The 144179-nt window shown below is 32.5% G+C and overlaps 2 protein-coding genes across 2 annotated transcripts in view; both read right to left on the minus strand.

The window, feature by feature from the left end:
• Window positions 1–19421, minus strand: part of LOC139526329 (putative ankyrin repeat protein RF_0381) — a 72951-nt gene extending 53530 nt beyond the window's left edge. Inside the window, exons 1-5 of the mRNA XM_071321462.1 lie at window positions 19356–19421; window positions 18705–18809; window positions 11106–11207; window positions 4182–4283; window positions 3660–3761 (exon numbers count right to left, since the gene is read on the minus strand). Of these exons, the coding sequence (XP_071177563.1) occupies window positions 3660–3761; window positions 4182–4283; window positions 11106–11207; window positions 18705–18809; window positions 19356–19421 (477 nt within the window). The remainder of the gene's footprint in view (window positions 1–3659; window positions 3762–4181; window positions 4284–11105; window positions 11208–18704; window positions 18810–19355) is intronic.
• Window positions 19422–33183: 13762 nt separating this feature from the next.
• Window positions 33184–119672, minus strand: LOC139526330 (putative ankyrin repeat protein RF_0381). Its single transcript, XM_071321463.1, has 15 exons — window positions 119586–119672; window positions 116258–116359; window positions 115355–115459; window positions 103503–103604; window positions 102610–102711; window positions 96491–96592; window positions 71869–71973; window positions 70549–70650; window positions 62040–62144; window positions 59227–59328; window positions 51485–51586; window positions 43453–43554; window positions 34888–34992; window positions 33600–33701; window positions 33184–33210 (listed from the first exon to the last, which is right to left on the minus strand). The coding sequence occupies exons 1-15, from the start codon at window positions 119670–119672 to the stop codon at window positions 33184–33186; spliced, it is 1452 nt and encodes a 483-aa protein (XP_071177564.1).
• Window positions 119673–144179: the final 24507 nt, after the last annotated feature.

A 144179-nucleotide genomic window follows, 5' to 3' on the forward strand; every position in this document is an offset into this window, starting at 1 on the left:
ACGTATCGTTCATTTGTATATATTGCTGTTTGTCATATCTTATATGTTACATGCAGAGTATATATGTAAGACCCAGATTCACGTCCGGTGTCTAATCGACGTCCGTCCGTCAAACCGCCGTCCAAATCATGCATCACAAAAAGATATCATCAAATCGACGGCCAATGTTATTCCTATCCAATCGACGGCCAATTTTTGGTTTCACTGAACGACGTCCATTTTTTTACTTCTCTAATTGACGTTCATTTTTTTAGCTTCTTTAATCTACGTCCGTTTTGGACACAGAATACAAAATCCAACTGAATCGATATCAGCTGAATATTTAAAAAAAAAAAACCAAAGAAGTGGTATCATTGCTTATGAGACAACTCTTCACAAGAGAACAATTGATATAGGCCACCGTTCGGCCTTCGAAAATGAAAAACGCCCATATCGTATAGTCAGCTATGAGAAGCTTCAAAGTGACAAATGTAAACCAATTCAGACGAGAAAATAACGACATAGTTGATGTACAAAATAATGCACGATAAACAAAAATGCAACAACGACAACCACTAAATTACATTCTTCTGACTTGGAACAGGCACTTACATACATAATGTGGAGAGCACATAGATTCATAATTTTACGGGGTTAAACATGTTAGCATGTTTCAACCCCTCTTTCTAACCAGTTAGAATTGTGATGTGACAATTCAACATAAGAACGAACTATAAAAACCAGTTGGCACTTTAAAACGTATTATGTGTCACAGATATAAAAATCTATTTTTTTAATACATTACCTACTAGTATTTCAACAAGTTGTGTAATTTTTAAATTTTGGAGATTTAAACTACATTAAAATTAGGAGATGTGATATGATTTCCAATAGGACAGGACAACTATCCATAAGAGTTCAAATAAAATGAATGTGAGAAATTATAGGTAACCGTACGGCTTTCAACAATAATTTGAACCCATATCTGTATATTGTCTATTGTTGCAGACTGAAAAATGCTCTCTAGATTTTTTGATTTTTTTTCTCATTGACTAACACTGATATGCATGATGCATGTATTTTTTTAATATATAAATATGAATACCACACTACAATATAAATCGATTGGATCAATATTTTACAAAGATAAACATTAATATATATATTATACTATTTCGGGTTTAAAAAATCTTTGAAGGAAGTATGTATAAATACTTGAAAATTTAGTTGTCATCAGAACCCTACAAAACATGAACATGTATCAGTGTAAGTCCAGTAATTAATCATTTATTGATATTTGACATCGAATTGAGAAGACTACACAATCAATCGGACGTCGTTTTGGCAATACATGACATCAAGTTTGACATATATTTTTGTATGCTAAGCGTATCCGGTCGATCGTCGTATTTTTAATCGAAACGCATATATGCCTCAGTATGTTCGACTATGAATGTTTGTAAACACTGATTGCAGAGCCATAACGAAAGGTTTCGATAAATCTCCATTCTGCCTTACCGATACAAGGACTCTTTAAATGTCACTGGTTTTCCAATGCTATGAGAATGCTGCAGTCTAGGTTTTGCCGATATATTAATAATCGGCGAGTCTTTTCCACATGTATCAGCATGGCGTATTATATCCTGTACAGGCGTCAAACTATGCATCATATATTAAAAAATATATTTTAGTACGCTTCAGAATATTTTTACATTTGTCAAATGAAGATTGCCAAGTAACATAGTGAGTGTTTAAAAAAAAAGATGTGGTATGATTGCCAATGAGACAACTCTCCACAAGAGACCAAATGACACAGACTTTAACAACTATGAGTCACCGTACGGCCTTCAACAATGAGAAAAGCCAGCACCACATAGTCAGCTATAAAGGTCACATATTATTGAAGAAATCACATATGTCCGTTGCCATGGACGATATATTCATCGTCTTAACCTAAAAAAAACAACCTGCATATTTTCTACATTAAGAACACACTCACGTATATGAAGTCATTATAGTATAAATATGCACGAGCATAAAGTATCAACTGAGATATGTAAACATCATACGAAGGGGTGAAGGGTATGTTACCTTTTCATTTTTTCAACTTGGTGCCAAAGTTTTTAATTTTCTTCTTCAAAATATTTTTCAAGTGAGTCTATCCTACCTAGACCAACCAGTAGTGTGGTTTATGTTTGTTATGGTCAGTCTGTCTTAATGTGACCAGGGGATCTCAAATTGTGACTGAGAGAATGATTTGGCTTTCATTCATAGTCACTACGATGGCCGTTCTTTCGTTTGGGGAATGGGTGTTCTGACTCGCCAACATACTATTTACCACATTTACACTGAAGATAATAAAACAGCATTGTGTAGTCACTGGGATTTAAATACTAACTCGATAACAAATATAAACAGATACTAGTAGAAGAAACTTGATAGTTTAATATAACTGGAAATGCTTTATGAATGCCTGCTCAAATTTCTTTTTTGAAATAATGGAACTCTTATAATTTAACTCGTTCGTATGAAAAATGTTATGATTCTGACTTTGGTAGATGTACTTTTTTTTGCCTTGAACTATGTCTATGCAATTGATTACAGAACTAATTTGTGTTATATATTTATAAGAAAGACACATTATGTGTTATCTCTTTCATCTTGTAATAGTATTAAAACATTTGACTTTTCTACACTTTACACAAGTATTCCATATTTCAAACTAAAAGACAAATTGAAAGAGTTGGTACATTTTTATTGCTTTGTTTCATAAAAAATGAATGGCCAAACTGAACGTAGATACAAGTATCTTGTTTTAGAAAGGGATACATCCTTCTGTGTGGCCCTCTTAGGAAGAAATGGTATCGGATATGTTCCTTACGTCGTAACTACAGTCTCCTTCCCTTTCATGAATGTGACCTACCGAACTAGACTGATACCGGATTTGTTATCACATAAGCAGCATGACGGGTGCCACATGTGGAGCACGATCTGCTTACTCTTCCTGATCACCTGAGATCGCCCCTAGTTTTTGGTGGGATCGTGTTGCTTATTCTTTAGTTTTCTATGTTGTGTCATGTGTACTATTGTAAATATTAATATGTTTACAAATATCAAATGAATGCGTGTACCAATGATTATACATAATGGGATGTAGAGATTAATATATAAGAAATGATCATTATAATATAATTTACTTTTACTTTTTTCATTTTTATTCTCCACCGGTAAGTTAGAGTGTTATGATACGTGGACGCTGTGGGTTTACGTTACAGAGGAATAACAATTGAAAAAAAGGATATCAAATTGTTCTGCTATAGATACCAAAGGGACAACAAACACCATAAGTCTAAAACAAACTGACAACAAAATGGCAGGAAGTAAAACAAACAACGTTTACAAAACATTGAATAGAAGTTTGAGGCAGAGGAACACACACCATATTTAAATGCAAGGGACACGCTTATGTGCTTCAGAAAAATAGTGATTTGTACATAATTTAGCTTTGTTTACCTTTTTTCAAATTCAATTTCACTTGTTTACTCAACTTCAGATTTGTACAACTAATATGAAAACCAGTTTGAAATGTAAATGTTTGCCTCAACGATTTAATAAACGTAACAAATGACACAGTTAAAGTTGACCACACATAGACCTACTTTATTCCTCTCACTTCATACCTTATTCTTTTGATTGGGATCTATATTTGATGTTTTGAGTAACAATTGGACCAATTCGAGTTCTCCACTTGTAGTAGCTTTGTGTAAAACAGTGTTCCCATCCTGAAATAAACAGTTGAAATATATCAAGTTATAGCCAATATTCTGTTAAAGAAAAAAAAGGCATTACATGTATGTAAATTATTTAACAAATGAAATAAATATTAAACAAAGTTGTGTAACATATAAGTTACACGTAGACGTTAATGTTGTTAATAACTTGAGTATCGAGTCTGATTAAATTTGAATCCACCTTACTCGAATAATTGAATGCTTATTTTCTTTGCAAAACAGCCATTGCCTCACGGCAACTGAATTACGCACCGTGGATGACATTGAAGTTCTTGTGAGTATTGTACGTTCGTTTCCCTTTGAGGTTTAAAGATTAGTTGAGAGTGGGTACTTAAATGTCGAGTTAGGCCAACAATTGTTTTGGTTGACTATAGAACGTTTGAACATCCTCTTTAGTGGTACAATCCATACCTTGTATACTTTGTTTAGGTCTATAGTCGTTCTTTCTAATAACAGTTTTACTATTTTGAATCTTTTTTCTTCTGTAGCTACATCAAATGGAGTGCTCCCATCCTAAAACAGAAATGCTACGATGTTCAGATAAACAAACAGAAAAGGTAGTAACAATGTGCGAATTTAATCTAAATAATTGTGAAGGCAATAATTCATGTTGATACATCAATAAAATGAGGTTAATGAATTATTAGAATATATAAATCATTTTCACTTGATATGTTTAAGTACATTGTATATCTTTTGAAACAGGTCATTTGTATTGATTTTAGTTTTGAGCTTTAGTGAACAAACATGTTCATGGTGACGTGTTTTCAACTCTCACCTATATTGACAAAGATTGTCATTTCCCCAACAGAAGGTCAGTGGTTCTCTTAGTTTACTCCAGCTCTTTCCACCAAATAATACTGATTGTCATTATGTCAAACTGTCACAAAACGTGGTATTAAACATGTTATTCACCAAAAAAACCAATGAACACTCATATATTGAAGATATCATTACGGGCAGACCTCTACATAGAGTTATGAGTGAAGGCAATTTAAATTGGATACGATGAAAATTAAGTAGTCAAAAGTATTAAGCAGAAACAAACACATTGCCGTATCTACATCATTTGATACCAGGTGAAAGTTGTTTCATTGGGAATCAGATCACATCTTCTAATTTTATATAAGGTAAACATTAAATAAAAAAAACCATTTCAAATAGTATTACCAGGTCAAATTAACAAGAAAGTACGATTTGAGAGTATTAGCAGTTACTAGCAGCTAGTTAAAAGCCAAACACAATAACTAATAAGAAACCGTTCATTAAAGACATGATAGACTAAAATCACCAAAATCTAGGTTTGGGTTAAACTGTTTACTTATCATGTTTACCGTAAATATTGAATGGATAACTACAGCAAATAGAATCTTGACCGATAGATGTTTAATTATTAAGGCCCGTTATACGTTGCAAAGCATTTCGTATGAAAACCACAACAGACATATTAGGCTTATAGTATTACCATGCGCGTAAATCGTCTACAAACGATTCATAAAAGAGGATTAAAAAATACCAGAGGGACAGTCAAACTAAAGGATCGAAAATAAGTATAGATTATCGGGTTATCTATACATTGATATCGTAAAATATATATCAGCCGCAAACCACAAGGTGAAACTTTGTGTCGAGCGGCTGATATTTTACGATATCTATACGAAGAAATCTAGATTATCTGTTTCTCGTTCTTTTACTGGTCTTTTTCCATCTCCCTAAGACAGTGTTATGCTTGACGAAAGCAAGCTTGAAATCGTCTCCTCTCGCATTGTGAGGTCGATAATAACTTCTCCTCTCACACTGTGACGTCGCTGAAAATGCATGGTCTCATTTTGAAGTCTTGATACGAGAATTACTGAGCGACAGAGCAGGATGATAAAGGGATAGGTAAGGACAATAAACTCAGTCATTGTTCTACTCGCGAAATGCATGAAAAAAAACGCTCGCGAAAATAAGTTGATTTACAATATAACGTACTACAATTTCATATACAAACGTACATCACAAGCCAAACACACACAACTTAATTCATGTTCCACTCATAATTTCCCCTAACTTCATTTGATATTCTAAGCATGTGTTCAACAAACTCAACAAAAGGTTTTATAAAAAAAAAACTCTCAGGAGATTTAGTTTTTCTCATTATGCACGCTATTCTCAGTATGTCTCTTGCCGTTAAAGACAAAATTATTTGTAAACTCAGTCTGGTCATCCGTTATATTTAAAGGGAAAATTCGTGTTTTTTTTACTTATATCTAAATATGTTTATTTTAACACAAAATACTAATTCACAAAATTGTATTGCTATATATATGCAGTAATTACGAAAAAACCTAATAACTAATAAAAAGAAAGAATGCATTGACTACTTCCTGCAACACGCGAGGTTTCCCCCTGATATTGCATGACGGGATTTAAAAACGATCATTTGTTGTCCTGATCGGTAATCATATGTTAACGTTATTATAAGCGTTGATGACCAAATTGATATATAATTACTACCGGCTAATTAGAAAATAAAACGAACAGACATGCAATAATTTACACTCAGTAAATAACATGTTCAATATGTACAGTACATCTTAAACATTTTTTTCTTTCTTTCACAAAAACTGAAAGCCTCTTTTACGATAAAATGGTTGCGTTATTTTTAATTTTTATTTGTAACATTTATTGACCAACATATTATTTTGTATACTACATTTTGTTGCTCTTGTTGCACACAATGTGCCTGAGTGTATTAATAAACTTGTCTTGTCTTGTCTTTCTAATATTTGCTTTTTAGGACTGATAAGGTGAACAAATTCAAGTATATTATATCAAGCCATAAAGACCATATATACATGCATGCGTGTTGAACTTTTACTATCTACGCTATGACGAGGTGTAGACGATGTGTATATTATTGTCTAGCAATACTTATGGGAGAATTTTTAACAGGTGAAATGTTATATGCGGCAAGTTATTAGCCGGGCCTCTAGGACACACGTGCCAGGTGTGACTGTCGATTCCAATCAGTGGATCATAAGAAAGCAGGTCGCGTGTACTACACAAAATTAGAAAACATGTTCAAGGTGGTGACAAATACAAAGGGATCTCAGTGGAATTATTTAATCTTATTTAGTGTTATTATCTATTTGAATTGAATCAGCTAATAAACAAAGAAATGAACAGTTTTTGGTTTTATTTAAAAAACTAAATTCAGGTGTCAGAATGAAATGAAATACACTTTTGTCATTTATTCATGACTCATAAAAAGGGAAAATAAAACTACTTCTACCAAAGCACTTTAATTGTCCTTATTAGGCAAACACATTTTCAGGGACACTTACATTTTTGTAAATTATCGGAAACCATCTGAAGTAATTTTTATCTTAGCGGATTAGAACCAGTAATACTTCTATCGTTTGGCATTACATTTCAGTGAAATCCAGAGGGATTATTTTATTAAATAACATAGATTGTCTGTTATATTTGATTATTATATAGATGATGGTGATTTATATGAATATCCCATTGTGATACATTCCACTTATCTCACTCTCGAGACTTTTTGTGCTATTTACCTAAACTACTTTTTCACACAAAAAGACACCAGATGCAATGTAAGAAGCACAACTGTGAATTAATAATAAATGTACGATAAAAACAACAACCGTTTCCTTTGTAGTGCTTCACTAGCTTGAGTTCGATTAAAATAAATAATACAGTATCATTATAGATGTCGATATAAATACGTATAAATATTCTGCTAGTTACAACGTATGGTCCCGTTATGTAGTGTGCAGAATTCGGAAAAATACATATTAACACGGCTTCTTATGGTGTGAATACACAAAACATTGTAAACACCACAATTGTTTGAACAATTAAATGAACATTCAGTTAAATTAATATTTTTTCGACGAATTTGTGTCCTCTTTTGGTAAATAACAAGTATTTTACAGTTATGATCGTCTTTTAAAGCGAGAAAAACACCACAAACGTGCAATTAACAATTAAAATACGGCATAATAAATGGTATGATAGAGAGCTTCCTTTCACCCTTCTTCTTTTCTACAAAAAGAGCTCGTCTGCTTTTTTCTGAAAGTGATTTCGAGATAGAAGCAGTGGAATTAGCAGACTTTGATATGATAGATAGAATTTAACAGGAACATGTAAAAGGGGCTCAGGCAAAACAGGCAAATAAAAAATAATTCAATATTTCAAGACTTTAGTTATGAAGAAATCGATAATTTTCTTGAAGCCACCACAAATGAAAATACAAAAAGAAAAACAGTGTCTGACATAACACTCTTTATATTTAGAGGAGTCTGGTAAGACAGATAACGTACAAAAAAGTCTGCAGAACTAGATATCAAAAACTTCGCACTTATCTCTTGGCTGTGAAAAAAGGATGGTAATCAATATGAACCATCAACACTGAAAGGCATCATGTGTAGTGTAGATATGTATCGTCAACAGAAAAAAATCAACCATAAGTTTTACAAAGGGTCCTTTTCAGGCCAAATAAAATTAGTTAAAAAGTTTGGGATATGGAAACAAGCCAAATGCTTCAGATGAGTTGACTTACTCAGGCATTGATAAACTTTATGAACATAGTTTATTAGGAACACATGCTCGGTTACCTTTGACTAATTTGTTAAATTTAACTCTAACTCTTGTACTTGGGATGCGTGATGAGGGAAGTATGTATAAATACTTGAAAATTAAGTTGTCATAAGAACCCTACAAAACATGAACATGTATAAGTGTAAGTCCAGTAATTGATTATTTATTTAATATTTGACATCGAATTGAGAAGACTACACAATCAATCGGACTTCGTTTTGGCAAGACATGACATCATATTGGACGTCGATTAGAGTAACAAAATATTGGACGTCGATTTGAGAATGTGACATCAGATTTGGACGTCGATTTGAGGAACGGACGTCAATTAGAAACTGGACGCCGATCTGAGTCTAACATATATATGCGTGATGTAATTATCATAGATAATTCGGATTGAAACATCCATACATATAGTGTGCTAAGCTGATGAACTAATAATTTCATTGTTAATTATTTATGGGATTTAATTTTAATTTTATTGTCAATGGGAATAGAAATGAAGCGGATTAGGTGTGTGTGGTTTTTTTTTTATATTTCATTCAAGGATTTGTATGTGTTTGTGGGGGGATTGGGTAGGAGGAAAGGTCTCCTTTAGTAGAATATGTTCTATCACATAGCATTTTTCTGATTCCTCACTGCTGTCTAGATTTTGACCACAAGGTCTTGAAACCCCTGCTTCTACGTAAATAAACACAGTTGCTTGTTTCATCAAAATAGAAATTTGTGTTTAACATGAATATGAGAGTTAACTCATAATATTCACTACAAACTGTTTCATAAAATATATTTCAGGCAATTCAAATTAGCAAAAAACTATTCAAATACTCCTTTGTTTGAAGTTTTAATTCTAATCCAATATTGCAATGTTTTAAAGAACATACAAGTAGAAAACTTGTATCTAAATTATACATTCAAAACATTTAGATTTTATTCGGACTAAGACTTAATGATAAAATAAATATAAAGTTTAGTTCGTTAAAGACTAAGAAGGGCACCACGTGGCGGATCCAGTCAGTTTAAAAAGGGGTACTCAACCCAAGATAAAAAGGGGGTTCCAGTCATATGCTTCCATTCAAAAACATTGGTCGTTAAAAAGGAGGGTTCCAGCTCCAGGACCCCATCCCCTTTGATTGCCCAACAAGGTGGGTTCCTACATATGCAACATATATTTTTGTATGCTAAGCGTATCCGGTCGTCGTAATTTTAATCCAAACTCATATATGCCTCAGTTAGTTCGACTATGAATGTTTGTAAATTGTTTTTTTTTTAAAGCCGTTACATGTAAAATACATGTATGAGTACCTTAATTAAACTAATACATGTAAGTACCTTGGATAATAAATATTGCATTATCGTCAGGTCTTTCTGTCGAATCCAACGAATGAATCAAAATGTCGTCCGTCTTATACCCGTCCATATTGACAATTGCATACCATGACCGTGATATATTGTTTGATAATAAGAATGCACGATACAGCCAACCATGGCCTGCTGCTCCATATTAGCACATGGATTAAACGGGAATATGCAAAATGTCACCTTAGACTCTTGTAACATCGACTCAATTGTCAAATTTTGTATGAAGAGGTCATAGTAAGGTAAATAGTAGGGCTCCATTTAAAAAAAATAAAAGTTATCATTAATCAGGATATGATACTGTTAATAAAAATGCTATCCATTCTTTCTCATTTCATATTCAAAATACACAAATAAAGGGTTTAACATCGGGTGTTAGACAGTTATACATTTTGGGGATACGTCCGTTAAGGTTTCTTAACCAGACACACATATCCCTTAGTGTGTAACTATATAATAGGTTTTGATGATTTATTGTGAATATATGCCATTATTCTACACTGAAGGACAGGTATATACTAGAAAGAGTCTAGAATGCCTTTTTTCTTATTCAAATTTTCATTAAAATACCCGAACCCTCTGTTTGAAAACCCGGACCGTTCCACTGTTGATCTCGAAAAAAAAGGACAATATCAAAAACTGCGCTGTTCATAGCATCGTATGAAAGTAAACAAAAAACATTCTTACAAATGATAAGAGTAAAATTCAATTAATTGCGAACATTTCGAGACGGCAATGAATTTCATAATTTTACGTACTTTCGTTGAAACTGTAAATGTGGTTTAAGTTAATTACTTCTGTACATACTATTGTGCATGATGATGTGTATTCAAATCTTATTCACATGACAAACTTTGCATATTTTCTAGAAGTGCAATTTTTCTGTGTTTATTTTCCCATCTTCCACCAACAAAAGTATGGTCCCCTTCGTATGGTCATTATTGTACGTGGCGTCAACCTCCACAAACAAATATACAACACTATAATGGTAATTCGTACTCACAGCATACAAGTTAGTATCATTACGGGCAGATATGAAGAAAGAGGTTACAATAAAACCTAACGAAAAATGACCAGATATAGTTAAAGCAGTCAAATGTACATAACAGACAAGCCGCTTACATCTACGTCATTTGTGACGTAGTTGAAAGTTTTTTCATGTGAATAATAATATCACATTTACTTTTTGTCAATATGCATCAGGATATGTGTAATTTAAACATCATTTCTCTTTCCTTTTATTGGATGTCTCAAACGATTTGGCAATTGTACAACTCGACCAATGTATTTATACCGTAGTATTTTTTTAGGATCTGTATATTTTATTTGACAAAGTTTGACAATGCTGTAAAGCGCGTCATGACGTACCTTGTCAGTTTTATTTGGATCAATATCTGCTCTTTCTAATAAAAATTGAACTATGTTGATGAATCCACCTTTCACAGCTTTGTGCAAGGGAGTATAACCAAACTAAAATGAAAAGCTTTCAATGATCGTATTATCATATACAGATGGGTGCGGTCCTAACCTTGACAAAAGTTAACTTAGAGTTAACTTGTTGACTGCTTTCTAAGTTAACTTGAGAATTTTTAAGCAGTCAAGCAAGTTAACTTCGTCGTTGGTGGACCAGACCTACGGTCTGCTTTTTTAGGACTGCTGCAGACCTATCGACAAGTCTGCTCCAGACCAGACCTGTGGACAAGTCTGCTTTTGACCAGTCCTGAGGACAGGTCTGCCCCAGACCAGACCTGTGGACAAGTCTGCTTTTGACCAGTCCTAAGGACAGGTCTGCCTCAGACCAGACCTGTGGACAGGTCTGCTCCTGACCAGACCTGAGGACAGGTCTGCTTTTGACCAGACCTGTGGACAAGTCTGCTATTGACCAGACCTGAGGACAGGTCTGCTTATGACAGATTATCGTTATAAGAGTTTTCATATCAGACTTGAGCTTTCATTAAAATATGTAAACAACATTCGCATTGTTTTTCCACAGATATCATTTATTATTTACTCGCTAGACTCTACTAGATATTATACAAATGCTCTCTTTTATTTGATATACATGTATGTTTATATAAATAAAAAATGGCTATACGATCACACAGAGTTTTTTTTTTATTAGAAGGCGGATAGAAAGGTTGTCCAACGCATCGGAACAATATTCTTATATCACGGGATATCGGCAACATTGTCTACGTTACTTCGTTCCCCGTTGTTTACCTGTCCCTTCCTAAATTTTACTTTATGCATAAATTTATACTTGCATGGATATTTCATTGATATTCAACTTGTTTGCATTGGATTTACTATTCTATTTCCCGCAGAATATTCTAACAGAAATTGTACAGTGTCCGTAAGCATACGATGTGGTAAAACTATCAACAATCTCGTCAAATTCGTCAGATTTATCGAGAGATTTGTCATTGCCGATATTTATATGGGACGTCCTAAAATTATACTCAATGCGCACTTTAATGAAATAGTTGCCACTTGACGTTTAACTATAAACAAAATCAATCAACCGACATAATAGATTCCAAGAAGAGAACCTCGTATACTTTTTTTTATTAAATCATTGTAAATAGTACAAATGAATTCAGACATGTCAGTGTTGGTACTTTGATGATGTGGCATAATAGTTTTGTTTTACACGTACACCATCATGAACTCCTATATATGATGTGACTGTTATTATAAATAAAGAGATGAAATTCTGACATTCTCAATTTATTCAGAATATTTTTTGCATTAATGGTTTTCCAATATTATTGATTACGTGTACATTTACGGTCCTACTAAAATGTGAACAGGAGCGCCAGGAGAAGACATTAAGGCGCTCGGTACAATGGTATGCGGGTATATAGATTTGCAAATAAAAGTGCACATATGATCAGTTTTGGTCAAATAGTTTTGTTTTCCAAGTCAGCATGAGGTATTAAAACTACTGAAATTTTGTTACGTATCAATATTTTGAATAAAAGGAGGACACGGTGGTATCCTAAATGTATGCGAACAAAAATTTGTTGTTATTAAATTGCAATATTGCTGTCCATTGTCATGATTATATTATACAATGATTCCTGACATAAAAAATATGGCTGATTAATACTATGCGGGTACGTCATGGTGTATATAGATTTACAAATTAAAGTGCACATATGGTCAGTTTTGGTAATGCGGTCAAATAATTTTGTTGTACAAGTCAGCTGGAGGTATCAAAACTACTGACATTTTGTTACGTATCAATATTTTGAATAAAATGAGGACATGCTGGTATCCCAAATTTATGTCAACAAAAATTTGTTGTTATTATATTGCAATATTGCTGTCCATTGTCATGATTGTATTATACATTGAATCCTGACATAAAAAATATGGCTGATTAACTATGCGGGTATATAGATTTACAAATTAAAGTGCACAAATGGTCAGTTTTGGTGGATGCGGTCAAATAATTTTGTTGTACAAGTCAACTGGAGGTATCAAAACTACTGAAATTTTGTTATGATCAATATTTTGAATAAAATGAGGACATGCTGGTATCCTAAATTTATGCGAACGAAAATTTGTTGTTATTATATTGCAATATTGCTGTCCATTGTCATGATTGTATTATACATTGAATCCTGACATCAAAAATGTGGCTGATTTACTATGCGGGTATATAGATTTACAAATTAAAGTGCACGGCATATGGTCAGTTTTGGTGGATGCGGTCAAATAATTTTGTTGTACAAGTCAACTGGAGGTATCAAAACTACTGAAATTGTGTTACGTATCAATATTTTGAATAAAATGAGGACATGCTGGTATCCTAAATTTATGCGAACAAAAATTTGTTGTTATTATATTGCAATATTGCTGTCCATTGTCATGATTGTATTATACATTGAATCCTGACATAAAAAATATGGCTGATTTACTATGCGGGTATATAGATTTACAAATTAAAGTGCATATATGGTAAGTTTTGGTGGATGCGGTCAAATAATTTTGTTGTAAAAACAACTGGAGGCATTAAAACTACTGAAATTTTGTTACGTATCAGTATTTTAAGTAAAAAGAGGACATGCTGGCACCCTTAATTTAGGTGAACAAAAATTTGTTGTTATTATATTGCAATATTGCTGTCCATTGTCATGATTGTATTATACATTGAATCCTGACATAAAAAATATGGCTGATTAACTATGCGGGTATATAGATTTACAAATTAAAGTGCACAAATGGTCAGTTTTGGTGGATGCGGTCAAATAATTTTGTTGTACAAGTCAACTGGAGGTATCAAAACTACTGAAATTTTGTTATGATCAATATTTTGAATAAAATGAGGACATGCTGGTATCCTAAATTTATGCGAACAAAAATTTGTTGTTATTATATTGCAATATTGCTGTCCATTGTCATGATTGTATTATACATTGAATCCTGACATCAAAAATGTGGCTGATTTACTATGCGGGTATATAGATTTACAAATTAAAGTGCACATATGGTCAGTTTTGGTGGATGCGGTCAAATAATTGTGTTGTACAAGTCAACTGGAGGTATCAAAACTACTGAAATTTTGTTACGTATCAGTATTTTAAGTAAAAAGAGGACATGCTGGTACCCTTAATTTAGGCGAACAAAAATTTGTTGTTATTATATTGCAATATTGCTGTCCATTGTCATGATTGTATTATACATTGAATCCTGACATTAAAAATAAGGCTGATTTTCTATGCTGGTATATAGATTTACAATTTAAAGTTCACATATGGTCAGTTTTGGTAATGTGGTCAAATAATTTTGTTGTACAAGTCAGCTGGAGGTATCAAAACTACTGAAATTTTGTTACGTATCAATATTTTGAATAAAATGAGGACATGCTGGTATCCTAAATGTATGCGAACCAAAATTTTTTGTTATTATATTGCAATTTTGCTGTCCATTGTCATGATTGTATTATACATTGAATCCTGACATAAAAAATATGGCTGATTAACTATGCGGGTATATAGATTTACAAATTAAAGTGCACATATGGTCAGTTTTGGTGGATGCGGTCAAATAATTTTGTTGTACAAGTCAACTGGAGGTATCAAAACTACTGAAATTTTGTTACGTATCAATATTTTGAATAAAATGAGGACATGCTGGTATCCTAAATTTATGCGAACAAAAATTTGTTGTTTAATATTATATTGCAATATTGCTGTCCATTGTCATGATTGTATTATACATTGAATCCTGACATAAAAAATATGGCTGATTAACTATGCGGGTACATAGATTTACAAATTAAAGTGCACATATGGTCAGTTTTGGTGGATGCGGTCAAATAATTTTGTTGTACAAGTCAACTGGAGGTATCAAAACTACTGAAATTTTGTTACGTATCAATATTTTGAATAAAATGAGGACATGCTGGTATCCTAAATTTATGCGAACAAAAATTTGTTGTTATTATATTGCAATATTGCTGTCCATTGTCATGATTGTATTATACATTGAATCCTGACATAAAAAATATGGCTGATTTACTATGCGGGTATATAGATTTACAAATTAAAGTGCATATATGGTAAGTTTTGGTTGATGCGGTCAAATAATTTTGTTGTACAAGTCAACTGAAGGCATTAAAACTACTGAAATTTTGTTACGTATCAGTATTTTAAGTAAAAAGAGGACATGCTGGCACCCTTAATTTAGGTGAACAAAAATTTGTTGTTATTATATTGCAATATTGCTGTCCATTGTCATGATTGTATTATACATTGAATCCTGACATTAAAAATAAGGCTGATTTACTATGCTGGTATATAGATTTACAATTTAAAGTTCACATATGGTCAGTTTTGGTAATGTGGTCAAATAATTTTGTTGTACAAGTCAGCTGGAGGTATCAAAACTACTGAAATTTTGTTACGTATCAATATTTTGAATAAAATGAGGACATGCTGGTATCCTAAATTTATGCGAACCAAAATTTTTTGTTATTATATTGCAATTTTGCTGTCCATTGTCATGATTGTATTATACATTGAATCCTGACATCAAAAATGTGGCTGATTTACTATGCGGGTATATAGATTTACAAATTAAAGTGCACATATGGTCAGTTTTGGTGGATGCGGTCAAATAATTTTGTTGTACAAGTCAGCTGGAGGTATCAAAACTACTGAAATTTTGTTACGTATCAATATTTAGAATAAAATGAGGACATGCTGGTATCCTAAATTTATGCGAACCAAAATTTTTTGTTATTATATTGCAATTTTGCTGTCCATTGTCATGATTGTATTATACATTGAATCCTGACATTAAAAATAAGGCTGATTTACTATGCTGGTATATAGATTTACAATTTAAAGTTCACATATGGTCAGTTTTGGTAATGTGGTCAAATAATTTTGTTGTACAAGTCAACTGGAGGTATCAAAACTACTGAAATTTTGTTACGTATCAATATTTTGAATAAAATGAGGACATGCTGGTATCCTAAATTTATGCGAACCAAAATTTTTTGTTATTATATTGCAATTTTGCTGTCCATTGTCATGATTGTATTATACATTGAATCCTGACATCAAAAATGTGGCTGATTTACTATGCGGGTATATAGATTTACAAATTAAAGTGCACATATGGTCAGTTTTGGTGGATGCGGTCAAATAATTTTGTTGTACAAGTCAACTGGAGGTATCAAAACTACTGAAATTTTGTTACGTATCAATATTTTGAAAAAATGAGGACATGCTGGTATCCTAAATTTATGCGAACAAAAATTTGTTGTTATTATATTGCAATATTGCTGTCCATTGTCATGATTGTATTATACATTGAATCCTGACATAAAAAATATGGCTGATTAACTATGCGGGTATATAGATTTACAAATTAAAGTGCACATATGGTCAGTTTTGGTGGATGCGGTCAAATAATTTTGTTGTACAAGTCAACTGGAGGTATCAAAACTACTGAAATTTTGTTACGTATCAGTATTTTGAGTAAAAAAAAGACATGCTGGCACCCTTAATTTAGGCGAACAAAAATTTGTAGTCATTATTTAAATGAATTAAACTATTGCTGATTGTGGCTGCATAGTTCAAGGATGTATAACTAACAAGGACGTATACACCTAACATCAAATATACTTCTTTTCAAAAATATACATAATATGATTGAATTTGATCTCGGAATATATATATATATTCAGTGCCTGTTATCATTGTAACCGAGATCGTTTTTATAATAGATAGATTGTCAGATCACAGATAAATTTGTGTTACGTTCTGTGCGTACTTATTTTTCAATTATTTGTGTTTAATCCTGTTCATAAAACGGAAGTATTAATTTTCAAAATACTTTATTTTGGATGTTTATACTACGAAACAAAGATATTAAAATATTTTTTTTTAAATCAACGAAGAGCGGTCCTGGTTACAAGTTAACTTAGTGTTGACCAGACCAGTCAAAAGTTAACTTGGGAACAGGTCTGGTTTTGATCGGATTTGTTCAAGCAGAAGTTAACTTTGTGGCAGGACCGGTTTCCAAGTTAACTTTATGACAGGACTGGTTCCGAAGTTAACTTATGTTAACTTATGACAGGACTGGTTCGAAGTTAACTTATATCAATAGCGGACCTGTTTCTAAGTTAACTTTTTGGCAGACATAAAAACAGTCCTAGGTCCAAGTCCGCTTTTCAAGTTAACTAGATTTTGGTCCTAGGACTGGTCAGAGCAGTCCTATATTCGGTCACAGGTTAACTTTGACCAGTCCAAATGACTGGTTATCAAGTTAACTTGCTGTACAGGTTAGGAGTGCACCCATCTGTAGACGTATAAAACCACTTTGTCATACGAATGATTATTATAGTACAAAAACAATAACACTTGCTACAATTTCGAGATTAAAGAACTGCAAAATTATGTTCATCAATCGCATTTTTTATGAAATTGTACTTGTGGATTAATCGTATAACGTGTATAAAAAAAACAAATTCCTTTTTAATTGACATTGATTGCGAGTTATCTAGAAAGTCGATTGTTCCGTCTGTTTACTCTAGCTTCCACCACCAACAAAACAAGTCGCCATTGTATAACCATTATCATAGAGGTTGATTAAGTTTAACGACAGTTTTAGTCTTTTTAACGCCGGGTTAAAATTAACGACAAGTTTAACAACACACTAATCATATGATTAACAAATTTTAACGATCCGTTAGCACTAACGACAAGTTGAACAACAGACCCCTGGTACCTTTGATAACTATTTACACCACTGGGTCGATGCCGCTGCTGGTAGACGTTTTGTCCCCGAGGGTATCACAAGCCCAGTAGTCAACATTTCGGTGTTGACATGAATATCAATAATGTGGTTATTTTTGTAAATTTCCTGTTTACAGAACTTTGAATTTTTCAAAAAAAAAAAATGTTCTTATCCCATGTATATTTTATCTTATCCGTATTTGACACAACTTTTTTGAATTTTGGATCCTCAATGCTCTTTAACTTTGTTCTTCTTTGGCTTTTTTGATATTTTGATATGAGCGTCACTGATGAGTCTTATGTAGACGAAACGCGTGTCTGGCGTACTGAATTATAATCCTGGTACTAACTATATCTACAGTAATCGAGGAATTTCATTTTCAGACTGTATTCAAATAAGTAGTGGCAGTATATACATGCGTTCATGAATGATACATCCTTGTCTTAATTTTATCTTTAAGATTAAAATTCAAAAGAAAACTTAAACCAAGAAAACGCATCTCAATCGATTAATTATCTTGGATTCCTATAAATCCTCAATGATATAGGTATTTCTTGTGTTTTTTGATGATTTTTGATACATAAAAAAGTTTACTCTGATATGTATAGTATTTTGCAGATATGTGTTGTTTGTATAAGCAACATTATATTGTCATTGATTTTAATGAACGATTTAACAAAGTTTGACAATTATGTGCAAAACGACAACTCGTACCTTATTTTCTTTACTTGGATCTGTATCTGCTCTTTGTAAAAACAATTTCACTATGTCGAGATTTCCACCACTGACAGCTAAATGTAAGGGAGTATCACCTTCAAACTAAAATAAAAAGCCTGCACTGTTCATAGCATCATATGAAAATTAACAAAAACAATAAATACAATTGATTACAATACACAAAATTACATTGGCCAACATTTCGAGAAGTTGGTGAATTTCAAACCGTTTTTTGTTTATCGCAATTTTGTTTAAACTGTAAATGTGATTTATGTTAATAGCTTGTGTTCATAAAACATTTTCATTTTCACTAAATCCCGTTTACATTGACAATGGTTGCCTGTTTTGCAGAAGTTGGGTTGTTCTGTCTGTTTATTTTCCCATTTTCCACCAACAAACATATGGTCCCCTTCGTCTAAACAAATATTGTCATACAAATGATTAGAGTACAAAAACAAAACATTAGCCAAAAGTTCAACATAATAAAAAGAATTCGAAAACTGTTTTTTTCAATCGCATTTTTGTACATATGGATTAAGTAAATAACTTGTGTCCATATATCATGTTCATGGTGATGTTAATTCAAATTCCTTTTAAGTTGACAAATATTGCCAGTGTTCCATAAAGTCCGTTGTTCTGACTGTTTACTCCAGCCTCTCCACCAACAAAAACTGGTCGCCATGGTATAATTAATATTACTGAGCGAAGCGTCATACTCCAACAAACAAATACACGAACATATCATGGTAAGTTGAATCACACTCATATTATAACAGTTGGTATAATTACGGTAAGATATCCATATTATACACACACACAAGTTAAATCAGCCTTAAAATGCTTTAATTCCAATATGAAGAATACAGCCAATTTTTATACACAACCCGATGCAAATGTAGAAGGAAATGCCTACATGGAATCTATATATCCTTACACATACACACACGTTACAAAAATTCGTGAAAAACACCCTAAGTCTTGCAGATTTCGAAAAAGAGCAGGTTAATGCCGCTATAAGGCATCACTCGTACTCGAAAAATGGAAAGGGATTAATATAAGTTGCAAAACTTGTTTCCCAATCCACTATAGATAAATATGTTTTTTTTCACTCTTATTGATTCTTTATTGAATATATTGCTGTTTAACAATTAAACTAGGTGTACAGCATTTCATCAAGTTTCCCTGTTAAATTACCACTGAATACTCAGGGATACTATTCAGTAAAATTAACTAATAAAATACATTGGTTTAATTATCTGAACACATTGAACTGTTATTATAGTTGTTACAAATAATCTTTGCTACTTCACAAAAAAGTATTTTCAGATATATTCATAAAAAAATATCTACACATTCATTTTTATACGAAAATTGATCATTCATCCGGAATGACTTTGTGGGTTCTTTTATTATCTAATCCGAAACGAATTACGGTCAATGACCGCGCACGACTGTTCGTATGTTTAAACGAAATACAAAAAATCGTATTATTGCATTCAAAACATTAGTTTGTGTTCGGTTTTTTTCGAGAGCAGTCCGGTCTTTCTCGAGTGCGGTCGTGTTTTTCGAGTGATTATACAAATGTCCTACAGCTTAAAATGTTATGTGTTAGTGTATTTATGTTTAAAACAATAAACAATAACCAAATGTTCAAAACACTTTGACTGAAATTAATTTGGCTTGTTTAAATTTCATTAGATTTTGAGAAAATGTTTTTCTTTGAGGCTTTGACAAAAATTATTGACAAGAATATCAAAATTACAACCAAAATTGAACCTGATTCTTTATCGAAAAATAATGGTCGAATACATAGCAGTTTGAAAAAAAAAACATTTTGATTATTGAGAAGCTTCATATTTTCTAAGCAATATCACGTGACTAAAAAGTTCAGCTGGTTTCACAGAGTTATCTCCACGTAGTGTTATGTACCACTATCGTAGAGTGATTGTATCGGACACAAATTAAGACTTAGAAATAGAAACGTCTACTTGCAATGGTACATGTATTGGAACCCTAAATATCTAACTTCACAACAACGGTGACGTCGTGCACAATAGAGAGCGGTAGCGGGAACACCTCAAGTGCAATTCTTAACATTCTGGGGGCCCGCAAATATATTTAATTACAATAAATTGAAAATAAATTATGAAAATTTCACTTTGAATTACTGTCTCTGATCAATATAAAACTTTGAATATCTTTAATTGTCTTTGATAATGAGCACGAATAAAATAAAATTATTTGTATAATAAAGCACGAACAGTTAACAGTCTATATAATTATACGATAGTCTCATTTGGTCCACATTTTTATCTTTTCCTTTGCATCGGTCTTCGCTCGTCTGGCGGGTAGTTTTTCATTACACGTTAGAACATCATAACTTGGTTGATTGTAAATCAGATAAAAAAAGTCATCAGCGTCATCACACGAGTTCATGTAATGATAATGCAAAAATAGATACAGAAGATAGTGTGAACGAAAGTACCATTCAACACAGCGCAAAGGAAACGGACACAATTTTACATTCACATGCAACCACGAATTTCATGCTCAAAACCGCAATTAATCCTGTAAGTTCAGGACTACAATCTTTAGATGCCAACATTCTTTTTGATGAGGTCGCACAGAGGTCGTTCATCCCAGAAGACTTAGCCGCTAAATTGCACTTATCAATAACTTGCACAGAAAGTTTAAATTTATCTGGGTTCGGGGACAGCGCAGAAAGTACGAAAATTATACACTTAAAAACTGCAAGTATTTATTTGCTCATCGACGAAGGACAATTGCCAATCAGAGTATTGATCGTACCGGAAATCGCCGCACCAGTCAAAAACTTACATCCGCAAAGCTGCTCAATTATCGTACTTATCCGGGATTAAACTCGCACATCCAGTAATCGCGAACGACAATTTCCAAGTCTCAGTACTCGTAGGAGCCGACTACTATTGATCAGTTATAGAAAACCATATCATTAGAGGTGAGGGACCTACTGCCGTGAAATCAAAAATAGGTTACTAACTGTCAGGACCACTTCACGGTACAATGGACGGCCAACATATATGATGAACGTAATGACATCAAGAAAGACAGAAGAATGCGACCTGGTAAAGTTTTGGAAGTTAGAAACACTTGGAATTGAGCAAATAGATGAGAAGGAAACATGGAACAAGAAATTAAGAGAAGTATATGAGAAGACATGTATTAGTTACCATGACAACATATATTTTACTACATTATCCTGGTTACGGCACCAATATCGTAGAGTCATTGTATCGGACACAAATTAAGGCTTAGAAATGAGAACGTCTACCTGCAATGATACTTGCATTGGAACACTGAATAGCTAACGTCACAACAACGGCGACGTCGTGTGCAATAGAGAGCGGTAGCGGGAACACCTCAAGTGCAATTCTTAACAACCACCTAAAGTACTTTTCAAGGATTGAAACAAATGCATTCGTCAGTTTGATAATTGTGTATTATGTTATATACAAGTATCGTTCATTTGTATATATTGCTGTTTGTCATATCTTATAAGTTACATGCAGAGTATATATGTAAGACCCAGATTCACGTCCGGTCTCTAATCGACGTCCGTCCCTCAAACCGCCGTCCAAATCATGCATCACAAAAAGATATCCTCAAATCGACAGCCAATGTTATGCCTATCCAATCGACGTCCAATTTTTTATTTCACTGAACGACGTCCATTTTTTTACTTCTCTAATTGACGTTCATTTTTTAGCTTCTCTAATCTACGTCCGTTTTGGACACAGAATACAAAATCCAACTGAACCGATAATAGCTGAATTCTTTTTTAAAACAAAGAAGTGGTATCATTGCTAATGAGACAACTCTTCACAAGAGAACAATTGATATAGGCCACCGATCGGCCTTCGAAAATGAAAAACGCCCATACTGTATAGTCAGCTATATGAAGCCTCAAAGTGACAAATGTCAAAAATGTCAATTCAGACGAGAAAATAACGACATAGTTGATGTACAAAATAATGGACGAAAAACAAAAATGCAACAACGACAACCACTAAATTACATTCTTCTGACTTGGAACAGGCACTTACATACATAATGTGGAGAGCACATAGATTCATAATTTTACGGGGTTAAACATGTTAGCATGTTTCAACCCATCTTTCTAACCAGTTAGAATTGTGATGTCACAGTACAACATAAGAACGAACTATAAAAACCAGTTGACACTTTTAAACATATTATGTCTCACAGATATACAAATCTATTTTTAATGCATTACCTACTAGTATGTCAACAAGTTGTGTAATTTTTAAATTTTGGAGATTTAAACTACATTAAAATTAGGTGATGTGATATGATTTCCAATTGGACAGGACAATTATCCACAATAGTTCAAATAAAATGAATGTGAGAAATTATAGGCAACCGTACGGCTTTCAACAATAATTTGAACCCATATCTATATATTGTCTATTGTTGCAGACTGAAAAATGCTCTCTAGATGTCGTGTTTTTTGTGTAGTTGGGTTGTTTTCTCATCGACTAACACTGATATGCATGATGCATGTATTTTTTTAATATATGAATATGAATAACACAATACAATATAGATCGATTGGATCAATATTTTACGAAGATAAACATTAATATATATATATATATATTATACTATTTCGGGTTTAAAAAATCTTTGAAGGAAGTATGTATAAATACTTGAAAATTTAGTTGTCATAAGAACCCTACAAAACATGAACATGTATCAGTGTAAGTCCAGTAATTAATCATTTTTTTATATTAGACATCGATTTGAGAAGACTACACAATCAATCGGACGTCGTTTTGGCAATACATGACATCAAGTTGGACGTCGATTAGAGTAACAAAATATTGGACGTCGATTTGAGAACGTGACATCAGATTTGGACGTCGATTTGAGGAACAGACGTCGATTAGAAACTGGACGCCGATCTGAGTCTAACATATATTCGTGATGTACTTATCATAGATAATTCGGATTGAGACATCCATACATATAGTGTCCTAAGCTGATGAACTAATAATGTCATTGTTAATTATTTATGGGATTTAATTTTAATGTTATTGTCAATGGGAATAGAAATGGAGCGGGTTAGGTATGTGTGTTTTTTTTTTTTTAAATTTCATTCAAGGATTTGTATGTGTTCGTGGGGGGATTGGGTAGGAGGAAAGGTCTCCTTTGGTATAATATGTTTTATCACGTAGCATTTTTCTGATTTCTCACTGTTGTCTAGATTTTGACCACAAGGTCTTAAAAAACCCCTGCTTCTACATAAATAAACACAGTTCATTTTTTTTTATAAAAATAGAAATTTGTGTTTAACATAAATGTGAAAGTTAACTCATAATATACACTACAAACTGTTTCATAAAATATATTTCAGGCAATTCCAATTAGCAAAAAAACTATTCAAATACTCCGTTGCTTGAAGCTTTAATTCTAATCCAATATTGCAATGTTTTAAACATACAAGTAGAAAACTTTTATCTAAATTATACATTTAAAACACTTAGATTTTATTCGGACTAAGTCTTAATGATAAAATAAATATAAAGTTTAGTTCGTTGAAGACTAATAAGGGCACCACGTGGCGGATCCAGTCAGTTTAAAAAGTTGTAGTCAATCCAAGATAAAGGGGGTTCCAGTCATATGTTTCCATTCAAAAACATTGATCGTTAAAAAGGGGGGGGTTCCAGCTCTAGGACCCCATCCCCTTGGATTACCCATCAAGGTGGGTTCCTACATATGCAACATATATTTTTGTATTTTAAGCGTATCCGGTCGTCGTATTTTTAATCCAAACTCATATATGCCTCAGTATCTTCGACTATGAATGTTTGTAAACGCTGATTGCAGAGCCATAACGAAAGGTTTCGATAAGTCTCCATGCTCACGTTACCGATACAAGGACTCTTTAAATGTCACTGGTTTTCCAATGATATGATAATGCTGCAGTCTAGGTTTTGCCGATATATTAATAATCGGCGAGTCTTTTTCACATGTATCAGCATGGCGTATTATATTCTGTACAGGTGTCAAACCATGCATCATATATTAAAAAAATATATTTAAGTACGCTTCAGAATATTTTTATATTTGTCAAATGAAGATTGCCAAGTAACATAGTGAGTGTTTAAAAAAAAAAGATGTGGTATGATTGCCAATGAGACAACTCTCCACAAGAGACCAAATGACACAGACGTTAACAACTATGGGTCACAGTACGGCCTTCAACAGTGAGAAAAGCCAACACCACATAGTCAGCTATAAAGGTTACATATTATTGAAGAAATCACATATGTCCGTTGCCATGGATGATATATTCATCGTCTTAACCTTAAAAAAAAAACCTGCATATTTTCTGAATGAAGAACACACTCACGGATATGAAGTCATTTTAGTATAAATATGCACTAGCATAACGTTTCAACTGAAATATGTAAACATCATACGAAGGGGTGAAGGGTATGTTACCTTTTCCTTTATTCAACTTGGTGCCAAAGTTTTTAATTTTCTTCTTCAAAATATTTTTCAAGTGAGTCTATCCTACCTAGACCAAGCAGTAGTGTGGTTTATGTTTGTTATGGTCAGTCTGTCTTAATGTGGCCAGGGGATCTCAAATTGTGACTGAGAGAATGATTTCGCTTTCATTCATAGTCACTACGATGGCCGTTCTTTCGTTTGGGGAATGGGTGTTCTGACTCGCCAACATACTGTTTACCACATTTACACTGAAGATGATAAAACAGCATTGTGTAGTCACTGTGATTTAAATACTAACTCGATAACAAATATAAACAGATACTAGTAGAAGAAACTTGATAGTTTAATATAACCAGAAATGCTTCATGAATGCCTGCTCAAATTTCTTTTTTGAAATAATGGAACTCTTATTATTTAACTTGTTCGTATGAAAAATGTTATGATTCTGACTTTGGTAGATGTACTATATTTTGCCTTGAACTATGTCTATGCAATTGATTACAGAACTAATTTGTGTTATATATTTATAACAAAGACACATTATGTGTTATCTCTTTCATCTTGTTATAGTATTAAAACATTTGACTTTTCTACACTTTACACAAGTATTCCACATTCCAAACTAAAAGACAAATTGAAAGAGTTGGTATTGCTTTGTTTCATAAAAAATGAATGGCCAAATTAAACGTAGATACAAGTATCTTGTCTTAGGGAGGGATATATCCTTCTTTGTGGCCCTCTTAGGAAGAAATGGTATCGGATATGTTCCTTACGTCGTTACTACAGTCTCCTTCCTTTTCATGAATGTGACCTACCGAATTAGACTGATACCGGATTTGTTATCACATAAGCAGCATGACGGGTGCCACATGTGGAGAACGATCTGCTTACTCTTCCTGATCACCTGAGATCGCCCCTAGTTTTTGGTGGGGTCGTGTTGCTTATTCTTTAGTTTTTCTATGTTGTGTCATGTGTACTATTGTTTGTCTGTTTGTCTTTTTTACTTTTAGCAATGGCGTTGTCAGTTTAGATCAAAACCAAGATTTATGATAAAAGAGATGATTTTTCATTTCCTATCGTTACTAATCAATTTGTATATGGTGATGTTCCCTTGTCACCATCTTATGGTTTTATATATCTCAACTTATGAGATTCGCTCGTGTATATAACAACGTATTAGATTTAAACGAGACACATTTGTTTTTTACTGAATAAATTATTACACCAGGGTTTTCGATAGCACAAACTAGTAAAAACATTTAGTAAATTTTATCTTCGGGACAAGGACATCATTCGTAAATATAATTCAACATGCAGACATCTTATACGTTCAAGTGCTTGCCATCCAATTTTTAATGGTTATATTCTTTACTGAGCTTAAACAATGTCGGCATTCACCTCAAAGCTAACAAAATCTTAAACAGACTTAGTAAGAAGGGATATAGCTACGGTACTGTTGTCAGGACATTAAAGATTGAATATTTTGGCTTTCAAATTGATTCACTTTGGGTCTTTGCATCGGATATAAACACATCTATCATGAAACCAGTTGTTGGCATGATACGGGTTATATTCTTCTCACATATTTTATGATGGTATAGTGCTAAAGTTGATTTTATATGCCTATGATCAAGACATAGTCTTTCAATCAGTTTAATTGAGATCTGGAGCTGGCATTTAACTTAACTGCTAGGAGTCCTTTGTAAATTTATGTAACATCGTCATTTTTTTAGTTTCTTTGTAACTTATTCTGACATCGGACTCGGAATTCTTCTGAACAGTGTGTTCCTGTGCGTATTGCTGTGTGATTGTTTTTGATATAATGGCTGGATAAATAAGGGGAGGGTTGAGATCTACAAAAACATGTTTAACCCCACCGTATGTTTGCGCCTGTCCCAAGTCAGGAGCCTCTGGCCTTTTTTAGTCTGGTATGATTCTTAATTTTAGTTTATTGTTTTTATTTCGGAGTTTTGTATGACGTCCATTATCACTGAACTAGTATACTTTTTTGATGAGGGGCAAGCTGAAGCACGCCTCCACGTGCGGGAGTTTTTCGCTGCATTGAAGAACCATTCGGTTGTTCAATTCTCTATGGTCGGGCTGTTTTCTCTTTGACATATTTCCATTTCTATTCTCAATTATTTAGTATAAAGCCACTAAATATGTATGTATGAATGACCAATTCATTTTCTTTTTACATAATATGCTTGACAATTGCATTGTGTGAGAGTAAAAACGGTAGCCAAAGTACGCATATAGTTGTTATCAAAAATATAAAATATATAAATATAAATATGTATACAAATATCAAATGAATGCGTGTACCAATGATTATACATACTGGGATGTAGAGATTAATATATAAGAAATGATCATTATAATATAATTTACTTTTACTTTTTTAATTTTTATTCTCCACCCTTAAGTTAGAGTGTTATGATACGTGGACGCTGTGGGTTTAAGTTACAGAGGAATAAAAATTGAAAAAAAAGGATATCAAATTGTTCTTCTATACGTACCAAAGGGACAACAAACACCATAAGTCTAAAACAACTGACAACAAAATGGCAGAAACTAAAACAAATAACGTTTACAAAACATTGAATAGAAAATTGAGGCTGAGGAACACACACCATATGTAAAAGCAAGGGACACGCTCATGTGCTTCAGAAAAATAGTGATTTGTACATAATTAAGCTTTGTTTACCTTTTTTGAAATTCAATTTCACTTGTTTACTCAACTGTAGATACTTAGAAAAGATTGGTACAACTAATATGACAACCAGTTTGAAATGTAACTGTTTGCCTTAACGATTTAATAAACGTAACAAATGACACAGTTAAAGTTGACCACACATAGACCTACTTTATTCCTCACACTTCATACCTTATTCTTTTGATTGGGATCTATATTTGATGTTTTGAGTAACAATTGGACCAATTCGAGTTCTCCACTTCTAGTAGCTTTGTGTAAAACAGTGTTCCCATCCTACAATAAACAGTTGAAATATATCAAGTTATAGCCAATATTCTGTTAAAGAAATAATGTCATTACATGTATGTAAATTATTCAACAAATAAAATAAATATCAAACAAAGTTGTGTAACATATAAGTTACGTGTAGACGTTAATGTTGTCAATAACTTGAGTATCGAGTCTGATTAAATTTGAATCCACCTTACTCGAATAATTGAATGCTTATTTTTCTTTGCAAAACAGCCATTGCCTAACGGCAACTGAATTACGCACCGTGGATGACTTTGAAGTTCTTGTGAGTATTGTACGTCCGTTTCCCTCTGATGTTTAAAGATTAGTTAAGAGTGGGTACTTAAATGTCGAGTTTGGCCAACAATTGGTTTGGTTGACTATAGAACGTTTGAAAATCCTCTTTAGGGGTACAATCCATACCTTGTATATTTTGTTTAGGTCTATAATCGTTCTTTTAAATAACAGTTTTACTATTTTGAATCTTTCTTCTTCTGCAGCTATATCAAATGGAGTGTTCCCATCCTAAAACAGAAATATAACAATGTTCAGAAAAACAAAAAGAAAATGTAGTAACAATGTGCGTATCTAATCTAAATAATTGTGAAGGCAATAATTCATGTTCATACATCAATAAAATAAGGCTAATGACTTATATAGAATATATCAAATAAAATCATTTTCACTTGACATGTTTAAGTGTATTGTATATCTTTTGAAACAGGTCATTTGTATTGATTTTAGTTTTGAGCTTTAGTGAACAAACATGGTCATGGTGACGTGTTTTCAATTCTCATCTATATTGACAAAGATTGCCAGTTCCCCAACAGAAGTCGGTGGTTCTCTTAGTTTACTGTAGCTTTCTCCACCAAATAATACTGGTTGTCATTATGTTATTACTGTCACAAAACGTGGTATTAAACATGTTATTCACCAACAAACCAATCAACACTCATATATTGAAGATATCATTACGGGCAGACCTCTGCACAGAGTTATGAGTGAAGGCAATTTAATAAATGGAGTAGTCAAAAGTATTAAGCAGAAACAAACACATTGCCTTATCTACATCATTTGATACCAGGTGAAAGTTGTTTCATTGGGAATCAGATCACATCTTCTAATTTTATATAAGGTAAACATTGAATAAAAAAACAACATTTCAAATAGTATTAGCAGGTCAAATTAACAAGAAAGTACGATTTGAGAGTACTAGCAATTACTGGCAACTAGTTAAACAATTACTGGCAACTAGTTAAAAGCCAAACACATTAACTAATAAGAAACCGTTCATCAAAGACATGATAGACTAAAATCACCAAAATCTAGGTTTGGGTTAAACTGTTTACTTATCATGTTTACCGTAAATATTGAATGGATAACTACACCAAATAGAATCTTGACCGATAGATGTTTAAATATTAAGGCCCGTTGTACGTTGCAAAGCATTTCGTATGAAAACCACAACAGACATATTAGGCTTATAGTATTACCATGCGCGTAAATCGTCTACAAACGATTCATAAAAGAGGATTAAAAAATACCAGAGGGACAGTCAAACTAAAGGATCGAAAATAAGTATAGATTATCGGGTTTTCTATACATTGATATCGTAAAATATATATCAGCCGCAAACCACAAGGTGAAACTTTGTGTCGAGCGGCTGATATTTTACGATATCTATACGAAGAAACCTAGATTATCTGTTTCTCGTTCTTTTACTGGTCTTTTTCCATCTCCCTAAGACAGTGTTACGCTTGGCGAAAGCAAGCTTGAAATCGTCTCCTCTCGCATTGTGAGGTCGCTAATAACTTTTCCTCTCACACTGTGACGGCGCTGAAAATGCATGGTCTCATTTTGAAGTCTTTATACGAGAATTACTGAGCGACAAAGCAGGGTGATAAAGGCGTAGGTAAGGACAATAAACTCAGTCATTGTTCTACTCGCGAAATGCATGAAAAAAAAACCGCTCGCGAAAAGAAGTTGATATACAATGTAACGTACTACAATTTTATATACAAACGTACATCAAAAGCCAAACACACACAACTTAATTCATGTTCCACTCATAATTTCCTCTAACTTCTTTTGATAGTCTAAGCATATGTTCAACAAACTCAACAAAAGGTTTTATAAAAAAACTCTCAGCAGATTTAGATTTTCTCATTATGCACGCTATTCTCAGTATGTGTCTTGCCGTTAAAGACAAAATTATTTGTAAGCTCAGTCTGGTCATCCGTTATATTTAAAGGGGAAATTCGTGTATTTTTACTTATATCTAAATATGTTTATTATAACACAAAATACTAATTCACAAAATTGTATTGCTATATATATGCAGTAATTACGAAAAACCTAATAATTAATAAAAAGAAAGAATGCATTGACTACTTCCTGCAACACGCGAGGTTTCCCCCTGATATTCCATGACGGGATTTAAAAACGATCATTTGTTGTCCTGATCGGTAATCATATTTTAACGTTGTTATAAGCGTCGATGACCAAATTGATATATAATTACTACCGGCTAATTAGAAAATAAAACGAACAGACATACAATAATGTACACTCAGTAAATAACATGTTCAATATGTACAGTATATTGTTCAATTGATTTTGTTGACATCTTAAACATTGTATTCTTTCTTTCTAATATTTGCTTTTTACGACTGATAAGGTGAACAAATTCAAGTATATTATATCAAGCCATAAAGACCATATATACATGCATGCGTGTTGAACTTTTACTATCTACGCTATGACTATGTATAGACGATGTGTATATTATTGTCTTGCAATACTTATGAGAGAATTTTTAACAGGTGAAATGTTATTTGCAGCAAACTATTAGCCGGGCCTCTAGGACACACGTGCCAGGTGTGACTGTCGATTCCAATCAGTGGATCATAAGAAAGCAGGTCGCGTATACTACATGTACACAAAATTAGAAAACATGTTCAAGGTGGTGACAAATACAAATAAATCGCAGTGGAATTATTTCATCATATTTAGTTTTATTATCTACTTGAATTAAATCAGATAATAAACAAAGAAATGAACAGTTTTTGGTGTAATTTAAAAAAAACTTAATTCAGGTATCAGAATGAAATTAAATACACTTTTGTCATTTATTCATGACTCATAAAAAGGGAAAATAAAACTAGTTATATCAAAGCACTTTGATTGTCCTTATTAGGCAAACACATTTACAGGGACACTTTTTTTATGTGTTCTTGGGGGGATTGGATAGGAGGAAAGGTCTCCCTTAGTAGAATATGTTCTATCACATAGCATTTTTCTGATTCCTCACTGCTGTCTAGATTTTGACCACAAGGTCTTGAAACCCCTGCTTCTACGTAAATAAACACAGTTGATTTTTTCATAAAAATTGAAATTTGTGTTTAACATGAACATGAGAGTTAACTCATATTATTCACTACAAACTGTTTCATAAAATATATTTCAGGCAATTCAAATTAGCAAAAAACTATTCAAATACTCCTTTGTTTGAAGTTTTAATTCTAATCCAATATTGCAATGCTTTAAAGAACATACAAGTAGAAAACTTTTATCTAAATTATACATTCAAAACATTTAGATTTTATTCGGACTAAGACTTAATGATAAAATAAATATAAAGTTTAGTTCGTTAAAGACTAATAAGGGCACCACGTGGCGGATCCAGTCAGTTTAAAAAGGGGTACTCAACCCAAGATAAAAAGGGGGTTCCAATCATATGCTTCCATTCAAAAACATTGATCGTTAAAAAGGAGGGTTCCAGCTCCAGGACCCCCATCCCCTTTGATTGCCCAACAAGGTTGGTTCCTACATATGCAACATATATTTTTGTATGCTAAGCGTATCCGGTCGTCGTAATTTTAATCCAAACTCATATATGCCTCAGTTAGTTCGACTATGAATGTTTGTAAATTGTTTTTTTTTAAAGCCGTTACATGTAAAATACATGTATGAGTACCTTAATTAAACTGATACATGTAAGTACCTTGGATAATAAATATTGCATTATCGTCAGGTCTTTCTGTCGAATCCAACGAATGAATGAAAATGTCGTCCGTCTTATACCCGTCCATATTGACAATTGCATACCATGACCGTTATATATTGTTTGATAATAAGAATGCACGATACAGCCAACCATGGCCTGCTGCTCCATATTAGCACATGGATTAAACGGGAATATGCAAAATGTCACCTTAGACTCTTGTAACATCGACTCAATTGTCAAATTTTGTATGAAGAGGTTATAGTAAGGTAAATAGTAGGGCTCCATTTAAGAACAATAAAAGTTATCATTAATCAGGATCTGATACTGTTAATACAAATGCTATCCATTCTTTCTCATTTTATATTCAAAATACACAAATAAAGGGTTTAACATCGGGTGTTAGACAGTTATACATTTTGGGGATACGTCCGTTAAGGCTCTTAACCAGACACACATATCCCTTAGTGTGTAACTATATAATATGTTTTGATGATTTATTGTGAATATATGCCATTATTCTACACTGAAGGACAGTTATATACTAGAAAGAGTCTAGAATGCCTTTTTTCTTATTCAAAATTTAAAATACCCGAACCCTCTGTTTGAAAACCCGGACCGTTCCACTGTTGATCTCGAAAAAAAAGGACAATATCAAAAACTGCGCTGTTCATAGCATCGTATGAAAGTTAACAAAACCATTCATACAAATGATAAGAGTAAAATTCAATTCATTGCGAACATTTCGAGACGGCAATGAATTTCATAATTTTCCGTACTTTCGTTGAAACTGTAAATGTGGTTTAAGTTAATTACTTCTGTACATACTATTGTGCATGATGATGTGTATTCAAATCTTATTCACATGACAAACTTTGCATATTTTCTAGAAGTGCAATTTTTCTGTGTTTATTTTCCCATCTTCCACCAACAAAAGTATGGTCCCGTTCGTATGGCCATTATTGTACGTGGCGTCAACCTCCACAAACAAATATACAACACTATAATGGTAATTCGTACTCACAGCATACAAGTTAGTATCATTACGGGCAGATATGAAGAAAGAGGTTACAATAAAGGCAATCGAAAAATGACCAGATATAGTTAAAGCAGTCAAATGTACATAACAGACAAGCCGCTTACATCTACGTCATTTGTGACATAGTTGAAAGTTTTTTCATGTGAATAATAATATCACATTTACTTTTTGTCAATATGCATCAGGATATGTGTAATTTAAACATCATTTTTTCTTTCCTTTTATTGGATGTCTCAAACGGTTTGGCAATTGTACAACTCGACCAATATATTTATACCGTAGTATTTTTTTAGGATCTGTATATTTTATTTGACAAAGTTTGACAATCCTGTAAAGCGCGTCATGACGTACCTTGTCAGTTTTATTTGGATCAATATCTGCTCTTTCTAATAAAAATTGAACTATGTTGATGAATCCACCTTTCACAGCTTTGTGCAAGGGAGTATAACCAAACTAAAATGAAAAGCTTTCAATGATCGTATTATCATATAGACGTATAAAACCACTTTGTCATACGAATGATTATTATAGTACAAAAACAATAACACTTGCTACAAATTCGAGATTAAAGAACTGCAAAATTATGTTCATCAATCGCATTTTTTATGAAGTTGTACTTGTGGATTAATCGTATAACGTGTATAAAAAAAGCAAATTCCTTTTTAATTGACATTGATTGCGAGTTATCTAAAAAGTCGATTGTTCCGTCTGTTTACTCTAGCTTCCACCACCAACAAAACAAGTCGCCATTGTATAACCATTATCATAGAGGTTGATTAAGTTTAACGACAGTTTTAGTCTTTTTAACGCCGGGTTAAAATTAACGACAAGTTGAACAACACACTAATCATATGATTGACAAATTTTAACGATCCGTTAGCACTAACGACAAGTTGAACAACAGACCCCTGGTACCTTTGATAACTATTTACACCACTGGGTCGATGCCGCTGCTGGTAGACGTTTTGTCCCCGAGGGTATCACAAGCCCAGTAGTCAACATTTCGGTGTTGACATGAATATCAATAATGTGGTTATTTTTGAAAATTTTCTGTTTACAGAACTTTGAATTTTTCAAAAAAAAAAAAATGTTCTTATCCCATGTATATTTTATCTTATCCGTATTTGACACAACTATTTTGAATTTTGGATCCTCAATGCTCTTCAACTTTGTACTTCTTTGGCTTTTTTGATATTTTGATATGAGCGTCACTGATGAGTCTTATGTAGACGAAACGCGTGTCTGGCGTACTGGATTATAATCCTGGTACTAACTATATCTACAGTAATCGAGGAATTTCATTTTCAGACTGTATTCAAATAAGTAGTGGCAGTATATACATGCGTTCATGAATGATACATCCTTGTCTTAATTTTATCTTTAAGATTAAAATTCAAAAGAAAACTTAAACCAAGAAAACGCATCTCAATCGATTAATTATCTTGGATTCCTATAAATCCTCAATGATATAGGTATTTCTTGTGTTTTTTGATAATTTTTGATACATAAAAAAGTTTACTCTGATATGTATAGTATTTTGCAGATATGTGTTGTTTGTATAAGCAACATTATATTGGCATTGATTTTAATGAACGATTTAACAAAGTTTGACAATTATGTGCAAAACGACAACTCGTACCTTATTTTCTTTACTTGGATCTATATCTGCTCTTTGTAAAAACAATTTCACTATGTCGAGATTTCCACCACTGACAGCTAAATGTAAGGGAGTATCACCTTCAAACTAAAATGAAAAGGTTGCACTGTTCATAGCATCATATGAAAATTAACAAAAACAATAAATACAATTGATTACAATACACAAAATTACATTGGCCAACATTTCGAGAAGTTGGTGAATTTCAAACCGTTTTTTGTTTATCGCAATTTTGTTTAAACTGTAAATGTGATTTATGTTAATAGCTTGTGTTCATAAAACATTTTCATTTTCACTAAATCCCGTTTACATTGACAATGGTTGCCTGTTTTGCAAAAGTTTGGTTGTTTTCACGTATAAACAAACATTGTCATACAAATGATTAGAGTACAAAAACAAAACATTAGCCAAAAGTTCAACATAAAAAAAAGTATTCCAAAACCGTTTTTTGCAATCGCATTTTTGTACATATGGATTAAGTAAATAACTTGTGTCCATATATAATGTTCATGGTAATGTTAATTCAAATTCCTTTTAAGTTGACAAATATTGCCAGTGTTCCATAAAGTCGGTTGTTCTGTCTGTTTACTCCAGCCTCTCAATCAACAAAAAGTGGTCGCCATGGTATAATCAATATTACTGAGCGAAGTTTCATACTCCAACAAACAAATACACGAACATATCATGGTAAGTTGAATTACACTCATATTACAACAGTTGGTATAATAACTGTAAGATATCCAGATTATACACACACAAAAGTTAAAATTAGCCTTAAAATGCTTTAATTCCAAAATGAAGAATAAGCCCTTTTTTATACACAACCCGATGCAAATGTAGAAGGAAATGCCTACATGGAATCAATATATCCTTACACATACACACACGTTACAAAAATTCGTTACAAACACCCTTGTAGATTTCGAAAAAGAGCATGGTAATGCCACTATAAGGCAGCACTCGTACCCGAAAATTGGAAAGGGATTAATATAAGTTGCAAAACTTGTTTCCCAATCCACTATAGATAAATATGTTTTTTTTCACTCTTATTGATTCTTTATTGAATATATTGCCGTTTAACAATTAAACTTGGTGTAAAGCATTTTATAAAGTTTGCCTCTTAAATTACCACTGAATACCCAGGGATAATATTCAGTAAAATTAACTAATAAAATACATTTGTTTAATTATCTGAACACATTGAACTATTATTATAGTTGTTACAAATAGTCTTTGCTACTTCACAAAAGAATATTTTCAGATATATTCATAAAAAAATATCTACACATTCATTTTTATACGAAAATTCATTATTCATCCGTATTGACTTTGTGGGTTCTTTTATTATCTAATCAGAAACGAATTAAGGTCAATGACCTCGCACGACTTTTCGTATGTTTACACAAAATACAAAAAATCGTGTTATTGCATTGAAAACATTAGTTTGTGTTCGTTTTTTTTTTCGAGAGCAGTCCGGCATTTCCCGAGTGCGGTCGTGTTTTTTTTCGAGTGATTATACAAATATCCTACAGCTTAAACTGTTAAGTGTTAGTGTATTTATGTTTAAAACAATAAACAATAACCAAATGTTCAAAACTAGGTGGTACTCAACACTTTGACTAAAATTAATTTGGCTTGTTTAAATTTCATTAAATTTTGACAAAATATTTTTCTTTGAGGCTTTGACAAGAATATCAACTGTCACAGACAACTACAAATTTCATTCTCAAAACCGCAATTAATCCTGTGAGTTTATGACTACAAGCTTTAGATGCCAACATTCTTTTTCATGAGGGCGCACAGAGGTCGTTCATCACAGAAGACTTAGCCGCTAAATTGCAGTTATCAATAACTGGCACAGAAAGTTTAAATTTATTTGGGTTAGGGGACAGGGCAGAAAGTACGAAAATTATACACTTAACAACTGCAACTATTTATTTGCTCCTCGACGAAGGAAAATTGCAGATCAGAGTATTGATCGTACCGGAAATCGCCGCACCACTCAAAAACGTACATCCGCAAAGCTGCTCAATTATCGAACTTATCCGGGATTAAACTCCTACATCCAGTAATCGCGAACTACAATTTCCAAGTGTCAGTACTCGTAGGAGCCGACTACTATTGGTCAATTATAGAAAACCATATCATTAGAGGTGAGTGACCTACTGCCGTGAAATCAAAAATAGGTTATTAACTGTCAGGACCACTTCACGGTACACCAAGTTACAATGGCCAGCCAACATATATGATGAATGTAATGACATCAAGAAAGACAGAATAATGCGACCTGGAGAAGTTTTGGAAGTTAGAAACACTTGGAATTGAGCTAATAGATGAGAAGGAAACATGGAACAAGAAATTAAGAGAAGTATATGAGAAGACATGTATCTGTTACCACGACAACATATATTTTACTTCATTATTCTCGTTACGGCACCAATATCGTAGAGTGATTGTATCGGACACACATTAAGGCTTAGAGAATAGCTAACGTCACAACAACGGCGACGTCGTGTGCAATAGAGAGCGATAGTGGAAACACCTCAAGTGTAATTCTTAACAACCACCTAAAGTACTTTTCAAGGATTGAAACAAATGCATTCGTCAGTTTGATTATTGTATATTAACACTTATATGTTGTTACATACAATTATCGTTAATTTGTTTATATTGCTGTTTGTCATATCTTATAAGTTAAAAGCAGAGTATATATGTAAGACCCAGATTTACGTCCGGTCTCTAATCGACGTCCGTCCCTCAAACCGCCGTCCAAATCATGCATCACAAACAGATATCCTCAAATCGACAGCCAATGTTATTCCTATCCAATCGACGTCCAATTTTTGGTTTCACTGAACGACGTCCATTTTTTTACTTCTCTAATTGACGTTCATTTTTTTACTTTCTCTAATCTACGTCCGTTTTGGACACAGAATACAAAATCCAACTGAACCGATATCAGCTGATTTTTGTTTTTAAAAACAAAGAAGTGGTATCATTGCTTATGAGACAACTCTTCACAAGAGAACAATTGATATAGGCCATTGTTCGGCCTTCGAAAATGAAAAACGCCCATACCGAATAGTCAGCTATAAGAAGCCTCAAAGTGAAAAATGTAAAACAATTCAGACGAGAAAATCACGACATAGTTGATGTACAACATAATGCACGAAAAACAAAAATACAACAACGACAACCACTAAATTACATTCTTCTGACTTGGAACAGGCACTTACATATATAATGTGGCGAATACATACATTTATAATTTTACGGGGTTAAATATGTTAGCATGTTTCAACCCCTCTTTCTAACCAGTTAGAATTGTGATGTAACAGTACAATATAAGAACGAACTTTAAAAACTAGTTGACATTTTAAACGTATTATGTGTCACAGATATACAAATCTATTTTTTTAATGCATTACCTACTAGTATTTCAACAAGTTGTGTAATTTTTATATTTTGAAGATTTAAACTACATTAAAATTAGGAGATGTGATATGATTTCCAATGGGACAATACAACTATCCACAAGGGTTCAAATAAAGTGAATGTGAGAAATTATAGGCAACCGTGCGGCTTTCAACAATAATTTGAACCCATATATATATAGTGTCTATTGTTGCAGACTGACAAAATGCTCTCTAGATGTCGTTTTTTTTTTGTAGTTGGGTTGTTTTCTCATTGATTAACACTGATATGCATGATGCATGTATTTTTTTAATATATAAATATGAATAACACACTACAATGTAGATCGATTGGATTAATATTTTACGAAGATAAACATTAATATACATGTTATACTATTTCGGGTTTAAAAAATCTTTGAAGGAAGTATGTATAAATACTTGAAAATTTAGTTGTCATAAGAACCCTACAAAACATGAACATGTATCAGTGTAAGTCCAGTAATTAATCATTTTTTGATATTTGACATCGATTTTAGAAGACTACACAATCGATCGGACGTCGTTTTGGCAATACATGACATCAAATTGGACGTCGATTAGAGTAACAAAATATTGGACTTCGATTTTAGAACGTGACATCAGATTTGGACGTCAATTTGAGGAACAAACGTCGATTAGAAACTGAACGCCGATCTGAGTCTAACATATATTCGTGATGTACTTATCATAGATATTTCGGATTGAGACATCCATACATATAGTGTCCTAAGCTGATGAACTAATAATGTCATTTTTAATTATTTATGGGATTTTATTTAAATTTTATTGTCAATGGGAATAGAAATGGAGCGGGTTAGGTATGTGTGGTTTTTTTTAAATTTCATTCAAGGATTTTTATGTGTTCGTGGGGGGATTGGGTAGGACGAAAGGTCTTCTATAGTATAATATGTTTTATCACATAGCATTTTACTGATTCCTCACTGTTGTCTAGATTTTGACCACAAGGTCTTAAAAAACCCCTGCTTCTACATAAATAAACACAGTTCATTCTTTTTTTTATAAAAATAGAAATTTGTGTTTAACATGAATGTGAAAGTTAACTCATAATATGCGCCACAAACTGTTTCATAAAATATACTTCAGGCAATTCCAATAAGCAAAAAACTATTCAAATACTCCGTTGCTGGAAGCTTTAATTCTTATCCAATATTGCAATGTTTTAAACATACAAGTAGAAAACTGTTATCTAAATTATACATTCAAAACATTTAGATTTTATTCGGACTAAGTCTTAATGATAAAATAAATATAAAGTTTAGTTCGTTGAAGACTAATAAGGGCACCACGTGGCGGATCCAGTCAGTTTAAAAATTTGTAGTCAATCCAAGAGAAAAGGGGGTTCCAGTCATATGTTTCCATTCAAAAACATTGATCGTTAAAAAGGGGGGTTCCAGCTCTAGGACCCCATCCCCTTGGATTACCCAACAAGGTGGGTTCCTACATATGCAACATATATTTTTGTATGCTAAGCGTATCCGGTCGTCGTATTTTTAATCCAAACTCATATATGCCTCAGTATGTTCGACTATGAATGTTTGTAAACACTGATTGCAGAGCCACCACGAAAGGTTTCGATAAATCTCCATTCTCGCGTTACCGATACAAGGACTCTTTAAATGTCACTGGTTTTCCATTGCTATGATAATCCTGCTGTCTAGGTTTTGCCGATATATTAATAATCGGGGAGTCTTTTCCACATGTATCAGCATGCCGTATTATATCCTGTACAGGCGTCAAACTATGCATCATATATCCAAAAAAAATATTTTAGCACGCTTCAGAATATTTTTATATTTGTCAAATGAAGATTGCCAAGTAACATAGTGAGTGTTTAAAAAAAAAGATGTGGTATGATTGCCAATGAGACAACTCTCCACAAGAGACCAAATGACACAGACGTTAACAACTATGGGTCACCGTACGGCCTTCAACAATGACAAAAGCCAACACCACATAGTCAGCTATAAAGGTCACATACTATTGAAGAAATCACATATGTCCGTTGCCATGGACGATATATTCATCGTCTTAACCTAAAAAAAAAACAACCTGCATATTTTGTGCATTAAGAACACACTCACGTATATGAAGTCATTTTAGTACAAATATGCACTAGCATAACGTATCAACTGAGATATATGTAAACATCATACGAAGGGATGAAGGGTATGTTACCTTTTCATTTATTCAACTTGGTGCCAAAGTTTTTAATTTTCTTCTTCAAAATATTTTTCAAGTGAGTCTATCCTACCTAGACCAACCAGTAGTGTGGTTTATGTTTTTTATGGTCAGTCTGTCTTAATGTGACAAGGGGATCTCAAATTGTGACTGAGAGAATGATTTCGCTTTCATTCATAGTCACTACGATGGCCGTTCTTTCGTTTGGGGAATGGGTGTTCTGACTCGCCAACATACTGTTTACCACATTTACACTGAAGATGATAAAACAGCAGTGTGTAGTCACTGTGATTTAAATACTAACTCGATAACAAATATAAACAGATACTAGTGGAAGAAACTTGATAGTTTAATATAACCAGAAATGCTTTATGAATGCCTGCTCAAATTTCTTTTTTGAAATAATGGAACCCTTATAATTAACTTGTTCGTATGAAAAATGTTATGATTCTGACTTTGGTAGATGTACTATATTTTGCCTTGAACTATGTCTATGCAATTGATTACAGAACTAATTTGTGTTATATATTTATAACAAAGACACATTATGTGTTATCTCTTTCATCTTGTAATAGTATTAAAACATTTGACTTTTCTACACTTTACACAAGTATTCCACATTCCAAACTAAAAGACAAATTGAAAGAGTTGGTATTGCTTTGTTTCATAAAAAATGAATGGCCAAATTGAACGTAGATACAAGTATCTTGTCTTAGGGAGGGACACATCCTTCTGTGTGGCCCTCTTAGGAAGAAATGGTATCGGATATGTTCCTTACGTCGTTACTACAGTCTCCTTCCTTTTCATGAATGTGACCTACCGAATTAGACTGTTTACCGGATATGTTATCACATAAGCAGCATGACAGTTGTCACATGTGGAGCAGGATCTGCTTACTCTTCCGGATCACATGAGATCGCCCCTAGTTTTTGGTGGGATGGTGTTGCTTATTCTTTAGTTTTCTATGTTGTGTCATGTGTACTATTGTTTGTCTGTTTGTCTTTTTCATTTTTAGCAATGGCGTTGTCAGTTTAGATCAAAACCAAGATTTATGATAAAAGAGATGATTTTCATTTCCTATCGTTACTAATCAATTTGTATATGGTGATGTTCCCTTGTCACCATCTTATGGTTTTATACATCTCAACTTATGAGATTCGCTCGTGTATATAACAACGTATTAGATTTAAACGAGACACATTTGTTTTTTACTGAATACATTATTACACCAGGGTTTTCGATAGCACAAACTAGTAAAAACATTTAGTAAATTTTATATTCGGGACATGGACATCATTCGTAAATATAATTCAACATGCAGACATCTTATACGTTCAAGTACTTGCTATCCAATTTTTAATGGTTATATTCTTTACTGAGATTAAACAATGTCGGCATTCACCTCAAAGCTAACAAAATCTTAAACAGACCTAGTAAGAAGGGATATAGCTACGGTACTGTTGTCAGGACATTAAAGATTGAATATTTTGGCTTTCAAATTGATTCACTTTGGGTCTTTGCATCGGATATAAACACATCTATCATGAAACCAGTTGTTGGCATGATACGGGTTATATTCTTCTCACATATTTTATGATGGTGTAGTGCTAAACTTGATTTTATATGCCTATGATCAAGACATAGTCTTTCAATCAGTTTAATTGAGATCTGGAGCTGGCATTTAACTTAACTGCTAGGAGTCCTTTGTAAATTTATGTAACATCGTCATTTTCTTTAGTTTCTTTTGTAACTTATTCTGACATCGGACTCGGACTTCTTCTGAACAGTGTGTTCCTGTGCGTATTGCTGTGTGTTTGTTTTTGATATAATGGCTGGATCAATAAGGGGAGGGTTGAGATCTACAAAAACATGTTTAACCCCGCCGTATGTTTGCGCCTCTCCCAAGTCAGGAGCCCCTGGCCTTTTTAGTCTGGTATGATTCTTAATTTTAGTTTCTTGGTTTTATTTCGGAGTTTTGTATGACGTCCATTATCACTGAACTAGTATACTTTTTTGTTGAGGGGCAAGCTGAAGCACGCCTCCACGTGCGGGAGTTTTTCGCTGCATTGGAGACCCATTCGGTTGTTCAATTCTCTATGGTCGGGCTGTTTTCTCTTTGACATATTTCCATTTCTATTCTCAATTATTTAGTATAAAGCCACTAAATATGTATGTATGAATGACAAATTCATTTTCTTTTTAAAAATAATATGCTTGACAATTGCATTGTATGAGAGTAAAAACGGTAGCCAAAGTACGCATATAGTTGTTATCAAAAATATAAAATATATAAATATAAATATGTATACAAATATCAAATGAATGCGTGTACCAATGATTATACATAATGGGATGTAGAGATTAATATATAAGAAATGATCATTATAATATAATTTACTTTTACTTTTTTCATTTTTATTCTCCACCCGTAAGTTAGAGTGTTATGATACGTGGACGCTGTGGGTTTAAGTTACAGAGGAATAAAAATTGAAAAAAAGGATATCAAATTGCTCTTCTATAAGTACCAAAGGGACAACAAACACCATAAGTCTAAAACAACTGACAACAAAATGGCAGAAACTAAAACAAATAAGGTTTACAAAACATTGAATAGAAAATTGAGGCTGAGGAACACACACCATATTTAAAAGCAAGGGTCACGCTCATGTGCTTCAGAAAAATAGTGATTTGTACATAATTAAGCTTTGTTTACCTTTTTTGAAATTCAATTTCACTTGTTTACTCAAATGTAGATACTTAGAAAAGATTAGTACCACTAATAAGACAACCAGTTTGAAATGTAACTGTTTGCCTCAACGATTTAATAAATGTAACAAATGACACAGTTAAAGTTGACCACACATAGACCTACTTTATTCCTCACACTTCATACCTTATTCTTTTGATTGGGATCTATATTTGATGTTTTGAGTAACAATTGGACCAATTCGAGTTCTCCACTTCTAGTAGCTTTGTGTAAAACAGTGTTCCCATCCTGAAATAAACAGTTGAAATATATCAAGTTATAGCCAATATTATGTTAAAGAAAAAATGTCATTACATGTATGTAAATTATTTAACAAATAAAATAAATATTAAACAAAGGTGTGTAACATATAATTATAAGATATATAAATATAAGTTACGTGTAGACGTTAATGTTGTCAATAACTTGAGTATCGAGTCTGATTAAATTTGAATCCACTTTACTCGAATAATTGAATGCTTATTTTTCTTTGCAAAACAGCCATTGCCTCACGGCAACTGAATTACGCACCGTAGTCAAAAGTATTAAGCAGAAACAAACACATTGCCGTATCTACATCATTTGATACCAGGTGAAAGTTGTTTCATTGGGAATCAGATCACATCTTCTAATTTTATATAAAGTAAACATTAAATAAAAAAAAACAACATGTCTAGTATTAGCAGGTCAAATTAACAAGAAACTACGATTTCAGAGTACTAGCAGTTGCTGGCAGCTAGTTAAAAGCCAAACACAATAACTAATAAGAAACCGTTCTTCAAAGACATGATAGACTAAAATCACCAAAATCTAGGTGTGGGTTAAACTGTTTACTTATCATGTTTACCGTAAATATTGAATGGATAACTACAGCAAATAGAATCTTGACCGATAGATGTTTAATTATTAAGGCCCGTTATACGTTGCAAAGCATTTCGTATGAAAACCACAACAGACATATTAGGCTTATAGTATTACCAGGCGCGTAAATCGTCTACAAACGATTCATAAAAGAGGATCAAAAAATACCAGAGGGACAGTCAAACTAAAAGATCGAAAATAAGTATAGATTATCGGGTTATCTATACATTGATATCGTAAAATATATATCAGCCGCAAACCACAAGGTGAAACTTTGTGTCGAGCGGCTGATATTTTACGATATCTATACGAAGAAATCTAGATTATCTGTTTCTCGTTCTTTTACTGGTCTTTTTCCATCTCCCTAAGACAGTGTTATGCTTGACGAAAGCAAGCTGGAAATCGTCTCCTCTCGCATTGTGAGTTCGATAATAACTTCTCCTCTCACACTGTGACGTCGCTGAAAATGCATGGTCTCATTTTGAAGTCTTGATACGAGAATTACTGAGCGACAGAGCAGGATGATAAAGGGATAGGTGAGGACAATAAACTCAGTCATTGTTCTACTCGCGACATGCATGAAAAAAAAACGCTCGCGAAAATAAGTTGATTTACAATATAACGTACTACAATTTCATATACAAACGTATATCACAAGCCAAACACACACAACTTAATTCATGTTCCACTAATAATTTCCCCTAACTTCATTTGATATTCTAAGCATGTGTTCAACAAACTCAACAAAAGGTTTTATAAAAAAACTATCAGGAGATTTAGATTTTCTCATTATGCACGCTATTCTCAGTATGTCTCTTGCCGTTAAAGACAAAATTATTTGTAAACTCAGTCTGGTCATCCGTTATATTTAAAGGGAAAATTCGTGTTTTTTTACTTATATCTAAATATGTTTATTTTAACACAAAATACTAATTCACAAAATTGTATTGCTATATATATGCAGTAATTACGAAAAATCCTAATAATTAATAAAAAGAAAGAATGCATTGACTACTTCCTGCAACACGCGAGGTTTCCCCCTGATATTGCATGACGGGATTTAAAAACGATCATTTGTTTTCCTGATCGGTAATCATATGTTAACGTTATTATAAGCGTTGATGACCAAATTGATATATAGTTACTACCGGCTAATTAAAAAATAAAACGAACAGACATGCAATAATTTACACTCAGTAAATAACATGTTCAATATGTACAGTATATCGTTCAATTGATTTTGTTGACATCTTAAACATTTTTTCTTTCTTTCACAAAAACTGAAAGCCTCTTTTACGATAAAAGGGTTGCGTTATATTTAATTTTTATTTGTAACATTTATTGACCAACGTATTATTTTATACTACATTTTGTTGCTCTTGTTGCACACAATGTGCCTGAGTGTATGAATAAACTTGTCTTGTCTTGTCTTTCTAATATTTGCTTTTTAGGACTGATAAGGTGAACAAATTCAAGTATATTATATCAAGCCATAAAGACCATATATACATGCATGCGTGTTGAACTTTTACTATCTACGCTATGACTAGGTGAAGACGATGTGTATATTATTGTCTTGCAATACTTATGGGAGAATTTTTTAACAGGTGAAATGTTATATGCGGCAAGTTATTAGCCGGGCCTCTAGGACACACGTGCCAGGTGTGACTGTCGATTCCAATCAGTGGATCATAAGAAAGCAGGTCGCGTGTACTACACAAAATTAGAAAACATGTTCAAGGTGGTGACAAATACAAAGGGATCTCAGTGGAATTATTTAATCTTATTTAGTGTTATTATCTATTTGAATTGAATCAGCTAATAAACAAAGAAATGAACAGTTTTTGGTTTTATTTAAAAAACTTAATTCAGGTGTCAGAATGAAATGAAATACACTTTTGTCATTTATTCATGACTCATAAAAAGGGAAAATAAAACTAGTTCTACCAAAGCACTTTAATTGTCCTTATTAGGCAAACACATTTTCAGGGACACTTACGTTTTTGTAAATTATCGGAAACCATCTGAAGTAATTTTTATCTTAGCGGATTAGAACCAGTAATACTTCTATCGTTTGGCATTAAATTTCAGTGAAATCCAGAGAGATTATTTTATTAAATAACATAGATTGTCTGTTATATTTGATTATTATATAGATGATGGTGATTTATATGAATATCCCATTGTGATACATTCCACTTATCTCACTCTCGAGACTTTTTGTGCTATTTACCTAAACTACTTTTTCACACAAAAAGACACCAGATGCAATGTGAGAAGAACAACCGTGAATTAATAATAAATGTACGATAAAAACAACAACCGTTTCCTTTGTAGTGCTTCACTAGCTTGAGTTCGATTAAAATAAATAATACAGTATCATTATAGATGTCGATATAAATACGTATAAATAGTCTGCTAGTTACAACGTATGGTCCCGTTATGTAGTGTGCCGAATTCGGAAAAATACATATTAACACGGCTTCTTATGGTGTGAATACACAAAACATTGTAAACACCACAATTGTTTGAACAATTAAATGAACATTCAGTTAAATTAATGTTTTTTCGACAAATTTGTGTCCTCTTTTGGTAAATAACAAGTATTTTACAGTTATGATCGTCTTTTAAAGCGAGAAAAACACCACAAACGTGCAATTAACAATTAAAATACGGCATAATAAATGGTATGATAGAGAGCTTCCTTTCACCCTTCTTCTTTTCTATAAAAGAGCTCGTCTGCTTTTTTCTGAAAGTGATTTCGAGATAGAAGCAGTGGAATTAGCAGACTTTGATATGATAGATAGAATTTAACAGGAACATGTAAAAGGGGCTCAGGCAAAACAGGCAAATAAAAAATAATTCAATATTTCAAGACTTTAGTTATGAAGAAATCGATAATTTTCTTGAAGCCACCACAAATGAAAATACAAAAAGAAAAACAGTGTCTGACATAACACTCTTTATATTTAGAGGAGTTTGGTAAGACAGATAACGTACAAAAAAGTCTGCAGAACTAGATATCAAAAACTTCGCACTTATCTCTTGGCTGTGAAAAAAGGATGGTAATCAATATGAACCATCAACACTGAAAGGCATCATGTGTAGTGTAGATATGTATCGTCAACAGAAAAAAATCAACCATAAGTTTTACAAAGGGTCCTCTTCAGGCCAATTAAAATTAGTTAAAAAGTTTGAGATATGGATACAAGCCAAATGCTTGAGATGAGTTGACTTACTTAGGCATTGATAAACCTTATGAACATAATTTATTAGGAACACATGCTCCTTTAACTTTGACTAATTTGTTAAATTTAACTCTAAGTCTTGCACTTGGGATGCGTGATGAGGGAAGTATGTATGAATACTTGAAAATTTAGTTGTCATAAGAACCCTACAAAACATGAACATGTATAACTGTAAGTCCAGTAATTAATCATTTTTTGATATTTGACATCGATTTGAGAAGACTACACAATCGATCGGACGTCGTTTTGGCAATACATGACATCAAACTGGACGTCGATTAGAGTAACAAAATAATGGACTTCGATTTGAGAATGTGACATCAGATTTGAACGTCGATTTGAGGAACGGACGTCGATTAGAAACTGGACGCCGATCTGAGTCTAACATATATTCGTGATGTAATTATCATAGATAATTCGGATTGAGACATCCATACATATAGTGTGCTAAGCTGATGAACTAATAATGTCATTGTTAATTATGTATGGGATTTAATTTTAATGGTATTGTCTATGGGAATAGAAATGTAGCGGGTTAGGTGTGTGTGTGTTTTTTTTAATATTTCATCCAAGGATTTTTATGTGTTCGTGGGGGGATTGGGTAGGAAGAAAGGTCTCCTTTAGTATAATATGTTTTATCACATAGCATTTTTCTGATTCCTCACTGCTGTTTAGATTTTGACCACAAGGTCTTAAAAAACTCCTGCTTCTACATAAATAAACACAGTTCATTTTTTTCATCAAAATAGAAATTTGTGTTTAACATGAATATGAGAGTTAACTCATAATATGCACTACAAACTATTTCATAAAATATATTTCAGGCAATTCCAATTAGCAAAAAAACTATTCAAATACTCCTTTGCTTGAAGCTTTAATTCTGATCCAATATTGCAATGTTTTAAACATACAAGTAGAAAACTTTTATCTAAATTATACATTCAAAACATTTAGATTTTATTCGGACTAAGTCTTAATGATAAAATAAATATAAAGTTTAGTTCGTTGAAGACTAATAAGGGCACTACGTGGCGAATCCAGTCAGTTTAAAAAGGGGTAGTCAACTCAAGAGAAAAGGGGGTTCCATTCATATGTTTCCATTCAAAAACTTGTATCGTTAAAAAGGTGAGTTCCAGCTCAAGGACCCCATCCCCTTGGATTACCCAACAAGGTGGGTTCCTACATATGCAACATATATTTTTGTATGCTAAGCGTATCCGGTCGTCGTATTTTTAATCCAAACTCATATATGCCTCAGTATGTTCGACTATAAATGTTTGTAAATTGTTGAGAAGACATTGTGAGGCTTTTTATTAAAGCCGTTACATGTAAAATACATGTATGAGTACCTTAATTAAACTGATACATGTAAGTACCTTGGATAATAAATATTGCATTATCATCAGGTCTTTCTGTCAAATCCAACGAATGAATCAAAATGTCGTCCGTCTTATACCCGTCCATATTGACAACTGCATACCATGAACATGATGTATTGTTTGATAATAAGAATGCACGATACATCCAACCCTGACCTGTTTCTCCATATTAGCACATGGATTTAACGGGAATATGTAAAATGCCAACATTGACTCGTGTAACATCGACTCAATTGTCAAATTTTGTATGAAGATGTCATAGTAAGGTAAATAGTAGGGTTCCAGTTAAGAACAATATTATTAATCAGGATCTGATACTGTTAATAAAAATGCTATCCATTCTTTCTCATTTAATATTCAAAATATACAAATAAAGGGTTTAACATCGGGTGTTAGACAGTTATACACCAATTTGGGGATACGTCCGTTAGGGTTTCTTAACCAGTCACACATATCTCTTAGTATGTAACTATGTAATATGTTTTGATGATTTATTGTGAATATATGCCATTATCTTACCTCCTATACATTTCCAGGAATATGATTGGTTAAAAGCGTCCGCGTGCAAACCGTGTATATTTGATATTAGGTTAGTAGGGAGGCGGGGCGAATCTCATACACGATTAGTAGTGGAGTTACGTCCCTTTATATTCCTTATTAGGTAAGAAGGGGGCGGGGCTTATTTCATACACGGTTAGTAATGGTGTTATGTCCCTTTGTAAAAAACAAAACGGTACTGAGAAAAAATCTTAAAAGTTCCAACAGACGAAGAAATTGATGATTAAGATTGAAACAAATTCATAAAACACATTTAAACCTTACAAGTCGTTATTGTTGGCATCTGTTTTTGTAGGATCAATGGAAGTATTTTCTTAGCGCTAACAGTATTTGAGAATTTTGAGAATCACTAGACAAGTCTTAATTTCACACGTTATGATAGTCGGTAAGATAAATTCGTTACATAGTGTGCTAGTGACGTAATACGGTATATATGGGGTCAGTAAATTCCATATGGGGATTCGAGCTTCGCTCTCACCCCATATGGAATTTACTGACCCCATATATACCGTATTAGGTCACTAGCACACTATGTAACTAATATTATTCCACACTGAGGGACAGTAATATACTAGAAAGAGTCTAGAATGTTTTTTTTCTTATTCAAATTTTCATTAAAATACCCGAATCCTCTGTTTGAAAACCAGACCGTTCCACTGTTGCTCTCGAAAAAAACAAAAACGGACAATATCAAAAACTGCGCTGTTCATAGGATCGTATGAAAGTTAACAAAAACAATTCATACAAATGATAAGAGTAAATTTCAATTCATTTGAAAACATTTCGAGACGGCAATGAATTTCATAATTTTCCGTAATTTCGTTGAAACTGTAAATGTGGTGTAAGTTAATTACTTCTGTACAAAATATTGTGAATGGTGATGTGTATTCAAATTTTATTCTCATGATAAACTTTGCATAATTTCTAGAAGTGCAATTTTTCTGTGTTTATTTTCCCATCTTCCACCAACAAAAGTATGGTCCCCTTGGTATGGCAATTATTGTACGTGGCGTCAACCTCAACAAACAAATAAACAACACTATAATGGTAATTCGTACTCACAGCATACAATTTAGTATCATTACGGGCAGATATGAAGAAAGAGGTTACAATGAGGGCAATCGAAATAAGACCAGATATAGTTAAGGTAGCACAATACAAAGATTTTATAACTCCAACTCCCAAGTTTTAAAATGCTGTAACTTTCTTAATAAAGCTTGAAAATTTATAAAAGTGGTAGTTTTGGATAGCTAACAGATTACTCTTTCAAATAAATGCAATGTTAGTATTATGCTTTAATTATGTAACCAATTATAATGTTAACTGTGTCTAAAATATTTTTCACCAAATTTCCACTTTCAAATGAAATTAACTTCTGCATAGGTATCCCTAGAGGGTTGATTTTATTATATGTTGTTCCTATGGCCATTATCTACAAAAGGGTGTCTCAGATTTTAGATAGAATGTATAGAACAAATTTTACACCTAATTAATCATTATCTTCTTTTATGTGGTTAGGATGTTTACACTAATTAGAGATTTGTGAGAGAATGGAATACCATAGAGACAATCTGAGACACCCTTTTGAAGCCCAAAATGTGTTGATTAAGATTTCGTTAAAATTTTTAGTATAGTTAAAGAGATGATAGAGCTAAATTCATTCAAGTGAACGTACCCAGATTTTGCCACTAATTACATAATAATTGATTACATAATGATTGCATAATAAAAATATTGCATTCATTTAAAAGATAAATCTTTTATCTATCTATATATACCTCTTTTATTATTTTCTATGCATTCATAAGAAAGTTACAGCATTTCAAAGGTTAGTGATTGGAAGTAAAAAAATCTTTGTATTGTGCTACCTTAAAGCAGTCAAATGTATTTAACAGAAATATACAAGCTGCTTACATCTTCGTCATTTGTGACGTAGTTGAAAGTTTTTTCATGTGCAATAATATCACATTTACTTTTTGTCAATATGTATCAGGATATGTGTAATTTAAACATTATTTTTCTTTCCTTTTATTGTACAACTCGACCAATATATTCATACCGTATTATTTTGTTGGGATCTGTATATTTTATTTGACAAAGTTTGACAATCCTGTAAAGCGCGTAATGACGTACCTTGTCACTTTTATTTGGATCAATATCTGCTCTTTCTAATAACAATTGAACTATGTTGATGAATCCACCTTTGACAGCTGTGTGCAAGGGAGTAGAACCATACTAAAATGAAAAGCTTTCAATGATCGTATTATCATACAAACGTATAAAAACACTTTGTAATACGAATGATTATAGTACAAAAAAATAACAATGGCCACAAATTCGAGATTAAAGAACTGCATAATTATTTTTATCAATCGCATTTTTTATGAAATTGTACTTATGGATTAAATGTATAACGTGTGTAAAAAACCCAAATTCCTTTTTAATTGACATTGATTGCGAGTTATCTAGACAGTCGATGTTCTGTCTGTTTACACTAGCTTTCACCACAAAACAAGTCGCCATGGAATAACCATTGTCATAGAACGAAGCTGCATACTCCAGCAAACAAATACACGAACAATATCATGGTAAGTAGTATCACACTCATATTATAACAGTTGGTATAATTACGATTAGATTTCTACAAAGAGGTCTCCGTCAAGGCAATCTAGATACGATCATATATCATCATCTGTCAACACAATACCACAAAAACAAACAATCTGCTAACATCTACGACATTTGTAACGTTGTATCAGTGGCAATCATATCACATCTTATATACATAAAGGATGTGCTTACATTAACATATTTTTGCTTTTTAACTTTTCTACAAACCTTCTGAACAGTTAGAAGAAAGAAAACTGACACTTTTAAAATGTTCATCCTTCTCAACCATATTTCGTTATTTTTTTCATCAAGAACGCTCAGAAACGCATTTTTGAAAGCTGATTATGAAACTTGAATATCCTTGTAACAATTGGACTATTATCAGTTTTCTTTTTTATCTTTTCAACAGCTGTTGTCATTTGTAACACACAGTTGCAGTTATAAAATTACTAGAAATGTTAACATGGTGAAAGCACATACGGAACATACGTTAGAATATACGAACCTAATTGATAGACTGTAGTTATATTGACTTTTACATACAATAGATAAGATTAATTGAATACTTCTTCAATATCAACAACTCATAATAGAAACAATATATCCACCAACCTATACCATTACCAGACATAACAAACAAATACAGACCTATGCCTGAATGAAATGTTCCATGGAGTATTGTAAATATACAGCCTAAACTATATTACCGATATCTAAGATTTTAAGTGTTCATGAAATCATGCTTTATGATTTTTAGATCAGAGAATGTACAAACACAAATATCGAACTCAGCGGTAAAATCATTAAGGTGAAGTCTGTAATAACTGACAAAAAGAAAGGCTCGAATTCATTAACCAATGGAAAGATCTAACAGCAACTGGCATATTCCTGACTTGGTATTGACATTTTCCAAATTTAATGTTGGTGTTAATGTGGTTTTATTTCTCAATTAGCCTCCCACTTATATGACAATTACATTATTTGCATTATATATCTACCAACCTATAACATTACCAGACATAACAAACAAATACAGACCTATGTCTGAATGAATTGTGCCATGGAGCATTGTAAACAGGCACCATATATCCACTAACCTATACTATTACCAGACATAGCAAACACATACAGACCTATGTCTGAATGAACTGTTACATGAAGCATTGTAAACAAGCACCATATATCCACCAACCTTTACCATTACCAGACGTTAGCAAACAAATACAGACCGATATCTGAATGAATTGTTCCATGAAGCATTGTAAACAGGCACAATATATCCACCAATCTATACCATTACCAGACATAACAAACAAATTCAGACCTATGCCTGAATGAAATGTTCCATGGAGTATTGTGAATAGGCAGCCTAAACTATAATACCGATATCTGAGATTTTAAGTGTCCATGAAATCATGCTTTATGATTTTTAGATCAGCGAATGTACAAACACAAATATCGAACTCAGCGGTTAAATCATTAAGGTGAAGTCTGTAATAACTGACAAAAAGAAAGGCTCGAATTCTTTAACCAATGGAAAGATCTAACATCAACTGGCATATTCCTGACTTGGTATTGACATTTTTTAAATTTAATGTTGGTGTTAATGTGGTTTTATTTCTCGATTAGCCTCCCACTCACTTATATGACAATTACTTATATTTGCATTATATTGACAATGATGCGTGATCAATTCAAACAAAACAAATTTAGTTGTAGAAAGGTCATAATACAGCACAAACAACATTTTTCCAAAAGACTAAAAAAGTGAAAAAGTATATTTAAACAAAACGCATTTGACTAAGGTGTCAGACCACTAATTACTCCTTCCAATTTAGAACGTATGTAAAAGTAGCCCTACTCTGACACAAAATAGTGCTTTTGATGTCCTTGTTTACTTACACTAACCAACAAATTTGCAGAAATGAAACTTTAGGTGAAAGAAAAATATATCTAGATTATTTTGAGCCAAAATTTACTTGTCTGTGAGTTTGCATTAAAAATTGAGGATTATTGCGCTCCATAGTATACTAATTTAAGATTTCCAGAAAACCAGTTTTTTTTTGGAGTACCTCTGTTTGATGGTCAGTTATATTGTTAGAAGGCTTTATAGGTATGGTGAAAATTGGCATGTAGAAAGCTGATACATGTACAATTAAGGATATACCTGGTTTCTATGAAGTTAAACTTAAGGTAAAATATTTAGAAAGCTGTAAAAATTGCAAAATTTGGTTGAACAGATAGGGATTTTTAATTGGTGGTCTGACACCTTTAAGAGAAATGCGGTGAAACCCAAAATTCAGAAAACAATTGATTGTTTGGTCTTAACTGATCATTTGAAATAATAGTAGCCACATTTAAATCATTTTTGGAGCAAAAAGTCACATATTGCAAATTTAGAGCATTAAACCTGAATGTGTGCTATTTTTAGCTTTTCCCACCCTGACAATATGCTTTCATATACAAAATGTTATAATTTGTTATAAATGCACAGTAAGTTGTTTCTGTGGTGTTAAACATTTAAACATAGGTTGATTGCTACCCAAAAAAAAATGTTGTCATGAAGATTTGATGAAATTATTTGATTTATACCCCTTATATCATTGCGGCATACCATGTATACGGCAGTTAACATAGCCTGATATAAACACTGCCTAAACTCACAAAAATCTCATTTATTATCCCAAATGAAAGTTTTATACTTTAAATTTTATTGACTGATAGTAAATAAAACAGATTAATGACCATGACTGCACTTTTGATCAGTTAATAGTCCCATTACTGACACCAGGTGTAAAAAAGGGGGCTCAATATTCCTTGACTCTTCAATACCTTGGATTTTTTTATTAAACTCATTGTAAAAATTGTGGAAAGTCTTTAAAGCAATAGAACAAACAAGGAAAAATCAACCAAACCTGATCTTGATATTGAAAGTTTATGTTTCTCTAGTCCAAAATGAGATTTTCAAGTCTTTTCTATCAAAGGCTTACATTACAGTCAGGGTAAATTGAGCTGTGAAATTTGTAATATGAGTCGCATTATGCTCAAAAAGGATGTTTTTAACTTCAAATTGACTAAGGATTAAGAATAAACAAAACAAAAGATTTCTGATCAACTTTTTTTGCTCTTCAGGTGTCAGACCACCAATTACTCCCTCCAATTTAGAATGTATGTAAAAGTAGCCCTACTCTGACACAAAATAGTGCTTTTGATGTCCTTGTTTACTTACACTAACCAACAAATTTGCAGAAATGAAACTTTAGGTGAAAGAGAAATATATCTATACCATTTTGAGTCAAAATTTATTTGTCTATAAGTTTGCATTAAAAATTGAGGATTATTGCTCTCCAGAGTAAACTAATTTTAGATTTCCAGAAAACCAGGTTTTTTTTGGAGTACCTCTGTTTGATGGTCAGTTATTTTGTACGAAGGCTTTAAAGGTATGGTGAAAATTGGCATGTAGAAAGCTGATACATGTACAATTAAGGATATACCTGGTTTCTATGAAGTTAAACTTAAGGTAAAATATTTAGAAAGCTGTGAAATTGCAAAATTTGGTTGAACAGATAGGGATTTTTAATTGGTGGACTGACACCTGAGGTCGAACAACTGATGTTCTTTAACCCTGCTGACTGCCATTGGCGATTGCCAAATAAAATTGATCGCAAAATGTAACAAAATGGATATTAATATAAATTTAATACTTAACAGTAAACAATAAACTTGTGGCCAAGAAGTTATGCCACAAGCATGAGGTGTCAATACTTTTATGTACACCAGATCCGGATTTCGACAATAAATGTCTCTTCAGTGATGTTAGGGATCGAAACGGTATATATATATTTACAATATGACTGGTTTTTTTTAGATCATGACAAATGAACAGTTACAACTAGCAAAGACGTCAATACACAACAAGTTCCCGATACAGTATGATTTAAGTAAATTATAAATACGAGAGACACATGACGCTACACAAAGGTCATGCTTACGAGTGAACCCTCTAGATCAAGCAGAATTAAGAAAACCACAAAGCCAAAACCACGATGCTTGTTAGACATATACATAGTCACGTCAGAACCATAAGGGACTTAATAGTAAGAATACAAAAATGTAAAACGGCAAAAATAATACAATAATACACAACTTCAGCACCTGAAACCAAAACCTCAAGAACATCCTGTATGATTTGTCAGGTTGACACTAAGTTATTGCCTATAAGATCGGGGTACGTTTACATGAACCTTTTGACAATATGGCTCATTAACGTTTTGCTGAGACACCAAAAACATTTTTAAAAGTCTGAAAATCGTATTTGTTAAGAAATTCATGCGCAAGACGCGGGTAAATATGATATATCTGTTCCAATTGCCAAAATCAAAATCACGCAGAGAGATCCTTGTCCTGTGCAGTTTATTTCAAACGTTCAGGCTTTTTTGTATGTCTTAAATTTTTACACTTTAAGTTGTCAAATAAATTCAGAGGCATTGGCATTCTTTACATATAAGTAAAGGCATGATTAGCAAACTAGTATTGAACTTTGAAAATGAATGACTTATGATATTTAGATACCAGTAACTGTAGTTTTATCTTTACAGTCTTCAATGAGACTGGCATATTATATATTTGTAAATTCCAAACCACAAAGGTTATTCTACTGGTATTAAACTGAGAAGCAATCTATTCCTTTTAAGTCTTAAACTTTGTAAATATGAATAAGAAAAGTTGAAAGATCCATGATTTGCTTCAAGGCTTCAAAATTATATTCATTGAATGTCCTTTTGTATTCAATTTTTCTTATAATGATACATTTCCAAACCAGATTTTTTAGTTAAAGTAAAGGTATTTTCCACCAGAGAAGAAAACACTAAGAGAGCAAAACTTCCGTCTTTTTCTTAATTTTTTATTTCCATGACTATTTTTTTAGATACTTCGGATAAAAAAGACTTATATTTACCTTAAATCGTATTAAATCTAATGGAAGTTCTAATTAACATAAGTTATAAACCCAAAAATATGGATTTTTTTTAAATTGTTTACAATTAACCTTGAAATTTATGTAAGTTTTTTTTTTTTATCTTACTTTAAAGTTTATTATATATTTAAAAAAGATCAATGTTTATTAAGGCGAACATTTATTTGAAAATGAATAAGATTTTAAAATATCTTAAACTAGGTTAAAAATTTGAAATTTATTTTAATTGAATTCAGTTTAAATTCTAGTTCAATTCGATAATTTTCAGTGCAATGCATAGATTTTATTTTAATTTGAAATTTGATATGCATAAACTATGCATTTAAATTCATATTAAATGCATCATTTCAAGCAGTGAGCTTTTTATTTAGAAAATAATTAATTTTCTTTTAATCAGACTCATCAATCATAAAAACACAGATGATTGATCTATGCTGTTTGATATGAAACAAAGAAAAACATATTTTTCTTCAGGTTTAAAACACATTTGATCATATATCATGCAATATATCATAATCGGAATCATATCTTCAGTTGGTAGTGAACTTAATTAACTGTGTGCATCTTTCTTTTACAATAATACTACATCTACAGTCATCGAGTTTTCCCATTTCCACACTTTATCAGATAAGTAGTTGTTGTATATACATACGTTAATGAATGATAAATCCTTGTCTTAATTAAATGTGCAATTGGAATGCAAAATAAACCGAAACTAAGAAAACGAATCTTAATAGATTGACAGTCTTTGATTTCTATAAGATCAAAATTATTTGAGTTGAAGTGTGTTTTGGTATTTCGAATGTCATCAAAGTGAGATGGTTAGCGCTATAAAACCAGGTTTAATCCACCATTTTCTACATTTGAAAATATCTGTACCAAGTCAGGAATATGAAGTTCTTGTCCATTCGATTTTGATGTGTTTTGTTTTTTGATTTTGTCATGTGATTATGGACTTTTCAAATTGATTTTCCTCTAAGCTCAGTATTTTTGTGATTTTACTTTTGATGACGTTAAGCTTTTTGCATTCTGAAAATATAGGTATTTTGAAGAGATGTATATAGAATTTATCAGCAACATTATTTTGAAGTTGATTTTGATGAAAGATTCAACAATGTTTTACAAGTATGAAAGAAAAACGTCAACTTATTTTCACAGTTTGGATCTATATCTGCTCTTTCTAATAACAATTCAACTATGTCAAGATTTCCACCTCTAGCAGCTGAGTGTAAAAGAGTTTTAGTAGACTAAAATAAAAAAGCTTTTACTGTTCATAGCATGATATGGAAGCTAACAAAAACAATTATATTACATGATAAAAGTACAAAAATGCATTTGTCATCATTTCGGGAAGTCAATGAAATTCAATCTTTTTTGCAAATCGCAATTTCGTTAAAACTGTTTATATAAATTACTTGTGTGCATAGTACATTTCCATGGTGATGTGTAATCGTATCCAGTTTTCATTGACAACGGTTGTTTTGTGTGTTTATTTTCCCATCCTCTACCAACAAAAAACCTGATCGCCTTGGTATGGTCATTATTGTACGTGGCGTCTTACTCAAAAAACAAAAACACAACAATATCGTTGTTAGTTGTTTCGCATTTGTAGTATAACAGTTGGTATCATAATGGGCAGATTTCAAGAAAGATGTTACAATAAAGGCAATCGAAATAGGACAAGAATGATGAATTTCAAAATAGTTTTTCTTAATCGCATTTTTTTCTGAGGCTGTTAATGAACTGTGTATTCGAATCGCATTTAATAAAACATAAAGTAGTTTGTTCTATTTGTGTACTCCATTGTCATCCCCAACAAAAACCGACAAAAGTTGTATACTCCAACAAAACAAATACACCAACAACATCAGTGTTAGTTGTTTCGCACTTGTAGTATAACAGTTGGTATCATAACGGGCAGATTTCAAGAAAGATGTTACAATTAAGGCAATCGAAATAGGACAAGAAATAGTTCAAGTTGTCATAATGATATAACAGAAACAGACAAGCTGCTTACATTTACGTCATTTGTGACGGAGTTGAAAGTTGTTTTGTAAGCAATGATATCAAATTTACTTTTTTTAATATGTATTATGATATGTGTAAGTAAAATATCATGTTTTATTCTTTTTTTTAGATGTCTCAAACGATTTAGCAATTGTACTACTAAACTAATTTATTCATATTTTTTGGGAGTTATATCAATAAAACATTTTCAGTTTTATTCTTATTTGGTTTAATGAAAGATTTTTCAAAGTTGGACTTTCCTGTAAAGGACGTCATCACATACCTTATTTTCTTTCTTCGGATCTATATCTGCTCTTTCTAATAGCAATTTAACAATGTTGATGAATCCACCTTCAGCAGCTGCGTGTAAGGGAGTGTCACCATACTGAAATTAAAGGTTTACAATGTTCATATTATCATACAGACGTGTAATACAAACTATGTCATACAAATGATTAAAGTACAAAAAAAAACATTAGCTAACAATTCAAGAATGATGAATTTCAAAATAGTTTTTCTTAATCGCATTTTTTTCTGAGACTTAATAAACTGTGTATTCGAATCGCATTTAATATAACATAAAGTAGTTTGTTCTATTTGTGTACTCCATTGTCATCCCCAACAAAAACCGACAAAAGCTGTATACTCCAATAGAAAACAAATACACCAACAGCATCATGGTAAGTTATCCTACACTCTTTGTATAACTGTTTGTATCATTACGGGTAGATTTCCGAAAATAGGTCTCAGTGCACGAAATAAAAGAGTGTCGAAAGATACAAGAGAGATCGATAGACAACGCCACAACGTAAAAAGTAAAAGACAAACAGACAAATGATAGAACACAATACACGCATCTGGTGCTCATCTTATTACAAACCCAGTCAATAGTCTAATTATGTAGGTCATGTTCGTAAAATGGGTAATGGGATTGTATTTACGATGTAGGGAACATATACGATATGATCTGTGAAACGATTATTCCGTAATGGTCAACCAACTCGTGATGGCGTCAGTAAAATTTACGAAGGGATGATTTCAACTTTAACTTTTGGAACTCTTGGCTTATTAGCTTCCTTGTGTGCCAGAACCATCTATCAAGGAAATCATGTTAAGGTATACTAGCCTGGGAATATCGTATCAATTGGGAGATACTGTATCTGTGTATCCTTTTTGTCTAATTCGATGAGATAAATGTGTTCAACATAGTAACCAAATTCTGAATTATTTAGTAAGAGTATCTTTCTTCCTAAGAAGTTCCTGAATGAAGCCAGCCTCATTATAATAAAAAACGAAGTAGGCAAGAAAGGGGCTCAATTGGTTCCCATTGGAATGCCAACAGTCTGTGGAAAACACGTCCTCCAAACGTAACAAATATGTTGTCAAGTGAGAAATTAAGCATCTTGATAATCTTAGTTTCAGAATTTTGTTTTGTTAATTTGATTCAGAGTGATTCTTTACAAAAAGAATGTTGAAGGTTTCTTTCAAACTGATGTATTTAGGCTGACGAAATTAAGGACCTTTGGATAACATATTTCGCAGGGAAGTGTTATTGACAATGTTGAGGTCAACGGTAATAACGTTGCCAGCCGGATTTTAGGTGAATTGTGAACTAGCACAGGTGCAGTCAGGAGGTTTAGATTTGTTGTCAATATTGAAATTTTACAAAACCTGTTTGTTATTCGACATTTTGGTTGCAATTGGTTTGGTATAGGTATAAGACATGATTGGTACAGACTGGTTTTTGGTGGGGTTCGTGTTGTTTATTCTTTAGTTTTCTATGTTGTGTCATGTGCACTATTGTTTGTCTGTTTGTCTTTTTATTTATTATCCATGGCGTTATCAGTTTATTTTAGATTTATGAGTTTGACTGTCCCTTTGCTATCCTTTGTTTTTTTTTTTTATAATTGATGCACATACAGATTTAGTTAATAACTTCTGTACATAAGGACTAAGTTAATATATTTTGTACACTCAGCATGCTCATGGTGACATGTATTCGAATCCCTATTCAATTGATAAAGACTGCTAGTTTTCCAGAAAGTCTGTTTTTCTGTCTATTTCCTACAGGTTCATCCTCCAACATTGTCAAACACTTAAAGTATTGATTAAACCAAATACGTACACATAGAAATAATATATCCACAAACCTATACCATTACCAGACATAACAAACAAATACAGACATATGTCTGAATGAATTGTTCCTTGGAGTATAGTAAATAGGCACTCTTTTGCGAAAAACAAAACAGATAATTGAGATCTATAGTGTCCATGAAATCATGCTTCATGATTGTTAGATACAATAATGTACCAACGAGGAACTCAACGGTGAAATCAAAAAGATGAAGTCTGTAAAAACTGACAAAACCAATGGAAAGACCTGACAGTAACTGACATATTCTTGACTTGGTATAGGCAATTTTAAAAGAAAATGTTGACGTTAATGTGGTTTATAGCTCGCTCAAACTCCCATTTGCATGACAATTATATATAGTTCCATTAAATTGATAATGTTGCTTGATCAATCAAAACAATCTAAATTGTTTGACGTGACAATAATTGGGATCTAGCAGCATATATAGTATACATACATTATATCAACTATTTGTTTTAGATCATGACAAACACACAGTCACAACTAGCAATGATATCAACACTAAACAAGCGTTTGACGATGATAATTAATAGAACTTCATAATCACATCTTAAAAAATACAGTTTGATTTAAGTAAACTATTGCTACGAGGCACACAAATCAAAGCCCGCTATACAAATGGCATGCGTCCGAGTCAAACCTTTAGATTCAGCACTATCGGGAGTCCAAAAAATATAAAACACAAAAGCTGTATCATCATATACATAGTCATGTCAGGAGTCTTAGGACCTTAAGGGAAATAATAGTAAGAATACAAATATACGGAAAACTGCCAAAGTAATGATATGATACAGTGTCAGAAACTGAAAACATTAACTTAAGACCATTATAGTATTTTGCAGATATGCGTAGTTTGTATAAGCAACATTATATTGGCATTGATTTTAATGAATGATTTAACAAAGTTTGACAATAATGAACAAAACGTCAACTCGTACCTTATTTTCTTTACTTGGATCTATATCTGCTCTTTGTAAAAACAATTTCACTAAGTCGAGATTTCCACCACTGACAGCTAAATGTAGGGGAGTATCACCAACATACTAAAATGAAAAGGTTGCACTGTTCATAGCAGCATATGAAAATTAACAAAAACAATATATATACCATTGATTACAATACAAAAAATACATTGGCCAACATTTCGAGAAGTTGATGAATTTCAAACCGTTTTTTGTTTATCGCAATTTTGTTTAAACTGTAAATGTGATTTATGTTAATAGCTTGTGTTCATAAAACATTTTCATTTTCACTAAATCCCGTTTACATTGACAATGGTTGCCTGTTTTGCAGACGTTCGGTTGTTCTGTCTGTTTATTTTCCCATTTTCCACCATCAAAAATATGGTCCCCTTCGTATAAACAAACATTGTCATACAAATGATTAGAGTACAAAAGCAAAACATTAGCCAAAAGTTCAACATCATAAAAAGAATTCCAAAACCGTTTTTAGTAAATAACTTGTGTCCATATATCATGTTCATGGTGATGTTAATTCCAATTCCTTTTAAGTTGACAAATATTGCCAGTGTTTCATAAAGTCGGTTGTTCTGTCTGTTTACTCCACCAACAAAAACTGGTCGCCATGGTATAATCAATATTACTGAGCGAAGCTTCATACTCCAACAAACAAATACACGAACATATCATGGTAAGTTGAATCACACTCATATTATAACAGTTGGTATAATTACGGTAAGATATCCAGATTATACACACACAAAAGATAAAATTAGCCTTAAAATGCTTTAATTTCAAAATGAAGAATAAAGCGATTTTTTATACACAACCCGATGCAAATGTAGAAGGAAATACTTACATGGAATCTATATATCCTTACACATACACACACGTTACAAAAATTCGTTAATAACACCCTTGCAGGTTTCGAAAAAGAGCAGGTTAATGCCGCTATAAGGCAGCATTCGTACTCGAAAAGTGGAAAGGGATTAATATAAGTTGCAAAAACTTGTTTCCCAATCCATTTTAGATAAATATGTTTGTTTTTCACTCTTATTTATTCTTTATTGAATATATTGTTGTTTAACAATTAAACTTGGTGTACAGCATTTCATCAAGTTACCCTGTTACATTACCACTGAATACCCAGGGATAATATTCAGTAAAGTTAACTAATACAATACATTGGTTTAATTATCTTAACACATTGGACTATTATTATAGTTGTTACAAATAGTCATAGCTATTTCACAAAAAAAGTATTTTCCTATATATTCATAAAAAAAATATCTTCACATTCATTCTTGTACGAAAATTTATCATTCATCCGGAATGACTTTTTGGGTTCTGTTGTTATCTAATCAAAAACGAATAACGATCAATGACCTCGCACGACTTTTCGTATGTTTAAACAAAATACAAAAAATCGTGTTATTGCTTTGAAAACGTTAGTTTGTGTTCGGTTTTTCGAGAGCAGTCCGGCCTTTCTCGAGTGCGTTCATGTTTTTTCGAGTGATTATACAAATTTCCTACAGCTTAAAATGTTATGTGTTACTGTATTTATGTTTAAAACAATAAACAATAACAATGTTCAAAACTAGGTGGTACTCAACACTTTGACTGAAATTAATTTGGCTTGTTTAAATTTCATTAAATTTTGACAAAATATTTGTCTTTGAGGCTTTGTCAAGAATATCAAAATTACAAACAAAATTGAACCTGACTCTGAAAATGGTCGAATACATAGCAGTTTGAAAAAAACTAATTTTGATTTTTGAGAAGCTTCATATTTTCTAAACAATAGAACGTGACTAAGAAGTTCAGCTGGTTTCACAGAGTTATCTCCATATAGTGGTATGTACCACTATCGTAGAGTGATTGTATCGGACACAAATTAGGCTTAGAAATAGAAACGTCTACTTGCAATGGTACATGTATTGTAACCCTGAATAGCTAACGTCACAACAACGGTGACGTCGTGTACAATAGATAGAGGCAGCGGGAACACCTCAAGTGCAATTTTTAACATTCTGGGGGCCCGCAAATGAATTTAATTACAATAAATTGAAAATAAATTATGAAAATTTCGCTTTGAATTACTGTCTCTGATAAATATAAAACTTTGAATATCTTTAATTGTTTTTGATAATGAGCACGAATAAAATAAAAATATTTCTGTAATAAAGCACGAACAGTTAACAGTTCATATGATTATACGATAGTTTCATTTGGTCCACATTTTTATCTTTTCCTTTGCATCGGTCTTCGCTCGTCTGGCGGGTAGTATTTCATCACACGTTAGAACATCATAACTTGGTTGATTGTAAATCAAATAAAAAAGCCATAAGCGTCATCACACGAGTTTATGTAAGGATAATGCAAAAATAGATACAGAAGATAGTGTGAACGTAAGTACCATTAAACACAACGCGAATTATACGGACACAATTTTACATTCACAGGCAACCACGAATTTTCTGCTCAAAAACCGAAATAAATCCTATAAGTTCAGGACTACTATCTTTAGATGCCAACATTCTTTTTGATGAGGGCGCACAGAGGTCGTTCATCACAGAAGACTTAGCCGCTAAATTGCAGTTATCAATAACTGGCACAGAAAGTTTAAATTTATCTGGGTTCGGGGACAGCGCAGAAAGTACGAAAATTAGACACTTAAAAACTACAACTATCTATTTGCTCACCGACGAAGGAAAATTGCCGATCAGAGTATTGATCTACCGGAAATCGCCGTACCACTTAAAGGTGCTCAATTATCGTACATATCCGGATTAAACTCGCACATCCAGTAATCGCGAACGACAATAGCCAAGTCTCAGTACTTGTAGGAGCCGACTACTATTGGTCAATTATAGGAAACCATATCATTAGAGGTGAGGGACCTACTGCCGTTAAATCAAAAATAGGTTATTTACTGTCAGGACCACTTTACGGTACACCAAGTTACAATGGCCAGCCAACATATATGATGAATGTAATGACATCAAGAAAGACAGAAGAATGCGACCTGGAGAAGTTTTGGAAGTTAGAAACACTTGGAATTGAGCAAATAGATGAGAAGGAAACATGGAACAAGAAATTAAGAGAAGTATATGAGAAGACATGTATCAGTTACCATGACAATATATACTTTACTACATTATCCTGGTTACGGCACCAATATCGTAGAGTGATTGTATCGAACGCAAATTAAGGCTTAGAAATGAGAACGTCTACCAGCAATGATACTTGCATTGGAACGCTGAATAGCTAACGTCAAAACAACGGCGACGTCGTGTGCAATAGCGAGCGGTAGCGGGAACACCTCAAGTGCAATTCTTAACAACCACCTAAAGTACTTTTCAAGGATTGAAACAAATGCATTCGTCAGTTTGATAATTGTGTATTAACACTTATATGTTGTTATATACACGTATCGTTCATTTGTATATATTGCTGTTTGTCATATCTTATATGTTACATGCAGAGTATATATGTAAGACACAGATTCACGTCCGGTGTCTGCTCGACGTCCGTCCCTCAAACCGCCGTCCAAATCATGCATCACAAAAAGATATCCTCAATCGACGGTCAATGTTATGCCTATCCAATCGACGGCCAATTTTTGGTTTCACTGAACGACGTCCATTTTTTTACTTCTCTAATTGACGTTCATTTTTTTAGCTTCTTTAATCTACGTCCGTTTTGGACAAATAATACAAAATCCAACTGAACCGATATCAGCTGAATATTTTTTTTTAAAAACAAAGAAGTGGTATGCTTATGAGACAACTCTTCACAAGATAACAATTGATATAGGCCACCGTTCGGCCTTCGAAAAATGAAAAACGCCCATACCGTATAGTCAGCTATAAGAAGTTCCAAAGTGACAAATGTAAAACAATTCAAACGAGAAAATAACGACATAGTTGATGTACAAAATAATGCACGATGAACAAAAATGCAACAACGACAACCACTAAATTACATTCTTCTGACTTGGAACAGGCACTTACATACATAATGTGGAGAGCACATACATTCATAATTTTACGGGGTTAAACATGTTAGCATGTTTCAATCCCTCTTTCTAACCAGTTAGAATTGTGATGTGACAATTCAACATAAGAACGAACTATAAAAACCAGTTGGCACTTTTATACATGTACCGGACCATATGAGTATTTGGACCATACGCGTATGGTCATGACCATATGCGTATACTCATATGGTCCGACCATACGCGTATGGTCCGACCGTACGCGTATGGTCGGACCATATGAGTATAATACTCGTTTGGTTATTAACGTGCCGGACCATATGAGTATTTGGACAATATAGGTATATTTATTTTTCCAAATTACATTATAAACGTTTCAATAATACAAGAACTTTATCTAAAAAAAACAGTGATGGTTTAAAACATGACAATTTTTTAATTTTATAATAAAAAAAAACTACGTAAAAATTTAATATTGATGCCATAGTTAGTTTTCATTAGTGCATGTAGGCTTGGATGACATTCACTTCCACACGGTATCATAGCTTTTTTGCATTTGCAAGTTTTGTGCACGATCTTTTTCATTTACACATTTTGTTTGCGAGTGAAAAACAAGCCTGCGTACAGTGATATCGAGGTCTTTGGCAATTCTGATGTCTACATTTTTTTTAAGAAGCTCTAGATCTCAAATATCGTAAAATGGTTGACTGCAATACACCATCTTCACAACACAACTTAAATAAACTAATAGTATGCTACTTTCCAGTGACTTCTTATGTAACAGTTCATTAAGAAATTTTTGGAATTTAATTTTTTAGTCGACATATTGCCATTTACTCGTAATAACAAATCGGTTATGACCATCAGTAATGACCATCGGTATAAAATGTGTTTACTTTAAATTTGACAATTAAGTAAAATTAACAATGTGAAACTTCTTGCTTTTATTTAGCTTATCTTTTTATTATAATATAACGATAAAATTACCTATATGATAGCGTCTTTTGAATGAACGGTCATACCATATGAAGAGTTTAGAAGTATTAAAAGTAAACTGTAACAGAGTGTTAATTACCCCGACCATACGCGTATGGTCGGACCATATGAGTATATACCCATATGGTCATGACCATACGCGTATGGTCCAAATACTCATATGGTCCGGAACATACATATTATGTGTCACAGATATAAAAATCTATTTTTTTAATGCATTACCTACTAATATTTCAACAAGTTGTGTAATTTTTAAATTTTGGAGATTTAAACTACATTAAAGTTAGGAGATGTGATATGATTTCTAATGGAACAGGACAACTATCCACAAGAGTTCAAATAAAGTGAATTTGAGAAATTATAGGCAACTGTACGGCTTTCAACAATAATTTGAACCCATATCTATATAGTGTCTATTGTTGCAGACTAAAGAATGCTCTCTAGATGTCGTTTTTTTTTTTTGTCGTTGAGTTGTTTTCTCATTGACTAACACTGATATGCATGATGCATGTATTTTTTTTTAATATATAAATATGAATGACACACTACAATGTAGATCGATTGGATTAATATTTTACGAAGATAAACATTAACATACTATTTCGGGTTTAAAAAAAACTTTTTTGATGGAAGTATGTATAAATACTTGAAAATTTAGTTGTCATAAAAACGCGACAAAACATGCAAATGTATAAGTGTAAGTCCAGTAATTAATCATTTATTGATATTTGACATCGATTTGAGAAGAATACACAATCAATAGGACGTCGTTTTGGCAATACCTGACATCAAATTGGACGTCGATTAGAGTAACAAAATAATGGACGTCGATTTGAGAATGTGACATCAGATTTGGACGTCAATTTGAGGAACGGTCGTCGATTAGAAACTGGACGCCGATCTGAGTCTAACATATATTCATGATGTAATCATCATAGATAATTCAGATTGAGACACCCATACATATAGTGTGTTAAGCTGATGAACCAATAATGTCGTTGTTAATTATTTATGGGATTTAATTTTAATTTTAATGTCAATGGTAATAGAAATGGAGCGGGTTAGGTGTGTGTGGTTTTTTTAATATTTCATTCAAGGATGTTTATGTGTTTGTGGGGGATTGGGTAGGAGGTAAGGTCTCCTTTAGTATAATATGTTTTATCACATAGCATTTTTCTGATTCCTCACTGCTGTCTAAATTTTGACCACAAGGTCTGAAAAAAACCCTGCTTCTACATAAATAAACACAGTTCATTTTTTTCATAAAAATAGAAATTTGTGTTTAACATGAATATGAGAGTTAACTCATTATATTCACTACAAACTGTTTCATAAAATATATTTCAGGCAATTCCAATTAGCAAAAAAACTATTTAAATACTCCATTGCTTGAAGCTTTAATTCTAATCCAATATTGCAATGTTTTAAACATACAAGTAGAAAACTTTTATCTAAATTATATATTCAAAACATTTAGATTTCATTCGGACTAAGTCTTAATGAAAAAATAAATATAAAGTTTAGTTCGTTGAAGACTAATATGGGCACCACGTGGCGGATCCAGTCAGTTTAAAAAGGGGTAGTCAACCCAAGATAAAAAGGGGGTTCCAGTCATATGTTTCCATTCAAAAACATTGATCGTTAAAAAGGGGGGTTCCAGCTCTTGGACCCCATCCCCTTGGATTACCCAACAAGATGGGTTCCTACATATGCAACATATATTTTTGTATGCTAAGCGTATCTGGTCGTCGTATTTTTAATCCAAACTCATATATGCCTCAGTATGTTCGACCATGAATGTTTGTAAACTGTTGAGCCGACATTGGGAGGCTTTTTGTAAACCCGTTACATGCAAAATACATGTATGAGTATCTTTATTAAACTGAAACATGTAAGTACTTTGGATAATAAAGATTGCATTATCGTCAGGTCTTTCTGTCAAATCCAACGAATGAATCAAAATGTCGTCCGTCTTATACCCGTCCATATTGACAACTGCATACCATGAACATGATGTATTGTTTGATAATAAGAATGCACGATTAGTTTGGCGTTCATTATCATTATTTGTTTAGGGGTCAACTGAAGGACGCCTCCGGGTGCGGGAATTCTCGCTACATTGAAGACCTGTTGGTGACCTTCTGCTGTTGTTTTTTTCTATGGTCGGGTTTATGTCTCTTTGGCACATTCCCCATTTCCATTTTCAATTTTATTATACGATACAGCCAACCATGGCCTGCTGCTCCATATTAGCACATGGATTAAACGGGAATATGGAAAATGTCAATATTGACTCTAAGCCTTGTAACATCGACTCAATTGTCAAATTTTGTATGAAGATGTCATAGTAAGGTAAATAGTAGGGTTTTATTTAAAAACAATAAAAATTATTATTAATCAGGATCTGATACTATTAATAAAAATGCTATTCATTCTTTCTCATTTAATATTCAAAATATACAAATAAAGGGTTTAACATCAGGTGTTAGACAGTTATACACTTTGGGGATACGTCCGTTAGGGTTTCTTAACCAGTCACACATATCCCTTAGTGTGTAACTATATAATATGTTTTGATGATTTATTGTGAATATATGCCATTATTCTACACTGAGGGACAGTTATATACTAGAAAGAGTCTAGAATGTCTTTTTTCTGATTCAAATTTTCATTAAAATACCCAAACCCTCTGTTTGAAAAAACCCGGACCGTTCCACTGTTGCTCTCGAAAAATACCGGACAATATCAAAAACTGCGCTGTTCATAGCATCGTATGAAAGTTAAAAAAAACAATTCATACAAATGATAAGAGTAAAATTCAATTCATTGGCAAACATTTCGAGACGGCAATGAATTTCATAATTTCCCGTAATTTCGTTGAAACTGTAAATGTGGTATCAGTTAATTACTTCTGTACATAATATTGTGCATGGTGATGTGTATTCAAATCTTATTCACATGATAAACTTTGCATAATTTATAGAAGTGCAATTTTTCTGTGTTTATTTCCCCATCTTCCACCAACAAAAGTATGGTCCCCTTCGTATGGCCATTATTGTACGTGGCGTCAACCTCAACAACCAAATAAACAACACTATAATGGTAATTTGTACTCACATCATACAAGCTAGTATCATTACGGGCAGATATGAAGAAAGAGGTTACAATAAAGGCAATCGAAATAAGACTAGATATAGTTAAAGCAGTCAAATGTATTGAACATGTTTAACAGAAACATACACGCTGTTTACATCTACGTCATTTGTGACGTAGTTGAAAGTTTTTTCATATGAAGTAATATCACATTTACTTTTTGTCAATATGTATCAGGAAATGTGTTATTTAAACATTATTTTTCTTTCCTTTTATTGGATGTCTCAAACGATTTAGCAATTGGAAAACTCGACCAATATATTTATACCGTATTATTTTTTTGGGATCTGTATATTTTATTTGACAAAGTTTGACAATCCTGTAAAGTGCGTCATGACGTACCTTGTCAGTTTTATTTGGATCAAAATCTGCTCTTTCTAATAAAAATTGAACTATGTTGATGAATCCACCTTTGACAGCTGTGTGGAAGGGAGTATAACCATACTAAAATGAAAAGCTTTCAATGATCGTATTATCATACAGACGTATAAAAACACTTTGTCATACGAATGATTATAGTACAAAAAAAAATAACAATGGCCACAAATTCGAGATTAAAGAACTGCAAAATTATGTTCATCAATCGCATTTTTTATGAAATTGTACTTGTGGATTAAATGTATAAGGTGTGTAAAAAAAACAAATTCCTTTTTAACTGACATTGATTGCGATTTATCTAGAAAGTCGATTGTTCCGTCTGTTTACTCTAGTTTCCACCACCAACAAAAACAAGTCGCCATGATATAACCATTATCATAGAGGTGGATTAAGTTTAACAACAGTTTTAGCCTTTTTAACGCCGCGTTAAAATTAACGACAAGTTGAACAACACACTAATCATATGATTAATTTTAATCGAATGATTAAGAAATTTTAACGACGCGTTAGCACTAACGACAAGTTGAACAACAGACCCCTGGTACCTTTGATAACTATTTACACCACTGGGTCGATGCCACTGCTGGTAGACGTTTCGTCCCCGAGGGTATCACAATCCCAGTAGTCAACATTTGATGTTGACATGAATATCAATAATGTGGTCATTTTTGTAAATTTCCTGTTTATAGAATTGTGAATTTATATATAAAAAAAAAGAATTTTCTTATCCCATGCTTATTTTATCTTATCCGTATTTGACACAACTTTTTGTAATTTTGAATCCTCAATGCTCTTCAACTTTGTACTTTTCTGGCTCTTTTAATATTTTGATATCAGCGTCACTGATGAGTCTTATGTAGACGAAACGCGCGTCTGGCGTACTGAATTATACTCCTGGTACCTTTGATAACTAACTATATCTACAGTAATCGAGGAATTTCATTTTCAGACTGTATTCAAATAAGTAGTGGCAGTATATACATGCCTTCATGAGTGATACATCCTTGTTTTAATTTTATCTTTCAGATTAAAATTCAAAAGAAAACTTAAACGAAGAAAACGGATCTTAATCGATTAATTATCTTTGATTCCTATAAAACCTCAATGATTTTGATATAAGTATTTCTTGTTTTTTGATAATTGTGGATACATAAAAAAGTTTACTCTGATAATTATAGTATTTTGCAGATATGTGTAGTTTGTATAAACAACATTATATTGGCATTGATTTTAATGAACGATTCAACAAAGTTTGACAATAATGTGCAAAACGTCAACTCGTACCTTATTTTCTTTACTTGGATCTATATCTGCTCTTTGTAAAAACAATTTCACTATGTCGAGATTTCCACCACTGACAGCTAAATGTAGGGGAGTATCTCTTTCAAACTAAAATAAAAAGCCTGCACTGTTCATAGCATCATATGAAAATTAACAAAAACCATATCATAATTATACAATTGATTCCAATACAAAAAATTACATTGGCCAACATTTCGAGAAGTTGATGAATTTCAAACCGTTTTTTGTTTATCGCAATTTTGTTCAAACAGTAAATGTGATTTATGTTAATAGCTTGTGTTCATAAAACATTTTCATTCAACAACGGTGACGTCGTGTACAATAGAGAGCGGTAGCGGGAACACCTCAAGTGCAATTCTTTTACATTCTGGGGGCCCGCAAATGAATTTAATTGCAATACAATGAAAATAAATTATGAAAATTTCATTTTGGATTACTGTCTCTGATAAATATAAAACTTTGAATATCTTAAACTGTCTTTGATAATGAGCACGAACAGAATACAATTATTTCTATAATAAAGCACGAACAGTTGACAGTCAATAAAATTACACGATAGTCTCATTTGGTCCACATTGTTATATTTTCCTTTGCATCGATTTTCGCTCGCCGGGTTGTATTTCATCACACGTTAGGACATCATAACTTGATTGATTGTAAGTCAAATAAAACATGCGGAAAATGTCATAAGCGTCATCACACGAGTTTATGTAAGGATAATGCACAAGTAGATAAAGAAGATAGTGTGAACGTAAGTACCATTCAACACAACGCGAAGGAAACGGACACAATTTTACAGTCACAGGCAACCACGAAAGTCATGCTCAAAACCGAAATCAATCCTGTAATTTCAGAACTACAATCTTTAGATGCCAACATTCTTTTTGGTGAGGGCCCCCAGAGGTCGTTCATTACAGATGACTTAGCCGCTAAATTGCAGTTCTCAACTACTGGCACAGACAGTTTAAATTTATCCGGGTTCGGGACAACGCAGAAAATATGAAAATTAAACACTTAAACGCTACAACTATTAATTTGCTCACAGACGAAGGAACATTGCCGATCAAAGTATTGATCGTACCGGAAATCGCCGCACCATTCAAAACTTACATCCGCAAAGCTGCTAAAGTCTCGTACCTATCCGGGATTAAACTCGCACACCCAGTAACCGTGAACGACAATTTCCAAGCCTCAGTACTCGTAGGAGCCGACTACTATTGGTCAATTATAAAAAAAACCTTATCATTAGAGGTGAGGGACCTACTGCCGTGAAATCAAAAATAGGTCAAATTACAATGACCAGCCAACATCTATGATGAATGTAATGACATCAAGAAAGACAGAAGAATGCGACCTGGAGAAGTTTTGTGAGTTAAAAATACTTGAAATTGAGCAAATATATAAGAAGAAAACAGGGAACAAGGAATTAAGAAAAGTATTTGAGAAGACATGTATCAATTACCATGGCAACATATATTTTGCTACATTATCCTGGTCACGGCACCAATATCATAGAGTGATTGTATCGGACACAAATTAAGGCTTAGAAATCAGAACGTCTACTTGCAATGATACTTGCATTGTAACCTTAAATAACTAACATAACAACAACGGTGACGTCGTGTACAATAGAGAACGGTAGCGGGAACACCTCAAGTGCAGTTCTTAACAACCACCTCAAGTCCTTTTCAAGGATTGACACAAATGCATTCGTCAGTTTGATAATGGTGTATTAATATTTATATGTTGTTATAAACAAGTATCGTTCATTTGTATATATTGCTATTTGTCATATCTTATAAATTACATGCTGAGTATATATGTAAGACTCAGATCCACGGCCGGTCTGTAAACGACGTTCGTCCCTTAAACCACCGTCCAAATCTTGCGTCACAAAAAGATATCCTCAAATCGACGGCCAGTGTTATGCATATCTAATCAACATCCAATTTTTGGCTTCACTGAATGACGTCCATTTTTTAACTTCTCTAATTGACGTTCAATTTTTAGCTTCTCTAATCTACGTCCGTTTTGGACACAGAATACAAAATCCAACTGAACCGATATCAGCTGAAATGTTTTTTTTTTTTTTAAATTGGTATCATTGCATATGAGATAACTCTTCAAAAGAGATCAATTGATATAGAAATAAACAACTATAGGTCACCGTAAGGCCTTCAAAAATGAGAAACGCCCATACCGTATAGTCAGCTATAAAAGGACTCGAAGTGACAAATGTAAAACAATGCATACGAGAAAAAAAAACGACATAGTTGATATACAAACTAATGCACGAAAAACAAAAATGCAACAACGACAACTACTAAATTACATTCTCCTGACTTGGAACAGGCACATACACCATGTGGCGAGCACATACATTTATAATGTTGCGGGGTTAAACATGTTAGCATGATTCAACCCCTCTTTCTAACCAGTTAGAACTGTGATGTAACAGTACAACATAAGAACGAACTATAAAAACCAGTTGACACTTTTAAACATATTATGTGTGACAAATATAAAAATCTATTTTTTATCTACACTAATAAATTAAATTTAGCTTGAACGGATAAAAACGCCTTACCGGCATTTAAAAAAAGATAAATGAAAATTGAATAAAGATTGACTGAAATGGAAAAAAAATAGTTTTAATGCATTTCAATCAATATCAAATCATTTTAATACCAGTCAAGTAGATTCCCTTGCGGTAAAACAAGATAATTTAAGATCTGGTTAAACTGCGTCAAACTAATTAGCCACGCCCCCGTTAAACCAAATCAAACGGATGTTAAGTGCTTTTAAACTTTCAAGTGTCCACCTTTTTGTAAGGTAAATCACTCAAGCAGAACAACATCCCCTTGTATCTATCGTTTAACCGTTCTGAGTGTTATCGATTTAGTCAGAAAAGTAAAAATGTACATTTGTACCTCTTACAAACACCACAATTAAAAGGAAATAAAGAGAAATACATGTGTAAAATATTTGTTTTTATAGTTAATGATGCCATATTTTAAAAATGCAGCGAAAAGTGTAATCAGTTGGTTTTTTTTTAATTCTAAACACGCAGCAGCTATTGAGATAAAAAAAAAGAGAAGTGACTGTGTTAAAAAAAAGGAAAACAAAATTAAACGAGAAAGTTTGTAGTTTTTTAATAGCCAATAAAGGTACCAAAAAGAGCATGCCTGATGAATGCCACTGGATATTGTACACAAACATTAATCTATATGAAGGAATCGTCTGTTCAAAAATTTTATTTCGTCGAGAATATGCAATAATATTTTTCCACGGTACGTTAAGCATTTAATTTTAACAATTCCGTCCTGAACTTTTAAAATTTACATTAAAACATTTGTTGTTTTTAATTCACCTGGAAAGTTCAAATTTCGTTTAGCTTAGTTTTAAATGCGCCACGTACTCGTATACCGGATACCAACTGTTTGTTTGTCATGCGCATTTTAGTGCTCTGCTAGTCATTGCTAGATTCATACGTGTAAAACTATACATTTTTACTCATCTGCCTCCAACACGGAGTCTTGGATCACACCGAACATCAAGCTATCAGGTGCCCCAAAATGACTAATGTAAAACCATTCAAACGGAAAAAGTAACGGTCTATATATTCTAAAAAACGCGAAACACTTTGAAATACATTAAACAACAACCATGCACCAAACAGCAGGTTCCTGTAGGTGCAAACAAGTGCAGCGGAGTGCAAAAGCCAAAATATACAAATTAGTTATTTTAATTAATTTTAAAGCAAAAGATATAATTTTGTAAGAAAAATATTGACGTACCGATTCTAATAGCTGAGAAAAGTTCTTTTTGCTAATCGATGATAACATTTTAACATTTTGTTATACCTTATACTTCATAATCTATTTCTAAAACGACTTATTGCTTTGAACATTCATGGAATATTTGCTACTTGACATTAAATAACCAACAATTGATCAATCAAAATATGCTTTAAAAATAAATAAAACCGCAAGTGTATCCATTAATGAGTGCTTTTGTCTGTTTGTCCAAATAACACTAAGCGGGACAAATTTGCCATTCCAGAATTGGCTAATCTGACTTTGTCGGTTGACAAAATATCAAAAATATTTTTTGCCCAAGTGATAGATAATTTAAAAAAAAATCCCTCATATGTCCATCATGTCACCGTTGTCACTGTTGTCACCACAGCTGATTAAAAGTAAATTTCCCATGGGAACATTTTTTTCCCCAAATTTTAAGAGAGCTATGACCAGAACAGTTTAACAAGCATACCATTTAAAAATATAGTTTCAATAAAATAAAAGTGTTCTGTCATCATTGTACACTCAAAAGTCTTTTATTATCGTTGCATGATACATGTAAATGGAAATCTTGCCGTCCAGCGGATGATTTTACATTTTGAATCCCTCATCTTTGTTTCCAATTAATAGCATCGTGCATTCTATGTAATAGTGTTCGTTAAATGGTCAATTATCAGCGCCATGCCTTTGTATTTCAGAATTTAATTTAAGAATGAAAATTATAAATCTGTTGTAATATAGCTGTATTCATGGGGAATCATGAATCATGCTTCAGATTGTTTTCTAATTAAAGTCCCATATAACTTCGTGAAATTGACGGTGTCTTCCTCGAATGCCAGCATTTTATGTGTAACCTATTCCTTGAATGCCAACAAATATATTTCAATAGATGTTTATATAAGAATAACAGTTGTTTTTATAACTTAGTCTATTTAAATTATTTTCTAAGTATTTAAATGTAAAAATTAATTAGAGAACTTGATGAAATTGCAACATTTTATCACTTTTTGATAAGAAAATATAGTAGATTTTGGGGTTATGATTATCATGAATTCTAATGAAATAAAGAAAATAAAAATATTTTTATTACGTTTTATCAAAAATAAAATATTTTGGGAATGGAAATATTTATAAACATAAGACATTTTTTGAATTTTTTTTTAAGAAATTCTAGTTAAATACAATTATTTCAAACTTAAAATAAAGGATATAAGAGATTTATCTAAATCCATATCATATTGAATATTTCATTAGTAAATATAAACTATATTAATTTTTTAATTGAACGATTGATAAAATTTTACACTTGTAAAAGACTGTTAAATGAAAATTGCTTGTATAAAATATTCAATAATATTCACATATGAAGATTTATAGTGTTTTTTGTCAATCTGCAAATGCTTACTTATGTTATATGTATTGTTTTCTGTGTTATCTGTCTGAAAACAAATAATTAACATACTATATAGTAAAATATCTTTTCTACCGATCATCGCGATGGGAATTCGTCCGTCCGTGTACATTTACGCCAAACATTTTTCATTTTAAAATGAAAAATAAATTTTTAAATTGCTCTGAAAATTTTAAATGTAGTTGGTTAGAAAAATTTAACAAAAATCTATTCAAATCACTTTTGAAAAACCATTTTCTCTATAAGATTTGAAATGTGTTATTCTCATGAAATTACATTTTTGATTTTACAAAGATATTAAAACAAATAACAATAAGTTTGTGTTAAAAATGATTTTATTTTGTCAAAAGTTTAAATATATTTAAACATTTGCATTTGCTTGCTTTAGCAAACAAAACATATTTCAATCTCATTCTTAAAAGCAAATATTGAAAATACTGACCTTTAGTATTTTTCAATTGTGTTTACAATATTGAAAAATGAAAAATGCTCTAACGTGGAGCATTTTTCAATTTGACTTACAATATTGAAAAATGAAAAATGCTCTAGCGTGGAGCATTTTTTAATTTGACTTACAATATTGAAGAATGAAAAATGCTCTAGCGTTGAGCATTTTTCAATTTGACATCAAATATTGAAAAATGAAAAATGCTCCAACGCGGAGCATTTTTCAATTTGACGTTTGAAAATGATAAATGAAAAATTGTTCAATTTCTCATTTTTCATTTTACTGTGCAATATTCAAATTTGAAAAACGTTCATTATTTAAATGTTTAATAATGAGAACGAAATGTAATTTGTTTCAGTATAGGCGTTTCGAATGTTTCAATTGTTGACACTTTTTATTTAATGTTTTTCTATTTCCGTTCTCTTTTTTCTTGTTTTAAGTCAATATATCTTGAAGATCTTTTTAAGGTGTGTGTCACTGTGTGTGTGTGTGAACTATGTGTGGTATCAACAAATTCCGAACAAGAATGGTACACTGACAAGTACGATAATGACCACAAAAAAATCATTATTTCTTTTATATGTATATACCTAGTCGTCTTTGTAGCTACATTTTCATATATATCTTTCGATCTATCAATCCGTCATTTATTGTATATAATCTATCTGTCTATCTATCTGAATTTTGTTTTTCTTTCTTTGAATTGTCGGGGTCGAAATCTTTAATTCAGTTCTCTCGAAGTGAAAAATATTTCAACTTCTGCAATGATGACAGCGTATAGTGCACATGGTCGACGCTTCCACAAAGAAAAGAAGTAAGGGACGATATCAAAAGTTCAATGTAGGATAAAAAAACATAGTTTTTTAACTGACACCCCCTTTTTTTCTAAACTTAATTTGAGAAAAATTGATTGTAAAATATGGAAATATGTAAAATTCACTTTTGATAAACAAAACTCGCAGCAATTTTACAACCCCTCCCCCTCTCCCACCCTAAACTATTTGATTGAAGTTTTTCATCCTACATTCCTTCTGCTTTAGTGACTGTTACCATGATCGGTCATGGATTTTGCGTTTTATTCGGGACATAAAACATCTCTTTTGGATAGCCTTAATTTGTGTTTGCTAGTCAAAAGAAAGGTAAATAAAAAGTTAATATTTAATAGATAAATCTTTTGTCCATGTACAAGTTTTGTGTGTGTGTGTGTGGAAAAATCGTCTTCTATCGAGTCATGTCGTTTTTTTCTTATATATCATTATCTTGGTAGCGTTCTTTACTACTCCCAAACAGCATGACAGAGACTTGAACCCTACAAATATTCTAAAACAGTAACTTTCTTTTTCTGTACCTGCCTACTAGTATCCCAAGCTATTGATTTGTATATTTGTATGAATGTATTACAGTTGTGGTCCTTTGTCCAATTTGTTGTCATCCATAACTTATTTTTTCATCGTTTTAATAAAATCGTCTCCTTTATTGTTTCGATTTTTGGGTTTGTTCGTGCTAATTTCCTATAATACTGATGATAACAAACTAAAAGTTATAATTAGTTTATTTCGCTTCGTCTACCTATTTTTGTTTAGCAACCAACAGTCAATCAATCCAGCACTTAATTATTTGTTACAAATTTATATAATGGTTCTTTCATATTTTTTTTATAATTATCATTTCTCTGCAGGGAACTATGTTTTGGAATATTGTTTCATATCATTTTGTGATACGCTTACGGAAACATGATTAACTTAATGTAAATGGCAGAAAGTTGATAAACTTGGTGGCATAACTTTCATTTTTCTCTTTTTTATGCAACAATATATAAAAGCTATGAAAATGTAACCACTGTAGGGTAAAATAAACTGTTTCATACTTTTTACTTTCCCCTGAATTATAAATAAATAAAACCCTTTCCTTTCTGTTGCCAGACTAGGAACGAGAATTTGACAAAGAGACAGCAACCCGACCAAAATGCAAAAGCAGCACAAGGCCATTAGTGGGTCGGCAATACAGCGAGAAAATGGGGAACATGGTGGACCCTTTACACAAATGTGTACTAGTTCATCGAAAATGGACGTCACATTAAATTCCGAAACATATTAATAAAAGTAAATTAAAAAAAAACGAACTTATAAAGGCTACCAGTTTCTTCTTTTTTATTCTATTATAGTACTTAACCTTGTTTATATGTAGTTTGTGCAAGCGAATGAACTTCAAGTGTGACTTTCAAAAATAACTTGATAATTTTCCAGTGTGACTAGATAGTTGCTTAAGGTATATCATACTTTTCAAACGATTCGGAAGTTGACATTATATATGTATAGAGACACCTGTCTTCTCTTGAATACAATACAAGTGTTTCCAATGGACGTTTGGTTGTGTGTTTAGTTGGGTTGTTATTTCGATGCTGTGTAAGCGACATCTTTTTCTGTTTATATCAGTATATATCAAAGCGTCGTGTTGCGATGTAATAGAAGAAAAGGTATGAAGAGAATTATAAAGCCATAGTTTTAATAGCGATTCTGCTGAGAATACTAATTTACAGAAAAAAATTGATAAAAAATTAACTGTCGATATTATTGATACATAATTGATTTATAATCCTAACGTAATCCTAGGTATCGGTAATAAAATTACAGTTTTTTGTTTGTTTTTTTTTTTTTTTTATTAAAATCGATTGCAATTGTACTGACTGATTTTGTAGGCTCAGACACATGATGGTTGATAGGTTGTTATTCGCTCTGAATTTGATTGTGCACCTAAACCGATCTAATCCCTAAGAGTTCTATATATGCGCCGTAAAGTTATTTTTCTCGAATGGATTGTATTGTTTTAAATTTTTCATTTTGGAATCTTTTGTAGCTTCCTGTGCGGTATTGGTTTTCATCAATGTTGAAGACTGCACTATGAACTATACTTGCTTACTTCATCATCATTTAATGTCTTGTTGAAAAAATGTGTCAGTGGCAATCATACCTCATCTTTTATTTATGAAATTATGAATAAAACAAACACTAGTATTTGTCAGTTCAGTAACAAAGCACGCTATTCACGAATCGAGTAAATGAATAAACGGAGAGCGCGCGGCAGCTTTATATATTTTCATGTGGCATACATGCTATAAATATAGGAATTGTTATAAATGTACATGTATCAATTGGTGATGTTTTTTGTACTTGTTATTGGGGAAACTCAGAAAAAATAAGATTGCAACGTTTCTTCGGTATTGATTATGTTCATTGATTTTTTTTTAAATTTGGGACCTTGGGATTTCATGTTTTTTAAGCCCGGGATTTTGGAATCAGGACCCCTCCGACCCCCTTCAACATAATATAAATGATTGGTATAGAAGGCGAGAGACTTCAGCGTGTGCCCTCTTGTCATAATTTGTAAATTTTTAAATAATTTGATTAAATCATTTACCGATATTGCCTCTTTGTTGATACTATTATTTTTTGTGGAGCTCGTCCGCTCCCATTTTATATTCGTTATGTAAACAGAAAGTCACAACTGTTTGGTTTTTTTATAGGGATCACGAACCTTTAATCCTGTTCCATATCATGCTGATAATTTTGGGCATAAAATCCATCTTGATCAAAATGAATCTTGCAAGTAGCCCTCGGAATATATAGAGGGGTAATGTTGAGGTTACAAAAAGTGGATGTTGGATATAGGATTTGAAAATTGGGGTAGTGAAATCAAAGGGACATAAAAGGTGGGATCTGGAGAAAAAAAAAAAAAAAAAAAGGAAAAGGAGTCACTAAGATTGTAGTGTTTTTTCCTGTGTTTTGGAGGGGCGGGCATTATGGGAAGATCTCCCGTCTCTGACTCAAAATATGGATAATTTTATGTCAAGGGTTTTATAATTCTCTCTGACAGCTTCAGACAAAATAATTTTGTATCTCCTATCTTTTTAAATAGACAATACCCTTTTCTTAAATTGAGAATGGAAATGGGAAATGTGTCAAAGAGACAACAACCCGACAATAGAACAGACAACATCAGAAGGTCACCAATAGGTGTTCAATGCAGCGAGAAACTTCCGCACCCGGAGGCGTCCTTCAGCTTGCACCTAAACAAATATACATATACTAGTTTAGTGATAATGGACGTCATTAACAAATTAAACACAAAAAACTAAAATTAAAAATAATTCAAGACTAACAAAGGTCAGAGGCTCCTGACAATGTAGAAAAGTAAACGCATAGCCATATGCACAGTAAAATTCAGTTCAAGAGAAGTCCGAGTCCGATGTCAGAAGAGGTAACAAAAGAAAATAAACAAAATGACAATAATACATAAATAACTACAGACTACTAGCAGTTACTGACATGCCAGCTCCAGACCTCAATTAAACTGATTGAAAGAGTATGTCTTCATCATAGGAATACCAGGCAACTTCCGTTAGGGGTTCAGTATTATATACATAAAATATTGAAGAAAAACATAGCCCGTGTCATGCCAACAAATGGTTTTGTAATAAATGTGTTTAATTTCGATGTAAAGACCCTATAAGGGAATCAATATTAAAGCCAAAATATGAAAACTCGAATTACCTGACAACAGTATCGTAACTATATCCCTTCTCAATAAGTCTGTTTAAAGGTCTTGTTATCTTTGAATGTTCCTTGTTGTCGTTTGTTGATGTGATTCATTAGTGGTTCTCGTTCCGTATATAGATTAGACAGTTGTTTTTCCCGTTTGAATAGTTTTACACTAGTCATGTGGAGGACACTTTATAGCTTATTGTTTAGTGTGAACCAAGACTCTGTGTTGAAAACCGTACTTTGACCTATAATGGTTTTTATTCTAAAAATTGTGACTAAGAAGGCAAGCTGTGGGATTGACACTCATACAACATCCTCTTATATCTAGAGAAACGTAAACAAGCTTCACATTTGAAGTTCATTTTTAACTGAAATGCCACCTTACGTTCATTCCAAATAATAGAGAAATCTGTCTTAAAATGAACAAAGTGATCAGTCTCAAACCTATTTTGACTATACATTTACCAAATAAACCATGCAATAAAAAAAAAAGACCACAAGAACAATTAAACACTTAAATTTTCAAAACTTGTCTCCAAGAGACAGTCGTATCTAATTCCACCAAGTACTGACTCAAATGTCTGCTTCTGTTTTTTCAAAATAATGTATTTCAGTTAAAAACAGAAAAATTGCTGAAAAATTCAACATCAACCTCGCGGGACCAAAATTTAGCATTGGTAACTCTGATTGAGATTCGGAGATGTGGACCACAGCTTGTTCTAGTTGTAAACAGAGACGATGGATGCCAAATGTTAAAGCAATTGGTATCTAAATAGCTAAGTAAATACCAACCAAAACAAAACCATAAAAAAATATAAAATTAATTGTATGTAGTAAAGAAATGGAGCATTCAATGACTTCCAAAATAAGCCGTATTTAGAAGGAATATGGCATATTCATCAACCTTATACAGGAAGACTGGGAAAAGAACAGCTTTCCTAGGTGTTGTTTTTATATTTACACCTTTTCTAGGTTGTCAACGACGGTATCATCAAACCCGTCGCCAGTGCATGAAAGTACGCAATTGTATGTCCTGTTACAACATTTTTTATTTACTTTTCATTCAGGAATAACTCTCTCGGCTTCGATTACACTATTCTGTCGTTGAGTGCTTTATAGGGCATGTTGTATTTGCTTTCAGCTATGCATAATCCTTTGTAAGGCCACAACTTATACGTGTTATGAAGAACGGGCATGATTATGCTTTGATCAATATAGAAGCATGTTGCTCAGATCTTATATAATTAATGTACATTAGCTTTTTAAAGAAGTTTATAAATGTTTGCACCGATGCAAATACTAATCTTTGGAGTAGAAATAAATATCTCTATCAATAGATGCAACATATCAATATCTATTTCATTTAACAAATATATAGAAAATACTTAGTTAACATGAATGTAAATAACAAAATAGGGAAATATAAAATTCATGGTTTTAAACAGAGAAAATAACAATTGCATAATAATCCTGCGCCACATCACAAACTTTTGCTGGTGCATGTTGTTCTCCTATCTTTTCGGGGTTAGGTAATAAATGTGTATATACGGGTTCACATATACACCCATGTGTATTATATTTTAAGCATATAACAAAATTTCTAAAGTGTAAACAATGAATAGAAAAATAATTTGTTTATCTATTTTGCAATATCTTTTATATCAATTTTTTAATCCTTTTTAGAGCATTTTTCATTTTGTCACACGATTACAAAAATTGAAAAATGCTACACACAAAAACATTTTCCTTTTTGAGAAAATTTTCTAAACATGAAAATTCAACTAATATGGGGCATTTTTCATTTTTCAAATTTGAAGGACAAATTGAAAAATGCTCCACGATGGAGCATTTCTCATTTTTCAATTTATTAAGGCAAATAGAAAAATGCTTAAGTTAGCAATTTCAATATTGTGTTCTTAAGAAGGAGATTAAAATTTGTTTTTTTTTCTAAAATTATCAAATTCAAATATTTTAATTTATTCAAACTGTTGATAAGATGAAATCTTGTAAAGACAAACTTATCATTACTTTTTATATTATCCTCGTGAAATCAAATAATGTAATCTCATTAAAATTACAAATTTCAAATCTCATAACGAAAATGATTTTCAGAAGTGACTTCAACAGATTTGTGTTACATTTTTTAAACCAATTAACTTTAAAATTTGAAGAGTACTTAGCAAAATCCATTTTTTTCAGTTTAAAATGAAAAATATTTGGCGTAAATATACACGGTCTGTCGTCAAGAACACAGTATTAATTTTATTTAGGGGTTCACTCTATACACGCCAATTTTTATTAGTGTTCACTTCAATGTTAATCGAACAAATTTATTTAATAATTGATTTTTACATTTTTTTTACTTTACATCGAGCTCATGAGGGTCTTATATCTGATCTCATTGCTAAGTCCACAATTGTTATTCTACGTATTTCACCTGTATCGATGTGGACAATTCCATGTTTAAATCACATGATATTTCCGCGGGAAATTCTTCTATTGAGACTGTACGAACTGATGTAAATTTTAATTAATGCATATGTATTGTGAAATAAATTGTTCTCTGTTTATATATTTTTGATAAATTGATGATCACATTTTCTACAACATAGTTAGATGTCAGGTTTGTACACATTTAGTCCCCATTTAGTCTCTACTGTAGTCTATTATTCAAACTGAAGCCAGTGAACTGGTAAAGGGATACATGTGCTGCATAAACTCATCACATTTCAACCAACAAAAAACTATTAAATATTTTATCAGCTGACATATCTATTTTTATTTCATCTATAAATGTCAGTCATACCAACTGATGGTCCAAATAATTATGACATCTTGAAAGGCTATAATTATATTTATATTCTTTGACGCCTTGCTTCGACAGGAAGAAATAGCCTTCCAAGACGTCATTATTATTTAGACTAACCAACTGAAAAAAACAGCGAAAACCGTGTATTCGTGAATTCTATGTCTTTCACCTGCTATGGACGATTATCTATAACATTGTATTTTAGGGGTTCTTTACATTTTGAGTCGTAGGATAAATGTATGTTGGACGATTCCATATAGCATTGTATTTTTGGTGTTGTTTACATTTTGAGTTGTATTGATAAACGTATGTTTGTATGTGTTTCGTAATGAACACAGCTCAATGTTATGATACTTTATATCCCAATTGACCGTTGGCATTTACGTGGGGATTCCGCAAATACCATACTGCCATATCGAATTCGATGCAGGACGTAACGGTCATACTACCATGACGGCCATAGGATGAAACGGCCATACCCCGAAAAGATGAAACGGCCATAGTACAAAAACAGCCATACTTTGTAAACTAATCTTTGAATGATATACGGAAACAATTCAGAACGGTCATTTGTAAAGGCATTTGTGTGACCCTATCTAGTATATTCGGAGAAAAATGTATAGGTTTTGTTTCCTTTTTAAAACAAATATATACATGTAACGTAACGGTACCCAAATTGCACCTATTTAGCAAAAATAGCAGCGGAAATCTTACAAGATCTCCTAGAGACTTAACCATTTGTATTTTTATGATTTGATACTATACATGTCTTTCAAAATAAGTAAATAGATTAAGATATACACAAAACGTTCACAGTATTTATCAACAGATGAAGTGTTTACTGAAAAAGCAAAATGTACTGAAACGTCGCCATGCGACGTCATCAAAACGCCATCTTTTTAAAATTAGAAAATACAATATGTTTCAAGTATTCTTTGCTCAAAAAAAGAAGAGTAAGCATGGACAAATATCCAATTGTTCAAAACATTTGAAAAAAAAAAAAAAAACTCTGTTATTCGACTTTTGACGATGTGAATTTAAGCATGGTTGCAATTTGGGAACTCCTCAATACAGAATCATTGGTGGTTTGGAGGTTAGTTCAGACAAATTTTTCTATGATCCCATATGAGTTGAAAATTAAATTGGTGTACCTATATAGTAAAGAAGGATACGGCTACAAAATAAGCATAACATGGAAACTTTTGTCTTAATTATAAAAAACGTAGTTGAAAAAACCGTCAAAATAGGTGCAATTTGGGTACCGTCACGTTACATGTATAGTCATAGAAGTTTGAAATTCTAGTAATGACGGTGTAAAGATATAACAAACTCTACTATCACAGTAGAATCAAAAAATAAGGAGGTACACCCGAAGGTACACCCCCACCCCATCCTTATTTTTATCTAGAAAAGGACGGGGAGGGGGTAAGGTCGTTTTACGTTGACGAATTTCATTTATATTCACATTGATAAATTACATGGGGGTATATGTCAATGAGGACCCAATGACAAAGAAAACAAAACGACATATATGACATATAGAGGGCAACAATCAGTCTTCAACAATGGACAAAATAAAGATGTAAAGCTAACTGTTTTGAGAGTATTATAATTTGGACTTCGTTAGATATTTTTCAACAAATTTATAGTTTTATTTTGTTGTGAACATATTGACCTAGAACTGTCTTTACATCTCTCTCAGACAATCGAAGTTTCAGTTGGTATAACATGTATAAATCTTTTCAGTCCCAATTTGCAGTGTTGTTCATTTGTTTTCGACATTTCCATATATAATGCATGTCAGGCCAAATATCTCGGCGTTTGGATCTTTGCATATGACCATAAACCTGTCGTCAATTCGAGAAGCTAAAAATTGGACGTCTATTAGAGAGCCCAAAAAAATGATGTCGATTGACCCTGAACAAAAATGTATAGATGTACCGATTCAATTCAATAGTCTGTTTTCAGGTGCCTGAGATACACTTCAATATGTATTATTCATTGAAAATACAATGAATATATGTGGAATCATCTTTTAGAAAAGTTGCTCTTATGGTAATGATCCCCCACCCTTTATTAAAGTTAAAAAGACTTATTTTAAAGCAGCAAGATTTTGATTCCGTTTACATGTATTTGTGTCTTATATGAAGGAGGATTAAGGTCATGTTTTCCTAAACATAGCATTGCTATTTGTCTGTCATGACTGGACATCACCCAGGTTCCTGTAAAATTTTGACTTCACAATACAAAATAACTGATGCCACAATGGAAACAGGATTGTTGTATGAAATGGGACAGATTATCTGGTCAGCTGACAATAGCAAGTGATATAAGGTGACTTGAATCTAAGGGTCATTTGCTTAAATCCGTTCCAATAATGCATTGGACAAACACAAAATGTAAGTTTTTTCTGTTGGTCAAGTGACAATTTTTATACAACAATTTTTTTTTTATTGGCATTATGTTGTCGTCGTCTCTTCGTCCGAAGACACATTTAGTTTCCAGACAATAACTTTAGTTTTAGTGAATGGATTTTTAAAAATTTAAAACAGGAGGTTCAATAACACAAAAGGAAGGTTGGTATTGATATTGGGGGGTGGGTCCCAATAGTTTAGACATTACGGGCCAAAAAAGGGTCCGAATAAGCATTTTTCTTGGTTTTTGCACAATAAATTTAGTATAAGTGAATAGAAATCAATGAAATTTAAACACAAGGTTAATGATCACAATATGAAGGTTAGGATTGATTTTTGGAGTTTTGGTCTGAACAGTTAAGGAAGTAAGGACCCTAAAACTAAAAGGGCCCAAATAAGCATTTTTCTTGGTTTTCGCACAATAACTTTACTGCAAATAAATAGAAATCAATGACATTTAAACACAAGGTTAATAGCCTAAAAAGGAAGGTTGGAATTGATTTTGGGAGTTTTGGTCCCAACAGTTTAGGAAATAGAGGCCAAAAGGGTTCAAAATTAAACTTTGTTTGATTTCATTAAAAATTTAATTATTGGTGTTCCTTGAAATGCTGAATCTAATCGTGTATTTATAATCTTGATATGTATTTATTTTTAAATTGGTCTACGTCATTATTGTCTAAAGGGTTCAAAACTGAACTTTATTAGATTTCTTCAAAAATTGAATTCTTGGGGTTCCCCAACTGATCCGGGTTCGACCTCTGCTGTGTATAAAGCTGCACCCTGCAGAGCATCTGGTTGTAATATGTACAACAATCAAACATCAACCCACACCAAACTGATTGTAATTGAAAGACATCTAGAGGTCAATATACAGTCTGGAACAGAAGACAAAAAAAAAAGAAAAATATAGCGAATTTAGGAAAATTTATATTATTACATGTACACGCATTTGAAATATTTAAGATACATTGTTTCATATTTTTAAGTTTAAGGTTCCACCTAGCTACCATTTTAGAAAACTGTGGGATTTCAATGCTAGTCTATTAGAGGGATATTTGATTTTCATCACTGGATTTAGCTCTTTGTCTAAGTCTACTATTAAAGTACTTTCTTTGAGCTCAGTTCATTGTTATGCAATTAATTCTTTGTGAAATAAAGATTTGACAGACAACTTTCATGTACAAGGATTTGTCAAAGAAGTATCACCTCTATGTACAATGTAAGTAATAGGGAGATAAAAGCATTCTGTTTCGAAACAAACATTATATGTCCATTGACCAAATTTTAAAGAAAGATCAAATTTACCCGACAACGCTTCTCCCGCTACTAGCAATATGATGCTAGATTGTTATAATACATCTGTACTGCCTACTGATGACCCGGTCCTGAGTGTAAATGGTCCTTTAATTATGTTTTAAAACAAATTATCAGGCCTATCTCGCCTAATCGATTTCTAAAACTATATTTCATTGTACATGTTCAACATTTTTCATTCATTTGTTTATTTCTTAATTTGTGTGAATTAACATTGTTACTGTAACAGTAAATGTTAAATACTACACTTTCATACCACAACAAATACTGTATTGGTACATTTATCACTTATATTTGTATCCATATAATAAAAAAATGAAAAGAGAATTGTTTTGCATAACCTTTTGAATACTATTACTTTCTAGATATATAGACATATTAAGACTAATTAAGTAGCTGTTGATAATATCCACTTGACAAATTCTATCAGATTACTTTTGGAGCAGTTATACGTTGTAAGTCATTGAAACATCCTCACAAGGGTTCTTTTGGTGAACTCATTGTCATGTTGGTCAAAATTTTTCTTTGCTTCAACCAGATTTGGAGGAGATATTATCAAAGAATTGATAAAAATCAGCACAAAGGTTTACTTCCTAGATTATCTAGCCCCAAGCATCATGTCAGGCATTGTCACTACTAAAAATTAAACCAATAAATGTATTCTAATCTGAGGAACAATTTAACAAAAAAAATTACTAATGATACTGATGATCCACCACAAAATAATATAATAGAACCTTACAAATAGTAAGCAAATATATAAAAACAAAAAATGTGGTATGAGTGCCAATGAGACAATTCTGCACAAAGAGACCAAAATGACACAGAAATTAACAACTACAGGTCACCATATGGCACCCAACAATGAGCAAAGCCAACACCCTATTATCAGCTATAAAAGGCCCCGAAATGACAATGTAAAACAATTCAAACGCGAAAAACTAACGGCCTTATTTATGTACAAAAAATAAACGAAAAGCAAATATGTAACACACAAACAAACGACAACTACTGAATTACAGGCTACTTATATCATGTTATCAAATCTTTATATCATCTCCCATTTAGAAAAAAAAAACCAAATGAAAAAATGAGCCTATTATATAAAAATGTATGTGTTGCTCTACTTGCTACAAAATGTATCCAAAATCAAAGATGTGGAACATATTCTATCATAATCATTTGGTAACTAACTAACCAACTAACTTGAACATAAAAAATAAATATTAAATAAACAATACTCCTAATGCTCAGGTTAGTTGTCATCGTGCAACACAGTTAATAACACCATATAGGAAAACATAGAACTCCCATTTGTCATAAGACACTGTCAAACATCCAAACATACTATACACACTCATCTGTGTCCACACTTGTATATTATTCAAAATGTTCTTCTTTATGCTATGACAAAAGTATGAGAATATACAAAGTCGGAAAATTCCATCAAGTAAAATAGACGGATTTTACAGTACTTACACATCACTATAGAAATATTGAAAAACCATCAAAGTCCAAAAACTTTGTGATGCTACAATTTCAAAGTGTTTTTTTTAAAGAAGAGCGTATTGGTACAAGCAGTTACAGCATAAAATAATTTTCACCAACTTTACAAACATGAATGTGATTTAGCTACTTGGATTATACCTTTCTGTTTAATTAGAATGATTGTTTTATAAAGCATCCACGTAACTCGATATGCGTGGTTGTCGCCACTAGACATATGTGCACTTACTTTCTTTAAAGTTTATTTCATTTATTTTGGTCAAAGTATACTTCAAAATACATGTTCTATGATTTTTTTAGGGTCAATGACACCCCTCCACACCCCACACCCCCCCCCCCCCACACCCCATCCCCAAGAAAAAGAAGAAAAAAAGAAGAAAATAATTGTATATTTAATTTGATTAATTGTTTTAAAACGTAATATCAATTCAGGTCAGTCAAACCAAATTCAACAAAGAGCAGTCTAATTCGTCGGGTTTATTTTCTTTTAGTGGGTAAGATCTTTTTATCTTATTCAATAAATGATAGTAATAAATTTGCTTTCAATATACATGTTTAACTTCCTAAATAACACTTAATTTTTTTTGAAAAACGAATTGTCACAATTTCGATTTTGACGTCTGCCCAACTTAGTTTGGTTTTGCAATACGCATTAGATACTTGTCACTGAACGTTGAACAAACAGTAACTATCCACCAATTCATCTGCAATTACGATACCTCTGTTGCATATATACCCGTCATTTTGTCACATGATTGGTACTATTCCTTGAAAAAATGTCATGTTGGAAGCCGATTTTGTCCTACATTTAAATAGTTCTTGTCAAGTAAAGCAATCCTTGAACAGGTTTAAATTTTAAACTGAATCCTATAAACTCAAGTTGGTGTATTGGTTCTTTGATGAAACACAATTTTGATAATTTGAGCGTGTATCGTCTATAGTTATGATTTCTATTTTGTATAAACATACATTACAACAAAAGTCTATATAGGTATATAGTAAGTTATTGTTTAATTTTATACATGTTTACTAGTGGTGACATCAAATAATATGTTTTGCAGGTTGTACTTAGCCATATGAAATTTAAATATCATATTTATGTGCAAACTAAAGATCTAACATTTAAATGATTGATGAAAAAACTATTATGAATACGGAACGGGGGTATTGCACGAAGTCATACAGACTAGCCGAATGATAAATCCTGTCCTATGTACTTGCATTATCTCACTTGATCCAAAATTAAGCTTGTCAGATGGAAAAACAACGCTTTAGGTTAAAGGGAAAGTCCGCGATTGTTTACTTATCATCTAAATATGTTCATCTTAACATAACAAAAAACACATTCACAAAGTCTTAATTTTATATTCCTTCTTAAAACAGAGAACATCAAGTATTTGTAACTTGTTTGGTTAACCTACGTGAGTGGGTTGTGACGTTTAAACCCGATTTGTTGAAATCTGTGAAAAAATTAAATCTGTTAAAGAATTATTGCTTTTCGACAATTTACTTAATTAAAAGCGCACAGATGATGGTTGGTCGTAGTAATTAAACACACTATAAAAATGAAATTGATTGATTGTGTGTTGCTTAACGTCCAGTGGCAAATATTGCATGCATGTTCAGTTACATTGGTTCCTATAGTGCAAAGAGCGTGGCACTCTCTTTACACGAGGCATCGAATTTAACGTCCCTATTCTGACCGGACGTGACTGCGAAATTGATACATACTGCACAGCCAAACGGACGCCCCACTTCGGCATTCGGCAAGCGTTTAACTGCCAGTCGGGAGAAGACCAAGTGACCATATGGCGTTTTTCAGTCACCCTTTGGGGATATAAGAATGAAAGAAAATGAATATGATTGTATGGTTTTGTATTGATTGAATAAAACTTCCTATATAAAATGATCTAGTTTTTCGATTTATTATCATAAATTATTGTTTAGATTTTTGTTATAACATATCTATTGAACATTTATGCTGATATTGAACTGAAAATAATTCCGTTTTATTTACCGTTATTGTTTCGATAACAATTTCAATGCAAACTTTGTGTGAGTAGATCGTGTTTATTGTCATTGTTTATTTCTCGGTTTGATGTCATTCGAAATACCTTGGAGCAATTTAGCCACAGGTGTGAATGCAAGCGTACACAGGTATAAATGTTGTTATTTGAAAAGGATAACCAGAAAGAGTATGGCGTATTTAATACAATTAAATTTAATAAATCTTTTTTGCAAAATTACACACATAAGGGTCAAGCAATACAAAAAAACAATGTAATTCAGTGGTTGTCGTTTGGTAGGGGGGAACTGGCTCAGATCACCCCTGTTAAAAAAAAAGGAGCTGGGATGTAATGAGCACAATTACGACCTTCTTATAATCTTTCCGGTTTTGTTTTTTTCGCAAGTCTATTTAAAAGACCATACCTTACTTACATGCCACGAGTTTTCATATTAGTAAGCATTATTGAAAACGAATAATTTGATATAAAGAGCTATTTCATTTTTAACAGATTGACACTTTGTGCTTTTTAAATCGTGCATCAATATTCATAAATTGATATTTAGTTATATGTATTGTTCATTCGTTTATTTTAATTGTGAAGCATGCCGTTAATATATATTCAGATTAAGAACTTTATTAAAGTCTTACCCCATTGTATAACATCATACATTCCAATATGCATATAAAACATTACGTATATTTAATGTCAATATTGGAAAACATATATAAAACATATTGTATATAAAACTAACCACCAGTTAAATATCGATAACGCTCGGAACGGATTAATGATAGATACACGCGGATGCTGTTCTGCTTGAATGATTTACCTTACACAATGGTGGACACTTTAAAGTTTAAAAGGACTTAACATCAGTTTGATTCCATTTAACCGGGGCGCAGCTAAATAATTTGACGCAGTTTAAACACGTCTCAAATTATCTTGCTTTTCCGCTAGGGAATCTACTTGACTGGTATTAAAATGTTTTCATATTGATTGAAATGCATTAAAAATAATCTTTAATTTTTCTCAATCTCTATTCAATTTTCATTAATGTTTTTTTAAATGCCGGTAAGGCGTTTTTGTCCGTTCAAGCTTAATTCGAGTTACTAGTGCTATATATTGTCTGTTGTTGCAGACTGAAGAATGCTCTCTAGATGTCGTTTGATTTTTTTTTTGTCGTTGGGTTGTTTTCTCATTGATTAACACTTATATGCATAATGCATGTATTTTTTTAATATATAAATATGAATGACACATTACAATGTAGATCGATTGGATTAATATTTTATGGAGATACACATTAATATTCATGTTATACTATTTCGGGTTGAAACAAATCTTTGAGGGAAGTATGTATAACATTTAGTTGTCATATGAACCCTACAAAACATGAACATGTATAAGTGTACATGTAAGTCCAGTAATGAATCATTTATTGATATTTGACATCGATTTGAGAAGACTACACAATCAATCGGACGTCGTTTTGACAATACAAGACATCAAATTGGACGTTGATTAGAGTATCAAAATATTGGACGTCGATTTGAGAATGTGACATCAGATTTGAACGTCGATTTGAGGAACGGAAGACGATTAGAAACTGGACGCCGATCTGAGTCTAACATAAACAGATGAATTCGTGATGTAATTATCATAGACAATTCGGAATGAGACATCCATATATATATATAATGATGAACTATTGATGTCATTGTTCATTACTTATGAGATTTAATTCAAATTTTATTTGTCAATTGGAATAGAAATGGAGCGGGTTAAGTGTGTGTGTGTGTTTTTTTATATTTCATTCAAGGATTTGTATGTGTTCGTGGGGGGGGGGATTGGTTAGGAGAAAAGGTCTCCTTTAGTAGAATATGTTTTATCACATAGCATTTTTCTGATTCCTCACTGCTGTCTAGTAGGTTTCTTATTACTTTTTTTTAAAAATCCGGAGTTCACCAAACAAATATTGTTAACAGTAAAAGCAAAACAATGCAAAAGTAGCATAAAATGAAGTTGAAAAGATTATGAGTTTCCTGCACTATGTTCCAAAGACCGTTTTATAAAGGATTAGCTACAATTCATTTTAACATTGCAGAGTAGATGTACGTTTTCAGAACAGAACTTTTGCATTAAATTGAGAAAAAAAAGTTTATTTTGATATACGAAGTATTACACCCCAGTTCTATTTTTTTGTTTCATAGTTTCTATTTCTGAAACAAGACTAACAATGGATTTTGACCACAAGGTCTTAAAACCCCTGCTTCTATATACATAAACACAGTTCATTTTTTCAAAAATAGAAATTTGTGTTTAACATGAATATGAGAGTTAACTCATAATATTCACTACAAACTGTTTCATAAGATACTAAAAAAAAAAAAAAACAATTTGCAGACAATTCCAATTAGCCAAAAAAATATTCAAATACTCCTTTGCTTGAAGCTTTAATTTCAATCCACTATTTCAATGCTGTAAAGAACATACAAGTAGATAACGTTTATCTAAATTATGTATTCAAAACATTTAGATTTTATTCGGACTAAGTCTTAATGATAAAATAAATATAAAGTTTAGGTTGTTGAAGACTAATGAAGGCACCACGTGGCGGATCCAGTCAGTTTAAAAAGGGGTAGCCTTTTAACCCAAGATAAAAAGGGAGTTCCAGTCATATGTTCCCATTCAAAAACATTGATTGTTAAAAAGGGGGGTTCCAGCTCTAGGATCCCCATCCCCTTGGATTGCCCAACAAGGTGAGTTCCTACATATGCAACATATCTTTTTGTATGCTAAGCGTGTCCGGTCGTCGTATTTTCAATCCAAACATATATATGCCTCAGTATGTTCGACTATGAATATTTGTTAACTGTTGAGAAGAAATTGGGAGGCTTTTTTTTAAGCCGTTACATGTAAAATACATGTATAAGTACCTTAATTAAACTGATACATGTTAGTACCTTGGATAATAAATATTGCATTATCGTTAGGTCTTTCTGTCAAATCCAACAAATGAATCAAAATGTCGTCCGTCTTATACCCGTCCATATTGACAACTGTATACCATGAACATGATGTATTGTTATGTAATAAGAATGCACAATACAGCCAACCTTGACCTGCTGCTCCATATAAGCACTTGGATTAAACGGGAATATGCAAAATGTCAACTTTGACTCCTCTTGTAACATCGACTCAATTGTCAAAGTTTGTATAAAGATGTCATAGTAAGGTAAATAGTAGGGTTCCATTTAAGAACAATAAAAATTATTATTAATCAGGATCTGATACTGTTAATAAATATGATATCCATTCTTTCTCATTTAATATTCAAAATAAACAAATAAATGGTTTAACATCGGGTGTTAGACAGTTATAAACGTTGGGGATACGTCCGTTAGGGTTTCTTAACCAGACACATCTATCCCTTAGTGTGTAGCTATATAATATGTTTTGATGATTTATTGTAAATATATGCCATTATTCTTCACTTAAGGACAGTAATATACTAGAAAGAGTCTAGAATGCCTTTTTTCTTATTCAAATTTTCATTAAAATACCCAGACAGTTTCACAGTTGCTCTCGAAAAAAAAACCCGGACAATATCAAAAACTGCGCTGTTCATAGGATCGTATGAAAGTGAACAAAAACAATTCATACAAATGATAAGAGTAAAATTCAATTCATTTGAAAACATTTCGAGACGGCAATGAATTTCATAATTTTCCGTAATTTCGTTGAAACTGTAAATGTGGTTTAAGTTAATTACTTCTGTACATAATATTGTGAATGGTGATGTGTATTCAAATCTTATTCACATGATAAAAAACTTTGCATAATTTCTAGAAGTGCAATTTTTTTGTGTTTATTTTACCATCTTCCACCAACAAAAGTATGGTCCCCTTGGTATGGCCATTATTGTACGTGGCGTCAACCTCAACAAACAAATAAACAACACTATAATGGTAATTCGTACTCACAGCATACAATTTAGTATCATTGCGGGCAGATATGAAGAAAGAGGTTACAATAAAGGCAATCGAAATAAGACCAGATATAGTTAAAGCAGTCAAATGTATTTAACAGAAACATACAAGCTGCTTACATCTTCGTCATTTGTGACGTAGTTGAAAGTTTTTTCATGTGCAATAATATCACATTTACTTTTTGTCAATATGTATCAGGATATGTGTAATTTAAACATTATTTTTCTTTCCTTTTATTGGATGTCTCCAACGATTTAGCAATTATACAACTCGACCAATATATTCATACCGTATTATATTGTTGGGATCTGTACATTTCATTTGACAAAGTTTGGCAATCCTGTAAAGCGCGTCATGACGTACCTTGTCAGTTTTATTTGGATCAATATCTGCTCTTTCTAATAAAAATTGAACTATGTTGATGAATCTACCTTCGACAGCTCTGTGCAAGGGAGTAGAACCATACTAAAATAAAAAGCTTTCAATGATCGTATTATCATACAGACGTATAGAAACACTTTGTCATACGAATGATTATAGTACAAACAAATAACAATGGCCACAAATTCGAGATTAAAGAACTGCAAAATTATTTTTTATCAATCACATTTTTTATGAAATTGTACTTATGGATTAAATGTATAACGTGTGTAAGAAAACCAAATTCCTTTTTAATTGACATTGATTGCAAGTTATCTAGAAAGTCGATATTCCGTCTGTTTACTCTAGCTTCCACCACAAAACAAGACGCCATGATATAACCATCGTCATAGAACGAAGCTGCATACTCCAACAAACAAATACACGAACAATATCATGGTAAGTATCATCACACTCATATTATAACAGTTGGTGTAATTACGGTCATATTTCTACAAAAATGTATGGCAAGGCAATCTTGATACGATCATATATCATCATCTGTCAACACAATACCACAAAAACAAACAATCTGCTAACATCTACGACATTTGTAACGTTGTAGAAAGTTGTCAAAAGTTGTCTCAGTGGCAATTATATCACATCTTATATACATAAAGGATGTGTTTACATTAACATATTTCTGCTTTTTAACTTTTCTACAAACCTTCAGAACAGTAAGAAGAAGGAAAAGTGACACTTTTAAAATGTTCATGCTTCTCAACCATATTTCGTTATTTTTTTCATCAAGAACGCTCAAAAACGCATATTTGAAAGCTGATTATGAAACTTCTGTATCCTTGTAACAATTGGACTATTATCAGTTTTCTTTTTTATATTTTCAACAGATGTTGTCATTTGTAACACACAGTTACAGTTATAAAATTACTAGAAATGTTAACATGTTGAAAGCACATACGGAACATACGTTAGAATATACGAACCTAATTGATATACTGTAGTTATATTGACTTTTACATACAATAGATAAGATTAATTAAATACTTCTTCAATATCAACAACTCATAATAGAAACAATATATCCACCAACCTATACCATTACCAGACATAACAAACAAATACAGACCTATGCCCGAATGAAATGTTCCATGGAGTATTGTAAATAGACAGCCTAAACTATGTTACCGATATCTAAGATTTTAAGTGTCCATGAACTCATGCTTGATGATTTTTAGATCAGAGAATGTACACACACAAATATCGAACTCAGCGGTAAAATCATTAAGGTGAAGTCTGTAATAACTGATAAAAAGAAAGGCTCGAATGCATAAACCAATGGAAAGATCTAACATCAACTGGCATATTCCAGACTTGGTATTGACATTTTTAAAATTTAATGTTGGTGTTAATGTGGTTTTATTTCTCGATTAGCCTCCCACTCACTTATATGATAATTACATATATTTGCATTATATTGACAATGATGCGTGATCATTTCAAACAAAACAATTTTAGTTGTAGAAAGGTCTAAATACAGCACAAACAACATTTTTCCAAAAGACCAAAAAAGTGAAAAAGTATATTTAAACAAAACGCATTTGACTAAGGTGTCAGACCACCAATTACTCCCTCCAATTTAGAACGTATGTAAAAGTAGCCCTACTCTGACACAAAATAGTGCTTTTGATGTCCTTGTGTACTTAAACTTACCAACAAATTTGATGAAACTTTTGGTGAAAGAGAAATATATCTAGATCAGTTTGAGTCAAAATTTACTTGTCTATGAGTTTGTATTAAAAATTGAGGATTATAGTGCTCCATAGTATACTAATTTTAGATTTCCAGAAAACCAGGTTTTTTTTTGGAGTACCTCTGTTTGATAGTCAGTTATGTTGTTAGAAGGCTTTAAAGGTATGGTGAAAATTGGCATGTAGAAAGCTGATACATGTACAATTAAGGATATACCTGGTTTATATGAAGTTAAACTTAAGGTAAAGTATTTAGAAAGCTGTAAAAATTGCAAAATTTGGTTGAACAGATAGGGATTTTTAATTGGTGGTCTGACACCTGAGGTCGAACAACTGATGTTCTTTAACCCTGTTGACTGCCATTGGCGATTGCCAAATAAAATTGATCGCAAGATGTAACAAAATGGATCTTGATATAAATTTAATACTTAACAGTAAACAATAAACTTGTGGCCAAGAAGTTATGCCACAAGCATGAGGTGTCAATACTTTTATGTACACCAGATCTCGATATCGACAATAAATGTCTCTTCAGTGATGTTAGGGATCGAAACGGTATATATATATATATATATATATATATATATATATATACAACTCGTCTAAACATCAACTCAACAATGTTAGAACTGTAAATTTGCTTTCGCAAATTTTTGGTTCTTCCCTCGCCGGGATTCGAACCCATGCTACTGTGATATCGTGACACCAAATCGCCTGCACTGCAGCCGTCCCGCTAGACCACACGACCACCTGGGCTCTCAAAAAAAGAGCTTTCGGTGGCCATATGTTACCTTTCCACGTCAGTTTTAATCTAGCGGCGTACTACAGTACATGATATATAAGGCATGAAGATGTTATTGTTACAGATCAGCTAAATTATCTATAGTAAAGGATCCTACAAATTAATGTAAGATACAGTCACCGAAAATAATTATATTCATAAGTACGTCTGAGTCAGTGACAACCCTACAACAGATGTATCCATCGGATCGCCATCAATGATGGTGATACATGGCTGTGTACATAATGTATATACAACTCGTCTAAACATCAACTCAACAATGTTAGAACTGTAAATTTGCTTTCGCAAATTTTTGGTTCTTCCCTCGCCGGGATTCGAACCCATGCTACTGTGATATCGTGACACCAAATCGCCTGCACTGCAGCCGTCCCGCTAGACCACACGACCACCTGGGCTCTCAAAAAAAGAGCTTTCGGTGGCCATATGTTACCTTTCCACGTCAGTTTTAATCTAGCGGCGTACTACAGTACATGATATATAATAGGCATGAAGATGTTATTGTTACAGATCAGCTAAATTATCTATAGTAAAGGATCGTACAAATTAATGTAAGATACAGTCACAGAAAATAATTATATTCATAAGTACGTCTGAGTCAGTGACAACCCTACAACAGATGTATCCATCGGATCGCCATCAATGATGGTGATACATGGCTGTGTACATAATGTATATACAACTCGTCTAAACATCAACTCAACAATGTTAGAACTGTAAATTTGCTTTCGCAAATTTTTGGTTCTTCCCTCGCCGGGATTCGAACCCATGCTACTGTGATATCGTGACACCAAATCGCCTGCACTGCAGTCGTCCCGCTAGACCACACGACCACCTGGGCTCTCAAAAAAAGAGCTTTCGGTGGCCATATGTTACCTTTCCACGTCAGTTTTAATCTAGCAGCGTACTACAGTACATGATATATAAGGCATGAAGATGTTATTGTTACAGATCAGCTAAATTATCTATAGTAAAGGATCCTACAAATTAATGTAAGATACAGTCACAGAAAATAATTATATTCATAAGTACGTCTGAGTCAGTGACAACCCTACAACAGATGTATCCATCGGATCGCCATCAATGATGGTGATACATGCCTGTGTACATAATGTATATACAACTCGTCTAAACATCAACTCAACAATGTTAGAACTGTAAATTTGCTTTCGCAAATTTTTGGTTCTTCCCTCGCCGGGATTCGAACCCATGCTACTGTGATATCGTGACACCAAATCGCCTGCACTGCAGCCGTCCCGCTAGACCACACGACCACCTGGGCTCTCAAAAAAAGAGCTTTCGGTGGCCATATGTTACCTTTCCACGTCAGTTTTAATCTAGCGGCGTACTACAGTACATGATATATAAGGCATGAATATGTTATTGTTACAGATCAGCTAAATCATCTATAGTAAAGGATCCTACAAATTAATGTAAGATACAGTCACAGAAAATAATTATATTCATAAGTACGTCTGAGTCAGTGACAACCCTACAACAGATGTATCCATCGGATCGCCATCAATGATGGTGATACATGGCTGTGTACATAATGTATATACAACTCGTCTAAACATCAACTCAACAATGTTAGAACTGTAAATTTGCTTTCGCAAATTTTTGGTTCTTCCCTCGCCGGGATTCGAACCCATGCTACTGTAATATCGTGACACCAAATCGCCTGCTCTGCAGCCGTCCCGCTAGACCACGCGACCACCTGGGCTCTCAAAAAAAGAGCTTTCGGTGGCCATATGTTACCTTTCCACGTCAGTTTTAATCTAGCGGCGTACTACAGTACATGATATATAAGGCATGAAGATGTTATTGTTACAGATCAGCTAAATTATCTATAGTAAAGGATCCTACAAATTAATGTAAGATACAGTCACAGAAAATAATTATATTCATAAGTACGTCTGAGTCAGTGACAACCCTACAACAGATGTATCCATCGGATCGCCATCAATGATGGTGATACATGGCTGTGTACATAATGTATATACAACTCGTCTAAACATCAACTCAACAATGTTAGAACTGTAAATTTGCTTTCGCAAATTTTTGGTTCTTCCCTCGCCGGGATTCGAACCCATGCTACTGTGATATCGTGACACCAAATCGCCTGCACTGCAGCCGTCCCGCTAGACCACGCGACCACCTGGGCTCTCAAAAAAGAGCTTTCGGTGGCCATATGTTACCTTTCCACGTCAGTTTTAATCTAGCGGCGTACTACAGTACATGATATATAAGGCATGAAGATGTTATTGTTACAGATCAGCTAAATTATCTATAGTAAAGGATCCTACAAATTAATGTAAGATACAGTCACAGAAAATAATTATATTCATAAGTACGTCTGAGTCAGTGTATATATATATATATATATATATATATATATGCAGTGCAAGCGATTTAGTGTCACGATATCACAGTAGCATGGGTTCGAATCCCGGCGAGGGAAGAACCAAAAATTTGCTAAAGCATAAGTTATAAACCTTGAAATTTATTTATTTTTTTATTTTTTTTATCTTACTTCAAAGTTTATTATATATTTAAGAAAAATCTATGTTTATTAAGGCGAACATTTGTTTGAAAATGAATCAGATTTAAGAATATCTTAAACTAGGTTAAAAATTGGAAATTTATTTCAATTGAATTCAGTTTAAATTTATAGTGAATTCGATTTTTTTTCAGTGCAATACGTATAATTTATTTCAATTTGAAATATGATATGCATAAACTATGCATTTAATTTCATATTAAATGCATCATTTTAAGCAGTGAGATTACATTCAGTTCTTTTAATCAGACTCATCAATCATAAAAACACAGATGATTGATCTATGTTGTTTGATATGAAACAAAGAAAAACATTTTTTTCTTCGGGTTTAAAACACATTTGATTATATATAATGCAATATATCATAATCGGAATCATATCTTCAGTTGGTAATGAACTTAATTAACTTTCTTTTACAATAATACTACATCTACAGTCATCGAGTTTTCCCATTTCCACACTTTATCAGATAAGTAGTTGTTGTATATACATACGTTAATGAATGATAAATCCTTGTCTTAATTAAATGTGCAATTGGAATGCAAAATAAACCGAAACTAAGAAAACGAATCTTAATAGATTGACTGTCTTTGATTTCTATAAAATCAAAGTTATTTGGGTTGAAGTGTGTTTTGGTATTTCGAATGTCATCAAAGTGAGATGGTTAGCGCTATAAAACCAGGTTTAAACCACCATTTTCTACATTTGAAAATGTCTGTACCAAGTCAGGAATATGAAGTTCTTGTCCATTCGATTTTGATGTGTTTTGTTTTTGATTTTGCCATGTGATTATGGACTTTCCAAATTGATTTTCCTTTAAGTTCAGTATTTTTGTGATTTTACTTTTGATGACGTAAAGCTTTCTTGAATTTTGAAAATTTAGGTATTTTGAAGAGATGTATATAGAATTTATAAGCAACATTATTTTGAAATTGATTTTGATGAAAGATTCAACAATGTTTTACAAGTATGAAAGAAAAACGTCATCTCGTACCTTATTTTCACCGTTTGGATCTATATCTGCTCTTTCTAATAACAATTCAACTATGTCAAGATTTCCACCTCTAGCAGCTGAGTGTAAGAGAGTTTTATTAGACTAAAATAAAAAAAAGCTTGTACTGTTTATAGCATGATATGGAAGCTAACAAAAACAATTATATTACATGATAAAATTACAAAAATGTATTTGTCATCATTTCGGGAAGTCAATGAAATTCAATCTTTTTTGCTAATCGCAATTTCGTTAAAACTGTTTATATAAATTACTTGTGTGCATAGTACATTTCAATGGTGATGTGTAATCGTATCCAGTTTTCATTGACAACGGTTGCCTTTTTTCCCAGAAGCTCAGTTGTTTTGTGTGTTTATTTTCCCATCCTCTACCAACAAAAAACCTGATCACCTTGGTATGGTCATTATTGTACGTGGCGTCTTACTCAAAAAACAAATACACAACAATATCATTGTTAGTTGTTTCGCACTTGTAGTATAACAGTTGGTATTATAACGGGCAGATTTCAAGAAAGATGTTATAATAAAGGCAATCGACATAGGACAAGAAATAGTTCTAGTTGTCAAAATTATATAACTGAAACAGACAAGCTGCTTACATTTACGTCTTTTGTGACGGAGTTGAAAGTTGTTCCGTAAGCAATAATATCAAATTTACTTTTTTTAATATGTATCAGGATATGTGTAATTAAAATATCATTTTTCTTTCTTTTTATTGGATGTCTCAAACGATTTAGAAATTGTAATACCTAGCTAATTTATTCATATTTTTGGGGCTTTGTATATTTCAATAAAACATTTTCAGTTTTATTCTTATTTGGTTTGATGAAAGATTTTACAAAGTTTGATTGTCCTGTAAAGGACGTCATCACATACCCTATTTTCGTTATTCGGATCTTTATCTCCTCTTTCTAATAACAATTTAACAATGTTGATAAATCCACCTTTAGCAGCTGCGTGTAAGGGAGTATCACCATACTGAAATAGAAGGTTTACAATGTTCGTATTAATATACAGACGTTTGTAATACAAACTATGTCATACAAATGATTAAAGTACAAAAAAAACATAGGCTAACAATGCGAGAATGATGAATTTCAAAATAGTTTTTCTTAATCGCATTTTTTTCTGAGACTGTTAATAAACTGTGTATTCGAATCCCATTGATTATAATAGAAAGTAGTTTGTACTGTTTGTGTACTCAATTATCATCCCCAACACAAACTGAAAAAAGCTTTAAACTCCAACAAAACAAATACACTAACAACATCATGGTAAGTTGTCCTACACTCTTAGTATAACTGTTTGTATCATTACGGGCAGATTTCAGAAAAGAGGTATCAATGCAGGCAATCGAAATAAAAGAGTGTCGAAAGATACCAGAGGGATGGTCAAACTCATGGATCGGACATAAACTGACAAAGCCATGGCTTAAAAAGTAACAGACAAAGGACAAATGATAGAACACAATACACACATCTGGTGCTCATGTTGTTACAAACCCAGTCAATAGTCTAATTCGGTAGGTCATGTTCGTCAAATGGGGAATGGAATTGTATTTACGACGTAAGGAACATATACGATATGATCTGTGAAACGAGTATTCCATAATGGTCAACCAACTCGTGATAGCATCAGTAAAATTTACGAAGGGATGATTTCAACTTCAACTTTTTGAACTCTTGGTTTAGTAGCTTCCGTGTATGCAAGTACCATCTATCAAGGAAATCATGATAGGATATACAAGCCTGGGAATATAGTATCAATTGGGAGATACTGTATCTGTTGTATCCTTTTTGTCTTATTCGATGAGATAAATGTGTTCAACATAGTAACCAAATTTTGAATTATTTAGTGAGAGTATCTTTCTTCCTAAGAAGTTCCTGAATGAAGCCAGCCTCATTATAATAAAGAAAGAAGTAGGCAAGAAGAGGGTCACAATTGGTTCCCATTGGAATCCCAACAGTCTGTGGAAAAACACGTCCTCCAAACGTAACAAATATGTTGTCAAGTAAGAAATCAAGCATCTTGATAATCTTAGTTTCAGAATTTTGTTTTGTTAATTTGATTCAGAGTGATTCTTTACAAAAAGAGGGAAGAAAGATACCAGAGGGACGGTCAAACTCATATATCGAAAATAAACTGACAACGCCAAGGCTAAAATTGAAAAAAACAAACAGACAAAAATAGTACACATGACATAAAATATAAAACTAATGAATAACCAACACGGACCCCATCAAAAACTAGGGGTGATCTCAGGTACTCCGGAAGGTTTAGCAGATCCTACTCCACATGTGGCACCCGGCGTGTTGCTTATGAAATAACAAATCCGGGAAATAGTCTAATTCGGTAGGTCACATTCATGAAAGGATAGGGGATTGTAGTTACGACGTAAGGAACATATCCGATATAATTTGTGAAACGGTTATTCCATAACGGTCAACAAACGCGTGATGGCGTCCTAAATTTACGAAGAGATGATTTCAACTTCACCATCTGGAACTATTGATTTAACAGCTTCCTTGTGAGCAACAACCCTCTATTAAGAAAATCATGATAGGAAATACAAATGAGGACTTATCCATCCCTAAGACAAGATACTTGCATACTTTTTTAGAAAACAAAGCGAAGCCAACTCTTTCAATTTGTCTTTTAGTTTGAAATGGGGAATACTTGTGTAAAGTGTAGAAAAGTCAAATGTTTTTTTATCTATTGCAAGATAAACAAAAGTAGTCTTAGATTGTACGTACTCCAAAAGATCGTTTCAATTTTTCAGTATCCCCATCGGATTCACGCCACCTAATAATAATTTCGAAACCCGGATTTGATGGTAGATAAAGCAGAGGTTTCGTTTTTTTGCGAAATTTGGGTCTTCAAGATTGACGTAGCATGGGTATTGATAGACCCTTTCAGTTTCTTAATACTGATTTGTATCAACGACCTCACAGCCTTAAAAGAGGGACGAAAGATACCAAAGGGACAGTCAAACTCATAAATCTAAAACAAACTGACAACGCCATGGGTAAAAATGAAAAAGACAAACAGAAAAACAATAGTACACATGACACAACATAGAAAACTAAAGAATAAACAACACGAACCCCACCAAAAACTAGGGGTGATCTCAGGTGCTTAATCTATTCGGAAAGAATAATTACGTCTTCGTTTTTGTGTTTAGCCATTTTTCATGCAAAATCCGCGACTGAATCCATAAGTATGTTGAAGGTTTATTTCCAATTGATTTGATTTAGGCTCACGATATTAAGGACCTTTGGATAACACATTTTGCAGGGAAGTGTTATTGACAATATAATAATGGTGAGGTCAACGGTAATAACGTTGCTAGCCGGAATGTTTGTGAATTGCGAACTAGCACAGGTGCAATCAGGAGGTTTAGATTTGTTGTCAATATTAAAATATTGCAAAACGTTTTTGAAATTCGACATTTGGGTTGCTATTGGTTTGGTATAGGTATAAGAAATGATAGATACATGCTGATCTTTAAAATAAGGAGGTATTTTCGACAGAACTTATTTTTGATAACAGTTATTGCATAAGTTAACGCCATCGAGACCTTCGTTGTCAAATGAAAGTTTATGAATTGTATTTTAAATCAATCTGTGCATAAGGATTAAGTTGATAACTTCTGTACATAAGTTAATAACGTATGAACATAAATATTTAGTTAATAACTTCTGTACATAAGGACTAAGTTAATAACTTTTGTACACACAACATGCTCATGGTGATATGTATTCGAATCTTTTTTCAATTGATAAAGATTACTAGTTTTCCAGAAGGTCTGTTGTTCTGTCTATTTCCTCCGGGTTCATCCACCAACATTGTAAAACAAACTGACAATAGAAACTATTAATAACCGCAGATGTGTACAGTATTAATTAAACCAAATACGTAAGAATAGGAACAATATATCCGACAACCTATACCATTACCAGCCATTAACAAACAAATACAGACCTATGTCTGAATAAATTGTTCCATTGAGTATTGTAAATAGGCAGTATATATTTTACATACCAGTACAGATAATTGAGATCTTTCATGTCCATGAAATCATGCTCTATGATTGTTAGATACAATAATGAGGAACTCAAGGGTGAAATCAAAAAGGTGAAGTCCGTAAAAACTGACAAAACCAATGGAAAGACCTGACAGGAACTGACATATTCTTGACTTGGTATCGGCAATTTTTAAAGAAAATGTTGTCGTTAATGTGGTGTATAGGTTGTTCAACCTCCCATTTACATGACAATTATATATAGTTCCATTATATTGATAATATTGCTTGATCAATCAAAACATACATACGTACATACATTATATCAACTATTTGTTTTAGATCATGACAAACACACAGTCACAACTAGCAAAGAGATCAACACAAACAAGCGTCTGGAGATGATACTTAATAGAACTTCATAATCACACCTTAAAACAATACAGTTTGATTCAAGTAAACTATTGCTACGAGGCACACAAATCAAAGTCCGCTATACAAATGGCATGCGTCCGAGTCAAACCTTTAGATTCAGCACAATCGGGAAGCCACAAAATCTAAAACACGAAAGCTGTATCATCATATACATAGTCATGTCAGGAGTCATACGGCCATAAAGGAAATAATAGTAAGAATACAAATATACGGAAAACTGTAAAGGTAATGATATGATACAGTGTCAAAAACTGAAATCATTAACTGAAGACCATCATGTATTATTATAAACTGTATATTCAAGCTAGTCAATTTTGCCACGGTAGAATAAATAACCAATTGACAAGTACATGATATAGTTAATGAACTATTGAAATAACAAATCCACCAAGGCCCTCTTTCACCTTTGATTATAGTGTAAAACTTACATTTCACATTTTTGTTTATAAGATAAACATATGCATAAACTACTAACTAGAAAATAATAGAGTCCAACTATTGAGAAATATAGGATTTGCAAGTGTCTCTGTAATATAGACATGTTCTTTTATTGAAATAACTGTAATTGTCGCGAAAGAATATAATTAACATATGTACATTCCCGTGTCCTTCGTTCATTTATGTTAGAGATCAATATTTTAACATGCATTATGGAGTCAATGCGTATGATCTTTATTATTTACATGATTTAAATGCCATAGATGAATCTAGCAACTCATTCATTGAAAACGACTGTCTACTTTCTTCTACACAAAATACAACTTACGAAGATTTTTCATGTTAGTGTATGTTCACAAAGGTTGATATATATTCACTGATTCAGAGAACAAATCTTTGTCCCGTTACCTTTTTCACGAATGTAACGTACCGAATTAGATTGTTTACTGTCTTTGTAATAACATGAGCAACACGTCGGGTGCCAGATGTGGAGAAGTTTATTTATGTTAGAGATCAATATTTTCACATGCATTATGGAGTCAATGCGTATGATCTTTATTATTTACATGATTTAAATGCCATAGATGAATCTAGCAACTCATTCATTGAAAACGAATGTCTACTTTCTTCTACACAAAATACAAGTTACGAAGATTTTTCATGTTGGTGTATGTTCACAAAGGTTGATATATATTCACTGATTCAGAGAACAAATCTTTGTCCCGTTACCTTTTTCACGAATGTAACGTACCGAATTAGATTGTTTACTGTCTTTGTAATAACATGAGCAACACGTCGGGTGCCAGATGTGGAGAAGTTCTGCTTACACTTCTGGAACAGCCGGAGATTTTGGTGGTATTCGTGTTGCTGTTGTACCGCTTTTGTGTCTTTGTTTTGTTTACGCATCGTTGTCAATATAATGGAATTTTATGCTACTGTCGTACAAGTGAGAGTTTAAGTACTATAAAAGCATGTTTAGACCACCATTTTCTACATTTGAGTGTGCCTGTACCAAGTCAAGAATATGACAGTTGTTGATCATTCATGTCATGTGTTTTATTATTTGTTTTGCCATTTGAATAGGGTCTTTCAGTTTTTGAATTTTCCTCGGAGTTCAGTATTTGTGTTATTTTACTTTTTATCGATATGTTGCAATTAAACAACATGTTAAAATTGGTATATGAAATTGTCGACAACAATGAATAACGCTTAAAAACTTTTTGAATAAAATAGATAGTGGAAACGTGGATTGTGTCAAAAATACAAAAAAACAAAAAAAAAAAACAGAAAAGAGCCCAAGCAACCAACTGGTCTTATTCACAGCGATAAAATTCCTTACCTGGTGGTATGCTTTAGCTGGTTCTTAACAATAATGATAACTGGTTCAGCTAAAATGGACGTCACACTTATCCCAAAACAGATAAATGAACCAGATTTTAAAAAAGATTCATTCAAGATTAACAAAGACCAGAGAAACCTGATTTGGAACAGGCAGAAAAATGTCCGAGTTCGATGTTTTGATAGGTAACAGAGGAAACTTCCATATATAGAATGAAATACTGTAAATTCAGACATTTTTGCTATGTTTAAATTACTGCGAAAAATCTGACAGGGTTATAATCGCAATGATTTAAACTCGCATTTTTTTATATAAATTTTAATTATGAATTTTGTCAAAACCGCAAAAATCAAAATTGTATTTCAATCTAAAACGATAAAATTGCAATTATAAATACACGCGATAATTTCTGAATTTCCAGTATCAAAGAAAAAAATGTATTAAAAACGAATAGTGAAGAGAACAACTGAAGGTCTTACCACTACATAAAGCACACATATTTTGATCGAAAATGTTAACTTCCCGTTTAAAATGTCAATTCTGGTGTAAAAAAAATACAGCTAGATGCACGTTGTCTATTTTATGAAACAAATATGATTTCTACATACTTTTGATAAAAAATAAGGGAGAATGGTAGGTACTTCTGATTTTAGGTTTGGTAAAATTTAAACCTTACTTTACACTGATCTTAAAAATATAACGTTCTTGTAACTTAAAAATAGTGAAAAAAACAACAACTTCCTGGTTTCTAAAGGTTGCTTCCGGTTAATTTCTTTTTAAGTCAAAGACTGCTGACCCATGGTAAATAAACTTTATAGAAATAGGAAGATGTGGTATGAATGCCAATGAGACAACTCTCAACCCAAATAACAATTTATAAAAGTAAACGATTATAGGTGAAGGTACGGCCTTCAACACGTAGCCTTGACTCACACCGATCAGCAAGCTATAAAGGACCCCAAAATTAGTCAATTAGGAAAACCTATGAGTCTAATCTATATAGTTTTTTGGTAGGGTTCGTGTTGATTATTCTTTAGTTTTCTATGTTGTGTCATGTGTGCTGTTGTTTGTTTGTCTTTTTCATTTTTAGCCATGGCGTTGTCAGTTTGTTTTAGATTTATGAGTTTGACTGTTCCTTTGGTATCTTTTGTCCCTCTTCTTTATAATAATGAGAAACGAGAAACACGTATGAACTAAATCAACAAATGACAACTACTGTACATCAAATTCCTGACTTAGGACAGGTTTGACTTTATCATGTACCAATAATGATATACAACAAAGAATGAAATGTAGAACGTTGATTTTGATTTTAACCTTGACCTCAATTTCAAGGTCTTAAAGCAAGGATGTTAATCAAAAGACCTGAATTATATGCTGTGTATGATTTATCTGTTATAACAAATAAAGGCAACAGTAGTATACCGCTGTTCAAAATTCATTAATCGATAGAGAAAAAAAACACATCCAGGTTACAAACTAAAACTGAGGGAAATGTATCAAATATAAGAGATCTACGTCACAACAGAGACTCAACACCGAAATGTAAAACACTCAGAAACGAACTATAGTTTAACAATGGCCATTTTCCTGACTTGCTACAGGGCATTTTATGAAAAAAATGTTGGTTGAACCTGTTTTTCGGACATGCCAAACCTCCCGCTTTAAAGGCAGTGTTAATTATAACATTAAAATGACAACTTTACACGACAGGGCTACAATAAATAAATGGGAGAAAATATAGGACAGGGAAACAAACGAATAATAGCCATCAAAAGGTAACAGGTTAAAAAATATGTTTATACGCGAGACGTGCTACGTCCCCACAAAACTATGCTCAGATGAAAAAAGTTTGAAAGCCATAACAACTACAAAGCTAAATATCGCCGAGGATCAAGAGTTTCAAAAAGTTGTGAGGGCAGGGTTATCCGACCGGGAAAACAAAACATCAGTATTATCAAGAATTATACATAGTTTTACAAACAGCAAATTTTGTAAAATGACTATATAATAGATATTCATGATAAAACTGAAGTGTTGACTAGCTAAAGACTAAAAACGAATACATGACAATCACAGCCGTGTTAGCCATAGTCATTGCAACGCCCAAAGTGACATGACGTCATATATAAATTTCTAAAACGTGTTCCGAAAATCAAGAAATAATTTGAAATGCAAAATTAGATCTGTATGACTTATCTTACTTATATCAATAACAGTGAAAATTATAATAATAATTAATATTTAATTGTAGTAAGTAGTTATACGAATTTGCACTCAGCAAAACAGTCACATTCGGTGATAAGTCACGTTCGGTAATAAAAAGATCAGACGACGTAATGACAAACCACAATCTAACACGCGGTAAAAATGTCCATAGTTAGATTGGACAAAGATACATCGTATGGATCAACCAATTCGTGATGGTGGCCGTGCAATTTATGGAGTGTCATTTTTAATCTGTCCTCCTCATAATTTTGTTGGTGCAGTTTCTGCGTTATGAGCACGCTCCTGTATATGCAGTCCGTATAGTGTGAACATGCACGAGCATAACGTATCAATTGAGATATGTTAACACCATACGAAGGGGCAGAGGGTATGTTACTGCTGATCAATGGTAAATTGATAATTGGGAAGTTGAAATCGTCCCGTTTATCATAGATTTTCGTGTGAAGTCATCCATCGTCCAATGTGTTAATATTGAGGAAAATATCAAGGTATGAAGCAGTCCTTCTAGTATCAGTAGTATCCCTAATTCCATTTTCACTGGGATATATGAAATGCAAGTACTGGCTGAAATATTGGTTATTCAATGATAGGACATCATCAACATATAGGAAAGTGAAATTAAAGAATTTAGCAAGGTGCTTTTTCTGTTTGTCTTTTAGAAGTGTTTGAATGAATTCTGCTTCATACGAGTACAAAATCAAATCGGCTAGTAGGGGAGCACAATTAGTACCCATTGGAATAACGATTGTCTGTTGAAATATGAATCCTCCAAACTCAACAAATATGCTGTCGATCAAATAGTCCAGTATTTTGATAATATCATCTTCAATATATTTTCTGGTTGATTCATTGTGGTTCTTTAAGAATATAAATTATTATAACCCAAAAACAAGAAATTTGTATCTACGATTCCATTTTTATAGAAATAGCTTTGTTTAATGAGATGATGGAGTTGATCTTTTAACTGCGTATGGGGAAAAGTAGTATAAAGCGTAGAAAAATCAAAAGTCTTTATGTTGTTGCAAAATTCCAAAGCTTGTGATGGAAGATTAAGCAGCAACACTCAGCAAAAAAAGGTGGAGACAACTCCAATTAAATGTCAACGTAACCTTTGTATATATCTAACGATACGTCCAAACATACAATTAAGAAAACATAATTTGTCGCTATCTTGTATGGTATCTTATGATAAGTGATGATAAGCCAAAATAGATAAAAAAAAAAAACAAAAAAAAAAAAAAAAACCAAAAAAAAACACTTGACATTGACCCCCTTCTTCGAACTTATTTTCATTTTGGTGAAACAAGGACCTGAAATTAAAGACCCTATCACCCATGGTTCACGGGTTACAAATGCTATCCCTTATTTCGGCAAAATGCGTTGGATCGATAAAAAAAGCAATTTGGTAAAGTAAATTTGTCGTAATCTTTTACGGTTACAAATGAGTAGTCTGCACAAAAACAATCAGTGTTCAGAGAAATAAGTCTCACAAAGTAAAGTGTTCGGTTAAACAGTGTAATTTTTAAAAGCTTATAAACTGGTCGATATCATAGCAAATACTTAAATGATCAATTTTGAAACAATACTGCTGAAGAACAAAATATCGATAAAAAATAATTATAATTAAAAACTATTTGTTCAGAAAACAATTGCCAGTCTTTCCAACCCACTGTACATATTTTGGTAGGACAATATTCACTTCAAGTTTAAAATGTCAATTATGCTGCCAGATGGTAGTTAAATGTACAATGATTCCAAAAATTTATAGATGTTATATACTTTTGCTAAAATAAGGGAGATGAGTAGGCACTTCTGATTCCTAAAATTTTCACTACTGGTTTACGGTCACAAAGCAACGACCTTAAACTTAAAGACCTTTACTATATGTGTTACTAGAAATATCAACATCAAACATTTGGAACATAAGAGGGATCAAACTACCATGGATTTTCAATGTACCCTTTCAACTAAAATTGACATTATCATATTTTGAATGAACCAAAAAACCAAAATCAGAAGACCCCAGGACTCTATCACTTGTTGATTACCAGTTACAAATGCATGTTCCTCATACAAAATACAGAAGGGAAATAACTTCATATATTGAGTCTGTTTTTTGCTTTGAACCAATGAGAACAACATCTTGAAGATATAACGAGCAATAAGAAATAATAATTTTTCTCTGTTTCTTTTACGATTTCAAAAAAGTAGTAATAACAAGTAAAACCGTGTTCGGGAAGATAACTCGTATAAAGAAAACTTTTTGATCATTCAGAGAGAAAAAAAAAACACCAATAACTGTTCGATGTCATATGTAAAATATCTAATCGACATATTTCGAAACAAAAAAAAACTCTGCAGCAAACAAATATGGAGGAAGAAGAAAAATAACAATGAGAACAAATCTCAACGAAAAGGGACTTTTATCCAATTGAAAACAATTGTTAAGAGAACAATTGAATGTGTTTACACCCCAAAAAATATCTAGACTAGAAACTAAACAATCAACAAAATATGTGGTACTTTAGATGATGAATAACGTCAGTACCTGGTTTGTTTTTTACCTTATGATTATCACGTATCATTTGAACAGTTGATACGGAATATCTATCAATAAGGTTTGGTACCTGCCGATGGATTTTTTTTTACAAAAAGAAACGCGAAGTTCTTTGCCATAACCCTAGTTTATCAACTTTCTGTTAAGGCACTTCTAAAATTAATACAAGTCTGTGGGTATAAAACTAAAATTCAAATTATATTGAGCATAAAACTTTAGCAATATTTTTTATTTTCTTTTAAACTTTGTACGTATAATCGATGTTTTACGTTGTTTACCAGTTCTTTGAAAACGATATTTGAAATTTTTTTGTTTTAAAAATATTGCATAGGGCGTCAACCAGTCCTTCCCAAAAATGACCGCCAAAGATCTACTGGGATGGTTGATGCCGAAATCAGTGTTGCCGACGTCGCAGGTCATTAAATTTGAATAGTTCAACAGTTTGGAGGGTAATACATAGATACAGACAAATTCGAACTGCAAAGGATTGACAAAGTTGATACCAAGACCTCAATCCGATCAAACATGTATGGGATCTGTTGAACCGACACATCCATAAAAATCCCGGTGATTTTCACACACAATTAAAAAGAATTTGAAAATGCACTGATTAGGAAATGAAATGCGATTCCAAAATGGCAAAATCTAAAGATACTAAATGGAATGCGAAATCAATAACAATCGTCATCGATGCACATAAAGCATGAACGAGATATTGATTTTGAATAATACTGTCCTATTTCCACACTGTGACGCTACATTCCTAGTGAATGTGCGTGATAAACATTGATGTTGCTTCTGACTTTTCATACTTCCATTTTGTTATTTTTATAATCATATGTTGTTCAGTTTTTGAAATAAACTAAAATTCATTTTGGGCTCACTAATATCATAAAATCTAATCTAATCAGGTTTACAAAAGCATTGGATTATTAAGTTAAATAAGGACAACTAGGTAATATAAATGGCATTTTGAAAATATAAAACAATAAATCACCTATGTCATTGTTTTGTTAGAATAATATATGTGATAGTCGAAGAAACAATAAAAATTCAGGTTAGACATTCGATAAATAAAACACACAAAATATATATATTATTGGTGAACAAGTTAAAACTTTTTTATTTGAAAATGAATTTAGCAAAATTCCTTTGTTTTATTCAAACTGGGACAATAAAAACACAAAATTAATCTATGAAGCTTTAAATGATACAAAGAAAAACGACATTTGTTTCCATCGTGTTAGAAAACCGTTGATTATTCATCAGGGAATGTATTACGATCGGAATCATATATTAAGTTGATAGTGCATTTAATTAAAACCATTGTTTTTAAAAATTCTACATCTTGTCGACGATCCGCAAAGATTCCCATCTTCAGACTTTATTAAAAAAAAAGTAGTAGCTGTATATACATGCGTTTATTAATGATAAAGCCTTGTTTTAATGTGTCTGTGCATTTGGAATAACAAATAAACTTAAACTAAGACAACGATTCTTAAATGATTATTTATCTTTGATTCCTATAAAATCTCAATGATTTGGGTATACGTATGTTTTGGCATTTCGAATATTCTAGATACATAACGTTTTTTCACTCTTAAGATTAGAGTACTTCGCTGAGATGAGTATTGCAACATTATGTTAACATTGATTTTGATAAAAGATTCAACAAAAAATCACAATGTGTACAAAACGTCATCACGTACCTTAGTTTCTTTATTTGGATCTATATCTGCCCTTTCTAATAACAATTGTACTATGTCGAGATGTCCATACCTAGCAGCTGAATGTAAGGGAGTATCACCATTATACTAAAATGAAAAGATTGCAAGGTACATGGCATCATATAAAAGTTAACAAAAACCATCCATACAAATAAGTACAGTACAAAAAAGTTACATTTGAATACATATCAATGAATTTCAAACTGATTTTTGTGAATCGTAATTTTGTGAAAACTGTAAATGAGGTTTATGTTAATTATCTGTTTAAATGAAACATGTTCATAGTGATCTGTATTCAAATCGAAATATCAGTGACAAAGGTTGTCTTTTTTCCAGAAATTCAATCGTTCTGTGTGTTTTCCCCAATCCCCCACAAACAAAAACCTGAGTGCCTTGGTACATGTATGGCCATTATTGTTCATGGCGTCAAACACAACAAACAAATACACAACAATATCATTGTAAGTTGTATCACACTTGTAGAATAACAGTTGGTATCATTACGGACAGATTGGAAGAAAGAGGTTACAATAAAGGCAATCAAAATAGGACAAGAAATAGTTAAAGTTGTCAAAATTATATAACAGAAACAGACAAGCTGCTTACATTTACGTCATTTGTGACGTAGTTGAAAGTTGTTTGGTAAGCAATCATATCACATATACTTTCTTTCATATGTATCAGGATATGTGTAATTTAGATATCGTTTTTTTTTCTTTTTATTGGAAGTCTAAAATCATTTAGCAATTGTACTACTTGACTAATGTATTCATATCTTATGGGAGTTTGTATATTTCAATAAAACATTATTAGTTTTATTCTTATTTTGGTTTAATGGACGATTTTACAAAGTTGGACTATCCTATAAAGAACGTCATCAATTACCTCATTTTCTTTATTCGGATCTATATTTCTTCTTTCTAATAACAATTTAACTACGTTGATGAATCCACCTTTAACAGCTGCGTGTAAGGGAGTTTCACCATACTTAAAATAAAAAGTTAACAATGTTCATATTATCATACAGACTTATAAAACAAACCCTGTCATACAAATGATTAAAGTACAAAACAAAACATTGGCCATCAATTTGAGATCGGTGAATTTCAAAATAGTTTTTCTTAATCGCATTTTTTGCTGAGACTGTTAATAAACTGTGTATTCGAATCCCATTGAATATAACAGAAAATAGTTTGTTCTGTTTGTGTACTCCATGCAACCAGCAATATAATGGTAAGTTGTATAACACTCATAGTATAACAGTTGGTTGCATTACGGACAGATTTCAAGAAATAGGTCGGAGTCAAGGCAATCGAAATAAGATATAGTTAAATTTGTTAAAATGTTGCTGCAAAAGCAACCAAACTGCTAACATCCACGACATGTGTAACGTAGTTGAAAGTTGTAGCACTGGCTATCATATCACATCTTATATTAATAAAGATAAGACTTGGTATTTACTTTAACATCACTTTCTTGTTTAACTCAATTATATTTAAAACTGTATGTACAGTAAGAAAAAAAAAGGAAAGCGATACCGTCTAAATGTAAATGTTCCGAAACGAATTTCAGAATTTACCTTCATCAAGAACTCTTCAAGCCGAATATTTGAAAGGCAAATATTGAACTTGTATTTCCCTGTAACATTTGGACTATTGTCATTTCTATTTTTTTTCTATTTTCGACAGCTATGTGTATGTTTAAAAGTACATAACATGAATAGAAATGTTAACATGTTAAAAGCTTATACATACATCTGTTTGAAGTACGAACCTTAATGATATACTTTGTACTGTTGTTATTTTACTTTTCTAAGTTAAAGTTCATCACATATACATGATTAAACTCTGATAATATCAACTTCGATATGAAGGTTACATGTTTACTTTCATTTATATTTACATAATCCGGAAACCAAAAGAGTCTGCTGTAGATACAATAAGACGAGGTGATCAACTTCACTGGTTTACAATGACATATGTTCTTGACTTGGTATATGCAATTTTTAAAGAAAATGTTGGCGTTTATGTGGTGTATAGCTCGCTCAATCCCCACATTATATGACAATTATATATAGTTCAATTATATTGATAATGTTGCTTGATCAATCAAAACAATCAAAATTGTTTGACGTGACATTAATTGGGATCCAGCTGCATATATAGTATACCTACATTATATCAACCTTTTTTTTAAATCATGACAAACTAACATTTAAAACTAGCAAAGACGTCAACATACAACGAGCGTCTGTACATGATAGTTAATAGTAAATCATAATAAAACATAAAACAACGCGACATACAGTTTGATTAAAATAAAATAGAAATACGAAGAACAAAAATCAAGTTTCGCTATGCAATTGTCATGTGTCGAGTCACCCCTCTAGATTTAGTATATTCAGGAAAACCACAACATATGCAACACGAAATCCGTATCAACATATTCATAGTCACGTCAAGAGTCACTTGAGCATAAGGGACATAATAGTAAGAATACAAATAAACGGAAAACTGCAAAAGTAATTACATGATACACAACGTCAACCCTAAAAACAACACCTCAAGTCCATCCTGTATTGTTTGTGATACGTGGTACGTTTTGAGGAACTTTTTGAGAGAATGGCTTATTAGTGTTTTGCTAAGACACCAATAACGTTTGTTTTCCATTCGTTTGATGTGTTTTATCATTTGATTTTGACATTTGGTTAGGGACTTTTCGTCTTGCATTTTCCGCGGAGTTCAGTATTTTTGTGATTTTACTTTTTCACAAAGTCTGAATTGTATACGGGATACGTGGGTTAATTTGATATACTTGTTGCAATAGTCAAAATCCAAATCACACCTAGAGATAGCTTTCTCCTGCATGTATTTACTTTATATCGAGTGTTCAATATTTTTTGTATGGTTAAAAAAGAAGATGTGGTATGAAGAAGTGGTGTCTACATTTTAACCCTTAAAGTTCTAAAATAACTTCAGAGGCATTGACAGTCTTTACATATAAGTAAAGGCATATTTAGCAAACTTGTATTGAACTTTGAAAATGTTAATTAATTAATATATGCTGTTTTATAGGTGTAATACCACCAAATCATGGTACGTCATATCCGGTTGTATACGAAAGTAGGCATCAACAAAGATTCCCTTGAATTTGACAGTTGTAGAAAATTAACCCTGCATTTTAATGCACTTTCATTTTTCTGAGTCATAAACATGTATGTTGGGTGTCTAAAAGCATCATTCTTTTCTTTTGTGATGGTCTTATAAAATATTTTGGAACATTAAGGTTACATAGTTACCAAAGCAAGTAACCAGTAAATACCAGTGTAAAAATTGGGTATTTTGTTGAAACTGTTAATCAAGATTAAGGTAATAACGTGTCTACATAGAACACGTTCATTGTGATCTGTATTCAAATTCCGTTTACCAATATTGACATAAGTTGCCTGTTTTCCAGAAGTTCTGTTGTTCTGTGTGTTTATTTCAGCTTCACCCACCAACAAAACCTTAGTAACCTTGGTATAGTCATTATTGTTCGTGGCCTCAAACGGAACCAACAACTACACAGCCATATTATGGTAAATTGTATCAAAACAACATTAACGGTACCAATTTTTCTGCACCAGATGCGCAATTCGACAATACTTGTCTCTTCAGTGATGCTCGTGGCCAAAATATGTAAAACCCAAAGCATATATAAAAGATGAAGAGGTATAATCCAAAAGTTCCAAAAAGTATATCCAAATCCGTGAAAGGAATCAGAGCTTTGCATGAGGGAGATACATTCATTAGTTTATATTTTTTTTTTAATATTTTGTAACAGCAAAATCAATAACACAAGAAATCCGTATTTTCATGCCAGTACCGGAGTACTGGCTGCTGGCCTGGTGATACCCACGGAGACTAACAGTCCACCAGCAGATGCATCGACCGAGTGGTAGTAATACCATTAACGGTACCAATTTATCTGCTCCTGATGCGCATTTTGACAATACATGTCTCTTCAGTGATGCTTGTGGTCGAAATATGTAAAATCCAAAGCTTATAAAAAAGATGAAGAGCTATAATCCAAAAGTTCCAATAAGTATAGCCAAATCCGTGAAAGGAATCAGAGCTTTGAATGAGAGAGATACATTCATTAATTTATAATAATTTTTAATATTTTGTAACAGCAAATTTAATAAAACAAAAAATCCGTATTTTCATGCCAGTACCGGAGTACTGGCTACTGGCCTGGTGATACCCACGGAGACTAACAGTCCACCAGGAGAGGCACCAATTTGTCTGCACCAGATGCGCATTTCGACAATACATGTCTCTTCAGTGATGCTCGTTGCCAAAATATGTAAAACCCAAAGCTTATAAAAAAGACGAAGAGTTATAATCCAAAAGTTCCAAAAAGTATGGCCAAATCCGTGAAAGGAATCAGAGCTTTGCACGAGGGAGATACATTCCTTAATTTATAATATTTTTTTTTATATTTTGTAACAGCAAATTGATTAACACAAAAAATCCGTATTTTCATGCCAGTACCGGAGTACTAGCTACTGGGTGGTGATACCCTCGAGGACTAACAGTCCACAAGCAGAGGCATCGATGCAGTAGTACTAATAACATTAACGGTACCAATTTGTATGCACAAGATGTATAGTAAATTTTCATAGTAAATTGTATCACAAGCTTCTTATGTCATTAGTGATGTAGTTGAAAGTTGTTTTATTGACAATGATATCACATTTACTTTTTTAATGTGTATCAGGATATTTGTAATTTAAACATTTTTTTTTATTCGATTTCTCAAACGATTGAGCAATTACTCGACCAATCTATTCATACCGTTTTTTTTTTTTTACTATTTGTATATTTAAACAAAATAACAGCTCTCTTCTTATTTGGTTTTGATTGAAGATTTAACAATGTACAGAACGACATTATGTACTTAGTCTATATCTTCTCTTTCTAATAATAATTTAACTATGTTAATGAATTCACCACTAATAGCTTAATTTTACGGACGCCATCACGAGTTGGTTGACCGTTATGGAATAACCGTTTCACAAATGATATCGGATATGTTCCTTAAGTCGTAACTACAATCCCCTTCCCTTACATAAATGTGACTACCGCATTAGACTATTAACCGGATTTGTTATAACATAAGCAACATGACGGGTGCCACATCTGGAGCAGTGTCTGTTTACCCTTCGGGAGAACATGAGACCACCCCTAGTTTTGGTGGGGTTCGTGTTTCTTTAGTTTTCTATGTTGTGTCATGTGTATTGTTGGTTGTTTGTTCTTTTCATTTTTTGCCATGGCATTGTCAGTTTATTTGATTTGATTTATAAGTTTGACTATCCCTTTGGTATATTTCGTCCCTCTTTTAAGGAAGTGTCATAAAACTGAGAAAAAAATGTATATTAAACGTTCTCATAGTGATGTGTATTCGTACCCCAATCAATTAACAAAGGTTGTTTTTTTCCTAGGAGTTCAGTTGTTCCGTGTGTTTTTTCATACTTCACCAACAAAAATGGTCATTATTGTCCGTGGCGTCAAACTCAACAAACAAATACACAACAATATCATTTTTAGTTGTATCGCACTTGTAGTATAACAATGTGTATCATAACGGGCAGATTTGAAGAAAGAGGTTACAATTAGGCAATCGAAATAGGACAAGAAATAGTTAACGTTGTCAAAAGTATATAACAGAAACAGACAAGTTCTTACATAAACGTCATTTGTGACGTATTTGAAAGTTGTTTCGTAAGCAATCATATCACATTTACTTGTTTTAACATGTATCAGGATATGTGAATATCATTTTTGTCTGTTTATTAGGTGTGTCAAACGATTAAGCAATTGTACTACTTGATTAAATAATAACTTCGGTACATAATTAATAAATTTTGTACACACAATATGCTCATGGTGATATGTATTCGAATCCCTTTTCAATTGATAAACATTGCTAGTTTTCCAGAAAGTCGGTTGTTCTTTCTGTTTCCTACAGGTTCATTCACAAACATTGTAAAACAATCTGACAATAGCAACTATTAAAAACCGCAGATGTGTAAAGTATTTATTCAACCAATTACGTAAAAATAGGAACAATATTTCCGACAACCTATACCATTACAAGACATAACAAACAAATACAGACCTTTGTCTGCTTGAATTGTTCCATGGGTTATTGTAAATAGGCAGTATTTTGCAAAAACCAATATAGATAATTGAGATCTTAAGTGTCCGTGAAAATATGCTTCATGATTGTTAGATACAATAATGTACTAACGATGACCTCAAAGGTGAAATCAGAATGGTGAAGTCTTAAAAACTGTCAAAACCAATGGAAGGACCTGACAGAAACTGACATATTCTTGACTTGGTATAGGCAATTTTAAAAGAAAATGCTGGCGTTAATGTGGTTTATAGCTCGATCAAACTCCCATTTACATGACAATTATATATAGTTCCAGTATATGGATAGTGTTGCTTGATCAATCAAAACAACCTAAATTGTTTGACGTGACAATAATTGGGATCTAGCAGCATATATAGTATACATACATTATATCAACTATTTGTTTTAGATCATGACAAACACACAGTCACAACTAGCAATGATATCAACACAAAACAAGCGTCTTGAGGAGATACTTAATAGAAGTTCATAATCACACCTTAAAACAATACAGTTTGATTTAAGTAAACTATTGCTACGAGGCACACAAATCAAAGCCCGCTATACAAATAGCATGCATCCGAGTCAAACCTTTAGATTCAGCACAATCGGGAAGCCAAAAAATCTAAAACACTAAAGCTGTATCATCATATACATAGTCATGTCAGGAGTCTAACGACCATAAGGAAAATAATAGTAAGAATACCAATCTACGGAAAACTGCAAAAGTAATGATATGATACAGTGTCAAATACTGAAATCATTAACTCAAGACCATCCTGTATTATTATAAACTGTATATTCAAGCTAATCAATGTTGCCACGGCAGAATTAAAAACCAATTGACAAGTACATGATACAGTTAATGAACTATTGGAAAAAAACAATCCATCAAGGCCCTCTCACCTGTGATTATAATGCAAAACTTACATTTCACATTTTTGTTTATAAGATAAACATATGCAAAAACTACTAGAAGATAATAGAGTCCAACTGTTGAGAAATATAGGATTTGCAAGTGTTTCTGTAATATATACATGTTCTTTTATTGATATAACTGTAATTGTCGCGAAAGAATATAATTAACATATGTGCATTCCCGTGTCCTTCATTCGTTTATGTTAGAGATCAAAATTTGAATATGCAATAATGAGTCAATGAGTATGATCAGTTTCTTTATTATTTAAATGCCATAGATAAATCTAGCAATTGATTCAGAATAAATATTTGAAAACGAATGTCTACTTTCTTCTACAAAAAATACAACTTAAGAAGATTTTTGATGTTTGGTTATGTTGAAATGGTTGAGATGAATTCACTGATTCTGAAAAAAAACCTTTGTCCCGTTACCATTTCACGAATGTGAACTACTAAATTAGATTATTTACTGTCTTTGTTATAACATGAGCAACACGTCGGGTGCCAGACGTGGAGTAGGTTCTGCTTAAACTTCTGGGCACCCCAATATTTTGGTGGTATTCGCGTTGCTGCTGTACCCCAAGTGTGTCTTTGTTTTGTTTATGCATCGTTGTCAATATAATGGAATTTTATGCGACTGTCGTACAAGAGAGAGGTTAAGTACTATTAAACCAAGTTCAGACCACCATTTTCTACATTTGAGTGTGTCTGAACCAAATCACGAATATGACAGTTGTTGACCATTCGTGTAATGTGTGTTATTATTTGATTTTGCCATTTGAATTGGGACTTTCCGTTTTGAATTTTTCTCGGAGTTCATTATTTTTGTTATTTTACTTTTTATAGATATGTTGCAACTAAACAACATGTAAAAATTTGTATATGAAATTGTCGACAACAATGAATATCGCTTAATAACATTTTGAATAAAATTGAGAGTGGAAACATTGATCATGTGGATTGTGTCACAAAGACAAAAGAAACAAGCAGAAAATATCCCAAGCTACCAACGGGTCTTATACACAGCGATAAAAATCCCTGACCTGGTGGTTAGCTTTAGCTGGTTTTGAACAATAATGATAACTAGTTCTGAGAAAATGGAGGTCACACTAAACTCCTAAACAGATATATGAACCAGAATTTAAAAACGAACCATACAAGATTAACAAAGGCCAGAGGAACCTGATTTGGAATAGGCAGAAAAATGTCCGAGTTCGATGTTTGAGGAAACATCCATATAGACTGTAAATTCAGAAATTATTGCTTTGTTTTAATTAATGCGAAAAAGGTGACAGGGGGGTTATAATCGCAATGATTTAAACTTTCTTTTTTCGCATTTCTTTTTTATATAAATTTTAATTATGAAATTTGTCAAAATCGAAAAAATCAAAATTGTATTTCAGTCTAAACCGATAAAATCGCAATGATAAATGCACGCGATAATTTCTGAATTTCCAGTATCAAAGAAAAACAAATGTATTAAAAACGAATTGTGCAGAGAACAATTTAAGGTCTTACCACCACAAAATGCACATATTTTGATTGAAAATGTTTACCTCCAGTTTTAAATGTCAATTCTGGTGTCAAAAATACAGCTAAATGTACATTGTTTTTTTATGAAACAAATATGGTTTCTATATACTTTTGATACACAATAAGGGAGAATGGTAGGTACTTCTGATTTTAGATTTGGTAAAATTTAAACATTACTTTATGGACTTTCCCAATTGATCTTCCTCTAAGTTCAGTATTTTTGTGATTTTACTTTTTACACTGATTTTAAAAATATAACGTTGTTGTCGCTTAAAAATAATGAAAAAATAACAGCTTCCTGGTAACAAAAGGTTACTTCTATTTAAATTCTTTTTAAGTCAAAGTCTGCTGACCAATGGTAAATACACTATATAGATATAGGAATATGTGGTATGAGTGCCAATGAGACAACTCTCTATCCAAATAACAATTTATAAAAGTAAACGATTATAGGGGAAGGTACGGCCTTTAACACGGAGCCTTGGCTCACACCGATCAGCAAGCTATAAAGGGCCCGAAAAAATTAGTCATGTAACACCAATCAAACGGAAAAACCATGAGTCTTATCTATATAATAATGAGAAATGAGAAACACGTATGAACTACATCAACTAATGACAACTACTGTACATCAAATTCCTGACTTAGGACAGATTTGACTTTATTATTTACTAATAATGATATACAACAAACAATGAAATGTAGAACGTTGATTTTAATTTTAACCTTGACCTCAATTTCAAGGTCTTAAAGCAAGGACCTAAATCTAAAGACCTATATTCTCTACTGTGTATGATTTATCTGTTATAACAAATAAAGGCAACATAAGTACAGCGCTGTTTAAAAATTCATTAGTCGATAGAGCAAAAATCACACTGAGGGACACATATCAAATATAATAGAACTACGACACAACAGAGACACAACACTGTAATGAACAAAACACACAGAAACGAACTATAATGTAACAATAGCCATTTCTTGACTTGGTACAGGGCATTTTATGAAAAATGGTGGGTTGAACTTGTTTTTCTGATATGCCAAACATCCCGCTTATAGCAGTGTTAATTATAACATTAAAATGACAACATTACACGACAGGGCTACAATAAATAAATGGGAGAAAATATAGGACAGAGAAACAAACGAATAGTAGCCATCAAAAGGTAACAGGTTAAACATATTTTTTCACGCCAGACGCTCGCTACGTCCACACTAAACTATGCTCATTTGACAAAAGTTTGTAATCCATAACAACTAATAAGTTAAAGATTGCAGAGGATCAAAAGTTTCAAAAAGTTATGAGGTCAGGGTTATCCGCCTGGGACAAAAACATCATTATTATCGAGAATAATACATAGTTTTGCAAACAGTAAATTTTATAAAGTGACTATATAATAGATATTTATGATTAAAATGAAATGGTGACTTGCTAAACAATAAAAACGAATACATGACAATCACAGCCGTGTTACCCAAAGTCATTGCAACTTCCAAAGTGACGTGACGTCATATATCAATTTCTAAAACGTGTTCCAAAAATCAAGAAAGAATTTGGATGAATTGCAAGGTTAATGTGTACGACTTATCTCACTTATATTAATAACATGAAAATCATAATACTATTTAATATTTAATTGTAGTAAGTAGTAATTAGATAAATAATAGTATTATCGTCTTAAATAAATACGAATTCACACTCAGCAAAACAGTCACATTCGGGAATAAGTCACGTTCGGTAATAAAAAGATCAGACGGCGTAATCACAAACCACAATCTAACACGCGATAAAAATGTCCATAGTTAGTCTGGACAAAGATACATCGTATGGATCAACCAATTCGTGATGGTGTCCGTAAAATTTATGGAGTGCCATTTTTAATCTTTCCTCCTCATAACTTTGTTGGAGCAGTTTCTGCGTTAGGAGTACACTCCTGTATATGAAGTCCGTATAGTGTGAACATGCACAAGAATAACGTATCAATTGAGATATGTAAAAACCATACGAAGGGGCAGAGGGTATGTTACTGCTGAGAAATGGGAAATTGATAATTGGGAAGTTGAAATCGTCCCGTTTATCATATATTTTCGTGTGAAGTCGTCCATCTGTGTAAATATTTAGGAAATATCAAGGTCCATCTAGTATCAGTAGTATCCTTAATTTCAAGTTCACTGATATATATGAGATGCAAGTACTGGCTGAACTATGGGTTATTCAATGATAGGACATCATCAATATATCGGAAAGTGAAATTAAAGAAATTAGCAAGGTGCTTTTTCTGTTTGTCTTTTAGAAGAGTTTGAATGAATTCTGCTTCATAGGAGTACAAAAACAAATCGGCTAGTAGGGGTGCACAATTAGTACTCATTGGAATACCGATTGTCTCTTGAAATATGAATTCTCCAAACTCAACAAATATATTGTTGATCAAAAGGTCCAGCATTTTGATAATATCATCTTCAGTATATTTTCTTGTAGATTCAGTGTGGTTCTTCACAAAATATGAATGATTGTAACCCAAAACAAGAAATTTGTATCTACGATTCCTATTGTTATAGAAATAGCTTTGTTTAATGAGATGGTGGAGTCGATCTTTTAACTGAGCGGGGGGTATAGTAGTTTCAGGCAAAGAAAAAAGTCTTGATGTTGCTGCAAAATTGCAAAGATTGTGATCGAAGATTAAGCAGCAACATTCAGCTGAATAAAAAGGGGAAGACAACTCCAATTAAATGCCAACGTACCCTTTGTATATATCTAACGATATGTCCAAACTTCCGATTTAGTAAACATAGTTTGTCGCTATCTTGTATGGTGTCTTATGATAAGTGATGATAAGGCAAAATTGATAAAAAAAAAAAACAACATGACATTGACCTTTGACTTCGAACTTATTTTCATTTTGGTGAAGCAACGACCTCAAATTAAAGACCCTATTACCCATGGTTGTAACGGGTTACAAATACATATCACTTATTTCAAATGCATATAGGGAAATAACTCTCATATGGAGTCTCCGGATATCTTCCGGCAAAATGCGTTGGATCGATGTAACGAGCAATTTGGTAAAGTAAACTTGTCATAATCTTTTACGGTTACAAAAGAGTAGTCTGCACAATAACAATTAGTGTTCAGAGAAATAAGTCTCACAAAGTAAAGTGTTCGGTGCAACAGTCTCAGTTTGAAAAGCGTAAAAACTGGTCGATATCATAGCAAATATTTAAGTGATCAATTTTGAAACAATACTGCTGAAGAAAACATTAGGCGAAAGAAAATAATTATCATTAAAAACCATTTGTTCAGAAAACAATTGCACGTCTTTCCACCCAACTTTACATATTTTGGTAGGACAATATTCACTCCAAATTTAAAATGTCACCTATGCTGCCAGATGGTAGTTAAATGTACGCTGATTCCAAAAATATATAGTTTCTATATACTTTTGCTACAAAAAGGGAGATGAGTAGGTACTTCTGAATCTAAAATTTTCACTACCGGTTTACGGTCACAAAGCATAGACCTTATATTAAAAGACTTTTCTATATGTGTTACTAGAAATATCAACATCAAACATTTGGAATATAGGAGTGATCAAACTTCAAAGGATTTTCAATGTACCCTTTCAACTAAAATTGACATTAACATATTTTGAATGAACCCAGGACCTTGAATCAAAAGACTCTAGGACTCTATCACTTGTTTATTACCAGTTACAAATGCATGTTCCTCATACACAAATACAGAAGGGGATTAACTCATAAATTGAGTCTGTGTTTTGCTTTGAACCAATGAGAACAACACCTTGAAGATATAACGTGCAATAAGAAATAATAATTTTTCTCGGTTTCTTTTACGGTTGCAAGGAAAACCGAGTTCGAGAAGAAAACTCTTATAAAGAAATCTTTTTGATCATTCAGGGAGAAAACAAAAACTACAATAACTGTTCCATTTCATATGTAAAATATCTAAACGACATGTTTCTAACCAAAACAAAACTCTGCAGGAAACAAATATGGCGGAAGAAGAAATAAATAACAATGAGAACAAATCTCAACGAAAAGGGACTTTCATCAAATTAAAACTAATTGTAAAGAGAACAATTGAATGTGTTTACACCCCAAAACATATCTAGACAGGAAACTAAACCATTTTCAAAAAATATGGTACTTTAGATGATGAACAACGTCAGCACCTTTTTTTTTCACCTTATGACCAACACGTTTAATTTGTGAAGTTGATACGGAATATTTATTAAGAAGGTTTGGTAGCTGCCGATTGATTTGTTTTAGAAAAAAACAACGCGACGTTCTTTGTCATAACCCTATTTTATCAACTACTACAATTAATACAAGTCTGTGTTATAAGACTTAAACTCGAATTATAGTGAGCATAAAAGTTTAGCAACACTTTATATTTTCTTTTAAGTTTTGTACGTATAATCGATGTTTTACCTTGTTCACGTGTACTTTTAAAACGATATTTGAAATTTGTTTGTTTTAAAAATATAGCATGGGGCTTCGACCAGTCCTTCCCAAAAATGACCGCCAGTGAACTACTGGGATGGTTGTTGCCGAAATGAGTGTTGCCAACGTCGCGGGTCGATTAAATTTCATTAGGTCAACAGTTTGGAGGGTAATACATAGATACAGACAAACTCGAACTGCAAAGGATTGACAAAGTTGATACCAAGACCTCAATCCGATCAAACATGTATGGGATCTGTTGAACCGACACATCCATTAAAATCCCGGTGATTTTTCACACAAAATAGACAAGAATTTGAAAATGCACTGATTAGGAAATGAAATGCAATTCCAAAATGGCAAAATCAAAAGATACTAAATGGAATGCGAAATCAATAACAATCCGTCATCGATCAACGTGGAGCATGGACGAGATATTCATTTTGAATAATACTATACCAATTTCCACACTGGGACCATACAGCGATCCATACAAAGACATTCCTAGTGAATATGAGTAGTTAACATTCATATTGTTTCTGACATTTCATAATTCAATTTTCCTATTTGTGAAATCATATGTTATTCAATTTTTGTAATAAAATAAAATTCTTTTTGGGCTCAGTATAAATCATAAAATCTAATCTAATCAGGTTTAAAAAGCATTGGATTCTACAGCATAGGATGGATTCTAATTGTTATCTTAAAATAATGGATGTAAAATTGACTTTCGGAAAATCCCTTCCTGATAAGAATTTTTAATGATATTAGTTAGCAGTAATTCAAAAATGAAACGCATGCACTGTTCATGGCATCATATGAAAGTAAAAAAAAAACATCTATACAAATAATACCGTACAAAAAAATTATACATTAGACACCATATCATTGAATTTCAAACTGCTTTTGTGAATCGTAATTTTGATGAAACTGAAAATATGGTTTATGTATGTTACTTGTCTACATGAAACATATTCAAGGTGATCTGTATTCATATCCTATTATCAGTGACAAAGGTTGCCTTTTTTCCGGAAGTTCAGTATTTCTGTGTAGTTTTTTTTTCCAACCCCTACCAACAAAAACCTGTTCGCCTTGGTCATTGTTGGTATGGCAATTGTTGTACGTGGCGTTAAATTAGAAAGAAAAAAACAATACACAACAATATCATGGTAAGTTGAATCACACTCATAGTATAACAGTTGGTATAATTAGGATCAGATTTCCAGAAAGATATTGTTAAAATATTAAAACTATGCTGCTAAAACAAATAATCTGCTGACATCTACAACATTTGAAACTTAGTCGAAAGTTGTCTCAATGGCAATCACAACTTATATTCATTAAGATAAGACCATGTGTTTATCTTAACATCATTATTTTTTTTTTCTTTCGAATCACGGTCTGTAGTGTTCGGCTAGGATCGCGGTTTTTCGAGTGTTTTAATCATTTTTTTTTTCGAGTGTGATCTATTTTTTTTTCTCGAGTGAATATGAACAAAAATGTCAATAAACATACTTCCATCTAACAAGACGTGATATAGACACTTGAAATTAGTAAACAATGTTAAATAACGTATGTAAGTATTTGATTATATATTAATCCGATTTTTTTTTCGTTAAAAAGTTAAAATTCGCCTTAAAATGCTTTTATTCCAAAATAAAGAATAAAGCCATTTTTATACACACACCAATGCAAATGTAGAAGGAAATCCCTACTTGGAATCTATATATCCCTAGACATACAGACACTTTACACAAATTCTCGTTATTGCATTGAAAACATTAGTTTGTGTTCGAGAGCAGTCGGCCTTTTCCGAGTACCTCCGTGTTTTTTCGAGTGATTATACAAATTTCCTATAACTCAAAATGTTATGTGTCAGTGTTTTTATGTTTAAAAACAATAAACAATAATCAAAGGATCAAATAAAGGTGGTACCCAACACTTTGACTGAAATTAATTTGACTCGTTTGATTTCCATAAAATTTTGACAAAATATTTTCTATGACGCTTTGACAAAAATATTAAAATTACAAAAAAGTTGAATCGGACACTTTATCGAAAAAATAGCTGGATACATGGCAGTTTGTTTGAAGAACACTTATTTTGATCATTGAGAAGCTTCATGTTTTCTAAACGATAGAACGTGATTAAAACGTTCAGCTGGTCTCACAGAGTAATCTCCCAGTAGTAGTATGTACCACCTTAATTCAAGGTCTGAAACCAATGCATTGAAAATATTATGAGTCTCCTGCACTATGTTCTAAAGACCGTTTTATAAAGAATTAAATAACATTTATTTTAACTATGCAGAGTTCTCCGAACTGAGTAGTTATTTAAGGTACCAGGATTATAATTTAATACGCGCGTTTTGTCTACACAAGACTCATCAGTGACGCTCGTATCAAAATATGTATAAACCCAAACAAGTACAAAGTTGAAGAGCATTGAGGACCCAAAATTCCAAAAGATTGTGCACAATACGGCCAAGGTAATCCCCCCCCCCCCCCCAAACAAAAAAATTCCTCTATATTGATAATGTTGCTTGGGCGATCCACACATACAAAATTGGTTGACGGGACAATAATTGGGATCCAGCAGCATATATTGTATACAGACATCATGTATATAGAATAACCATACATTGTCTGGAAATATCAATGTTATTTGTACAAGGCTTAGAAACAGGTAGAAAGCGAAGCTGATTGATATTTCGAGACAATGTATGGTTATTCTTTTATATACTGCAAATCTTATGACTGTTCAAAATGAAGTATTTGGGGTAAAAACCGTCATTCTTTAATTTTGAGCGGACAACGTAAAATTGCCGCGAACCTGTATGTTTTATTGACGTAATAAATAAAACTCTACGGATACGCTTTGTCAACATCATATACAAGGTGATATACGGTCAGTGACTGTATATCACATATAAATGTACAGTCAATGCAATTTGACTGCTCAAATAGCACAGCTGCAGTATATATATATATATATATAACTGGGTTCTTTTTGGATCATGAAAAACAAACAGTTACGACTAGCAAAGACGTCAACACACAACAAGTGTTTGTAGATGATAGTTAACAGTACATCATAATCAAACATAAAACAACGTGACAAACAGTTTGATTAAAGTAAAATATAAATACGAAGGGCAAACATCAAATGCCGTTATACAAATGTCATGCGTCAGAGTCATTCCTGAAGAAAAACATGAACGCCGTATCATCATATACATAGTCGCGTCAGGAGTTATACTACCAAAAGGGACATTAAAGTAAGAAAACACAACGGAACCCTTGCAAAAACAATGACATGATACTAAACGTCAACACCGGTAATCAATAACTCAAGACCATATACATGATTATAATATATTATTTGTGAGGTTGACACTGACGATATATCTTTAAAATCGCGGTACGTTTCGCGGAAGTTTTTGAGACCATGGCTCATCAATGTTTTGCTAATACACCAATGACGTTAAACATAGTCTGACTAGCAGGTGAACACTTTTGAAAACCGTTTTAGTTACGAAATGTATACGACATACGCCGTTAATGTGATACATCTAATAAACTCTGACTCATATTAAATTTCAAAAAGGTAAAGAGGCAGAGACACACAGTTGGTTCCCATAGAAATACCGACAAACTCGTAGAAAATCTTAGCATTTATTCCACCTACACATTATTTACAATTGTCATGTGGTTAGATCCGTCTTCACTGCTGTTTATCTATCAAACGCACATTTCTTTGGGAGAGCATGACATATTGGTTGGTTAACTATAGTTTGCTTTACTCAACCTTTATCGTAAGTATCATATCATATTGCATATAGGAATAACACACTGATCTTTGCTACATATAAAATAAGTTATGCAGGCATTTTTATATATACTTCCGTGTTTAAGTCTAAAGTTAGCTAAATATTTGTATTCCAATTATAATGTTATACCCATTCGTTATGAAATTTCACATGTTGCATTCCATATCTAGTTTAAGTATCGTAGTTAAAGTTCATTTCTATATACCAGTACGAGTAATGATCATGATGATAATTCATTTAAATTAGAGTTCCAATAGAGTCTACGTTTCGAATTTAATACTACTCTTTTTTTGCAAACGACTGATTCGCTCTGATAGTATTAGCTATAGGCCAACTATATCAATTGTATTGGAACATTATAAGATGTATATGTGAGTGCAGTAGTGTGGATTGGACCATGACCTCATTACCAATGATCACTGCTCATGATACCTGTGGTAAAACTTTGCCTATACTTTGAAATTTAATCGGGATGATAACCGCAGCTTGACATTTAAGGACGTGCATTCTTGTTCTTTGGTTATTGGTTCATTATGAAATTATTTAGCTTATGGTTCTTTTATTATTGGGATCAAACTGTCAGATCAATAGAAATATTTTACATATCACTGATCACTACGAAGAGTATTCTCTGATCGATTAACTTTGATGTAAACAACGTAACTAGGAATGGTAACGGTACCTTTATATAAGCAAAACAGAACAACAAGCATAATGCATGATAAGAATATCAACTTTTCTTAACAGACTTTACCATGTATTTTATAGCAATTCAAATTAAGTTCGTATACTAAAATCTATCTATCTTTGAAATGAAAAAAGAGTATCACCGTCGGATAAAATATGTTAAATTGAATTATTCAAAATAAAATAAACTCAAACATGTGTATACCTCATTACCGCCAAATAAGGAAGGTACATTTCTGTATCTTTCAACAAATTGGTTAAAACGTAATCAATACGCATTAAACTATTGGTTGGAATAATAATTTTAATATGTAAAACAATATATGTATAGAAAAAAGTATAGCATCAATACCAAACATAAAGGTATATACAATAAGCAGAAACCACATAAAGATGAAAAAAATAAAACGCAATCAACCAACAGAACGAGTGAAAAAAGCAAGTATCCTATTCCTGACTTGGTACAGGCATCTTGTTATCTTGTAAAATAATATATTTAATTCAATTTATTCTTTCTTCTGTCTATAATATTATGCTCACCCAGTGTTCATAGTCTATATTTGCACCTTCGGCAAGATAATTCCTGACCTTTTTTATATCTCCGGCTTGTGCTGCTTTAAATAGACCCTGTTAGAATAAAAACCAAGTATGTTTTATTTAAACAATATTCTTAATTTACAATAATTGTTTATATACAAAAGTATCAAATATATATTGTTTTCTATCTGTACAAATGCAAAATGTTTGTCAATATTTTCACTGTGTCAAAATTAAAAGTATAATACAAATGACAGCAATTTTGGAACACAATGAATGCAAAATCTTTTCCTCATCAAGTTAGAGTGTCAGAATTTCATCTCTGTATTTACATTGAACAGTCACTTCAGTAGGTAGTTCATGATGGCGTGTATACCAACCCTAATTGACCACATCATCCAAGTTCCAACAGTGACAGTCTGATATCATTTGTACTTTATGATAAAAATTATCTAAAGCTCTCTTCTCGGAATAGTATACTGTTAATACATTATGTCGGTTGATTAATTTTGTTTTTAGCTTAACGTCAAGTGGCAAATATTTCAGTCATGTGGACAACGAGTATATTTTTGAGACGTCTCATATATCAATTATAATCGACAAGGCAAATCTCTCGACAAATCAGACAAAACTGATTGTTGATAATTATACAACACCTTATGTATCACGACACTATATAGTTTTCGTTAGAATATTTTGTAGAAAACAGATCGTAAAACAATAAAAACAAGGTAAATTAGGATGAAATATCCATGCATGCAATGCATAAAGTTAAATTTAAGAAGAGACTAAAAATTTGGGATGCTGATATCCCATGATATAAGAATATTGTTCCGATGCAATGGATAACCTTTCTATCCTTCAACTTATTAAAAAAATAACTTTCATTTATTTTGTGAAAGCTCCATGTGATTGTATAGCAATTGTTTAATGTATATGTCGTGTACATTTTATTATTTTGTACAGGTTATTACTTGTACAAAAACTTTGTAAGAGTAATTACTTGTATGATGCCATCATACAAATTATTACTTGTACAGATATAGTTGTACGGGTAATTACCTGTACAGTTTTTGTTGAGAAAAAGATAATAACTTGTACAACTCGCTATCTTTTAGTTTTATTTGGGTTTTTTTAAGTAAATTATAAATAACTTCAGCAAACATTACACTAGGAGCATATTGGGTTGAACAACTAGGTGCCTGACTAAAATATTTTAAGTAAGCGTTCTATATATTTACGGACACGTTGAGGTGCAAGTGGTCTATCATACATAAATTAAAGTTTTAGCCAAGAAGAAATTCCCTTCAATTTACACCATGCAGGATATGTGCAGCTCAAAAAAGTAAAAACAAAGTCGGTGAGTTGGTAAGCCACTTCTGCCTTTTACTGGTGCAGTCCACTGAATTTGGTACAGTCATCCTGATAGTACATGATTGATAATCAACATGGTCTACCTGACAATAACATCTTTGACTTTAACTACTTTGATTACAAGCATTAAAGACTGTAATAACGATAGGAGGAGCGACCTTCTTCAAAATATTCACACATATGAGTGAAAATCCGGATAATTTCTCTGTTTATACTGGCAATTTCTGTGGTTTTTTTTAAGTCCTTATAATTATTATGTGTAGGCCTCCAGAGTGTGCTGTTCTTATCAGAGGGTAAAGATAATTAACATGGTCTACCTGACAATAACATCTTTGACTTTAACTACTTTGACTACAACCATTAAAGACTTTAGTAATGATAGGAGGAGCGACTTTCTTCAAAATATTCACACATATGAGTGAAAATCCGGATAATTTCTCTGCTTATACTGGCAATTTGTGTGTTTTTTTAACTCCTTATAATTATTATGTGTAGGCCTCAAGAGTGTGCTGTTCTTATCAGAGGGTAAAGTTGATCAACTTTACAATAATAAATAATGTTGTCTCCTTTGCAAATTTCTGAAGTGCTGTCTTTTAGGAGCCTAACTTTGCTTCCTTTACATAACTTAAAGTATGTCTTTATCTTTAACAAGTGAATACTGAATAATTTGAAGATTTTATTTGATATTTTCCATTTAATACCCTACTCAACTGTACAAATTGGCTACCATATTTACCAAATAAAAAAATTTCTAAAATGTTTCAAGTTTATACTGATGCACTTATAATAAATAATTTGTTTAAAGGGAAAGTTTTATTGTAGTCAGGAATTAAGCCAAGGTAGAATAATGGTTTGTACAAGTTATTTTCTTTTTCTCAATAGAAATTGGACAAGTGATTACATGTACAATTGTATTTGTACAAGTAATAACCTGTATAATGGCATCATACAAGTAATTACTTGTAAAAAATGTTTGTACAAGTAATAACCTGTACAAAATAATAACATGTACACGACATATATAAGAATATATGAAATGAAAAAAAAAGTATTTTGTAAATGTGGTGTATAATATCTATTGAGTCTAGCTAGCAAAAAACATAGCTATATGCATGTAGGCCTTCTGGGGAAAAACAATGCTAATATTGTGAACATGTTTAAAGCTCAAGTCTGATATGAAACATTTTAAACACGGGAAACGGTCATAAGCAGACCTGTCCTCAGGTCTGGTATATAGCAGACTTGTCCACAGGTCAGGTCAAAATCATACTTGTCAACATGTCTGGGTTAGAGCAGACCTGTCAATAAGTCTGCAGCAGTCCTTTAACGCAGACCGTATGTCTGCTTTGCCAACGACGAAGATAACTTGCTTGTGAGCTTCAAAATTCTCATGTTAACTTAGAAAGCAGTCAACAAGTCTACTCCAAGTTAACTTTTTTCAAGGTTGGGAAGACATTCATCATTGAAGTTGAATTGTTATTGTTCGTAACTGCTACTGGTACTAGACCTGACAAAAAATATCCGAGTTTAGAACATACAGCAGTAGGATCATTTTCACGTTTTACGTTATCTTGCACTTTATTTCAATAAAAATCTGCTTCAATTAGAAGAGATAGCTCGAAAGACTCTGCGTCTGTAACAGAGTGTCCTAGAGGTAATCCACGTAGATACTATAGTCCAAGCGGGATTTTTCTATTCTGGTTCTGAAGCGGTGGGTACTATCAGTCCTTAAATAAGTATACTTTCTACTTTTTAACTATCAACTGTACCGTGGTTTTGTCTAGAGCTCTAATGCCGCTAGTTTTATTCTCAAAAGAAACTATATTCTGATTTTCGAATCTCTCCTTCTGTACATTTAATGTAACAGCTAAGTCTGGTGTAATAAAATACTGTTGGTCACCCTCGTCGAAAATAATGTTTATCTTTGCTGTCTTGTTCACCGACCTTTCCTGAGCTACTGCTGCTTTCAGCAAAACGGTTGTAGTTTCTCGACTTGCCGATATGTACAACATCGAAGATTTTGTTTTATCCTTATTTTCTGATTGAGATGTAGTTGTATTTTTCTTGCAAAGTAATGTATGATGTTTACAATGGCGATTTCTACAGTCGTATGTAGCATGTGTAGAGCGACACTTTGTGCATACCATAGCAGTTAATACATAACTTCTTCTCCCTAATAATGGCTATTCATCTTTCATGTTCTGTGACATCCGTGCAGTCATTTGAAAAGTGCAGCCAACCCCCCCCCCCCCCCCCCAACCACCCCCCCTCACAGAATATGCATGCTTTTATTTGTGTGGAATTATTGTTTTTTTCATACCTTGATATTTCGATGTATTTCCTTATAAACGATTTTTGTTAAAATCACTCTTAACACTTGCTTCACAATTTGCAGTATGATTACCTCTCGGGTGTTGATACATGTTTGCATTATGTCCTGATTCCTGAATTGAAAGCTCTCTGCAAATAGCGTCTCGTAGTTTATGTTTATTCCAATCATCACTTCCGTTTTCCCGTGTAATATTTTTTCAGAGGTCTGGCGGCAATTTACCGAGAATAACTGGAATCAGTAAGGAACCAAACATTTCTTGACATTGTCCTTATGATTCTAGACCTCTGATATATGCCTCGGACTTATCGTAAAAAGCTCTAAAACTCTATAAACGTTCATCAGACCCACGCACATCCAAAAGTGATCTCATGTATGCTTTGATTATCTTGTGGGTTTGACCATAACGATTCTTTAAAAGTTCAAGAGCCTTGTAATAATTTGGGTTGGTCATGGTGAGGCCTGAGACTACGTATGCGGCATCTGCTTACAATGAAGACTTTAAATATGAGAATTTCTGTATGTCGGTTAGTGTGTTGTTATGATGAATTGTCGATTCAAGTTAATCTCAGAAAAATTTCCATTCTAATATATCTCTGCTAAAATGTGTTAGCATTAGCATGGGTAGGGGATGATTTTGGCTTGAGGTCGAACTTGTATGTGATAACTCCCGACTAGAATGCGTAAATTAAGTTTGAATTTGGAATGAAATCTTGAGCGTTGCTATTGAGTACTGAAGATGCAGGCTGTAGGTGCGAGGGGTGCAATAATTTTTAATTTTTCTAATTTTGCTTTCTTACTCTCAATAATACTCATCTGACTCGATTATTTCATCCGTTATTCCATCTGAGTCCGCTGTATTTAAAATCTGTTCGTCAATATTGCCTAGAGTTTCCTTTTTCTTTTCAACTGCTTCAAACAATGCTAAGATTCCCGACGGGTCAAAAGGCGTATCAACGATGGCGTCCTCCAGTTTGTTTAACACTTTCGTATCCGCTGCTCTGATCCCCTCTCTCAAAGATTTCAATCTGATTGTATCCATTATCTCCGTTAGTCACGGCACAAATGTTAGTTTTTTAGGTATATACTTCGCGTTGTGTTAGACGACTATGTCTGACTCTCAAGACAAAGCAAGTTTACAGTTCAATATTTATTCAAATACAAGCATATAATCATAGTCACAATATTACATAGATACGCGACGTCTCATCGTTAGTTTTGACGACACATATAGAAATGCATTACGTTCACGTAATTCTCGTCAAGCCTAGTGATAAGTCACACTCGGTTTTAATTATTACCTGTGAAAATCGCCAGAAAATATTATAATTAACATAATTGGTTTGATTCTAGTTTTAAACAATACTTGTTGAGGTGTGAGAGATGTGGATGTTTAAAATCAATCAGAACACTTCAAGAACTACCCCAATACAATAATTAGGATTGTACTTTTGAGACGGACTGTCAAATGTTCACAAAAAACTTTAAAGTAGCATTGTGAAAAAGGGATGGCTCTGCAACCTATTTCTCGATTTTACCTCCATCAGGAACGCTCAAATCCAAATATCGTAAATGCAAGAAAGTATTACTACATAATCATGGACATCAATCACATGTCTAACCTTATTGTTATTTCTACAAGCCATTATGTTCACTAACTTTTTTGTCAGAAAAGTATTCACTAGAACATATTTGACAGTTATCAATCCATGCAATAAACAGTAAAATCACAAAAATACTGAACTCCGAGGAAAATTCAATCGGAAAGTCCCTAATCGCATGGCAAAATCAAATGACAATACACATAAAAAACGAATGAACAACAACTGTCATATTCCTGACTTGGTACAGGTATTTTTAAATGTAGAAAATGGTGGATTGAACCTGGTTTTATAGCGCTAAACCTTTCACTTTTATGACAGTCGCATCAAATTCCGTTATTTTTACAATGATGGGTGAAAAAACAGATGTAATCTGTAAAATAGTCAAAATATGGTTACAGCAGTCATCACTGTGTAACAATCTCAAAACAAACAAACATATACAAAAAACACGAAAAGTGATACATTCAAACATGCAACAGATTCTTATGACCGACACTGGTAGTTCAAACGTTAATACGATAGAAATATTTAAAAAAAAATTTAAATTACAATAAATAAAGGCAACAGTAGTATACCGCTGTTCAAAACTGATAAATCCATGGACAAAAAACAAAATCGGGATAACAAACTAAAACCGAGGGAAACGCATTAAATATAAGAGGAGAACAACGACATAACACTAAAATGTAACACATATAGACAAAATCCCACGAGAATAACAAATATAACATATATATATAACATCAAAACCAAATACATGAATTTGGGATAGACAAGTACCGTGACACGTCTTATCGCAATGTATTTTTTACACTAAAAAATAAGAGAAAACAAACGACACAACGTTATAATGTAATACACACAGAAACGAACTATAATATAACAATGACCATATTCCTGACTTGGTACAGGGCATTTTTAAAGGAAAAAATGGTGGGTTGAACCTGGTTTTGTGGCATGCCAAACCTCGCACTTTTATGGCCATGTGAAATATAACATCAAAATGACAACACAGGACTACAATATAAATAAATTGGAGAACACAACTGACAAAGAATCACACGAACAACAGCCAACAAAAGGCAACAAGTTCAAAATTTTAATACGCCAGAAGTGTATTTTGTCCACACAAGACCTATGTGTGACGCACAGATACAAAAGTTTGAAAGCCGAAACGAGTACAAAGTTGAACAGCATCAAGGACCAAAAGATCAAAAAGGTTGTGCCAAAAACGGCAATTGATTGTTATGAGTGGTCATAAGTATGAAAATTTCATAATCTAACTAGACATAATAATAATTGAAAAGTTGTAATGGTCCACATCTTTGTAACATAAACGTACACAATTCGAAACCTTTCATTAACCAAGCTTTAAACAAAGCAATATATTGGATTAGGAAATCATGCTTTTCAAATGTTTACAATATACAAAGCAGAGTAATCATTTGGATAGCATCCAACAACATCTTAAAAGAGGTTATGAAATTAATTATAATTGACCATGATACTCTGATTAATGTCATGTAAAATAATAATCAGTGTAAAAGGAAGCAGAGACCATAATGTTACGGAATGTAAATGACACTTTTTGAATAAAATATAAATTTATGCTAATCTTTTAGCTAAAATAGAGATATATCGAATAAGTCTATAAACTATAGTAAATTTTAATAAAACTGATGATACGTCAAAACCTGAATTCGGAATACGATATAACTGATTGTGTTTGCTTTATAAAAAATTCGAATAATACGATTTCTCTCATTAGAGTAAAGCTTACCTCATTCAGCTTCCGATTTGCCATCTTCTATCTGTAAAATAAACATACACATTCATAACATGTGTTAAATCTTTTTAGAAAACCGTTTTAATGGCAACAACAAAGCCAATTTGTGTTTGTCAATTAAGAGCCCGTAAACAAATACAGTTTAATCAAAGTATACAAATAAGTGTGGTTGTTTTATCATATTAAGTTACAATTATGTAAAACATATATTTCTATATATGAAAAGGAAACAATGCAAAGGGTGTGTTCCCGAAGATAATGAGTGAGTGAACACACTCAGTACATTTGTACTACTCAAGAAAGATCTGGCCTGTCACTCATAACTTATTTATTAAGTTTGCAGTTCTAATCTTAGTTATACTGTATATAAATTTTATAATAATAACATTGACTATTGAAACTTCATTTGACATCAACTAATAAGAAGTCGTGAATTTCATCCTCCACAATGTCATTGTAACGTAATTTACAAAATATGTTGTTTAAAGGTATTCAATTGTGTCTTCCCTTTTCTATATCAAATTCATGATCACCGACTCTAAATTTGGGTAATTCATTCATTTCATTTACAAAACTTTTTATTAGAAAATAATGTTCAGGATAAATATCATTTTAAACACTCTATAAAATGTATATGCTCTTAATTTATTTCCTTCCTTTCTAAGAAAAAGAATAATAGAAATTTTCAACTCTCCTGAGGGTTATTTCCACGAGGGTTTTCTGCCCCAAAAAAAGAAATCGTTAATGTGTTATAATACCGAAAAAATAGTAACCTCATCGGTTTGAATCACCGTAGTGTACTCTGTGTCGAGGTTATTCACCAGCTCTGTCGCTTGTGACAAAAATAACATAATCGATTCACACCACGTGATATCTTATTAGACAATACATTATTCAATTTACATTGACGAATCCACAGTATATGACGTTACTTCTTGATCAACACAAAAATGGAACGTGTACCAGCAGTTGTATTGAATAGAAAGTGTGAATAAAATATTCATCAAAAAGTTATATAGCGAAGGAAACTTAATTTTTATGGTTTTGGTTGTATAATCATCTGTTATGATCTTTTGAAGTCAAAATAATTTAAAAAATGTCTTTCCATTACATCATTGTCATAAAAAATTGTTTGGACGAGCATGAAAGTTACGTAGCACGTTCTGTTTTTAATGTCCTGCAGCGTTTGTCATTGATGGAATATGTTCGTTATTGTTTTGTGAATGTTCTTCAATGTGATTGTGCTGTATTTATTTCATGTAACTTTGTTATTTTAGCGATAACATTATCATAAAGCGGAATGTTTTAGTATGCCATTAAACAAGGTTCAACCCACCTTTTTTGTTTGTTACCGAATTTTACCGAATTGTAACATTGACAACCAATAAAACAGTGCACATGTAAAGCGTGACAGAAAAGTGAATTGAAAGAGCCATGACATTTGTTTTTATCTGTTCAATGCGTTCCCATTTGTTAATTAAACTTGTCTATCATTGCTAAAGGATCATATTTAGGCTAATGAACTATTCATTTCATTGTTGATTTTATCTGAAATTTTGTTCCAATTTTGTGTTCAACGGCAATAAAATTGGGGTGGATTAAGTGTGTGTAATTTTTTAAAGTTTTTTTATTAAAATGTTTCTTTTATTAATCTCCGGAGTTCACCACAAGAAATATTATTAACTGTAAAATCAAAAGTAGCATGAAATGAAGTTAAAATGAATATGAGTTCCCTGCATAATGTTCTAGACACCGTTTTGTTAAGAATCAAGTTATTTCTAAATGAACACTGGATAGAAGTTGTATAACGCTATCTTAACAGAATATTTGCATTAAATTGAAAAAAAGATTCATTTTGATATGTTTTTAATGAGTTAATTATTTGGAATATATATGATATTGTCCTTCACTTAGTTACAGTCATAAACTAGAAAAAAGTCATTTTTTAAAGTCTAGAATACCTTCAAATTTTCTGTAAAAAAAAAACGGACCATTTGTCGAAAAACCCGGACGATTTCACAGTTGCTCTAGAAAAAACCCGGACAATAACAAACACTGATTTTCTTACTAAATACAAGGAAATTGAGCTTCTATGTTGATCAAAACATATACAGTATTCAATATAAGATGGGTAGTAATGTTAAAAATTGTTATAATTACGTACTATTCGTTAATTGGACTTATCGCATGTTTTATCACTCGAAAAAAATGGACCAAATCACTCGAAAAAAACACGATAATAGCAGGACACTATACCTACCGTGAAACGGATTTATACCATGATTAATGATATACGTGATGATTTCATTTTAATATGTAATTTTCTAGTTTTTCAGTTTTATAACCTTACATTGATTTTTAAACTAAATGAAATGATAAAAAAAAAGAAAGTAAAATTGCATGCATAAATTTGAAGGCAAGAAGATGTGCGTACAATGCCCAAAAGAGAGTTTGTGTGGTTTTATTTTCTTTCTCGTACAATTTTTACAAGTATGTACACGTTTAATCAGTAAGTGCCCATCATTTTGGCTAGATACAAACAAAAGGTGGAAAATAGCTTTTTGAAATGCCGCTCTGTTATCTCTGAGGTTCAAGTTGAAGAAATGGTTTGAACTTTCTGTAAACAAGACGTTTACTCTATACTTTCATATAATTATAATTGGATTGGGAAACTATCCACAAAAGACCAAAATGACACAGACATTAACAACTAAAGGTCACCGTACGGCTTTCAACAATGAGCAAAGCCCATACCGAATAGTGAGCTATAAAAGGCCCCGATAAGATAATGTAAAACAATTCAAACGAGAAAACTAACGGCCTTATTTATGTAAAAAAAAGAACGAAAAACAAATATGTAACACATAAACAAACGACAACCACTGAATTACAGGCTCCTGACTTGGGACAGGCACACAAATACATAATGTGGTGGGGTTAAACATGTTAGCGGGATCCCAACCCTCCCCCAAACCTGGGACAGTGGTATAACAGTACAACATAAGAACGAACTATAAAAATTAGTTGAAAAAGGCTTAACTCATCAGATGGACAAACATACAAGTGGACGTGGCTTGATCCTAAGTACGGATATATATAACCCTCATCCGATGAGTAGTCATAAAGTATCTACAACTTAACGCATAAAAAGGAGGAAAACTATACCAGAGGAACATTTAAATTCATAGGTTGAAAATAAACTTTCTGACTAAAAAAAAAAAGACAGAAAACTTAAGACTGAGCAATACGCATCTCAAACACTGGTGGTAATCTTAAATGCTTGATGGGAAGTGTTAGGATCGAGAAATGTCTGGTATCTGATAAATGAATGTTCCCTTATCAATGACCAAAAACTACTTAAAGTAATGTCGGAGTGAATCATTACACTAACGGTAAAACAGAGATTTTGTGTCTTCGAGAATGAGTTTATTTGAAATCATGTGTACCGGTGTTAAAGGGCATACGATACAGTTTCAAGAGCGTCACCTTTTGGTACGACGTTAACGGTTCAAATAATTCCCAAACGTCACTTTCGACGGAAATTTTATGTATCAAATTTAAATCCTAGG

Source organism: Mytilus edulis, chromosome 6, assembly GCF_963676685.1.
Source record: "Mytilus edulis chromosome 6, xbMytEdul2.2, whole genome shotgun sequence".
In the NCBI taxonomy this organism is placed as follows: domain Eukaryota; kingdom Metazoa; phylum Mollusca; class Bivalvia; order Mytilida; family Mytilidae; genus Mytilus; species Mytilus edulis.

Excerpts from the sequence above, each read along its gene's own strand:
- LOC139526330 (XM_071321463.1), bottom strand. The coding sequence starts at position 119,672 with ATGCGCATCTGGTGCAGACAAATTGGTGCCTCTCCTGGTGGACTGTTA. Across the intron at positions 116,360-119,585 it reads GGCCAGTAGCCAGTACTCCG|TATGGTGAAACTCCCTTACA; the intron begins GTACTGGCATGA and ends TTTTATTTTAAG. Across the intron at positions 51,587-59,226 it reads ATCCGAAGAAAGAAAATAAG|TATGGTTCTACTCCCTTGCA; the intron begins GTATGTGATGAC and ends TTTTCATTTTAG.